The following is a 116,783-nucleotide window of genomic DNA, read 5'->3' on the forward strand; positions in this document are numbered from 1 at the left end:
CGCAGAGCCATATATAGAGACGGCTCTGGTGAGTAACAGTTAACGTTAAATACAAGTACTCCACTGCGACTCTAGGGGTAGCTGTTTGACAAAACCGGAAAACTGCATAGTATGCCTTTAACATAACAACCGTGAACAACCATACACCATGCATAAATGAGCACAATGGCAACACATCAGTCAGGAAAGTTATTCTGATGTGTTTGCTATATTCGTCAGTTGCATAGTTTCACAAATCTTGTTTTCGCCAATAAAAGCCAAGCCCTCGCATTCCTCTGCCTGATGGAGGGTGATGGAGCATACGGGGCAAAAAACAAAAAAAGAAAGAATGAAAAAAGCAGACATCTTTAAACTGTTATTCAGAGCTTCCAGTCAGAGCTGCTGTGGTTTGGGGTGTGTGGGCTGGTGCAGATGTGTGTGTGTGTGTGTGTGTGTGTGTGTGTGTGTGTGTGTGTGTGTGTGTGTGTGTGTGTGTGTATGTGAGTGTGGATGTCTTGAAGAGGATGTGCTGATTCTCATGGAGGAGCTGGGTGTGTCACGCCCAGCCCATATTTGTGTCAGTGTTGAAAGCATGAGTAAGGCTTTATGGTTGGAAGAAGTGGGAACTTCCTGAGAGATGGATCTTATATAATCCTTATTCCTGGATAATCTACACATTATTGTGTATTATATTATTATTATTATATAGTATTATAAATGATAGAATTTTGATATTATAGGATTTTCATTTTACGTTTGTATTCAGTCTGCGCCAAGATGGGAAAGTTTCATGAATCATTTCACCTCTGCTATTAAATGAGACAGGCACTTCAGTGGCCTAAGTGTGCTCCAAATGCTACAGTCACTGTAGTGTGCCCTAAAGTCATGAAGAATATCTCACGTGAAGAAAGTGCAGCCACATTATTAATTTCTGTGAGGCCAACTCATTTCAAATGGATTTTCTAAATTTGACTTTGCCATTTTATCACCCCTTCCACATCCAAAGACTTCCCTCTAGCAACATTTGTGTTTATTTTTTACTCATTAGCAAGCTAATTTCAAGGGAACACAGGAACACAGCCCATTAAGTCGCAGTAGGTAAAACCAAAGTTTCAGTTGATTCAGTTGAAATAGCTTTTCCTAATTATTATCCAGGAAAGTATAATACCTGAACAAACACCAAAATGAGCCAAGTAATTAAAAATATACATAACCAAAGAATGCGTTTAACTTTTATATAAGCTTTATGGGTTAACTCTATAGCTAACTGGGTGTGTATTGGAAGGAGAAAACACAAGTTTTAGTGCTAGTTTTGGTTCAATTTCCAGTTCGGAGCTGTGTGGTGTCTTGAATTTACATGCCCACCAAACTGTTTAGTTATGTTATGATGCAACACCTACTAAGACCTTTTGTGCCACATGAGGCCTGACTGGGGGCAGTAGAGCTCATGTCATGTATCATTTGGCAGCAGTGGAGTAACTAACAAGTGATAAGGCACAAGAGTGAAGAAACTTGGCACCATTTGAGTCCATGGTATTGTGAAAATCTGCAGCTGCGCCATTGAGTGATTTCATAAACTGTTTCACTTCTGACTCAGTTTGTACAAAGGTTAAACTGTGCAGTTGCTGTCTGGAGATGAAGTCTGACATTGAGGCCTGATGGCTTTTCTATTAGAAAGCATAGTAGATCAGAGTTGGAAGTGTGATTAGATTACCTGACTCAATATGATAAATGCACTCTCAGCACAGACAGAGCTGGAAAATACTGAATACTGTAATATAATTTTACTTACTACACACTTGTAATTTAATTGGGTTTTTCTGTTTTATGCAACTTTACACTTCTACTCCACGAAGGGAGACACACAGATTTTAGATACTGAAAATATTCTTAATTCATAATAGGATGAATTGCTAAACACTTAACAACCTGAAATATACTAGTAGTTACCATGTGGACTAGCCAAAACATTCAAATTTTGCTTAAAGTAGAATGCATCAATAACACACTGAAAGGGGTCATTCTGCATTAGAAGTACTTTTACATGTGATACTTAAAGTGAGCCTGTGTAATTGTTGGTGAACAGTGGCCACTGTGACCATAAGTTGTTATTATGGGATAATGGTAGAGTGAATATTAGAATATAGTGTGACAGTAGCACATCTAGAAGAGATTCAAAGTCAGAAAACTTAATCCATTATACAGAAATACATATCTAGACAACATTAACTTATATTAGTCACCACAAGCTACTGGTCATACACACATGACAGTATATAATTAGCAGACAGAGCTACCAGGTCGGTGATGTGAAGCCAGCACGGAAATGTCTTAGTGCCAGTAGGGGGAAACTCCATGGGCTGCGAAAAAGAAGTCAATAGAACTGAGCCTTATGAAGAAATTACATTTCTTCTCACTTGATTTATTAGCCCAGTAAACAGTTTCCTAATGAGTCTATGGTCTCAATCGCTAGTTTCAAGTCTTCTCCCATACAATGTGATGCTCATTTAGTGAATTATGGTCCCATTTAAAGTAAAATAGACAAAGAATTGTATGCTTTAGGGCATGGCTACCTTGTAATTGATAAGTCTGTCCAGCACACTGCACAAACGTGAAATCAAACTGTCAAACTATAGGCAGTGTTGATCAAATATGAATAAACATTCTGTTACTGCGTTGCCTATTTCACGCTTAAAATCTTTTCAGAAACATATTTTAATGTACTGTTTATCTGTAGACCTATAATACAAGAATCTTTGTGACCAAGACACTTTTATTTTGCAGCTCAACTCATAGTTCACGACCACCTCCAAAAAACCAACATGGCAGTACTCCACAAACCAATAGTTGATGTCACAATAGCTTCACACTTTGTAAGGCTGTGTCAGCAAAACCTATGTGTGTGAAGAACTGAGCAAGGGTGAGTTTTATTGCTTCTAATCTCAACTTTTCATTCGTGAAAGGAAAATTGCTTATTAAGTCTTTCAAATTTTTTATAGACATGTTTAAAGTACATTTTGTATAACCACCTGAAAATAATAATCACCGTGTTTCTGTTACTTTGGAACAAAACTTTTTTTCCCACACAGGCTGCAGGTCCTTTTCCATGGAGTCCGCCATTTTGAACCACCATGTTTCTACAGCAGCAAAGAGCAGACAAACCAAATGATGGCTCCAGATAGGGGCCTTTTTGTGTTTTTTGCGTGTTTCACAGCCACCATAGCTTCTCTTACACATTTGTAAGACAAGCGGGATTCAGTTGGTTACAGTCTGCAACTTCACCACTAGATGCCACAAAATCCTACACAATAGTCTTTTTTTTTTCCGATATTGTCCAACTCTCAATTTCTGATACCGATATCACCCGATACCGATATATGCAGGCTTTTTACACCAAAACTGTTAGGTAACAACATAACATATCTCCTATTGTGGAATTAACACATTATGCCTAATTTTATTGTGATGCACCACTGGATGCATACATAAATGGAACATGGCTTTCCAAATGTAAACACTGTATGTGCAAAATAAGACAACAACTTCAACTTCCATTGTATTAATACTGAAAAGAGCGCTAACTCTAATTGCTAGCTACGCGCTCATGGCTAGCTAAGCGTCAAGTGCTAGCTAAGCACTAGCTTTGGTTAATGTGTTTGTGTTAATATTAAAACTATTCAGCTTTAAATTCTTTGCTTGTTAGCCACGGTTAGCAACCAACCAGACTAGCGTGTAGTTATTGTTGTTATACATCATCTGTCATCGCCTACAGAACAAACATCGGTTATAAAAACCCGATACCGATAATTCCCGATATTGCATTTTTTAGTGAATATCAGCCGATAATATCGGAGGGCCGATATTATCGGACATCCCTTGTCTTTTTAGTACTTTTTTTAATTCATTTATTTAACTTTTTGTCTTTCACGTTGTGGTATATCTACTAGTTTATTATAATCTCCCACCATTGCTCTTTCAAGGTCAAAGAGGCTGTTTTCATTTTGGTTTCACCTCTGTTGGTGGTGAAGTTGTTTTGAGGAAGAAAGATCTGATAACACCAATGATCAATATCGCAGGTTTACTGGAATGCAAGTGGACACACTGACCTGAAACTACACTGTTTTTGTTTTCATGCCTAATTGCTTTTCTCCAAAACAGCAAAAAAAAAGATTGCCAATTGTTCAGTGGGTCTGTCAGCTTTGGCTGACTCAACACTAGAAACATTGTACCATTGTGGCATTGTGCATGATCCAACAGCTGCTCTGCATACCTTCCAATGATGTCATCCTTCAAGGTCACGTGATCTGCAGCCACAAAATCACTTTCAAGGAGGGAGAAAAACATCAGTGTCTTCCACCTGGTTGGAGCCAACACTCATCATTTAAGTGAGAGAGTAATTCTTTGTCTGCCATCCGTGTGGGAAAATTACATCCCTTTGGCACAAGGCGTGAAATCTCTATCAGTCCTGGGATGACAGGGTGTTACCAAAAGATTAGAGGGAATGTAGCTCAAATGATGCTGTTGCTGTGTTCTCTTTGAGATACGTGCCGCATTAGTGACTTTGTAGTTTCACTAAATACGAGCATAATAACCCGTGCAACTAAAGACATGAGTGATCACTTTCCCCCTGGGGTCTGCGTACTTCTGACTGTTTATATTTCTGCTAAGGAGTAAAAGCAGTGACAGGTGCACACAGTTCTATCGCTCAGCGTGAGGTAATATTTTCCATTTTTAGATAAGAACTCTTTAGGGCGATGACACGAGAGGCAGTTTTATGGGTAATGCTCCGAGCAAAAGGCTGGCATATTGGAAAGTGATCAAAAAGCTATTCAAATGTTTTCCTCTCAACAGCAGTTTCCAATGTGATCAAAGCTACAATGCTGACTTTTCTATAGTGTTGTTTGGTAGATGGTTTCATTCATGTTGTCAGTATGAATGCCTTCAGAGAGAAGTTAACCCTTAACCATCACCTATCTTGAAATTCAACAATGATTACGATCACCAGCATTTTGCTTTAAATTGATACAATAATTAAAATGATACCGTTTACCCCAGGAAACTGACAAATTAACAATGACAGCTTCTAGAAAGTAAAACAACATTACATGATTTACAATTTGAATTCATTCTACTCTTTGTTTTACTTTCTTCCATTTCTGTCAGTCTCCACAGACAACAGTGAAAGATTGTGTTTGATCAGGCATAAATTAAGTGCTTTTTGAGCCTTCTTTAGTTAGAGTGAACGTTTAATATTCCTAAATTGGTATGTTGCTTTAATCGACCTCCAACAACATTCTTGTTAAAACCTTCCTGTGGCTCAAACTTGCTGAAAAAAAACAGATCAGGTGTGGTAACTGAACCAGCTACTGTGACTACAGTGTTATGACAGACTTTTTTACTTACATATTTTTGACAGAGAAAGAGTCAAACAAGAAAGTTAGGGTTAAACTCAAATTATCCTGTGAGGATTTATAATAAATCAAGCCATGTGTGTTGAAGTGGTGGACACAGCTTTACTCCATGGTCTTCCAGTTTACAGTCCACTATCTACGTATATGGTAACATGAGACTTATGGCATTGTCATACTTGGTCAAAATAGTCTAGATTGGAGCCAGGTTTGTTTCTTCAGTCTTTTGGAACGGGGGAGTCTACAGATTGATGACTACAGATGGGAAAGATTGGATATTATTGCGCTTTCTTATCCGATCTTGATACCACAGAAAATGAGATGAATAAGATGTCACCTGGCTGAATGTCAGTATTTAGAATCTTTAAATTAGGTGCACTTCTTGTTTGACAAAGTTTAATATAGGTTTCACCAGACGTTTTGTCTGTACTCTCAGTACACCATTCACATAGTGAAGGTGAAATGACAATAATTAGTTTCAAAGTATGTTATATGATGTATTTTTATATCAATACATGCTGTATTCATATTGCACACAATGGCAGATGACACTACCACTCTTTCAATCAGTTGACTCCAGGAGAAACTGAATGCTTTAAGTTGGACCGGAGGCTTTTCTGGGCTGCACCTGAGTTCTCCATCAGCTTCAACAAACATACCAAACTCTCAGGGAAAAAGACTTTGGGTCCAGAAAACCTTTCAAATCAGTCCAGGTGTGAAAATGTTAGAGGAGTAAACCTCACAGGCTCGGGAGAGAGTGCCTCCTCTATAAACCACTGCGACAAAATGCATTTCACCACTTTCAGAGACACATCATCAAGGCCTGAGGTTGATGACTTGTCAACATGTGGCACACTGATGGTTATACATGAATTAGCTCTGGTTTGTTTGGGCTACCTTGACTACAACTATTAACAAACCACTCAGTCGAAGGGCAGGAGGATACAGATTTCAGCCTACTCCATGCCCACTTCCTGTGTCACAAGTACACACATGCAGGTTTATCAAACTATAATGCAACAGAAAACTGCTCCCATCAGCTTTTATGATGTTTGTTTTGTACTCGTCATGGCAGCAGATGGTGCCTGCTCCATTCATTCAAAATAACATGATGTCGCCTAGAGAACTGATTAGCACTGAGGGAACCTGTGTGGATGCAGCTGATAGAAGGGTGACTGATACCTGATCTCTTCTGGTATACAAGAAAACTTTGTTTCATGTAATCTAGTGTTGAAAGAACCTTGAGCTTAAAAGTGAACTTCGGACTATCTTTGATTTAAAAAAAATATTATATAGGTCTAATCATTATTTGTGAATATTTTAAACCTACTACATGCAGTATTAACTTGTTATTTCACTGGTTATGAAACAGTCTCAATTCAATACTGATGCCCCTACATAAGCACACAAGAACCTCAGTGAGAAGCCTGGCTATTTCTATACAGTTATTCTTAAGGCCTGCCTTAAGAAGTATAGTTTAATTCCTTTTGAAATCAATGAAATGAGGCAGTGGAAACAGTCCCGCTTTTGTCTACAGGGGCCACCAGATTTAACAAAAAATTAAAGCTCCTTGTTGCTGCTTTAAGTCAGGTTTCCATCCAAATGTAGTGCAAATTTGAGTAAAGATTCCAGAAAATCGTCAAAAGACAATGCAAATGAATTTCGTTTCATTTATCAATTTACGTAGCGTTAGTCTCCTCATCGACCCACACAGATCTGATTTTTCACATCTTCACTGACGTAAGTACTGTAACAATTATCTCAAAGTCAAATCTGGACCCTCCACGACCTGTGATTAAACACGTTACACACGTTCATATTTTTACCTGAGCAATTAGAAGTGTAACATGTAGAAACATTATTCAAATCATAAATAACCATCTATTTTTCTGGATCAATCACCAAATATGTTGCTACTCACTATGGTGTTGCTTGTTATGGTGTTGGGCACCATCGTAATTCAAGACCCATGCCAGTTCTCTGAATCCATCCCCACATACGATCTGACCTCGGCAAACAAACTGAGTTATAACGTCGATGACCTCCTGGGAACACACAGAGTCGTGTTCTTGGAAAAGTATAATGTCAACTGGCATAGCACCTGTGCTCCTGCTGCAGCTGTATGTTTCCTCAGAGAGGATGTGCAAGCTTGAGGCTTTCACAATAAACAATAGGCTGAGTAGGCCTGATAGTATTTCACTGATTTAGATGTGATTTTCATTTCTGAATTTCTCCAGAAAGAACAACACATTTAGTTCTCACTTACTGCCACTGGATTTTTCCACCTCAGCCAAGCCATTAGTGGCCTTCCCACTCAGCTGGATAAAAACACACTTTCAGTCAGACCCTATAGAACTTCCCATGTTGTTTGGTTTTAGGTCAGGAGTTGTTCTGAGAAACTAAAAAAAAGACAGAATTGACTTTAAATCTTTACTAAGAGGGAAGTTAATAGAAACCAATAAAGAGCTCATTTTGGTAAAGGAGTTGAAACTAATATTCTGTGGCTCAATCATGTCCCTGTCCATCCTACTTGTCATTGGTTTGATCTGCACTACTTTTTTCAAGTCTTTTTCCAAGTTGATAAAAGCTATGAATAGTTAAGGCATTTACTTTGGAAAATGTCTTATTTTCTATGTTTTGGACACCGCAGACCCAACATGTTTACTTCATGTTGAAATGTTCTTTCTCTCCCTTTTACCCAAAAGTTTTTGTATCAGAACACAAGGCACTCATACAACATTACATTTGGGGTCAAATGCCAGAAATAGCCTGTCCTATCCTTGACCGTATAAAAATCACAGAGGAATATTACAGCCAACAGATTGAGAGCGGAGGGACAGGTGACACTGAGTTTACAGATGGCGTCCAACATATTGCGAGACAGATCTGGGCTATTTTGGAAAATGGTTTGAGGGGCTTTTAAGCTTGTTGTGAAATTTTTCCACTGCCTAGAACAAATGTGACAGTCAGTGCCTCAGTATGCCGGGGCCTGTCAGGACATTCCTCCCTCCAAAACCGACGGGATGTCTTCTCCCCCTCTCATTTCTCCATCCATCCACCACATCTGAAGGCTGAGCAGGAAGAGAGGTGCAGAGACAATGGTATAAATATGTATTTGTATTTGTATTTTTGACACTGAATCTGGGGACCTCTGTGTACTTATACCAGTTAAGTATGTAAGTATGTAATTAAGTATGTTGACAAAGACAATGTTTGTGTGCTGTGTGAAGGTTAGGAAATGCTGAGTTTTGTTCATATAGAGATCTACAGTATTAATAAGAACCTAAAACCTGTTTTGTATTTACAAGGCTGGTTCAGCAGATTTGTTATCTAGTCTGTATCTGCCTTTTGCTGAATGCCAAAACATTGCTGAGTAGATGTGCAAGCTCAATCACTCGCTCAATATTTTCACAAATTTCAAACCCAATAACCTTCACTGAAGTTTATGAACCTTGGTTGAAATATCCCTGTTCTTGCTATGCTGTATGGAAATGACCAGTGTATGGAAGTGTATGAACCAGTGTATGAACATTGCACATCCGACGGTCTTCATCTCCAGATCAGTGGCAATATGTTCCCCATCATCACGGCTAATATCAACTCCTAAAGGACTAGATGAGCACCAAAGGCTTTGAGCGTTATTCTCCATGGAACACACACATTACATCAGTGGCACCCCTAATGCACATAGCTTATTCTGTTATTTTTCTATTCAGCCTGATCCAGAGAACACCTGCCATGGATGGCACATCTGTAGTACAGGCCCAACCGAAGAACAGCTGGAGAAATCCAAAATCATTGTGATTGAAAGTGTGCAACATGAGCTTTTCTTCAAAGAGCTGAAGTACATAGAAGAAGAGCAAATCTCCTCTCTCAGAGCAGTCTAAGGAAACTACTTCCCATCGCTGATAGCAACAGATTGCTAAATGTTGAAGGCCGTATTAAACACTAGGGATCAATGAAACTAACCCCATCATCACTTCCATCACATGGTAACCTTGCTTTTGCATCAACACCATGAGGCCATGTAGCACAATGGGAGATATTTTACAATCAGCCAAAACGTGCATTGTGCGTTCTTAAAGTACTTGTAGAAAGTCAACAGAACATCAACAGATGGCTGATCTACCGGCCGAAATACTACAAATATCAGCTTCCAAGACATAATTGAAGAATGAGAATGAATGTCCGAACCTGGAGTAGCTATATACTAGCTGATAAATTATCCAATCATCTGCCATTATGATACTTTTGCTTTTGTATATTGAAATATGACACAATAACAGCAATATAAGTATGTTAAAAGGTAAAAGAATCATGAGTCTTTCAACTCCTCTTAAGTTCTTCTCATCCTCTGTGTTGTTTTCTTGCACAGTCAGTATTAATCGGCTTCAAGAACGATGAGCGTCCTCTTTTCTCAGGTTACCTAGCCCAAAGGCTATGAGGGGTGTGGTCCCACTGCATTTCTGACTGTGAACAGTAATGGTGAGGACAATCATCTTGGCCTTAATGAAGACAGTCAACTAGACAGGTTTACGATTTAAGTTATTACTTGTTAACTTGCCAGGAAAAACAGGAGACGCAAGCAGACAGAAGATGATACTTAATGTATCTGTTTCTTCCTGTAACAGTAAGTAACTGGCCTCATATGTGTACATTTTGCATACGTCTGAGCTTTTATTTCCTTTTATTTATCACAGCTGTATTGTTTTTTAGTATATTTCCCAGCTTCTTAAATTAGATTCAAGTTTGCAGTCCTTAATTCTTCAACTTACCTCTCCCTGTGGCAGATTGATGCATACAGGGCCTCAGTTTGATATAGCTAGGCTCATTTTCTTTATTTAACAGACCCAATTCTTTACCAGCTGCTTTGTGCCAAAAAAGCAATATTCATTATTACTGGAAAGAATTTTGAATGAGTCACTCCCAGAGACGGCAGCATCAGAGAGAAAATGGCCGCTGGGTATGCCAGACACCAGGCTGGTTTGCCCAAAACCCAAAAACCTTTTACAGGCTAATCTGATGCATTTAACCAGAGAGAACTACAGATTATCACTTCAGCTGGGATCAACCCTGTTACCCTCAGGGTATAGGACAGTCAGCAACCTGTAGCTCTCCAAAACAGACATGTATCAGAACAGAAGAGCCTGCACTGAACTGACAGAAATAAATACAGAACACATGCATACAGCTCTGCAAACACAATCATGGCAGAATTTACATTAAACAGGAAACCTAAAACAAACACTACATGGATAAAGATAAATATACTACAGAGCACATATACATATATAAGTGTGTGTGCTCCCACACAAATATAGACATGCACAAACTGTATTTACATACAAAGACCATCACACAAGCTCAGCTCTTATATGATTGTATCTGTATTTGAACCTTTGCTGCTCTGTAAGACAAACCTGCATCAAATAAAAGCCTCCTGTATAAAAGTGAGCTGATATATTGTATATTTGGGTTTGTATGTACGGCCGTCTGGGTATCATTTATCACAGGTTTTCACACGCAATGTTTCTGGTTTGGCTCAAATCTGAGCCAAATCCATGATTTATTGCAGATAAAATTATCATGATGTAAATATCTTAGTGATTTAAGTTGAGTTTCTACAATAAATAAAAAGCTAGAAGTGATTGCCTTTGTTATCTGGGGAATAAAGGCTTTTTATTCAGTTCATGTTAAAAATGCACCCTAGGTGAGCAAGTTTAGATGTGATCTGCTGTCTCCTATAAGGGAATTGCTTCTTCTGTTTTGTACTGTCTGTGCTATATTTTCTGTTGTATTTTTTGTTTGTTTTTATTCTTTTGAAACTATTGTATGATGAAGTCTGAGATTAAGTCAATACACGTTTAATGAATGTAAGTGTCAGAATGCAAAAACACGTCCTGCGACAGAGAGTGAAGGAAAGTTTGGGTGTTTCCTTTTAACTCACATAAAGCTCACACAACACATATGCATACACACACATACATACATATACAGTATTCATACATGCTTGAATGGAAACAGATACACAAGCACATGTGTTCACACAAGTAAACACACCCTTCCCTTCACTATCCTTAAGGTGATCTGTGTTTCAGACCACAGAGATGAGGGTCCTTTGGGAGAAACAGGAAATCCCTGTGCGCTGCGGGTGCGCTGATATCATTGTTCCCCCTGGAAACTCCTGGACAAATATGCATTTGTTCCCCATGAAATCAGAGGAAACGTTCCACACCGCTCTGCATCAGGACTCAGATCCTCAAGGGAACGCTGGCCGGGATGTCCTGGAATGTGGATGTTTGGTGAATTCATTAAATATTAACCTGCAGGATTGAAGAAGGCCAGATGAAGGTCAGCCAGTGACCACCGCAGTCTGAGCTTCAGCAGCATTTAATACCTGTACAGGCTATTTATTGTATACGAAAATTTGTTTAGGAATTTTGAAATATGTGAATTCTTGATTTTACCAGCCATTGCTTTGTGAACACTGGTTATAGCTATTAGTATATATATATTATCACATTTACTTAAATTTTACCAATCAATGGCTAACTGACAACTAACTGGCCTGTGTCCTCAGTACAGTACTGCCCAATGTACCTCTGAAATCAAAATAAACTTTCAAGGGAGAAGTCACATGTATGAACCTCTGTAAATGCATCAATGTCCGGTTTAAACGTAATATGTAATCTCTGCCACGAATGGGTCTCTCACATCAAAACAATGATGAAGGAGATGGATGATGTTGTGAAGTAGCATGGGATCATGGGAGCTGCTTTCACGATCATAGCATTATTGCAGTCAGCTTCTCCCGGTTCCTTCAGTGTTCATCGTTCAGGACTTTTTTACAAATGGACCCAGAGACTGAAACCGGTAAAAACGTGTTACCTTCAAAATATGTGTTTTTGACACTGTTTGGCAGACAAAGGACGACCCACACGGCTTGCCAGAGCAACATTAGCTCTACCTTTTCTCTGATAATTTAAGATCCCGGCGTCCGATAACACATTTTTTTCATCCAGTTAAAACATATTGTTAAAAACTACCGATCTAAAAAGTGTATTGTAAAAATGTGGCTTAGAACTTCAAAATGTATGACCAATTTATGACCGCTTCTGGCAGACAACCACAAAGGGCCAAGTGGATATGACGCCATTGACAGACGACTGGTTCTGTGAGTTTTAACATTTAGAAACATTTAAGATAAAGTAAGTACACGACTCAACAAAATATAAAACATAGGTCTAGTGTTTTTACATATTATAGCTTTACACAAACATATTGGGCCTTTGAGGTCCAAGAGGTAGAGGAGGTCATTCTGCATTCTTCATGGTCTTGTGTACTTACAGACACTTTTGACACTTTTGAAACACCCAAAGTACAATTCCAAATGAAAGCAACACTGCAGACAGAAGATAGGCAGAGTTCAGGAGATTTACTTGCAGACTGGATACGTCAGATTGGTGACTGAGTATGAAGAGAAAGCCACAAAAGTAAAAGTAGTTATCCTGCAGAAAAATGTAAATAATTAAATATAGATTGTTTATATTGATGCATCAGTATGTAAATAGCATGTTACTGTTGTGCTGTATCTTATCAGGGTTGAGCTATAGTTTAAATACATCATTTAGTTCCAGTAGTTTAGTCCAGTGGTTTCTAGCCTAGGGGTCAGGCCCTTCCAAAGGGTCATAAGATAAATCTGAGGGTTTGTGAGATGATTAATGGAAGAGGGAAGTGGAAATAATAAAAAATAAAGGCCTTATGCCAAATGGATTGGCGGCCACTGGGTTAACCTTGGTTATAAATTGTACTTAATAAGCATATCATGTGTTTTTAGGGGTAACAGCTGTGGGATAAATGTACAGGTACATCAGAATTATACTTAAAGGTCCTGTGCATAGGATTTCCTGGACCTTTAAAGCTGTTACAAAAAATCCTGAGGCTGTATTTTGTAATGTTACTGTCTTGTATGGCATTATAGTGTAAGTACAGATTCATATTGGATTGTAAAACAAGACTAAACATGTAAAGTCTTGTTATGGACTTTGAAAAAGCTGCAATGTTCAGTACAGCCAATGGGTGTAACAAACAACATACTGATCATTTTGCAGTTCTTAACAACTTACCAGTTGTGATACTAAAATGTAAAGATTGTCCTGAGCAAAGAGGACAAGAGGAAAATAATTCAGGGTTCAAATGATTCCCTTGGTACTCTGTAAAGTTCAGTGCTATCTTCCACTTCAGTTACAATTAATATTTTTTGCAAAGTTGACCTTTTGGTGAGAGGGTGGTGTAAGAGGAAAGTTGACTGAGTGGCCAAATTGGAAATAGTTTATGCTCTTGGGAACGTGAATGTGATCAGTATAATTCATGGCAATCTGCACATTATATTCTAGTATTTCTTGAGTATTAAAATATCTAATTCTAACCTAAACACTTGGACAGACTGACTTACCAACATCTGCATCCTTATTAGGCTCTGCCACTGGCTGAGCAAAACTCCTGTTATAATCTCATCACAGCATTGGTATCCAAACTGTAACACAAACCAAAGGCAATAACTTCCTCTGCTGCTCTCTCTTCCACACACTCACATACTGTCATGTCAACACCGTCCTCTCCCCCCCTCCTCACCCTGAGGCCAGCCAGCTAGGTTTCCTCTCGCTGAATGCTTGTCTGTCAGAATCGTTCTCTGCGTGTTAATCCTGGAGTATTGTGGCGTTGTATTGTCGCCATTCTCGGAGCCAGGGATCAACCTGATCACTCTGAATGCCCAGCATCCATCTGTTCTGCCTGCTGTGTTTCTGCTTTGCTGTCACTCATTGTCGTGGCCTACTTTTTTTTTTTTGTCTCTGTGCGTTACATCTAGGCCCTGGTGTCTAAACAAAAGAGGGTGTTGTTTACAGGTTGCCTATCAAAAGGCAGGACACTGGACCGGCCGCATCAACAAATGAGATGCAAAGTGCAGATGACTGCAGTCAGGTTTGCCTCTCTCTATGCAAAAGGTTTGTTTTGCATAGAGAGAGCTGCTCTGGAGGAAAGAAAATACATATTACTGGTTCAGTTAAACTTAAACCAGAGTACTGCAAAAAGTGTTTCTGACTATATGGTTATGTTATATTAGAGTGTCTAATTTTCAGACACATTACTTATGTACAAGCTCTTCTGCACAACACACACCCACATACACACAGATTTTTAGGAAAACAGGACCCTGATATCACATGTTTAATAAGAGGCACAGCAACCTCTAAGCACACACATGAAAACATATCCTTAGCACCATGACTCTATAACCTCATGCAGTCTTAATTCATATAATTATTATTTCTCATGTTGACAAACATCATAGACATATTTATTGCCGAGAGGTCATGGGGGGTAGATCCGAGCTCTGTCCTCAGAAACTAATTCATCCTCGTGAGAAACAAGGGCTGCCTGAGGAAAAGGCATGCCTGTTGTGTTCCTGTTTAGATATCCGAGGACCTGCAGTTATTCTAACAATGTTGGCTGGTGTGTTCAGAGCATGAAACGATAAATCCACACAGACCAAGACTAAAAGTTGTGGTAAATCAACTCAACAGGTAGAATAGTCTGTTCAGTTACAGCAACAACAATAACCAGACTTTTATAGTTACAAAGTGTATGTGGGTAAACATGTGGGTGTTACTTTCCAAAACACAAGGCCTGGGGGAAATTGTTATGTGATGTTTTCTGCACCATAATTCATAAGTACAGCTGGCTACATTTTCCAAAACATCACCATTTATGTTAGAAAATGTTTCCACTCAACCAACCACGTTTTGAAAAATATTAATCATTTTATTGTATTAAAAAGAAAAAAAAAAGAAAAAATAGCCTGCAGGTTCTGTTGTACTAATCATGCTTAATCACATGAGGGTTGAGGACTCCTGGGTCTCCGTGGCTCATGACTGGAGGCCAGTGCACTGCACAGTAGTGTCAGTCATCACTGAGCTAATGAAATGGTGTGGGGAAGTGACTTTGAGCTTGTTGTGTCTTTTCGGCCCCACATTGCGCTGCTTTCCATACGGGGCGGGGTGCCGCTCAGTCCGGCGCACAGCGCAGAGCGCACCGTCACCAGCTGCTCTCCCTGCACCGTCTGCCCGTCTGACTGTACAACATGGGTCTGGAAAAGGAGAAACTGGACACGAGCATAATTATGGACGAAGACGAGTTCAACAGATCTATAGAACCCATTCTGTCGAAGAAGGGGAAGGTGTATACAGCGGCGCCGGACCGAGATCCAAACGATATCAACGCGCACTTGAAGGTAAAGTCTGTATGTGCGGAATTACTCTTTGAAAGTGAAACTACACAGGGTCGCGGTTGCCAAGTTGAATTATCTACAGTTAACAAGTAATGTGACCTTATTGTTTCCATGTAACAAAACATGAGATATGCAGCGTGAATACCTGGAAGTCGCTGCCAGCGCGTCAATCCATCATCTCCAAAGACCTTCCTGTCAGTGCTGATCACTTTCTAAAGCTCATTGTGTGCCCCTGACTTGTGTTATGCGACAGGTGGGTTTTGAAGATGTCATCGCGGAGCCCATCTCCTCGCACAGCTTCGACAGAGTGTGGATAGGAAGCCATGCCGTGTTTGAGCTGGTCAAATTCATCTTTTACCGCTTGCTGACCACGCTGCTCGCCGTGCCCATGGCTTTCATCCTCGGACTGGTCTTCGGGGTGCTCAGCTGCATCCACATCTGGTAGGGAGAAGTTCCTCTCAACGGGTTTCTCTTTGGTGCTTTTTTTTGAGGGGGTGGGGGGCATGGCTTATCTGGCACAGTGCCAAATGTTGTCCATACAAGAAATAATTTATTTCAGAAAATAGCACAAACATCAAACTAGATTGATGACAGGAGACATAAGGTGTTCCATATTTTGGAAGAGATAACCAGTAAACGTATAAGAAATACTTAAAAGAGAGGGTAAACATATATTGTAGTGGTACAAAACATGTAACATACAGAAAAATATCAAAATGTATACTCAGTGCAAACACATTATAACTTTAACTATGAAGATTATATAAGATTAAAATAAGTAGGCCTATTATAGTCATACCATTAGGCGATATCACTTAAAATCCTGTTTTGAGTACCAAGAAACTAAATTGCTGTGGGAACATTACAGGAACATGATGTGGCTTTTCCTCAGGGGCCACTGCCTCTTGCCAGCATGCTTGTTCTGGTTCTTTAGGCAAACATTGAGTTATTTTTACAGTTAATGTCACAAGAACGATAACACTGGGCCATTTTGTCCGCTTTTAGTTTTCATATTTTTATTTGGATAATTACGTCATGCTTATGTGGGCTATATGCACCTCCATTAAGCCAGGTGGTCCCAGGTTTTCAAGTGAATCATGCAATACATGCATACGTTCCCAACCACAACCCAAAGAGTCCATTTATTTACACTTGATGAAACAACGTTTTATGCCATGAAGTAAGCACTCTATGGAAAGTTGGAAGGACTGCTGAGTTCCGCTTGTAGTGGAAAAAAGAAAAAAACACCCCATGCCTTTTGCCAGATAGCTGGCATTCTAGCAATACAGGCCTATTTGCAGACCAGGGTGGGACATTCTTCAGAAGATGCGGATGGAGAGCTGCAGAGTTACTTTAGCATGACCTTTCACCTAAGTGAGGTCACAAGATCCGGATGATTCCTTCCAGTGTTTGAAATCAGTGCAGGTAGTCATCAACAGAGGACTGGGTGGCGATGCTGCAGAGCTGGTCAATACAAGTGGAATGTCGGGAAGGGAGATCACACAAAGGGGTGCTGCTTCAAAGGAGAACACAGCTTTCACAACACACCTTTCTACTGCACTGGAGTGAAGGTCACAAAGCTACAGGAATGTAACAATGTGATGTAGTGCATTATTGAGCTTTTTGAAACAAAGGTATAAACCACCTTACAGATAGGACAATACTAGTAGCTGATAACATGACACAAATATTTCAATCATTTAAAACATGGTTATAGAAAAATATGCCAAAAGTGTGTCAAAACATCGTATAAAACCCTCTAACTGAAAATAAATGTAGTGTCAATGCACCCAAAACATAAATATTCAAAGCTGGATTATGCCTTTATTAATTAAGTTATTATTATCAATTCCTTGTATTTATGATACTGTGGAGACAAAGTGTTTTAAGACATTTTGCAGAAACATTGGTAGCATCAATAGCATCCTAAAAATAGATCCTTCAGATATTCAATTATATGTCCCTATATGGAGGAAAGAAAATACCTCCTCTAGAGCCATACATCATACACACGTTCATATTGCTTGTTCGGAAAAAGAAGGTAAGCCTGGCTGTTAAATTTAGATTAGATTAGATTAGATTAGATTTAAATGTCACTGATTCAATTTCTGTAGCAACCTGTGTCCATCAACAGCATCCTTGAGCTAAAAACTGAACCTGCTGGGTGACTCTGAGGATTTGAATCAGTAAATCTTTGTGAAAGTTAAGTCACAGAGACAGCTATCTAAGCTAAAGAAGCAAGCTTTATATTGAAAAGTTAAAAAGGTAGACAGCTGTGTGCAGTTGTCTTTACATCCTGCTCAAACTCAGACACATTTCCCTCTGTAAATCAGCTCATTTCATCAGGTGAAAACAATGACCTTTGAACATTGATGGTGCTCAATAAAATCCTGCAAATCTGAGCCTCAGTCCTTCTACAAGAGATGTAAATGGGAGAGGGAATGGCATTTATACCAACTATCACTCATCAAAGACCTCTGACTGTCAGCAGAAGTTCATGCTTAAAGAGATAAGCAGAGCAAAATAAGTCTGCGCTGATGCTATTCAGGTACTTCTCAATATGCTCTACAGTTCTATAAAGCAAGAACTATAGAACATCTTATAATCTATTCAACGTGTATGTTTAGACAAGATCCCAAAAATCTAAATAAAATAATAGCCTAATGTCCATATTATTTATTGCACTTTCTGAAAGCATCATTTCTCAGCATCAGTTTTAAAGTAACTTTTTGACCTCGTCCTTCCAGGTTGGTGATGCCGGTGATCCAGTGCTTCTTGATGCTATTACCGTCAGTCCAGGTGGTGTGGAGGAGTCTGACTGACATGTTCATAACGCCGCTCTTTCACAGTATGGGAAAGATTCTGTCCTCCATTCAAGTGGAGACCACTGAGAACTAATGCAGACACCTCAATGGAGAAAGAAATGTAGGACAGATTGCAGTCAAAGAAAAAAGAGTGAATGATGCCTGTAGTGGAACACATGAGCTCTTTATAAAGTAAAATATGAAATCCTATTACCTATCCTATATAAAAGTATTTATAACTGTTCATACATACAGTTATAAATAGATAAAAATGAGGCTTAGAAATTATAATTTGCAGTGAAGTCATCTTCAAAATTTTCAAAATTTTGTAACATTAAAAAACAATGTATTTCTATTTTTATCTAGGAGCTGATATACGAATAAACAATAGGTAAACATTACCTAGAACTAAAATAAAATCTTTTAAACCAAATTTACCCCAGTTTTAGCCCAGATGCCATGCCATTTAACCTGCAAACCAACAAATGCATGCAAATGGTTTAGTTTATTACTCACACCACCATAGGGAAGTAAATGGTTGTGATACTGTTTGGGACTTTGTGAAAAGCTCATGTGCACCACCAAAAATGGAGTTGTTTTGCTGATTGTGACCAAAGAAAATTCTCGTCATTCCATTTTACTTTGTGGCTGAGAGAATCAGTTGGAGGAGTGTAATGTTGTTGTTAAAGCACACATACTGCTGACTTGCTGAGAGATGTAATATTTCTGCTTTTTTTATATATTGTATATTTTGCAAATAATTCAGCTATAAGTTGAATGAACAGAATCAGAGTAGACAGTCGGAGAGAACTTCAAATGAATATTAAATGCTAAGATGCAGCTTGTTGCACATTTACAGGCTTATTTTACTGTACCTGCTGTGTTAATTTTACAGTGCATTGGCAATAATATTGGGCATTTGCTTTTATATATGGACCTAAGCTATACACAATAGAGTTAAAACAAGATTGCATATCATCGGGGGGCTGGCTTTCTAATTTAATATTTATGCAACAACTAATTTTTGATTGGCAAACATTGATATTTGGCAGTGTCTGACAGAAGAGGACTTATAACTAACTATATTGTGGTGAAGGCCTACCACATTTCGTACTGTGTTTGGTTGAAGCCTCTGTTGAGTTGAGACACTGTTACATGCATATTTAATTGAGAGGTGCTTGTTCTTTGCTACAACCCTGCTGGTTAGTGGGCAGGGTTTGGAATACTTCTACAGGCAGAAGGAGTCAGACAGCAACATGATTTGTACCTTTTTTGCAGTGGCTTTGATAAAGTTGAGTTTTAGGTACAAGCCTGTAGAGTTTGCACTTGTTATGGGCTGTACGATTTCAAATATAAACGGCGATAAACAGAGAGAGATCAGTGGAACAGTTATGTAGCAGAGTGTCAGGTACACACTTATTGTGCATTCTGGTGATATTTCATCTTTTCTACACTTTAATTTTGCTATAACAAGTACAAACCCACATCCATCAGACACAGAGCAACATTAGGAAACTTCTGGTTTAGCTACTAGATGTGACACTTTCATTAGAAGCTAGTTGTCTGTGGGTTGCTGCTGGTCAGGTAGTGCACAGGTGGTTTATCAGAGCTGAAGACGGCTATCTGGTGCTTCTTTAAACAGGGTAAGGTTGCAGAGACCTAATCATCAAATCAAAAACAAAATAATGAACTAAAAGCAGATAGAAATCTCAGTAGAGCAGCAGACTTGGGTGATAATTCTGATTTGAGTTCATCACTGCAAGTGACACCTTTTACATGGCAGTGTAGGTATTCAACTGATCCATTGTTGATATAAAACATACTGATTAATAAAGCATGACAGGTCATGGCTAAATGTACTGTGCCAGGGGCTCTCCCCAGAAAACAGACAAAATAAAATATGATTTCAGGAAGTAAAGATGAATTCATTACTGTACTAAAATAAGGTTGTCACAAAGTGGGCATATGAACCAACCAGCCTGTTGAATACAGTATAGTTTGTGTGGTCGCCCAGGAAAAGAGAGTACATTAAGTTACATTATAGCTGTAAATAACAGCTACATTTGCCTTTTTGACAATTACAACTTGTTACTCACTGCACTGCATACTAGCAAGCAAACCTGCTGAACTTCTTAACCGGAACGCAGATAATCAGACAGAGCATGCCGCAGATTTTCTTTGTGAAAAAGACACTGTCTGATGTGATGTTTTGATTCCAGCTGACAACTGAAGGCCAGCAGTACTGTCAGAGCTTTTTTTTAATCCTTTCACTGATGTGGGACTGCTGACAACCTGCAAGCCAATATGCTTGTGTTTAGTTTTTCAACTCTAAGAGGAAATTCAAGGTTGTGCAATAGTGGAAGACACAGGTGTGTGGCTAAAGCTTTTTATCTCCTCAGCACTAATCAACCTCAGTTCAGTCCAGCTAGTGTTCAAGAGTTATATATATATCCATTTTACACAAATAAATCATAATGTGACATGGATCTGTCTGTAAAAATACTACTTTTATTTGTTTGCATTTTATTTGCTGGATCATTTTTAACTGTTGCTTCGTAATATACTCATTTTGGAACTTTTTATTTAACAAGCCAAATGTGTTCTTTGTGACCAAAATAAATACATTTTTCTTCAAGGTAATTTGTCTTTGGGTGGTTTCTTCTGTCACAGGAGATGAGTGTGGTTTGGATATGCAGCTGAGTGCCAAAAAAGGTCTCGTAAATTACTTTGCTGAGATTGCATAAGACATTTTCCTATACAAAGATGAGCTGTGGGTCGATGGAACACGACCTGGGGCTTTGCTGTTAGACCTGCAGGTCTGCACAGCATTTCTACCTGTTATACTAACTTCTCTGCACAGGAATATTCTTTAAACATTAAGGGTTTGTATATTTCTGTAAGTTTGTGATGTCCTGTACTCCATGTGTGAATACCGCTGGAGTACTACTACCACTTATACTAGTATTTACTGCAAATATTACCCTGTAGCAGTGTCCCTTAGCACTAAATGCCTGTTATTATCTTCAGTGGTGTTCAGTTTTAAAGGTAAGGAAGTTTTTTGTTCTTCTTTGTCTTTTTTAAAGACCACAGTTCTCACCTTAGTTTAACCATCTACAGCCAAGCTGTGAGGACAGGCTGCCTGAGGGGGTCAACTGAGGGCAAAATACCCCCAACATGTCAAAACTGCAAGTTAGTGTTAACCGTCATTGATTTAAAAAATATATTTTTGGTGTGCAGTTTTGCTCTGTGAAGCTCAGTTGCTTTGACTTGACTTTTGACCTGCTGTTGCTGCTGCTGTATATCGTACTACTGTCACAACTATTGTAGCTGAGTGTCCTACTGCCATTACTACCACTACTATTGCTGCTGCTGCTGCTATTTATAGTATAATGTTTCTATCAGTGACTACTTCTTTTACTGCTACTGTTGCCATTGCGCAGTATTGTTCCTTTGTTGTTATTACTGCTGTATGAAAGTCAGTCAGTCCTATCAGTCTCATGTCCACTGAGCTAAACATAGCACCTGTGATAGTTACATCATATCCTGAGTGTTGGCACCAGACAAGAAATCACATGTCTTCTACTGAGTGCAAATTAATTTATATCAGCTCTTCCTTTCTTTCTAATAATGATGTATAGACTTATTGTCATGCCTTTAAAGGTGAATTTATGTCACTCTTGAGCAACCACTTGTGATGTCCTGATCTAGAATTTACTGTGATCACACAGCTTTTCCAGCACCCTCCTCCACCACTGGCACTGGGAGAGAATCAGCTATTAAACAACCTGTTTTCTCACTGCTCTGACTGACACATTTACATGTTTTAGGGAGTCTGGTCATATATCTAAAGTTCCTAAGTGTAAATATTCCCATGATCCTGGAACTGTGATTCACTCTCATAATAAAGTGTTGTTGTGTTGGGGAGGTGGAGGCCTCAGGAGAAGTCACACATTGAGAGCACTTTCTACGTCCTGTAGCCCAAAAGTTCACTTGGTGTCAAATGATACTCTTTACTCTTCCTAGATTTTGAATACTTGGAGCTGTTTGTATAGTGCAAAAACAATATTTCTCATACTGTAAGAGCCAATGATATGCAAGTTTTTAAATCTTAACCATTTGCTTTATCAATGGTCAATAAATAATTTACTAAAGTTTCATAGATTGATTATAAACCATTAATAAGGACAACTTTGGGTTCCCAGGTTATAAAAAATGTGTCTAGTGGATGTTCAGCATGACACGTTTTTTACCTTAATCCTTTTAATACCAATTTATTGACATTAGCAGTTGCAGGCTTGTTGAATCTTTTTTTGTTTTACTTTTAGAACAAACTTCTTACAGAACTAACATCTGCATATCTTGTGGCCATGAATAAATCAAAATGTGAGAACGAATGTAGTAAAATGTGGCTTCAATATATATTTTCTCTCTCTGTGGCCACTCAGGGGCTTCGTAACTACATTTGTTAAATGCCAATGGGCAACAGCGTTTATAATCTGCTCCTCAGAAAAGATGAGCATGTTGTGTTCATGAACATGCATTCATATTCGCGATGACAAAATAAAATTTGCGCTATATGGCACACATAATTTTTAAACAATACAATGATTATCTAGTCTTTCAGTCAAGGTTTAGTTACAACTCTGGACTAATGCAAGATGGAAAGCAAGGGATTGCCATTGACTATTGATTAAATATTGAATTTAAAATGTTGATGGGCATACTGGTAAATATGGATGCACATCTCTCAATAAATAACAACCATCAAGCATTCACCAGACCATAGTATAAATAATATTTTATATTTGAAAATGTAAAAAAATAAATCTTGGGGAGTTTTAATGGACCTGATGCAGCTGTCTTGAGACGTAAAGCCGCAGCCATAGCCGATTTTATTTAGGTTTCTGTTTACATTGGATGGTATAATATTGTGAGGACTGGATTAATTACCAGGCAGCAGAGGCAAAGCTCAATGTTATATTTATTTTCTATATTTTATGTTTTCTACAGTTTCTTACTTATGTTAATGTTAATATTCATTTATCTTAAGATTGTATATAAAATATGCTATTCAGTAAATCCGTTCTGTATAGGTCTACTTATTCTTAGACCAACAGGTGGAGCAAACTGTTTTAAAGGACCAGTGTGTAGGATTTAGTGGCACCTAGTGATGTAGTTGCAGATTGCAACTCCCTCATTTCACCTTCCCATTCCAAGCGCAAAAGAGAAACTATGGTGGCTGAGAAACACTCGAAAAACTCAGATGGCTCTATTTAGAGCCGGTGTTTGGTTTGATACAAATTTTCAGGTGATTAAACACTAATAAAAACATACCTATGAATATCTTATTGCCTTTCTGCTAATAGATCCTCCTAAATGTTACACACTGGATCTTCAAAGGAGAGAGGATTGTAGTGGGAGCACTGGGGTGTCAGGTGTGACTGTGTGGTAATGGCATATGGTTCACAGCTTACAGGTCAGGTAGGAGAGAGCCCTTGTCAGAATTTTGCTTAGGGCCCCAGAGAGGTCAGGACTGGCTCTGCTAACTAGTTTATTTTAGTGCTACTCCCATGAGACACACCTATAAATTGCTCCAATGTACTGGCTGAAAACAGCTGAGTGTGCCAGCTGGTGTCACTCCAAGGTGAGTTGATACAAGAATGTAAACAAACCAGAGTGACCAGCATGGCTGCCTAACTGTATAAAGCTGAGAACAACAGCTGGATTGCCAAGTCACCAAATTTGGGCTCATAAAAGCTGTAAATATTAGAATAAACTTATTTTCTGAGGATGGATGAAACTAGTGGTGGCAGGCAGGGTTCTATATCTGCTGCAATAGTTGATTGAATTCTGAAAAACTCCTCTAATTTTCTTATTCATTCATTGCTTTTTGATTTCTAGTATATTTTTTCTTGCTCTCTTCTAAAACCATTTGAAGTGGTCTCCCTTAGGCTAAGGTATGGCAAATACCCACACCTTGCCAGTACCAATTAACGCCCACATTTCGCTGAACAAAAAGGTTATTTTACTCTGCCTTGGTCCCCAAATAAAGTAATTCCATGCCAGCTACAACACCCCTTTCGTTTGAGATCCCGTCAGTCTCTCCTCCTGCCTGAGCAGGTTATGCGGTGGCTCTCCTGTCTCTGCTCACAGGTGACTCTCGGGCTGCGAAGACGCGCTCTGTGGGATCCGAGGAAACACCGGAGGTTTCCCTCACAGCTCTGGCATTAAATTCTAGTCACGTTCACTACAAGGGCAGGAATTAGAGCTCTCTAAAGGACCCTGAGAAGAGCCCCAGTCCTCTCAGTTTCCCTCCACGCCTCCCACTCGGCTTCCTATATTGTCTTCTTGTCTGTTTCATCGCGCTAATCCGTTCAAACTTTAGGACAGCATGACAGGAGGACTGAAGGACGGCGAAACAGAAGAGGTACAGTATGATTCTCGTGTACAGCTGATTTGTTTTTAGCTGACATGGAGTTTTATTCACCGGGGAGCTGATTATACTGATTATTCTGGCTTGTAATTTGCATTCATGAAGGGAATTTTGGATATCTTTCCAGCGCGCTATGTCTCAATCATTATTCTTTTCTATGACACCTAGGCATGAGCGCTTCTCCCACACACGCTGGGAGAATGTGAAGGACCATTGTGTACACATTAGCATGTGGGTGTGAGATTTTACCTGCTAAAACCTTTATTAACAGAACAACCGATTATTGTTTTTACGCATCACACGTTTACATTTCCGTGCGTAAAAGTAGAGTAAAAGTCAAAGTAAACCCACAATCTTTTTTCTGATCCAAGAAAAGTCAGTCATAAACCATGCACATGCTTCACCACTAACAAATGAAGCCATGCGATTGTGAGTATAAATGAGAATGTGTTTGAAAGAACTACGAAGGACAGAGTAGGACTGTGGTGACCAAAGGGGTCGTTACGCATTCAGTTTTTAACGCGATGGACACGGAAACCCAGAGTTTTTTACCTCCTTGTTCACACATTCACAAACCAGATTACAAATATAGCTAATTAGTGCGGTTTGTTCAAATATATCCAAAATGTATTTAGAAAAAGCTATTCAATGGAGAATTGTTTAACAGTTGGAACGTGCGCTTTTACGCATCTGTTTAAAATGTAAAAATGCTCACAGGTATATATTGAATCAGCTGTGTCAGGTCACGGTGTTAGATTTCAGCCCGGTTGGTGAGGACCCCTTGTGGTTGGATCGAGGGGTGTGGTGCTTCCCTTTCTATTCATTTAAACCCATCCCTGTTTGTGGGGCAGGCTGCTAACTCGTAGCTCCAGTCTCTCTCCCTCTCAGCGCACTACTGCACACTATCCCTCCTCCTCTTCACCCTCTTCTTTCTCTGCCTCCTCCGGATCCTGATAGGAGTTTCTGCATTCGCCGTTCATCCGAAAACAAGGGAACATATACAAACCTAACAACAAAGACATGGACAACGACAGTCTGAACGAGAAGACGATGGAGGATGTCCACACCAAAGAGATCGACCTTGTCAACCGGGACCCAAAGCGCATAAACGACGACGTTGTCAAGGTGAGTGAAGGGAGGGATGTTAACTTTTGAGCTTCTTATTTGGGGTTAAACGGGCTGCTGTTGCGAGCTTTCTCTCGCTTTTCGTGACCACAGACTTCACCAGAATACTTGTTGCAGATTTTGCACTGTACATCTGCTCATGGGTGCTGCCTGACAATCACAGTAAACTGAAATAAACTGTGGGAAACTGTGCCGAAGTGCAGGAGCTGTCAAATTGGTGTGTGCGCGTCAGAGGCGCACGGCAGATCTTTAGCGCACTGTATTGCGCCCTGTGGTTCCTGCCGTGTTCCCCCTCAGTGACTTTCCCCTATTAGGAAGAGGCTTTGCAGAGTCATTAAAGCTCATTGAGGCTACAGAATGGTAAGCTATCCACATGCGTAAATATCAGTGCGTCCGCACTTAAACATCCTCGCTCCAACAGAGGAAACATTACGAATTTCCTGTTGTTGGAAAACCCATTTCCCTCAGTACTTGTTGCACACCCCTTGCTGTTGGGAAAGTAGAATTCTTTCCATAAGAGAGCACCCTGACCGTATAAATAGTTTATTTTGTTTGAAGGAGTTAGCAGAGCGAGAGAGGTTGTAGCCGCAGAGGAACGGCGCGCTGGAAGCCACCTGACGCGTTTGCATGGTAGCAAGGAGCAGCCGCTGTCTGAGCGCGGCCGCCCCTCTCTCTCCAGATGGGGCAGAGTGGAGGTCAAACCGCTCGCTGCATGGGACAGTACGGGTCAGCTCTTTGAAATGCCTGAACTCTGCCTTGTTATAACAGGGAAACACCCAAGTAGCTGGTTAGTTTGAGGGGATATCCCTCACCACTCCCCATCTCTCCTCCTCCGTTCTTTCCTCCCATTCTAGTCCTCTCTTCCCTCCCTCCCTCCCTCCCTGCATGCCTGTAGTTGCGTCAGAGGAGCAAATGTCCATGTGTTGCTTTTTATCGGCTGCTGTCAGGTTCCAAATGATAACTGACACTAAAATTATTGATTTGTGAATTGGAAAGATCCTTAGTTAATAACCTCCTTAGTTGGGCGTTTTGATACAAAATGTTGATGCCAGAGTAAAGACATAAAAACAGTAAATAAAATAACGTTTTTAAAAGGTGATATATTTACATACTGGAAGTACAGCTACTGATTAGTGATGTGAGAAATCTTCATAATTAAAAGAAAAGCACATGCGTGATTCATAGTTTTATGTGAAATGTGACTTTTGTGTGAAATGACTATGACCTTTAGATGCTATTTCACAAATCACAGGTTCTTATAATGTGAATTTATCACTTGCGGATTTTTTTTTGTGACATGTGAAATGTGATAAATATGTGAAATGTCTTTCACATGTGATACATTCACATTTGTCTTGCCCAGGACCAGCAGGTACATTTCTTCCAGTTCTGCCACATAAACAGTTTTCTTTGAACAAAAGCAAATTCATTTGAACTTTTTTACTTAAATCTTTTGGGTGTTTCTATAAGAAAATGAACTTTAATCTCTTCCTGTTTTCTGCGTCTGTCTCCACTCCTTCCAGCTCTCTCTGCTTTCTCTCCCTCCCATTTCTCCTCCACTGTGACAGTGAGTCAGAGTCTCCTTCCAGTCTCAGAATAGAACGCAGCTTTATGATTGTCCCGCCCCTCTCTAATCAACTCAACAGACACTGGTGAAATTATCTGAAATCACATGAGCATACACTGCAAAAATTAAAACTGCTGTAAGGAACTGCTGAGCCTTTGACCAGTGGTGGAAAGTAAATAAGTACATTTACTCAAGTACTGTACTGCAGTACATTACTAAGGAATGTTTATATTGTGCTTTTGCTATTTTTACTTAAGTGAACACTCTGAATACTTCACTCATTGCTCTTAACTGTTTGGAAATACAGACTAAATCCCTTCATACACACTTAAGGCACTCCAACAGTATTTCGAGGAACCTCTGTAGAGAAATGCCTTTGTTTTATTTTCTATTGTGAGGAACCTAAAGGTGCTCACTGCCTCCCTCTGGATTTCAGAATAAGCCTGTAGTTTGTGTGTGTTGTGTACAACGGCTGCGAGGTGTTTTGAGGTCAATGAAACATTTCTGCCAAGTGGAAGCATGTTTGGTGTGCCCCAATGAAAAGCACAAGCAGGGAATCCCTTCCAGCAAGCCTCATTCTGCAATCCACCATGACCACACACACCCACACATACAGTACTCACACGTAAATGTGTGTAGTGTATGCATGCAGTCATATTGTACGGAGCGTACATGCACACACAGAGGCGCACACCCGCTGCATTCTTGTAATCAAAGGAATACAAGCTGTTCTCCTGTAGCTGCTGCAGCTGGCCTCAATCACCTGGCCACATCAAACAAGTTCCATTACTGACATGCATGTGGAGTTTGCCCTGCAAAGGGAGTTTTTGCCTCTGGAGAATTTGTGGGTCTTTATATAGCAGAGAGGAGGGGTCAGGGGAGTGAAAATGCCCCCACTGGAGACAATTTTTGAGAGGGAGTTGTGAGAAGTTTGAACAGATCCAAAGTCCCGGAGGTCAGATCGAAAGGAATGAAAAGCTCCCTCTCTCTACGACTGCACACTTTATGATTGGTTGACTCCTGATCATGCTTGACCACCTTATTCTTTCCAGTTTTCACAATTCCTGCACTTTTATCACAAGTAACCGATTATGGATTGAGACATCTAGTGTTTATGAAACTCTTTCAGACTCAGTGCAGTGGGATTTGTTTCCATTCAAATGTCATGCAAATTTATCAAAACTATGGATATACAGCAAAAATGTATGCAAAAGAGGGGTGGCATCACACAAAAAAGCACCAAAGAAAGACAAATTCACAGATTCATTCAAATTTCCTAGATATTTACGAAGTAACTATTACTAAATGTTAGAGGGGTTGAAGCGGTTTTGTAATATTAGGAATATGATTCTGTAAAAAAGCACCTTAGATGAATAATTCAGCTTATGTGTTTAAATCATTTGTTAATTACTCAGAGCTTTAACATGAGATATGATATACATTATTTTGCAAAGATGAGTTCTGAATCAAAAGTACACTTTAATTAAACCATTTCTGATTCAAAATAAGTCTTTTTTAACTGAGTGAAATGAGCCTGCAGTGTGTGTTGGTCACATACAGAATGTCTCCGCTGCCAATCATCCTAATCTCTCTCCTGAAGCAAACCAAACATTTCCCCTGACTACCAAAGCCCTCAAACCAACAAAAGAGTTCATTAATGTACTACACTCTGACCTTCTCCACCAGAGACCCACTTTGTCTATTCAAGCATAGTTGACAGCCTGAAGATAGAGCTCTGGAAATAGCACATTGCCTTATTTACTCAATAATACAGTTGCCTTGCCGACTGGTCACATGCTGACCCCGAGACTCCATTGTTTCATATCAAACCTCTGACTGGACCTTTTACCCGACACAACTGGGCTGCTGCAGTAAAATTACACCAAGGTTTTATGTTTTAAATTCTTTTTATACTGTAGATGCTTATATTTGGTCATCATTATCGAATTTCTTCATTCAATAACTAAATCTTCCGGATTCAGTCTGAAATTGTGGACTTCTGTGACCTTCCTCACATTGTATCCCTCACACTGTATCTGTTACTGTTTTTCAAATAGTGAATACCTGTTTCCTTTTGACAAAGTATTCATATAGCATTGTAAAGTCAGAGTAAATTTACTTTTCTGGGTCATATTTATTACTTTCTTGCCAAAATCCAAATTAACAATAATAAAACAACAAATGAAGGTGATGTGATTTTTGTTTATGGACTGGATATTAAAGTGCCAAACCTCGGGTAACGATGATGATTTTTCTCATAATGTTGCATACAGAACGGTATTTAGAAAACTAAAACTGTGGAAAGAAAAAATAAAACCAAACAGCTTCACTTCATGAAGTCAGAAGTCTCCACAATCCTGCTGTGGTTGTGTTTGAGCCTCTCTGCAGAAGGCCTTCATTTAGTCTCAATCAGAGTTCTGGAATCTGGAGCAGAGTGTGTCCACTTTAAAATTTGTAGCTGTGGAAAAACTAAATGGACGCTGCGCTGGTTTTGTGGCTTCAGTCAGATTTATATTATACGGCTGTAGAGAGCTTCACCAGTTGGTGCCATGTGGGAGGCTTTATGCTGCATGCTCGCAGTGAAAGAATTGGACTTACAACCTGCTGTTTCATGGCAAAAAAAAATACACTGTACACAGCATATTTAATGTTCCAAAATAACACATCCAGGATTGGAAAAACATGAAAATTCTTTCTTACATAACGACAGCATAAAATAAAGCTCTAAGATGTGTTATATAGTCTGCAATCACTATATTTTAAGGATTTTGAGTGAAATTCAAGGAATGATATGTGTTTATGACAGTATATAACATATTTATGTTAGATTAACATTGTTCATATTGAATTATTAATGCAATTTTCATTTTATATGTGAGTAGAATGTTTTATGTAATTTCTGCACTACAAAATATCCTTCTCAAGTCCTCAAATGTGAGCTTCAATTAAATGTTTCTAAAAGGGTTATTGTAAGCCCATCAATAAGTTAAAATGTCTTTATTTCTAGTGCAGAAACCTGCCATATTCTATCTCGTTTCAACATACAGACACTCATTTCTTGAAATTTCTTAAAACAGTGTGATTTATTTTTAATTTATTTACTTTTTGGGAAATGCACTTTCGCTTTCTTGCCAAGTAAGCTAAGCTAAGCTAAGTGGCTGCTGGATCCTGCTTAATATTTAACAGACTGGTATGAGACTGCTTCAATCTTCTCATTTACAATGGGCAAGAAAGCATATAAGTAACTATTGCATTAATAAAATGGTGAGCATTGCTGTCTTATCCCCTTTAAATGATTATAGATATCTCTATTCAAACATGGATTTATGGCACAACAAAAAATAGGATTTGATTCCATTTTCCTAATCCTATTTTTCAGTCGGTTTGTCTTGCGCCAAATCATAACAGACGATATTTCAGGACACTTTTCACATAGAGCAGGTCTAGACCATTTAAAGACAATGTCATAGAAATAGAGGTAAGTATCATCAATTAACAGAAAGAGTTCTTTTTCAGATATCTAAAATGGTAAAAGTAAACCATGATGTGCTTTTCTTTGATGCCAACAGTCAGCTTGTGTAAGTGAGCATCACGGCTTCCAAACAGTGGATATAATCTCACTTAGGAATGAAACACTTAACTTTTCCATTTCACTGTCAGTGTGACACTGGATAATACCTGTGTGACTTATTGATATTGCAGCCATTAGACCTCAGTAGCCCAACTGTTCTGTTAGACAAGACACAGTCTCCAAGTAACTGTAAAATAAATATTGACTCTGCGCTCAGAAGCCTGTGGAGAGGATGAGAGAGAGGGAGAGTCTACATTGTGTTTACACTGTGAAGGTTGCCACTTTTCCCTCCGTTCCTTAGGTTAGGTCACAGACTCTTGCAGGGGTTGTCCCATTTAGAGGCCTAAGTGACATGTTTACAGTGAAGAGATGCGTTCTTGTTCATCTTAATGGGAGGTGGAGGAGGAGAACCTTGTCAATTAAACACTGTGGGCGGTACTGGATTTTCTATGGATGACCTGTGAGTTTCTGAAGGTATCACTATTTCTGTTTGTATAATGGAGGTGACCACAAGTGGTCGCACTAACTGTGCAGTTTTTCTTCTGTTTATCCCGAAAAACTCCATCACTTCCTGTGCACCAAAGAATTTCTCCTAATAAAGACGTACCACACACAGAGTGTTTACAACTGCAGATGTAAAAGCTTCTAGGAACTACATTTAGGCTGATGACTATTTGGATATCAAACAGGGACATGGTGTCTTTAAACCACCAGGCAGGCGCAGTGCTGACAATTTTTTATTTGCTAGATCTGGCCCATCTGTGGCCATTCTTTAACTTAAGAATAGCTCCGAATTTTACTGTTTAGTCTATCCGTGTCTGTCCAAATTCACCCTCTGAAGGACATCTATTTTATCCATTTAGCTACTGGTCTATCTATCTATCTATCTATCTATCTATCTATCTATCTATCTATCTATCTATCTATCTATCTATCTATCTATCTATCTATCTATCTATCTATCTATCTCTCTGTCTATCTGTCTATCTGTCTACCTGTCTGTCTGCCACCTAAAAAGAGGCTGAGGTTATTATTTTTAAGTTAGTTGGGTAGGGATTTGGTGTAAAGAGCATTATTAATCTTGAAAACTATTTAGGTAAAATATGCTGGAGTAGAGTTCACAGAATGAATGTTTAGCTGACCAGTGTGCTACATGTGAATCCATGCCATATACTGTAATAGATGCCAATTTTTCCCCAGTACACTGAGAGAAAATGGCTCACAGTTATTTTAAAAGCCTTAAAGATTAGGGCTTCTGAGAAAACATTTGAAGCCACTCCCCACAGATCCACTCCTGCTCCGGAGACAAACATTTTCAGATGCAGGAGATAGTGTGTGTGGTGATCAGTATTTTGGGCGGGGCAGTTTTTGGTTAGACTGTGTACCAGTCACTGTGAGCGGAGATGTGAATCATGTCAGGATCCACCCTCCATCTTAGCAAACTGACATATTAGAAGGGGAGGAAGCAGCTGATTTATGTGGAAATAATGAGTTCACATTTGAAGGACTATAATGTTATAAAGTGATGGTTTCATTAGCACCATATCGGGGCTCTTGTGAAATACTGTTGGCAGTAGATAAAGGTATTTGACAAGTCAGAATGAAGAGTCTAATGTGAATGTGGTGGTGCTGAGTGTCTCGGTATACTGGACTCCCTGGGAGTTTCAGTTTAATATGACATGGTTTTAATATATTTAATATATCTATGAGATTCTGTGAGAGCTGTCACTCAAAGATAAAGGGAGTGAATTAAATTTAGTATTTCCTGCTTTAAGCATTAAAAAAATTCAAGCTTAATACTGAAGATGGCATTGCATTAGCTGACTGGCATCAGCTGTTTTATTCGTGCTACACCATCAGTGGCTCATTTATCAGCTGCTTGGGTACCAGCTGATAGAAGCATCCAATCATATTCATGCAGGTGTACAGCAGCCATTACAACCGGACATTTCTCACTATTACTCTGCAGCTCGGTCCTAAAGTTTATGTATGTGTCTGTTTGTTCTCCCATAGAGTCCTTACTGCTGGTCAAACAGCAGAGCCTTTTCTCACATATCTATTTGTATAACCATTTGCTTTAAGTGGTACATTCCTGGATCCAAATAAACAATGAACTATTATACTTTACATCTATAATAAGCCTGGAGAAACTTTCTATAGATCTGCCTGAACTGTTTTTGCCAACATTTTCACACTCTTCCACTTCTTCCCTCTTCAGGTAGACTTTGAGGACGTCATCGCCGAGCCTGCAGGGACCTACAGCTTCGACGGTGTGTGGAAAGCAAGCTTCACCACCTTCACTGTGACCAAGTACTGGTGCTACCGGCTGCTGACGGCGCTGGTCGGCATTCCCCTGGCACTAATCTGGGGAATCTTCTTTGCCATCCTGTCCTTCATACACATCTGGGCCGTGGTGCCGTGCGTCAAGAGTTACCTGATCGAGATCCACTGCGTCAGTCGCGTCTACTCCATCTGTGTGCACACCTTCTGCGACCCGCTGTTCGAGGCCATGGGCAAGTGCTTCAACAGCATCCGAATCCGCACGATCAAGGAGGTGTAGCATCTGCAAAGAGGAGGAGGAGGATTAACGGAAAGAGGGGAGGGAGGATGGGAGGGCTAGAGCCACACAGATGGAGGGAAAAGTCAGAACAGAAAAGAAGAAGAAGAAAAACCTCTGGAAAACGAGAGGTGAGACTTTTCCAGAGCTGGGTGGAGGTTGTTTGGAAGTGAAAGGGCGTGGTCACATGGCACCTGACTCTGCCTTTTTCCACCAGCTGTTTTTTCTCTCCAGTGTTGGTGTAACCAAACGGGTGGGCACAGGAAATCAAAGGGTCATTCTCCGGGGTTTTTGTTGTTTTGTTTGTGTTCTCTAGTTTTTTTTTTTATTCCTCACTGTTAACTTTTTCAAGCAAGCAATCAAGCTCCATATCTGTGTTCTGTTAGTTTTGCCACATGATGTAAATTCCTTCCATTCTTACCATTTCTGTGGAGAGCTTATCACTTTGATTGATTCATGTGAAGAGGGGATGTCAGGGTGTATCACTGTCTTCTCTCGCGCTTACTTGTGTTTGTTTTTTGGAGCCGTTGGGCAGGGCAGGATGGTGGGATGTCGGCGGTTGGGAAGGTCAAAGCAGAGAGAAAGAGTGAGCGCTGCCAAATTCTGTCTGACTCAGCAAAAACAAAACAACCCGACAAGCCAAACAGCACAGAAACCCCCCCTCTCTCTGCCCCCCATGACCTCCAGCCCACCAAAACCCAACCATCCACGCCTCAACCCCACCCTTCGCCCAGCTTTCCAGCAGTCTGACACACTGAACCTGCCCTCGTTCCTGCATGCACCTGCATCGCCTTGCCAGCAACTCGCCGTCCGCCACCGCCACGCTCCAGCCACGCAGCCTTTTGATGCAGAAGTGATCTGCCTCTCAGCTCACTCGCTCTGTGCATCAGCTTATTAATTTACCTTCATCACCATTATCCTCATAGTGACACGAGTGTGTGACAGAGAATGTCACACACTATTGAACTATTGTTTAGTTTTTTACTCCAGTGTGGGTTTTCTGATCAATTCAGGCTTTTCATTTTTTCAGTGAAGCTCACTTCTTTAAAATGCACATCACCATAGCTCCATAGTGAATGCTTTTTTTTCTACACTATGAATATGAAGAACTTTGAGGGGTTAGCTTCAATACTGTTGTTTTAATATCCTGTATGCACTGTATGGGTGTTTATGCAGAAAAGACTTTACAGGCCAAGGCCTCAATCCAGTGCACTAATCTATGGGTAAGTATTGTTAGTGAATAGCACATGAAGATCTCCCTTCTATATTTGCAAAGGTATATACTAGTAGTCACTTTTGCACACTCTGCACTTAGGATGTGCAGTTACAAGCTTGTGTGGAGACTTTTCTTACGCACTGTGGTACTTACACAGGTTAATGCATTGGAATTGGACAATGTGAGGTGGAATGTGTGATTTTAGATTTTTTATTTGTCATCTGGCCATAATTTTGCACCCTCCCCTTTTTTGTCTTTTTTAAATTACCCTCATTAGTTTGTTCTGCTGCCCTGCTTCTTGACTGTGGACTGATGCCTCCCACTCCAGAGATGGGTGAACAGAGAGATGGTTGGGTGGGGTTTCTGGGATGGGGTGGGGGGGTTGTGTTTTACTGAGACATTAAGCTCCCTCTGACTCCGTCATCTTCAGTCTACCTGCTGTCTTCTCACAGGGATGGTAAACTCATAGCACCTGTTCTTTGAATTGAGTGTTTTTAATCTCCAAAGGTGATATTTTTATAAGAAAATATTTTTTTTTCCTTCCTTGCTTTTACTGTACAATATCACGCTGTGCACATTAAAATGTAATATAATCCAGTGTGCATCTGTTTGTTTGTTTCATCTGCAGTTCTACAGTCATCACTGCTTCTCCCTGAAAGTCCGATATTAACAGTAGATTTTTTGTTCCTTTTTACTTGTGATATTGAGTCATAGCTAACCCTAATTGTGCGATGATTCACTGTAGATACTTGGTGACTGGTTTCATTCATCTGTACAGCAGGAACCAGCCAGTTGAAGCTGCTTGTGGAAAATATACATAAGAATAAAGCTGGAGCAGGAGCAGCTGCAAAAGAATTTCCAGCAGCAGAAATGCCCTCCAAACTCTCTATCTGATCCGTGTCAGTGAAGTCTAATGCCTGTAGTGCTGCTCACAGGCTTTTTTTTTCCGGAGCGTGGCACAACATTTCCATGGTAACTCGAAAAACAAACAAAGGTTTTGGGCAATGCTCATGAGACTGGAGTCAAGGCTCCTGACGGTATTCAAGTTAATTTACACCAAAAGCAGGCACATAATTATGCAGCCTGAGGCAAGCCTGGACTCTCATTGTAAACTGTATTGTTCAACAGTAACACGTTGAGAATGAAGTCAAGTCCTCATAACAGTGGTTCATTGTTTTAGTCTTTCGAGGGTGATTTTCAAGGCTACAATGGATACAATAGAGTGCTGCCTCCAGGTTTTTGTTTCAATTTATGGAGCAAAACCTGGTCGCAGCCTAGTCCTTGTTTGTGTCTCTCATGTATTAAAATAACATTAGTCCCAGAGCTACTTTAAATTGGGTTGAGGTCAGGAATCTGACCTGGCCAGTCAAGTCAGAAAAATGGGAAAATCAATTCTTTATGGCTCTGACTTTGTGTTGTTCTTGGAAATTCGTCTAAAATATCTCTGTATATGTAAGCATTATGATTAACTCATTCCTCTTTGTAACTAAAGGCCCCGAACCCTGAAAACACTTTGAGTCCAAAAGACGTCAGTATGTATTTTTAACCAGTTCCCTAAATTGACCAAAAGTGTCCAGTTTGCACCAGCAGTATTAAAAGGTTTTATCGATTACATTTATGTTATGTAATATATAAATATAAGTTTACATTATTTTATATGTTGTTCTCGCTATCATGTTGTAAGGATTAACAACAGAATTGCAATTTAAACCTACAAGGAGTTTTTTTTTACTGGTGAAACATATTTAATTAAAAAAAATTAATACTAAAGCCTCTAAATGACCTACGTAAGCAAACCAGACAATCACCGAGAAGATTGGCTATTGCATAATTATTCTTCATCAGTCAATGAAACAAACAGGGGCCACCAGAATCAATGCAAAATGAGTTCCTTGTTGCTGCTGATGAAATATTTTTTGATCCAGGTGGCCAGAAGTCAGTTTGGGAAATACCTTCAGGCAGACCAAAAAATAGCACCGGAGCGAATTTAAATTACAAATAAGACCCTGAGCGAAAAGGAAGAAATTATATTAACAATTGGATGTGTTAACAGTAACACATCCAAGCTGAGCCACAACAGAAGGGTCCTGGCAGAGTAAAACCTGCTCTCTCCAGAAGAGAAATACAGAGATGGCTCTGTTACCGCCACACAGACGACAGGATTGGAAAGTGGCACTTGGAAGTTAATGGCAGTGACTTGATACAACCAGGGTGAGACATTACCACCAGCTGCTGACTCAATGTTAAGTTTGTCTGTTCTATCAGATATCATTTGGGCTTCTTAATCTTCCCCAGTTTTCCACAAATAATGCATAAGGTACTGTATCACAGGGAATTATTTTGTAAATTTTGCAAATCCGGATATTCCTGGAATGTGAGGGGAAAACATCCAAAACTCAAAATGAAAGGGACATGATGGTTAGGGAGAAAAACATTTGCAGAAACCCTGGTATTGTCCTTTATAGATATTCTGGCTAGTGGTGGATCGGATGTCTGTACTGTAGAAACCATAGGTGTTATTTTGCTGAGCACTTGCAGGGAAAGTCTCCAACATCCCGTGAATAGAAATTATAAGGTAGAAAAATATATGAGTGGTCCTTGTGGATGAGAGTAAATATTATCACAATAAAATCATTTAGAGAGGATTTGTTTTGATCTGTGTTGTGACGATTCAGTTATGACTCAACATACTTAACTCAGCCTTTTTAATGCAACAGCTCCCTCTAGTCTGTCTACCATGTATCACCCAAGCATTACATTGATGTGGGGGTGAATACAATTTCTATCAGCCTCAGCTCCTCCAGTTTTTCCACCACAGTTTGGAACCTGAAGAGATTTGTTCCCATTCAGCAACAAGAGCTTTAGCCAGGTCTGACACTGATGTTGGATGATAATGCCTGGCTCACACTTGGTGCTCCAGTTCATCCCATAGGTCTCTGAATATAGAATTGACAACTCAAATGGTTGAGTACCTTAAGTCACACTGTGAATTAAACTGTACTTGTACAGGTGCAACTGTGGAGAATGATGCCCACAGAGCACAGATTGGCTGTAAGAAAAGAAAAAAAATTGTATCTTCCACAATGATCATTAAAAGTATGGCTACATGGGCCGCCCTGGTAGCTCACCTGGTAGAACTGGTGTCCTTTGTACATGGTACAAGTATACATGTACTCCAGCAGGTTTACATTCAATGTGGAGAGCTTCCTAAAGAGCCACAGTTCATGACTATTCATCCAAGCCTTGTGGGGTCTACCTGAACCCCTCCTCCCTGTAGAATGCCCTGAACACATACCAGGCAGACCATGGTCCACTGGAGATTGAGGAAAGAGCTACAATAAAATCATTACTATTGATTTGAAATGTGTTGAAATTACATTTGTGTTTATCAAATGGCATGTCTCTCTTTCAAAAACGGGTAAGGCTTAGGACTCAAGAATAAAATAAAGGGATCACAGTACATTGAGGATCAATGCTCACCAAGACCAATATAGTTTGCTTTTAATATATGAGCAAACAAAGTATAATGATATTACAGTAATAATAAACATTCACGTGATGGTTTTATATACAAAGAAATGAGGAAGTTGTATATAAGGTGGTGTAAAGATACACATGTAAACTGATGCTGGCTAAATAAGTCAGTTTCTACCGTTCACCCTCTTGCCTTTATTAAAACATCTGCATTATCATCTAGTTTTATAATTGTGGAAATTCATTGGAAATTTAAAAAACTGCTGTCCATGCATACAGCAAAATTACAGTGCGAACCACAATAGATGAAACCTAAATTCCTGTGTTTTCAACTGAACAAGCATGTTGTGGTAAAAGAGGGAGGTAGCAGCTAGGTAACAGATGTAACAAACATAAGATAGAGACAATGATGACTCAGTCGGTGTCAGTGCTGTTCGTCAGTGCAAAGTCAGGTGATATAAACATTGTGGCTTTTAACCACCTGGGAGGCTGCAGGGTCCGCAGCTGTTTCCTCTGGCAGCAGACACATCAGACACAGCAGAAATTACAGAGAGAGTTCAGTGATTCGGTGTGATTTGTTGCTGTCAAAATACGTCAAGTACAGACGATCCCTGATGATGGTGTGAAAGAGATACTTTGAATGTCACGTCAGCTCTGTGAGCTTCGTTTAGCTGTTGCTGCAGGACTGCTGCCTTTTGAGAGTTACGGCTTTGGCTTTGCATCCCCTTTTTAAATTTACTTTGCTAACCTGCATTCCGTAATGTGTGCTGTATTTGCCATTATTCTGCTTTCTTGGGCAGGTAATATATTGTCTTTTCATATTGTAAATATTGTCTCTTTTTATTGTCTTTATAGTATTTTAATGTTATTGTGAATTTATGCTTTTTCACTGCAGTACTTTCATCTTTATTTATTTTTCTCTTTCTATGTTTATTTTTATGCACCAATATTGATGACTATTTCCTAGTGAATATGCTCCTGATGTTCCTGATGAATAATAATGTCTCAAGAATTCTATTATTAGCCTTCATCTTGATTTCTTGAGGTTTCATTTCTTTTTTTACTTTTTGCTCTTTGTGGGTTAGATATGTTTTTAGTGGCCTGACCTTTCCACTGGGTTTTTGAAAAATTATTTTTTAATTTTATTTTGTTCTTTTGTTTTGTCTTACTTTTACTTTATGTCATTCTCTTCATTTGTGATCAGGGAAAATTGAAAATAAAAAATATATTTTTCAAGCTACAAAATCCTGTAGATTACACAATATGTTTTTACTTGCATGTGTTTTTTTTTCTTTGTTTGTTTTTTTGTTATGTGCCGCCTGTTGCAGGTGGCTCACAGCCATCAGTGGGCGCTGTCGGCACATTCATCCGCAGTCATGAGTGAGCTCTGGCATTCCTGAGCTGTTAACAGACATCTGCAGCTGAAACACATTTCTTACTGTTTTTACACAAGCCAGTTTTTCGGGTCAGAACTCACACACTGCCCTCTGTGTTCTCCAGCATGTCCTCTTTATTGGGTTTCAACAAACAAACCATCAGGGAAGCTGCTGCTGTCCTACTTTGCCCCGACCTCACACACAACAAGCTCTGACTGTTTGCCTGCAGAGCATCGTGTCTGAATTCACACAGAGATCAATGGAATTCATAATTTTTGTCTCAACTTACATATTGCAATGAGCTGTCTCTTATCCTTATTTTATTGTGCTTATTGTACCTGAATTTGTAATTAGTTCAGTGTGGATTCTGAGATACTGTATATTAAAGACAGTTCCCCCTGCATGTCTCAGTGACAATAGTTTTCAGATTCATCTCTTTACAACTCCTTGCAGCCAAATATAATACAAATTCACATAAATACACAAGATACAACAAAAGACCAGTCATATACTGAAAAATATTAACCTTAATTAGATTAAATGACACCTCTGAGGATTTTTGAGGCTTCCTGTAGAGCAAAAAGAATTTTTTTTCAGTCACATTAAAATTGTAACGCTTTATGCTGTATTTTACTTTTTCCTCCAGTCTCTTAAACTTACTGTGGTCGTTGATACATTTACAGATGCTGCTTTGTAACCAGACTCGTAATGAAAACTTCACAAACACACACACACACACACACACACACACACATACACACACACAAACAAAGGGAAATCCCACACCAACAATATTAGAGGAACAATCTGATTTTGGCCTCACACTCTGTCAGCTGTTACAGCAGTGAATAGTGAATATGATGAAGCGTGCTATGACATCAAGCAAGAGGAAAGCTGGATCACATCCAACCCCTCAGGCCTCAGTGTCCACCACACCAGCCGTTTACAGATGTTTCTCCCCCTCCGGCACACCTGGTTCTCCATAAGTCAGTCAGTCCACTGTTCGAAAAGATACGTCACTCTAACCACATCTGTTTGAGACAGCTTAATGCAACAAATCTCACAAGGGAATCTGTGACATCTTCCTTTGTTGATTCTGTCTCAAGTTCAGTTTCCCTTTGTTGTGCTGCATTTCCCATTAATCATTGTTTGTGGTGATACTTTTCCTCTGATATTGTCTGATGTTTCTCTGAGTGAGTGGCACTTTCTTCATTACTACTCATGTTATTCCTCTGAATGAAAATGCCACATTGACTGTCACCGTAGTCACAATATATTTAGTCAATGTGTATTATCAACATAAACAGGTCAGGTTTTCATCACCTGTGTCAATTGAACATTGACTGCTGCTGTATTGCTTTATGGAACAAAACCCCTTTGTTCTGTAAACTGGCTGATGTTGTCTTGACAACTGACCAAAGTGTACGACGTCCTCCCCTACAGAGGTGTTCAAATTTGACTAATGTATCTTTTGTTTATTCACAGACTTCAAAACATGCAGGAAGTAAGATGACGTAAGGCTGCACAACATCCTGTATTCTCTCCACATTATGATCATCTACAATCTCTTTCTTCTTCTGCCAGTTATGGCCGTTAACACACAGTGACTGTTGTGGCCTCTTAATTGAAACCCCTGTATTGCAATTCACCACTAAATAATAACTTAGATCTCTCAAACAAGAAGACTATTGGACCACAACAACACTGTCAAATAAATATTAATACATACAGAAGGTTCAGGTTACTTTCTTTGTGCCAGTAAGTACAGTTGGTTTGCAGTAACAAACAACAACAACAAACAGCTCAGATAACAGAATAACATAATACAATATGATAAATGATAAAAGATAAAAGTGGTCAAGGCTCTAAAACTCAATATTTGCATCAAGAAGATAAGAGCGAGGCAAGAATAGGGGAATAAGCACAAATATATACAGTATGGGGGAAAATGCCTACGGTCCAGATGTTGGACTGTGATTTCACTTACACTTGAGTGTGGTTTATTTTAGTCAAAGCTTCCACAGATAAACAACCAAGATGGGAGAGTTTAAGAGCTCTTGAAGGGTTCCCATAAATGGTTTGAGATGAGAAAGACAGATAGCAAGAGAAGTGGAAATGGAGCTATCTTTCATTCTGAACGCAATACTTTTTTTATTTTGCCAGATAAAAAGTATTATATTTAATTTGACAGAAACAGCATGTCAAAAGAAATAAAGAGGAACATTTTTAATGTAACTAGGGTCAAAGAGCAGTTTGTTTACATTTGTAATTTACAAACCTGATGGTGTATTGCATCGAAATGATCTGCTTTGTACAAAATTATAAAGTATGTTGAAGATACAGATTGAAACTACCAAATCTACCAGTTTCTGAAATCCTTGGTGTCATTCTCAATCGCTTTGAGACTGATCTGAGTATTTCTCATCCTTAAGAGCTGTCTAATAAACTGAAACCTACCAACATTCAATCTTCTGAGCTATATCTCTTGTAAAACATCTCATCAAATGGATATATGTGGTCTAAAAGCCATGTGTGTACCTTCCCAAGTTTATACTCCGTCTTCTTTATTATACTTATACCTCTGCTGATGGCTTTGATATGAGCTGTGTTGTTGTTGACTCCATCAGTGACAGATAAGCAGATACAGACACAGCAGCAGATTATTGACTGGCAGTTTTTCTTGCTGTCTGCTGCAGTGACCATTTCCTGTGATGTATGAGATTGTAATCTTTTGATTTCCTTTTTCATTAGAAGTACCATTATCTAATACTGATGCAAGATGGGAGCACTGATCTGTCTCCCCAGACATGAAAATATGGAGTCTAGCCTACGGGCATGGTGGTCTGATGACTGGCAGGAGGCAGGAAGCAATATGAATATTGGTGAGCAAGATTTGCATTTAGAAAAAATAATAACAATGTTAAAAAGTAACATGGCATCTTCTATTTCCAATTAAAATTGATACAAATTCTTGAAAAAGGGTGTTATTTCCATGATACAGGCCTTCTTCTTTATAGTTTCTTGATTCTTTACATCCAGTTCAAGCCTGAATATGTGAATTAATGAATGACCTGTTAAAATTAATGTTTTCTGTAGTGCAGGTTGTCATTTACAGCAGCTCTTTTTTTTCTCAGTTTTTGTGGTATAGCCAAGCAGATTTTTACCTTTTTTTTTTAGGTTTGGAGATCCTATAAATGCCGCTGTGATGAAGGCAACAATTCCAAAAACATTTTGGGAAGACACAGAGTATTGTAGAAGAGTTGCATAACCTTATTCAATTAAAGGTCAGATTTTTCAAGATCAAGATCAAATTTTTTGTGGCATTTCTGGCTGATATTCAACAGTTTTATCAACAAAAACCCAACAAGTGCAATCTAAGTATAGTATTTTAGCAAAATTAGACACTACGGAGCCCAGACATTAACTAAAATAACTATCTATATTAATATTTGTCAGCAGGCCTCTTTAACAGCCTTGACTCCTTGACCTAAACATTGAATTGATCTCTCATTAAGATTTACAACAGTATATACAAGAGCATCAGCTAAAAACCTTGGCCTGCTGTTTTCACATAACTTTTTATGAACCGCTCTGTCATGAACTGTACAGATCCTGCTAAAGAAGCCTGTCTATGCAGATACACAGCTGAGTGATGAAGGCAGCACACACTTAATCATTACTCAATCCGTGAGCTACAGGATCAGCGAGAAGTAAAGAGTCCATCCACAGAATGAAGCAGCTGGGGCCTCAGATGGGTCAAGAGCATCAATCAGAGTTTACTGTCCTGGTCAGCAGTTGACCAGGGTTTGTATTGACCCTGCGGGTGATAAATAACCTCTGCTGGACTAGGTTTAGGTGCACAGGAAGGGTTGACAGAAATAGTAAAATCAAGACTGAATGCAGCCCTGCTCCTCCCTGATAATCACTTGCTTTTGTCTGTGTGATTACTATCTTCATTTTCTATTCACCAGCTTAGAAATTAGCCTGACTTGAAGCTCCCTTCTTGTCTCTGGAGACCAAAAAATTCTCTTCATTTCGAGCACCACCAGATGGCGCCATAATAAGTCAGTTGCCTGCTGTTGTGGTAGGACTTAAAGGGTCAGTCCTCCCAAATGACAAGGGAACAAAAGGATTTTTTTAATCCACCTTAAATGGTATTAAATCATGCCGGTAGTTTAAGGTAATAAGTCATGCAGATAGTTTAAGTTTTACTTGAACAGGTTTGGAGATACACTATATGGCCAGAAGTTTGTGTACAGTGAACACCCATATGTGACTTTTGTGCTTCTCATTCCAAAAGTGTGGGCATCACTGTACTGTTATACCAGCCTTCATGGCCAGTCTTCCAGTTCATCCATTTCAAAATTCAACAGCAAAATTAATTTCCAGTAACAGTGTCCCTGTTTTGCTTTGTTTTGTTGTCATTCACCCTTTAATGGTTCACTTCACACTCTCACAAACTACACAGTCAAATCTTCTGCTTGATATTTTTATCTCAGCTACTGTGTAGCCTTGACCAAAATCTACACAGAAAATAGGAAGTGCATAGTTGTTGTGTTGCAGGTGCCGTGTTTGCAGGATGGAGATCATTCCTGCAGCACGCGTCATACGTTGGGGTTTCCACATTCTGCATGCCAGCAGTGTGAGGTTCACCATCAAACCAACCTTTTTTTCCTTCTTCTTGCTCCTCTGTTCCCCGCCAAGGCAAGGCCCCAGGCCAAAATTGAGTTTACCACCACAGGAGCCACACAGACACACCCCTCGGGTATATAGTCAGCCCGATGTCAGACACACCCCTTGGCAACTGTGTCAGAAATGCCTTGAGGTAAAGCAAAACACAGGTCCTCTAACAAACACAGGCTAAGAGTGAAGTAGTATGTTGTGAAACTTCTGGCTCATCGGTAAGAAGAAAAAGGAGACTGAGCTTCACACAATGTGCTTTTATTAGGGTACTTTTCTATGCAAGAACATACTTGAATTGAATTATTTTGGAGCATTTAGTTGTTGCTCCCAATCAGATTAAATTCAAATAAGTGCTAAGGTAAAAGAGAGATACAGCAGGGGTTTCCTGCCATTCTTGGAAAATGTGGCTGTAAAGATTAAACAAATTAAATTAGTGTCAATTAGAGACCTTTAGAGGTGCTAGTGGGTGGATTTGTTACCTTAGGACAAAGCCTGGTTAGGAACTTTCTGGTTTGTTAACTCAGAGTTTCACTTTTTAAATCAAACTGTATTCTTTATTCATCGTTATGCTGTTTATATTATTGTCTTCTTTCTCACTCAACACAATTGCAACTGTAGATTCCTCTTCAATGATCCTTTGAGATAAAATAAAGGTGGATGATGTACAGTGACAGTTTAAGACCTCTCTGGTGTGATGTCAGAAGTGGCAGTGTCCTCCAGGAGATCAGGGAGTTGAGAGGAGAAAGGAGGGTTTGTCCAGAAGATGTATCAATGTGAAGTCAAAGATGATCAGTTTCTAAGAATGAATGTAGCAGACATCTAAAACCAGCTGAGCCTTTTTTTGTTAAAAACTTGAAAACGAGGAGATGAAACTGTTACTCTGTGACACTTTAGCTCAAAGAAACGCTTATTACATCCCAGTGATGTCACAGATTCCATCACATCACACTCATCTCCCCATTTGAGCACACATTCAAGGACTGTCTGTCTCATTAAATCCTCACATGTCACTGAGTCTGTCAGAAAGTGAGTGCAAACAGCCGCTGTGCAGCTCCTCAGCCGCTCTGTACCTATTCATTCTTCATCCACACTCTGTTATCAGGGTTTCCAGTCTTCATTCCAACTGCCCTCCATTCAGGAAGGGGGACAAAGGATTTTTTTTGTGCTGTCCGCGGTGATTCATGGCTGAGACACACACAGTTGGTTTAGCCTTTATAACTAAGCTCATTATTTATGGCTGAGTGAGCCGTTTTAACATGACAACCAGTAGTCTGACTCACAAGGGTGCTGGAGGAGAGTCAGGTGGAAGTTGGAGAAGAAAGAAAAAACTCACTTCATGTAGCCTATGTGACCTTTTCTGTGGGTTGTGTTTAATTTTTAACATTTGGAGTATTAATAGTCAGCCAAGGGGCACATTAGTAAGCTATGCTGTGCTGGAAAATATGTTTTATTACTGGTTTCTTCTTCAACTTCTTCAGAGCCTGTTTGGAAAATAATTGGATCTGGTGGATAAATCCCTCTAAATCCAGTTGTTTTATGTTAGGTAGTAGGGAATTTACACCAAATATGTACTGCTTTAGTTCATAAAAGATGACATCAAACTAAAAGGAGAGAGAGAGAATAAATCAAGGTCATTATACATAAAGAATGAATTAAATAATACATTCAAAACCCCCACATAAAATAGGGCTTCTTCCAACAGATTTTGTTGTAATTGGTGGTTCGGTGTCACATAACAATCACTAACTAGAGCTCATAATTTACTGTCTGCTCAGTTTTCCATCTCCGCTGTCCTACCTGCGTGCCTGTCTCACCTGAGCTCCACAGACCGACGAGCCGCAGCGGCACCTGAGCGCGTCACGGAGTTTGGAGAGAAAGAGGCGGAGCTTCGCGCGCCACGAGAGGGGCTGATGTGAGAGCAGCTGCAGCAGCGTGCGTCTGCTGGATGCGGTCACACAGTGTTGAGTCTCAAAGGTTTCAGCTGGAGAGCCACGGACTAGAGTTCGACTACCGGGATACCGGCAAAGCCAGACTGAGAAATAACTTTGTTTTTCTGGGAGTTTTTTTTTTTCACGGAGAAGTGAAGAGACAATCCACAGCGATCAGTTTGGAGTTGATGAAAAAGTCAATAAGTCCCGCTCTTGGAGACACCAGTGGAATATGATTTGAATCAAGGGAACATACAGCGCTGTTGCACGCGAACAGGTGAGTTTATTATTATTATTTATTGTAAATATTCTCCCAGTTTCTTGGCTCTGCTCTTTTTCCCCCCTTTTACTCAAACTGGATTTTCATGCGTAAAAACACAGAGACCCTGACCCTGAAACTCCTGACCCTCCTCTCCTCCTTTGGATATCACAGCCTGCGTTTTGAAATGTTTTTTCTGGCTCCTAACACCATTTCACCAACTTCCCATTTGTGTTTTCTGAGACCTTTCGCCATGAGTCACTTTCCTCTCCAAATGAAAACATTTTCACTGTTTCCCACTGCCTTTTGTCCTTTGGAAAAAACAACCGTGCTACGAGGCTGTATATTTATAGTGTTTGTTGCAGGTGCGCAATAATGTGTCCACTATTACTCAGAATTTTAGAGCAAAACAAGACGATACTCATCTCACCACGTCCTTAATAAGAGCAACCTGACTCTTATACTGTGTAATATTCTCTAACAGAATCAGTGTTTTGGGATCTAAATTTATACTCCTTTTTATCTTTATTTGATACTATATTGTTATACTCTTACAGTGTTGCTTTTGACTTACATATTATGTCTTATGATATCATATATTATATTATTTTCGGTCATAACCTTTTCCTAGGTGTTTTTCCTACAAGCACCTGTTTGGTCTATCTGTCTGTAAATCCTCTCCCTGAAACACTGTGACAACATGGAAAACTGAGCTTTCTCTCTCAGACTTGTTCTAAAAACACAAATGAACTGCTAACATTGAGACATCAGTCATAAATTAGTCAAAATATGCACACAGGGAATCTCAGTGAGTTTATGTGTCTTTGTGGGCATGAATGTAAAACCAAACCTACTGTGCTGAATGCCATTGCCATGTTTTGGTTTACATCTGGAGATCATGTTAAAACCACATCCATATACGGAGCATGCAAATGCATATTTTGCAAATTCTCTGGTGTTGCTCTCCCTGCACCCCTCCCTCCCTCCACTAAAAGCATCTCCCAGTGGACTACCATTTAGTTGCTGGGGTTATTTATCATTTTGCAGGATGGTCCCCCTTGCCTTCTTCCTCCAGCCTCTTTTGTTTTAATTGAGTTTATCTCGGCTCCCTTGGGCCCTTGCTGTCTAAACTTAGGCCTGTGGTTGTGTCGCCCTGCAGAGCGGGCTGCTCTATGGGTGATTCACTGCCTTGCCTTTTGCTGGGGTCACTTGGGAACAGAGCTGTGCGCTACAGAAGTGCTCACCCAGGTCTCACTCTTGGCTTGTCTAGGGTCAGAGGAGTCAGAAGTGCAACCATGGATGATTAGGAGGCTGATATTAAAGCTTTGTGTCACCATAAAGACTTTAGTCACATCAGTATGAATGGTTTCACTGCTTGTGGTGAAGTGAGTAAATCCTGGTTTTATACGCTGACACAGTTCTATTTATGAGTATAAAAAGGGATCTTGATGTCCCTCTTGTTTCCCCTCAGTGGTCCCTATTCAGCACAGATTGCACTTTTTTTTCCTACACATTCACACTCCAGATAATTTAGGCCACCTATTCAAAGATATCTATGATGAATGTTTTGAGTTCTTTGTGTTCTAGCTGGGATGTTTCACCAACTAATTTGTCATGTCTCTTATTTCTGGAACAGGATGAATCGCCACTTGCTTCATGCCGTCATGCTGCTGTGGGCCTTGTGCCCCAGTGCGCAGTGCCAGTGTGATAAATCAACCAACAAACTCAACCTCTCAGTCACCTACAATCTCCCAACGTTCACTGCAGACTTCCCCATCCAGAACATGGTCACGCTAGATGGAATTATCTACGTCGGGGCTGTAAACAGAATCTATGCCCTGGCCCCGAACCTCACGAAGCTGTCGGAGTACCACACAGGGCCGCTGTTTTCCAACCAGACTTGTGGCCAGAAACTGACCGGCACGACTGGCGGTGGAAGAGTGGACAACCACAACATTGCCTTGGTGGTGGAGAACATTTACGACAAGGGTTTGTACAGCTGTGGCTCGGCAGACAATGGTGTTTGCCGCCGTCATGTCCTGGATGATGATATTAGCCCAAAAACCGTTGATGAGCAGGTCTACTGCTTCGCCAACAAGGTAATGCAAGGTAAGGGCCAACCCAGCGACTCAGATGTCGTGGTCAGCCCTTCAGGCTCTCAGGTGCTCAATGTGGAGAGCAACGTCATCAAGTTTTTTGTTGGGAACTCTGAGATCCCAGGTACAGGAAACATAACGGGCAATTCAACACACCCCCATACCATTTCTCTGCGGAAGATGAAGACAAGCCAAAACGGCTTCACTTTCTTCTCCAACCACTCATACATGGACCTGATTCCACCTCTACGTGGAAACTACTACCTGCGATACGTTTACTCCTTCCACAGTGGACCCTTCACCTACTTCCTTACAGTGCAGCGGGTGAACAGGGACTCCCAGGCCTACCACACCCGAATAGTCCGTATGTGCTCCTCAGACCTTGTGATCCGCCGTTATGTGGAGATGCCCCTTGAATGCATCAGCACAGATAAAAGGCGACGACGCTCCACGGAAGATTTAAAGGTATTCAACATCATCCAGGCAGCCCACGTCACCAAGGTGGGCAATGACATTGAACTTCAGAAGCATCTGAAGGTAGAAGCGGGTGATGACGTGCTGTTCGCTGCCTTTGCCCGGGGAAAGCCGAACTCTCCGGAGCCGACCCCTAACTCAGCCGTCTGCGTCATGTCCCTGAAACACATCAACAAACTGTTCAAGCTGTACATGCAGATGTGCAACACAGTAGACCCATATCACTTCACTGGATCAAACAAGAAGTCCTGCTACAATGTGGTAAGAGCTGGGAGTGGGCTGGGCTGACTGTGGAGGGGAACTTCAACTGTATTTGTGCTTTTTGTAGGGAAATGCAAATTCTGCCCTTCTCTCAACTGTCAAAAAAGTGCACTGAGTTTTTAACCTTTAGTTTGGAAAGATGGAAAGAAGACATTTGTCCTGCAAGTGTTTTCCTTCCTGCTCCAGTTTTTATAGATTTTCACCAATTCTTTAGCAAAAATAACCAAATTCTTCAAAAAATAACCTAGATTGGTTTCTACACTGTTTACAAGCACATGACTTGTGTCACCACCATGTCACCGACCTAAAGATTTTGAATTGGTTCTTTAACTCTCTCATTGTTTGCCAGTTTTAGCAACAAAAATAGAAGTCATCAGTCTCTATTAACAATGAGAGCTTGTGAGTCTATTCTGGTGGCTACATTTTGATACTTTTTCTTACTCCACAGGGACCTTAATGATTAAGTGTATAGACTGTACAAACTCAGCAGGTTAAATTTTGTATTTATTCACAATGCATTTGACATAGTCTGTCTAGGTTTCCAAGTCATATATGTTTATGATGCTGATGAGTGATGTTGATTGAATACAAAATACAAAATGCTCAAATACAAATGTTTCTGCAGCTTAGCAACCAAGTTTGAGCATCATCATGTTGTTTTACAATGTCTTTTAGACGGATAAAATAAGCCTCTATCAGTCATCTGTTGTACATGCAGGGGTTGGTTTTTATCTATAAGAGTTATAGCCCTTGGCTGTTTATTCATTGCAGGCAGGTTGTCTTATTGGTTGGAGAGACTGTCTCAGTAACTGGGTGGTCTAAGGTTTAGGCAGCCAGTGTGTCTACTGGATCTATGTCCTTGTGTCATGTGTTCAAGTGTCCTTGAGCAAGATGCTGAAGCATGACCTGCTCCTGACCTCTGACCCTTCCAGTTAAGAGCATGCATTCGAGTCTGCACCATAGGTACTGTACATATGAAGAAACAAATACCAAAATTCTTAAATGCCTGTTTTACATTCTCCTTTATGTTTATGGATTGAATACCGGAAAGTGGCACATTTTTCACTGTTTTGGCTCTGTACTGCAGCACATTAGCTTTGAAATAAAACAATGACTACAAGGTTAAAGAGTAGACTCTCAGCTTTAATTTGAGGCTGTTTACATCCATATTTGGTGAAAAGTGTGGGATTCTTAGCCAAGAATCAGGACAATGATCCTAAACATACAGACAGTGGAAACGTCTTAACTGGGTGGGTCAGTCACCTGACCTCAATCCAACTGATCATGATGACAAGTTAGTTAAACATGTAAAAAGTGAAGATGATTTAACTGCAGTCCTGGCAGAGCCTCACCAGGGAAGATGGGTTGGAGACTTCAGACAATTATTTTAGTTTATCCTATACATTCTGGACCCTTAAACATGTTTAAATAGGGCTATAGTTCCTTCAGTGGTCAGCTGGATGAAATCACCCTCAAATCAAAGCTGAAAATCAGCACTGTACCTCATAGTGATTGCTTTAATCCAGAGGAATTGTACTGAAGTAACCCCCCGTTCCACATGCTGCTACAAACCTGTACTTACGCACCTCCAATCCATCAACATTTTCTCAATCAATCGGTTGAATCATCTGATCAATAATGACATGAAGTTAACTGCCGGTCATCCTGCCAAAGGGTCTGTCAATATGTGTACTAGCAGTGCCCCCTTCTTTCATCTTTACTTAACCTTAGCATCAGTCAGCACTGTATATATCCAGTCAGGCAGTAGATTACCTTAGTCTCCTGTATATATTATACACTGAATATGTCTTAAAAAAGGCAAGCACATACAAGAGTAATGCGAGAATCGTGTGCAAACACCCAGCACGCTTAGGAAGAAAACTTCTGTCAAAACATTGGGTGTGTGTAAGTTTCCATTCACGCTATTTTTTGCATTGTGAACTAGTTTGAACATCACTGCATGTGCCTTCATAGTAGGAGCATTTATTGCTGTTGTTGCTTGGCAGCAAAGCACAACCATGTACCTTAACATTGTGGGTAGAAACCACTTTGAGTCGTCACAGCTAATCATTTTGAACACCAGGCTGCTCTTTGTTATACATTTCAGTTCATCTTGTACTGTTCAAGACATCCATTGGTTTCCATTTGTTTTTGAACGGTGTGAAGCATGAAAAACGTGGATGAAAAATAGTTTTTCTTTTTACCTTTTTCACTATTGTGCGTATCCTCAAAGCCCAAGCCACACGTGCTCAATTCATTTCCTTACTCATAAAACATTTGCAAAGCCAAATTTTGGAATATTAATCTCCCTAAATAAACCTGCATTTTTTATACTGTATCCACGTTTGTATGGGCTAGTAGTCTTCCCCATCCTTTTTCTGGTGCATCTTTCTTGGCGAGTTACCTCCACCAAATGTCCTTACGTGGAATAGAATCTGCCGTCTGCTTATGTAGGCACTTGTGAATGTTCCTAGAGAAGCAGATATGAAATAAATAGGGATCTGTGCAAAAAAATATTGCTCAATAGTGCCACTGATGGTCACGATGGTCCCTTTAACTTACATTATTGTTAGGTAGTAGGAGAAAGAGGCGACTCTTTAAATCAATCTGCACTTAAACATAAAGTACCTGTTGACTTGATGTCCACAGTTATGGATTACACAAATCAAAGAGGTTTCAAGAGTCTACTAACTGATTTTCATCCTGTACAAAAAAATTATGGAAACCAGTGGTTGCGTGGAAAGACAAACAAAATCTAGAACTGTATAAAACGCCTTGGCAAAAGTGTAAAGTATACATGATTTGTTGTAAATGAGTTAAGTTCTGCTCTGTGATTTTAAAGACACAAGCTGCAGACAGACAGACATGAAGAGTGACATGTTGTTAAGTACTTAAAACAGATTCACACCAGCTTAACAAATGCATGCAAATTCATGGAGGGTAGGTGTCTGGGTAGATCAGCACAGCCCTGACAGCTATCAGTGGTGGAGATCCACAGGGGAAAGTGAGGAATGCTGGGAGCTGGAGGGTTTGGGGGCAGCGCATATCTGACTCTCAGCGAGCCGTGATGAATGGCTCAGGGATAACAGGGCATCAGCAGCTGGGCGGAAGATGATCCCCTGACCCGCTGTGGCAGCCGGCCACGCTGGCGAGGCCTCTTCCCCACTCGACCCCCACCTGTTACCAGCACCTGTGGGAAAGTGGAAGTCACATCAGTAACACCAAAGAGTCTTTTTAGCTGGAACAGTGTTTTCATGGGTGATCCTTTAGTCTTTATGTTTTACAAAAAATTTGGTGGTACAAGTGAGAGCCTAGCCATACAGCGACACAACTCAGGAGAAACCTTTTTTGAACTCAAAATATTTCAAAGTGATTCTGGTGGGGCAGCTGGAGTGCTGCAATTTTGACGCTTTTTTGTCACGGAGTGCAATGTAGAAAAAAGTTGAAAACAGTTCAACATTTGATGTCTGGTTGACAGATCTTCTGGCTCTTAACATCTTTGGCGAACATATGTGAAAAGTTTACTTAATGCTTAACGGTGAACAAATTCTGTGCAAAACTCAGAAGCAGTCCTCAGCCGTAAACTGATCACTCAAAGATCCTGTTGAGCTACTGTGCACAGGATCAAAGCAGAAATCAAAAATCAAACTGCTCATGCCTCACCTCAAACTCTGCAAACTCTTTTACAAAAGTTGTATTGTATCAAGTGACAACGCTAAGAAAACCTTTCCTTTTTCTGAAACCCCAAACAGTAATTGTCTGTTTCCACCTCTCGACAGTAACTCTAGGTATGAAAACTGTTGTTTTCATCACTCCAAGTGTACTATTGCATTATTAGACATTCTTTCCTCTTGACTCACTTGATTACTGGGTCGACATGAGGCATGACATCAGTTTTGCAAGAGGTACAGGAGCATCTCTGTGCTGTATAATTATCATAGAATCCTTCTGCTTCTAACTCTGCGTAGTACTCTGCATAGTTTTCATATGTCTGCAAACAATATGATTTAAAAGTTGAAATTATTCTTACTTCATTCTATCGCAGCTGTAGTACTGTCCTCACTCAGTGATCCCTTTAAACTGCCCCCAACTCAAACACACATGCACTCAAAACCAGAACAATTACTTTTTTTCTCTGCAGGACTCAGCAAAGTCAAATGGCACAAAAATCTGCTGTTTTAAAATGTGTTTGAGTTTGAACCTCACAAACTCAGCAGGTCAAGTGCTGAACCGCTGCAGCCAAAAGAGCTTTTATCTCAACTGGAAAGCTGTTTTCTAATTTCTCTTTTATTGCTTACTTGAATCCTCATGTCCTCAGCTCCCAGGTTAAGAAACAAGCTGTAACGACAAAAGACCATTGAACAACTGCCAATGTGCTCCAAGCCTGGAGTTGGATGATCTAATCATAGCACTGCTTAATAGATTTATGACTTGTATTCAGTGGCATATGGCAGGTAGACTCTATTATCATGAGGTTTGAGAGAGATAAGCACAGCCATAAATTCATAAAAAGAATAAAACACTCAGAGGAGGCATACATAAGCATGCAGGAGATTATTTTTGTCTTTTTTTGTGTGTTTCTGGCAGAAAACAGAGGTTGAAAGCTCAGTGTAAGACCATGTTTGAAGTTTTTAAGTGGTGGCTGTCAGCTCAGTTGTACCTCTTAACTCCAGTTAAGGAAGCAAGATATGATAAATGTTGTCATGATGAGTGGCTCTCTTTTCGGCTGTCTACGTGATGGAGCAGATCTGCTGTTATTATTGTTTCTCCGGTGCTGTTTCTGTCTTCAGGCTGCTCTCAGTTACATGAAGACATGAAGGAATAATTACCATTCCTCATCATGAAACACTTGTTTCTAAGTCAATTCTTTTTAATTATGCTACTTAGTACCTACTAGGTTTAGAATATTTAATATTATTTTTATTTTTTTATTATTTATTAAAATATATATAATAATAATTTGATCTGTTTTTATAGAAGTAGAGGCGCTTAACAGTAGTTCCTATCGAAAAGATCTTGTTTAAGGAGACACGGAAATGAGTAATCACTAATCTTGGTGCACAATACTGGTACTATTATTTTCCAAGCATGTATGCCAAAACGTCACCCAAGTTGTGTTAAGATTTAATGTGATTAACCAAATCTTTCTTGGACAAAGTATTTCAGTAGCTCCCCACCTCTCATGTCAGAAGCACTCTTTAAGCTTGATCCGACCCCCAGAATGTGCTGTTGCCTGACAGTATCGCTTTAAAAGAAGATATGTAAGGCCATTTTGCTGGGTAATGTAGTGTGCATCATGGAGCAGCCCCAACATGTCTGGCACCCATTCCCATAAGTCTATTGAGGGAGCAGGAACATTTGAGACTAAAAATAACGAACAACCACGGGTCAAAATTATCATCAGATTACTATTGATTCGAGAAAACCCACCAAATGCTGATTGCTTTTAAATTGAATCTTCGGCCTGATTGATTATAGTGTGTGTAATATAATTCCAGCTGGGAGACGCTTTTGACAGACAGTCATTTTAATTAGCCCGTCGGTTTTAATGAACAAGCTTTAAACACTGCCTTGAAAAAACAACAAGCAACCACAGAGGCCCATTGATTTTATGGTATTCTGTTCAGGAATTCCTTATAATTTCTGATTATGAAATGGAATAAATATCCAGTTATATGACTTTGAAGATACTGTAGGGTATATTTGGCTTTGCTTGTCAGTTGTTTGGTCACTTGATAAGATAGGATTTTATTTGCACATAGGACACTAGTTAAGGAATGTAGAGATGAGCATGCAGCAGAGTTTTTGCCTATTGTAGGTCCTTGCCAGGGCAACAAAAACTTTATAAAGCATTAATGACATGATGCACAGAAGGCATATGTAACTCTTTAACAACAAAAAGCTTATGGAGTCTGTAGTTATGTTTTAAATCCATAAAAAGCCACAGCTTGATGGAGGTCCAGTGGAGAATTACATCTACTTTGACTTGTTATTATGTGTGTTCATCATGTAATTCTACTACTGCTACTTCTGTCCGCTCTTTATATATAGTACACATTGCGTGTCTGTCTGTCCTTGTAGCTTTTCCCTCAGATTGCTGCCTTTTTTTTACAATTTAGGTTGGGTTTTTTGTGTAGTTTTACATTATTCAACTTGAATTAAATAGACTACAAATATAAAGTACTCACTTCAAGAAAATATTACATAGGAAATATGTGGGAAAATTTAGCAAACTGTCTGTCTCAACCGATCTGCTTCTAATCTATACTGTATTTACCGATGAGCTTCAACACGAAACTGTCATATGAAATGTGTTATTTACTTTCTCAGACATGTATGAGTTTGCATCAGTTGCCTTACAGCTAAAACATTGCAGACAGCAAGAGCTACATCTCCTGTAAAAGCAGTAATTACTGATCAATCAATCGTCAGTTTCATGCGTTCTTTGTAGTTTTCCAGTGACAGATGATGAGACCCACAGCAGCCTGACAATAGTTGGACTTAATACTGTGAATCTCTCAGTAATGCTGCTGATTCAATGGGTTCTGCTGTGGATATCGTTGTTTTTTTGCCCCACATGCCCGAGCCTGCTCATGCCATCACAAACCTGGTATTTGTTCGCTTGAACTCTCTGCATGAACCAGATGTACAGAACAGTATTCTTTAATGGAGCTGGTAGACATACTGTAACATTAACATTACCATCATATAGACGTGCTATTCTGGAGTAACTTCTTTTTTTAGGAAGCTGCAAAGCATATATCACACCCCAGAAAAGATAAATAAAATGAATAATGAGATGTAAGTTTTATTTATTTTTGGCATTTTGTTGTTTTGTAAATAGTTTTACTTTGCTTATTTTGCACTACTAGACAAGACAGTTGGAACTCACATGATAAAATACAGTATATAAACATTTATGACTATTGGCAGGCAGAAAATTACCAAATCTACAGTTTTTTTCAACTCACTACGGTGGATTAAGTTCTCAAACTATTTTCCATTTCACTTCCAGGACAGACTGTACATCCAATTGGTTCTGCATGTACAGCAGAGACAGAAGTAGATTTACAGTATGGAGAAACATAGTAACAATATTAAGTCAATAAAGTAAACGCTGTGGATCAGAGTGAACAAAACTTTACAACTTCACAATGAACTTTGATGATCCAACAATCTGAGACTCCGAAATATGAATCTTGGTATACAGAAGTCTGTTTTTAAATGGTAGAGTAAGCATCTCTGATTTCCTGTTGGAACCAGCAGGAGTTTATCTTTGTCATACCACACAAGAAGTCAAGGTTTTATTTATGTCAGAATCACAAATTTGCCTCAAGTTGCTACAATCTGTATGACACCCTCTATCCTTAGACCTTGAGCTTATCCTTCCTAAGCTAGGATGAACATGAACATTCATATTATGAAAATTAGCATACTAGAGATATTAGAGACGCCACTGCCCTTTCTGAGGTTTTCTCACCATAGATGTCACAGACCCTGTGTCCAACATGCCCGAGCCTGTCCGTGCTATCACCAATCTGGGTGCAGAACCCAGCGGTGCTCTCCACCGTCGGGCGGGTCTCCAAAAGCGTACAGTAATCAACCAAAGAATGATAATACTACCCTCTTGTTCTGTCCTGTCCTTCTCATTTTACCCCTTTGAAACCTCAGTTTTGATAAAGAAGACTGCCTGTGTTTGTAATGAGATTCGATCTGCTGTGTGTCGGTGGCCTGCATCTATCTCATAACACACACTTTCATACAGACCTTCACATGTACACGTGTGCACACAGGTACATACACAAACTGTTGATGGTTCAGGCAGGTTTTGGACTGTTAGATCAGCTGACTACAGCATCCGTAAAAACAGGAGTCGAAAACAATCTATTCTGATTAATCATTAACCCACTGACTGAAAATTAACTATTTTGATGCTCAATTAATAAAAAAATTAAACTTTTACTATATTTAATATGTCAGCTTGGGCTTTGGGAAATTCTGATCTGATGAATGTAATCAATTTAATAATGAAAATAATTGTTAGTTGCAGCCCTAAAACATTGATTTCAGAAGTTCAGAAAACAAGTTAAAAATAAGAATACAGTAATTGGCAGATTCAGTGCAATAATCAGTTATATCAGTGAGTGCAAAACAGTGTTCAGGATGGTGCAAGCTACTGTTTGTATGTTATACCATCATGGAAAACGGTCTATGTGCCCTGACCCGACGCACTTTGACTGGCCGTTTTAGCAATGTGTTTTCAGTGAGAGCTGGCAGCTGTGTGCCCTCCGCCCCTCTACCCTCAGGTGAGCCATTGCATCACCTGGCAGCCGTGTCCAGGCAGGTCCCTCTACGTGAGGGGAGTCTTGGTCACCATATCCTGTTGCACAGCACATCAGAAAAAAAAACATGTAATGGTATAATACAAAAGCCTACCCTTGAATGGCCTTACCCTAAGCTGTGCCAACTGTGACAAGTTGTTGTGTTACAATGGATTAATAATTTTCTTTAATTAATCACCTTACAGATTGTCAGATTTCATAATACTTCGTAATACTTTGATAGTAGAAGATAAAACAAGTGATTGCACCACCTTCATTTCAACGCTCAAGTCAGTAGTATTAGGTCAATGTGAGCCTGTTCATGTCTGCAGGCATTTCCTGGACGATTTTCTACATGATTTCACATTCACTCAATGTCAGTGTTCAGTCTTGAATCCACAGAGTTAATGATTAGCCCAGGAGTTTGGTTTCTTGTTTTGCTGGAAAGCTGAAAGTGTGTGTAAATCCTTTTGCATAGGCCTTTGTATGCACATCTTATCTTTGTTCCCTAGATAAAAGCTAGAGTAGTAAATATGCAAACCGTCAGTGCCTGCAAGCTGTCTTCCAATAAGCAGGGTGGGAAATTACCACCAGCCACCATCAGCCAAATACTATTAAATTTAGGCCATGGCTGATAAGATTTTTAGTGCTAACTACCACTCAGACTCAGACCCCACGTCAGATAAACAACCATCATTTGTTGGTTTTTTCATGTCGTGTCAATTATCACTTGTTCAGCTTCTCAAGTTTCAAATTCTGCTGTTCTGTTTTATGTCACTGCCATTATATCATTATTCCTACCTATTATATAACTTCTGCATTTTTTTCCATTTATATACTATCTGATTAATATCTTGTCCAAATAAGAATCATCAGTCTCAACTCTATATTAAGCTTTCAAACTAAGCTGGTGAATTTGAAATGTATCCTTTGCTGCGGTTGGCTGATGGATAAAATACTTAGTTTCCAGCCAATTACACAAAGTGCCTTGGTGATCATTGTGGCCGAGTCGTGTCATCTTTTTGTTTTGACACCGTCTTGCAAATTAGATACTTTCCTCAAATACTACCCTGCTGACAGATTCATCTCTGATTGGATTTCTTAAATGCTTTCCTTACCAGCAGGAAGGCATTTGCCAGCAGTGCCAGAAGCAATTTGTGATACACTTGTTTAGTGTCAAATATGGAGGAGCTTTGCTCCGCTGAGCTTATGAGTCAAGGCCCCGAGCTATTTCCTAATCAGTGGCATGCCTCCTACTCTTCTATTTCACCACATGGTGATATCCTGCTCTCTACTGAAATGAGGCGTTTGGATGCTTATCTGTCAGCCCCCGTGCTCTCAGTGAAAGGCCAAAAGCAATCTCCTTTTCTCCTGCTGCTGTCCTGAGCAGCAACCTCACCACGACCCTCGATCATTCTCATTTCCTTGGCTTTGGATCCTTCAGACTTTGTCATAAGATCTGAGTCTTGCCTGAGTCTTTAAAGCACTTGAAATCAAAAAGGTCACTAGAGCAGCAAATGGTCCCAGCAGGCCCGCGGCCACAGACGCTGGAGAGACAGAAATGAAGTCTTACCTCATCTCCATATTTCTCAAGTTTTAGTACTTGTGGAATGCATAAAAGGGTCCATGTGTCTGTTGTTTATGTACACAGTCTGGTTGATGACTTGGTTGATGACAAAAAAAACATGGACAGTTCATCCTGTAATGTATGTTAACTCAGCTGTCATTACATAGGATTTCGAAACAAAGCAGTGCATCCGAAGTGCTTCAAAGAGAAAATAAGAACAGGAGAAAAGGAGGGACTGGCCTGGCAATCGGGAGCGATTTTGGGTTCAGTGTCTTGCTCAAGGACACTGTAACTGGTTCCTGTTGAGAACAGATTCCGAATTGTCCGATCCATCGGAATCGTATTGCCTCCAAGCTTATCAATCCCTTTTTTTCAATGCTGCAATTCACAAAGAAACAGAAACTACTATAACTCAGCTTTGAAAAAAGTTAGGAAGGAAGGATTTGCTTTGAAAAAAAATGTTTGAAAGAAAGTGGTTCCAACATGTTGCTTTTGAGTTTTCTCCAATAAATATAATGCCCTATTCTATGCCCTGAGCACGATGTGAAATTTCATTCACCGCCATTGTGACAGGGTTTAAGATGAAATCAGAGAGACGGATACCTCCTAAACAATCTGCATGGCTAGATGCCACCAGAGCTAAGTGAACTGACCCTTTAAGTCTCTTTTACTGAGGGCTATCTGCTGAATTTTCAGCAACCTGTAGCCCTCTTCTTACCATTAACCTACATCTTTTAACCAAGTGGAAGTAGACAACATGCCATTCCAGAGGAAAGTCTCACCTCAGATGCGTACTATTCCATTCAACCTATAATCCCCACACAATGCAAGCCAGGGATTGTGCCTGAATGTATGCTCAAGTAATGGAGGCAAATAGCGAAGAAACCCTCCTCCCCATCTCTCTGTCCGCACACTTGTATGGCTCTTATCACCCTGCTGCCCTCCCAAACAATGCACCACAAACAGGAAAGCTATCAAGTCAATCCCTGGGACACCACACATATTGTCTCCTGCAGGCTTTGATCTTATCCTCCTCATCTGTGATCCTGGCTTGAATCATACTGCGGGAGAGAGGCAAGCTCACACCTGAGAGTGCTGAGTAGCTTTTCTCGGAACTCAATGATGTGTTTTATGTTGAAAGCCTGATTTTTGTCAGCAGCTGGAGTCGGTTTAAGGAGCCAGAAGAAAGTCTTAAAAATAACTTAAGAAATGCTTTCCAAAAACAGCTATTGACTATTTTAATTTTTTGGGAATATAGGATTAGTTTTAAACTAAATTGTTGTTTTTGATTACCAGTTTGCTTTCAGGTCAAACCATTGTTATTGTTAGGTTGTATCACACACCTTCCAGCCTGCACATTTTTCAAAGTAAAACATGGAGCCGAGCTCTCATAATGAAGTCTGTATACTCAGATCCTCCAGTCTTGAGCATTAAACATTCTGGCCTCAGGCCTCGTGGCTCACTAAGTGAGCACAAGCAGATGCAGCAAAATTATTCAGAGCCCGATCCCTGAAGATCTTCGATGTGTGTGTAGAAGTTTGTGAGAAGGAGGTTGAGCAACACTGCAAAGCCAGATGCCAACTTTTTTATACAAGTGTGAAAAAGTAGCACAATGATGCATTGTTGCAGTCATGGTCAGATCTCTGAGGACAGTGGCAATGCTGATTTGTCTTTTGTGTGCTTTGTCATGCAGTATAGAGACTCTGAAGCACACGAATGGCTGCCACCTGCAAGCTGTCACGACATGCAGTGAAATATTTTATAGCGACTTCATAAAGATCTGCTTCTATAAAGACCACGTCTGTTTTCTGAAGTTTTTTGATGAGGTTTTGGCTGTTTGTGTTTTCATGGGATTCCTGCGATTATATTTAGCTTCGTCGGTTTCCCTGCAAAGCTGCTGGAATATTACATTTGCTTTTCTGTGTCACTTGGTGAAAAGGGACAAGTATGAAAGGCCGTGCAGCCGAGCAATAAAAAGTTCATTCCCTGTGAAGAACAGTTTCTTCCACGCTGCTTCAGATTCCCACTCTCGCACTTCGCCAGCCCCTCTGCAGTCATATTTGTTTATTTTTCTTCATCTGGCTCTGATCTGAGATCTTCTATGAGGACGAACACAGTGTTTCTGCCAGCACAACGCGTGCCAGTGATCTCATCCTGTCCAGGACCATGCTGAAATGTGGAGGCCCGTGTGTTCAGACCTTATGTTGACCTTCGGTTGATAAGCTGCCTTGCTGCTGAGGCGCAGGCCACTGCTGTTTACAACCTGAGGTTATCTGGCTGCTCCTCAATGGCTGCTGTTGGGTGGCAGCTCTCCAGCTGCTGTTTTCTTGCCTTACCTCATGTATGAGCGAGCCCCTGCAGTTCAGTCTGACTCCGAGATAGAAAATTGCCTCTCAGATCGGAAAAAAAAAAGAGAAGCAAAGAGAGCCACTTATAATCATGAAAGCAGTATGCTTTAAATGGTAGTGTGGAGGCCTGAGGAGCTGTTTTTGGACATTTCAGTCAAATCTTCACTGTGAAGGTCCTGCCAAGTATCTGCACCGGTGGATGGATTTGATTATTCCAGACTGCTAGGGAGCAGGAATTCTGCTGAAAAAAGAATTTTGGCTGGACAGCTCTGAATAATGTCACTTTGTATCTTTTTAGAATTTATGTGCATATTCTCGCTTGAAAAAAAGCCATGCCAATCATTTTGACATTTCTAGTGAAACTGTTATTGCTGTGCAGAACAGCTGTACCTTTAAACCCCCCTCTGACTGTACTAATCAAAGGGAGTGGGTAATGCTAATGCTAATAAAGTCATGCGAGTAAATCACTGGTGCTAACTCTCTGAAGCAGCCTCACCATTAAATCACCCCCCCCTTACTTTCGTGTGTTTCTATAATTAAGAGCACATGTAGGAATGGCAGCTGCTTTAGTAAATACGACTGATCGCTGCGCTTAGCTGTCAGATTGGAGATTGATCTGACCTCAGAAAGACATTAATGCTCCAAAATAATGGTCTGAGTGAGTAATATGCAGGCTGAAAAAGCAAAGCATGAAGTAGCGCTCATTTGCACCCTGAAAATTACCCAGTGTCATTACTCATTTAGCTACAGTGCAAGAATCAAGACGGGGTGTTTGGGGGTATTCACATCCATAATCATCCACATTATACTTGCAGCCCTTTTTACCCTTGTGGACTGGAAAAAGCATTGCAAATACCTAAACCATCCATCTAATCTGAATGTAAACTCCCTCAAGTTAAGGGTTTGGGTTCGTTCAAATTATCAAAAACATACTTTCTCATGTACCAGTGGTGGTTTCTAACCAGTCAGATAGTGTTGGTTTTATTTGCCCAGGTTTTGAGATTTCCGCCACCATCCAAAATGTTGGAGGTGAAAGGAGTTTTGTCTACTGAAAAATGTTATTTACTGAAAAAAAATCAAAAGTGGCGTATCTTTGGGACTATTTTCTACCAGGAAATCTTCTCACAGCAAGGGCCCCATACACAACAAACTGCTGCACTGTGTTCTGGCACTGTGTGTTCTGGATCAGACAATACGGACCAGCCTTCACTCTCCATGTGCATCAGTGAGCCTTGGCCCTGCACCAGTTCGCCTCCTTTGGACCACTTTGAATAGATACTGACCACTGCAGACCGGGAACACCCCACAAGAGCTGCAGGTTTGGAGATGCTCTGACCCAGTCATCTAGCCCTTGTCAAAGTCGCTAAAATCCTCATGCTGTCCATTTTTACTGCTAACTAACACGTCAACTTTGAGGTTGAAGCCGATCGGTGTATATCTAAAAACCTGGACAAATCCAACCAAAAATATAGTTGCAAGCGCCCATTGCGGAGGTTCAAGCCAACACAGACTGTTAAATAGTTTTACAGATGTGATTCAGCATTGTTATGAAACATATTCTGCAAGATTTGTGAGGATTGGACAATCAATATTGGATTTATAGTCTGATTAGTGTTATTCATTTTTGCATTTGTATTACCCCCTAGTGGTTGATTTGAATGAAAGGGAGTGTTACATGGACATATCCTTTGAGTTTTGTAATGATTGGCCCAACTATTGTTAACAAATAATAATAATACTAAACCATAAACAAACAATAGGATTTTAGCCCATTCTGGGCATGAACCCTTAACCATCTGCATGGCTAGATAACACTATCATAAGTAAGAAACATAAGCTTTACTGAGTGTACTGATCGTTTAAAGGTGAAAGCCAGCTTTAAACCTCAAAGTCATTGTGTTACTTCAAATTCAATTTGCCAGAGCAGTGGTTCCCAACACCCGGACCATGGATTGCCATTAGGACATGGACCACATTTGCGACTGGGCCACACAGAAATGATATGACTCACCAAAAAGATGACTAACAATTCTGGAGCTTTAAAGGTAATTTGTTCAGTAAGCACATTGAACTATACCATCAGATTGAACTAGCTCTTTCTTTCAGGCTACCATCTTGCTAACAAGTAAAAAAAAAAAAAAAAAGAAAAAACACTTAAAGATACTCACCCACCCAACCCCCTGAAGCACACCCCCACCCAGCATCTGCAACATGGTCGATATAAAAGCAGCCTACAGTGCAGAAAAATAGTTAGGAAGCTGTGTGCAAGAAAATAAAGCCAATATAAATAATAATTTATGATAATACAAATACTAAATAATTAACTTGGGGCTTCTGGGCATCTTGATATAAGTGTGATAGTAGAATAAGCTTACAATCCTGTCTCAGTTACATTATAAGCAGCCAGTAAAAACTATCATGAGGGTCCCTGCCACAGCATCTTCACAACAGATGTCACAAATATAGAGTATTTAAACAAATAAAAGTCAGGGAAAAGGAGTCCAGTGGGAATTTTTTACTGTATGTTTCATGCGGAAAGTGCAAGCCAAGCATGACAAGCCTGGGTTTATATGGTATAATGTATCTCGTATGTCAGGGGCTTTTATGAAACACCTAGGAGAAGAGCTGCATGGATGTAACCTAGTATCAATCATCAACGGAAAAACAACCCATCTGTTATGTAAATGCTCGAGAGATTGGCCTCATTGAATAATTATAGAAACTTTCCCAAGTGAAAAATGTTTTCTTTTAATACCTCATCTCTATCTGTGAATGTAAGAATGTATTAAGGAGCTGACCTTTCTAATTTCCTTTGATCTGTAGACTGTAATTTAAGCTACTGTGTCAGTCTGACCGAAATGTGGATTTGCAGGGCAACTCTGGAAAGCTCATCTGAAGAATGTGCTGTTGCCATTTAGCAGAAGTCGAATCAAAGAGGTTCTCAGACAGAGCAGAAATAGTGTCTTTTGGCCCCTGATCACCAAACTCAGCAGTCCATCATTCTTCACTTTGTTTTGAATTGCATAAATCCCAGATCTCCAGGAAGAAGAGGGGAGGAAAATATGTTGCTGTGTTGAGCACCGATGAAAAATCTTTCCTTACTGTGTTCTCACAGATTATATTTTAGTCTCCTTTTGGAGGCAGAGGAGTCAGAGGATGCAAGATCATTATTCACTCAGCTCACTCAGGTTTCATACAGTTCAGGTGATTTAGTGGCGCTGAGAGGCTGGAAGCTACATTGTTTCTATGTGAGAGCCTGGAGAACACACACAAACATACCCACACACCAACAGGTTATTTAACTTAGAATGGGCTGTGTGTGTGTGTGTGTGTGTGTGTGTGTGTGTGTGTGTGTGTGTGTATGTGTGTGTGTGTGTGTGTGTGTGCAGGGAGTTAAAGGAAATAGAAAAAAAAGAGGAAGGTGCTTGGTCAAGAAGAATTGAAAGGGGTTCAGGAGAGGAGAAGGTGTGCGAAAGGGCACAATGTAATTCAGGACCAGCTAGAGGAAAGGAGGAGAGACAGAGAGGCTTTAAGACACTCTTTAACAGTTATTTATTTTCAGTATCTAGGAAGTGGAAGGAAGTGATTTGTTTTAAGTATTATAAAAATAAAGAATTACAGCATGTTCTGTGAGCTATTTTGGATGGTTGTAACATGTCAGCATTGCATCGTTGTGGGCAACAAATAAAACAAAATTAGGCATTATGGTGTTCTTTCCCACTTCTTGCCTGGGAAACTAAATGTTGTGAGCATGAATAATGTAAAGACTGCATTCCTTCACAGGAAAGAATACAATATCCCATCACGGATGCAATAATTTCCACCTCTGTGGAAAGGGCAGATAATGGTTAAGGATGGGCAACTTGAATATTTTTGCTTAAAAGAGTACTCCAGCAATTTTGTAGTGTACTACCTGGGGGAGTTCCTTGTATGTTTAGTAATCCAAAACCACTGGATCCGGAAAGTCGATAGTGTGCACATCATACCACAGACGCAGGCCAAAATCAGCATACAAAGCATGTGAGGAGAACGGCTGGCACATGGATGTTTGCCTGATGATGACCTTGTAGGTTGAACACATGATTAGATTTTGGGTAGCTTGCAAAATCCTTTCCTTGTACATTACTGTACATGTGTTTATCTCATCGTTCATGCACAGAGCAAAGACCTTTCAGTCGTTTCAATTTGCAGCTTCAGATGCTGGCAAATGACAGTTGTGGAATTATACAGGACACAGGATGTCTTTTGGAAACCAGTGATTTTAGAAACCTCCAGTTTGCTGCATCAAGACAGCCACAGTCAGTGACAGCTTGATGATTGTCATCTTCAGAACAGTCTATTTTGGGAAATATTCATATAAATGAAGATCCCATTTTGTGGCCACACACAGTGTCCATTATCTGTGGATATAACAATGTGAAACATCAGTGGAAAGTTAAATAAATCTTTACAGTTCTTTTAGTAACATTATTTAAATATCTCATTTTATTATTAGCTCCACATATAAGTCACGCTTTCTTCTGTTAGACCTGTTTATGTGTGAAGCAATTTTTCTGCCCACCTCAGGGCCCCATTATAAACAAAGCCGTAGTCCTGCCTGGCGTCTGGAGGGCCACTCAAGGGCAAGGCCAGCTGCACTGCGAGCGCCAGGGTCTGTCCTCGGCTTATTGTCAGCTTCTCTCACTCCCTTAACTGTCCCTAACACCCTGACAGTCCCCTACAGCAACACACACACACACGCAAGCACACATTAACACATGACTACATATGCTTGGTGTGACTAGCCACCTGTGTACTGTGTAGACACACACACACACACGTCACAGTCATTACAGCTACTGAGGATCGGGTTGCAGAGTAACGTGCACCCAAGTCCAGGTGGAGTACTGTAATGTATGTCCCAATATTACCGCAACAATACACACACGCACACACAGAGACCTGTATGTGCACTTCACATTCCTTTGCATTTCACTTTCTCTAAAAATTGCGTTTCCACACACCCCGACGACAACCAAACCTCTCCGCTGTCTGGAGCACACAATTGCACATGCAATCCGGAGGTCAAAGGTCTGTTATTCCAGTGAAAGAGCCAGCTGAGCAGGCAGCAACGAGACAGACTCCATGGGTCTGTGCATGTGTGCAAGTCTGCTCGGGCTAAGCCTCCGCAACACAAAGTGTATTTTTGTACATTAGCAAGAGTGCCTATACCCTATTTTTGCTTCACAGTGACAGTGTTTGTATCCAAACCCTCTCCTGCCAGTAACCCAGTCTATGGTTCATAATTCAGGCATTAGTGTGTCTATGCACACAGGACCCAGGGGCCACAGTGAGAGTATGAAAACGACATTAGACCACACGGATCACCTTTCACCCCCTCTTGACTCTCCTGAGCAGTGCCGCGGGGTTTAGGAGCTCCACAACACCGAAACCCTATCGCCATGCTGTTGTTTTGGGGACAATGGCTGCTGGTTAAGTATGGGGCAAAACGTGTACAATATTTCACACATCTGCCCCACGGTTCCTGTTCTACGGCTGAAAGACATGTTCTCTAAAAGGCCTGAAAGATGTAGAACATCAGGAGCACTTGCCAATGCTGTAAATCTTCTAGAAGATAGATGTAAGAGGAGGGTGAAAAATGATCTTTACATCACTTCACTTGGACACAGTATTGATAGAAATTTATGTGGTTATTTATCAATTACTCAATAATTAATCATCCATTAGGGCTGGGTATCAAACCTTAATACTTGATATGGTAAATGTAATAAAACTACAGCCATTACTGCAGTGGCGGAGTCAAACTGATCACACTTTCACTGATGGTGAAAGCATGAAGACTGTGTGAAGTTATGCAGTCTCAAAACTGGCTTTGAAAACAAAAAAAATGTATGTACCGGTTCAGTACGATCTGGAATCATACAGATTATACTCAGCTAGCGGGCTGGAACTGGCACATTGCAGGTAAACATCATAAACAACTTTTTTTTTCATAAGGTTGAGGTTTTATTGAGGCAGATGATACCAGCAATCCTGAGCATATGTGGATTTGGTGACTTGTAGGTGAAAAGATGTCTTGCCATCTGTCAAAATGAGACTGCATTTCATTAAAGTTGACTCGTTGATAACTTTCTTTAACTAAAAATATACAGTTATTGAACTTTGTGTAAGACTTTCTTGACACTTTCTTGACACTTTCTTGAGTAACCTGTTTGTCTGCATGGCAGTGTCAGTTTGACGTCCTCTAAAATTCTCCGTCTCCGTGCCAAGAAAAAGCCATGGATAACAGCAGCAGAGCTTCAAACGAAGCTTGTCAAAACAGTCTTTCCACTGTCCAATTTCATTGCCTTGATCCTCAGGAATACCTTTGCAAAGGCAGAGGAATGCATCCAAGACCCTTCCAGCCTCCCCTCCCATAGTCCTGCTCCGCTTCAACAAACACCCCAAAGTCCTGTTTGTTTGCTCTGAAAATAAGCAGCCCAGGGCCTGTTTTTTGAGCCGCGTGGCATAATCTCTACAGCGATGACGTCTCTGTCTGATGTAGTTTTGAGAAGTGAGAAGAGTTTTGGCAGGGTCCCGCGTTTTTCACATGTGCTTAGTGCTAGCCGGTCCGTTCTGGAAGTACAAAGAGGAGTTACGATGGATCGTGAACTGAATTTCTGGGTAAAGGTAGACATTGTAAAAGTGTACTAACACACACAGGTTCACACATAAAAGTTAGCCTGTCCATCATGTTTGAAGAAGAGAAGATGTTTCTTCTGCCTCAGCCTACAGACTTTGTCAAACCCTCATCTCTTGCTACGTGTCCATATCTTTATCCAATTTAAAATCAGTTTCAGTCACAAACTGTCATTTCTTATCCGGTTTGCACTACTTCTCTGCTCTTTGCACACTGAGTAATTCAGAGCAGATCAGCTGGCTGCGCCACCTCACAGCTGTGCGTTTGGCATAAAAACATCCAACCTGTCTGCCAGCTTTCATTTTCCTCCTCCTCAGTTTGACTTAACCATTGTCTCTCTAACTGCAGCCACTGGCCTTGAGGACATTTCATTTACCCAATGTTTGTTTCTGCGTGCTTGTCAGTTAGCCGGGTTTCTCTGCTTTTCCTCTGCTTTTCCTCTCCATGCAGTGCCATTCGTCTCGGCTATGTAATGTCACCAAGAAAGAAACTTTCCTGATTTATTACTCCACCATTGTTCTCCTCATCTTCAAAGCTTGAATTTGAGATCTACACTAAACAAATGATGCAGCGTGTTTCTCACGAACCACAAATAATGGTCTTATGACCCCGGCATTGCTTTCGGTTGAGACAGAAAGAGATCATGAGTCTGTAAGTGATTAAAACCAACTTCCTATGATGTAAAAAGATTAGTTTTTACTCTCAAATTCAAGGCACTGTGAGGCACTTTCAATGAAGGCTTCCACAGGTCGTCATAATCATTCTACCTGTGCTCCCTTCTACCTCCTTGTGACTCCAGTGAAGGGGTCATCATCCACTGAAGCTGAGAAAACAACAGAAAGCTCAGGCCTGGTCAGGCGGCCAGGTCAAGGACCTTAAGAGGCCCGCCACTCTCTAGGTCATTAATAATTAATGAAACCCGAGGCTGGGACAGGAGGCCATGACTAAACACAAAAAGAGCCAGAGCAGTAAGAGAGCAAGGCTAGGCAGTAAGGGGAGAGGAGGGAGGGCAGTATTACAAGAGAGAAAGGCCCTCAATCCAATTTTGGACAGTCTGTGCTTTTACTGTATGCTCCAAAGGCTCCAGACACAACAATGTGCACAACCCAGCGACGTTTGAAAACCAAAGAGCGGAGTTGGAGTGACAGATTTTGGTTCTAAACTCAAGTGAGGAGACGGAAGTAGAGAAAGAGGAGGGCGGAGAAAGAAAAGCAGGGTTGCCCAGTTGGATAGAGAAAAAGCAGTTCATGGAATGAAAAACAGCATGAAACTCTCCTTCGCGGTTTCCCATGAAATCCTGCCGTCCTCAAACTTCTATTCAACAAAGCGCGTACTTGCCCTAGAGGTACTATCACGCCGAGACCTCCATTACGAGCACAGCCTGATGAAAGAGTAGCTAAGGGGGGCTTAGAAGGTTTGGCTCTTAACCCTCCCCCATTGGGCCAGATATGAAAGAAGATAGTTCAACTTGATATATTAATGAGCGTTTTTTAGGAGAGCAAACTGTTTGGATAAAGTTATCCAATCTTGCTGACGATTCCCAGAAAGTATGGTTAACAGTACATTATTTAATATGTGTGCCAATCAGTGCTCTTTACTGCTCACTCCAGATTTTTATTCGTACAGTAGTTTACTACTTTGAAGTGGATGTTCTTCAATGTTAAACATGACCACACTGCTGTTGCTGACATATCTTGGCTGCGCTTTATGTCATATTAGTGCCTGTAACCACAAAGGAAGCACTATCTATTATTCTCACTGTATATTTTGTTATTCTTGGAGCACATTTCAGAGAAATATTTCTAACTAAGGTTTTTGGTTTCATTGCAGACTTCATCGGATGAATGCGACCCACATGAAGGAATCCATGAAGGGAAAGAGGGCAAGTACCACCTGCAGGTGACCCAGTTTGTCCAAAGGTTGGAGTACTGGCACAAAGATTTGACAAACACCTTGGTTACCTCTATCACGGTGGTGCCAGTCCGTGGCCGTGCAGTGGCATACCTGGGCACCGCCGATGGACGGCACATACAGGTAAATAAGTCACATTGTTCTGTCCTTTTTTTTTTTAAATGATTGTATTTAAAAGACTGTCAAGAAGCTAATTTACATGGAAAATACCAGCATAAACAGAGACCCTGAGGCTACAGTGGCCAGTGCGGTTTCCCTCTCTCATTGTTCATGTAAATGTGGCAGGATGTTGGTACGTCAGGAGTGAAAGCAACCTGCTGGAGACAAAACACACAGTCAGCTGCAGGTACCTTTGCTAGATGCAGGTTGGGGTAAACTATGAGCAAGCAACAGGACCTTTCTGTTTGCACAATTTGCTTACCTTTGACCCTTGTTCAGTAAACCTCCGAAAAGCCTTCGTTCCGGTCTGCCATCTGAGCAAACACAGTCGGTTTAGTCTATCATTGAACAAATCCAGCAGTTGATTCCACCCACAGGATTGTTTGTTAGCTGCTTTTAGCGTCTCATACATGACCTTTCAATACTGCTTGTAGGGGATTGGGGATAACTTGAAGTGATTATAGGGTATTGGTATTGACATCTTTGCACTTTTTGCAGAGGATATGTATCCTGTTTAAAGGGCCGTTTGAAAGAATACATGGAAATTAAACCAAAAAGCAAATAAATATATAAAGCAAATAAATATATAAATAAGAAATACAATAGCACTTTACACCACACTGGTACACATGATGCAGGGAACAAGACCTCACATACACAATTGACAGCACATGATAAAGACACTGGATTGTATCACGCTACTTTGTAACATAATGAAAACCATTAACAAGGTCTGAAGAAGAGGCCACCCCTGAACCTTCTTGCTTTCTCCATCCATCTTCCATTAAAGTTATGTGCTTTTTACGCCAAAATATGCATTTGAGCCCTGGCATTGATTGCAAGTTGTTTTTGATTTGCAGTGCTGACATTAATACGTGCTTTCTAAAGCTTTAATTAGTAGCTTTTGCCAAGACTGTCAGAGAGGTTTTGTGTCTCTATAGTCTCATCGGAGGCCACAAGTAAGCACTGATTTTGTGACTTGCAGGTAAAAGGATGTGTAAGCATCAATCTGAAAAATTGTTTCTTAGACAATTTGCATTCATCAGTTATAAATGACTATGGTAAATACTTTTGAAACAATGGCTGTATGTAATTAAGACATCTGAAAAAAACTCCATCAAATTTAACCCAGTTTTATGTGTAGACACACTAATCACTCAATCATTGTTAAGTGAGAATATGTTTGCATGACTCTCCAGACTGGCACATGAAATAATTTTGTAGCTTTTAGTGCCAGTGCACCTGCTGTTATATTGTGGATTTGGCCTGTTGGAGGTCAGGTAGTTGCCTTATTTTGTATTTTGTTTTGAAGAATCATCAAGTGCTGATTATAAAGGGTAAAGTATAACATTTTGGCATTCGACTTACAGATGGGAGGCAAATTAAAGGAAAAGTCTGAATGAGTGGAGAAACATGATGAATGCAGATGCTTTCGAATAGGACACGAGGCCTGATTGAATGGTTTGATGATAATGAACATTATGTGAATCAATTAAACACCTATGGGAGAATGTAGAGGGTTCCAGAGAGTTTATTTTTTTGTTTGTTTTTTCCTATGAATTGTCACCAATCTGTAATTATCTCTGTATGACTAGACTGTGACTCACTGTATAGTCCCTTTCTTTTTCCACTTCCTTTTTCATGTGGTGTTTAAGTTATTTTGTCCATCCACTCTAACAGGACAACTATATGCATGGAGTGGGTACAGCTGCAGAGGAAAGCGTAGCGAGTGACGTATCAGTGAATCAGTATGGTGCTGGACCAAAAACAAGGACGAGTGGAATGAAACATATAAAGTAAAAGCTAAATTACCTCACGTGTTTTTGAAACACAAGAATGAAAAGACACACATGGAAAAGAAAAAGGCAAGAGAGACGTGGAAAAAAGCGCCGACAGCTGCACGGAAAGGGAGGAGGGGAGGGTGGAGATGGTGGTAGTGGGGTGTGAGGGGGCTTACAAGCCGAACGGCACGTTAATGGTGAACGGTGGGCTTCGCTGGCACGTTCCCTCGCACGGCATTTTCTACTCACTGAGTGTCCCGTGCAGCTGTTGCTGGGTGTTTTTCTACCATCAGCCCCCCTCCCTCCTCTCCCAGGGCCTCCTTCAGTTTTTGTTTTGTTTTGTTTTTTGTGGTTTGCCGAATTGGCTGAAGTTCTTTGTTTCAGCTGAAGAGTTTTAGAAGGTCTGAAGAGGAGAGCAGCTGTCCTACACTGCAGAAATCTCCATTTAATCAAGTAATTTCTGTCCATCACTGAGACAGAGAGAGAGAGCAGACAGAATGAACTGAACACTGATTTTTCTTAACTTTTATTAGCTAGGAGTCATCCATAAATGTTACATAGAGGAAGAGAGAACCCAAAGAAAGAGGGTGGAGAAAGAGAAGGAGACAAAGCAGGAAAAGTAAAGCCAGAAACCAAAAGAAATTTACTGAGCCAGAGAAAGGAATGAATCACAAGGGATGATGAAAAGGTAGTAGAGAACCTGAAGAGGACAACAGGAAAATAACTGAGGAAGAGACAGAGAACAGTCAGTGATTTAGTTTTTTAATCTTGATTTTCAGTGACATTCTATTCTGGTAATGTGACAAAATCCCAGTTTTTAAACATAATTTGTTCATTTATTTGGGTTCATTGTACAGTTTTGTTTATAATATGGAATATACATGAAATATGTCACTTAAGCAAGAGTTGTCGGTTTAATGAATTATAAAAAAGAGGTCCCTTGAGGAAAAAGCTTGGGAACCTCTGGTTTAGATGATCTGGCTAAACTTGTTTACAAACCCAGTCAGACAACTTATGTTTGGTGCGCTCGACTTCCAGAGTAGTATAGTATTCCCAAACTGCAGCACTGTAAAATGTCATCACAGCTGATGCCATGATAAAAGATACCAAAAGAAAATTAATTGAAGCTGCAGTGGGTCCTGACAGTAAGTACAAGATAGATAACCTGTCTAACACACCTGAATGAAAACAACCAATCAGAGCCGAGAAAGATAGGTGATTGTTGAGTCTCTGCAGGGATCCTAAGTGGTGGTACTTGAATCTTTGCTCAAAGGTATCCGGTTGTGACTGCAGTGTCTCATTCACTTTCCCAGCCCTGATTGTCCAAGGCGTGCATTTGACCTGACGACCCTCCGGCCACCTGCCCTCTCGCAAAGATAAGCTACAGAAAGGATCTGTGAGAGGGATGGTCGCCTTTGCTTTGGCAGCTCATTTCATTGTTAGCACAATAAAAAAAAACTTGTCAACTTTTCATGTATTTCAGCTTCCTGGTCACTCCCAGTGGACTAGACAAGAGGGGACGTGGAGTTGAGGCAGTGAAAAAAAGCGTTGTTCCCCCCAGTGGACTCCATTCTGGCTCAGGAAGTGTTTCCCTCGGCTTCAGTTGGGCCACTGTGGGAATAACACAGTGGCCGTGTTTATAGGCCAAACTTCCCCCCGCCTGCTTAATACAATAAGCTGTAATTTACACCGCTATTACCTCCAGAGAGATGCCTGTTGTATGGCCTCGTCCCCAGCGGAAAGCCACCCATTATACTCGCTGTTACAAAGCTAACGTTGATCATGAGGCTCAAACAGAGGGAGGAATGACGCTGGAAAACAAGGCATTTGTGAGGGTGAGCCGAGGGTGAGCAGTCTGTCAGCCAACCAGCAAAATCACATTTAAAATTTACAATGCAGAGTGTTACAGGTATTTACTGGATACTCTGACGTACGGATACTTTTAATAAGTGGATGAGAACACATTTAAGTGCATTGTACAGTGTTTTGTTTAGTACAATAAATCATACGCACATGCCGTAACTCCCTGTACTGTATCTATTTGTGTGTGTGTGTGTGTGTGTGTGTGTGTGTGTGTGTGTGTGTGTATATATGATAGGGGGAATTGTAAAATTTAGAGGGCTTCATGTAACTGGAGCAACCACACACCCCATTAGAGACCCAGTTCTGTTTGCTCACAGGCCTGTAATTGCAGTGTAACCACAAATGATAGATGCTGTTCCAGGTGTGTTGACTGAATTTGTGTGTGTGTGTGTGTGTGTGTGTGTGTGTGTGGAACTAGTGCAAACTGTGTGTTCGTCGGCCTGTGTGTGTGTGTGTGTGTGTGTGTTTGGGTATCTGCGTTTATGTTTGAGCATGCATGTATATGACTTTTGTGTTTATGACATATGAAGTGTGTGTTGAAAGTGTTTGCGTGTGAGTCCTGCAGGTGTGACATACTCTGCAGAGACAAATAGAGTGTGTGAGAAAGTGTCTGTTTGTGCGATTGAGAGTGTGTGTCGTATAGTGTGTGCAGACTTGTGTGTCTGCGAGTGTCTGAAACACCTCCCAACATGTCAGAGTACACAATGTTTCCACCGTTGGCTGCATCTTCTTGTTCTGTAACCCAAACCGTTCTGTAATTTCTACCTTAACTCAAGTTATCAGCTAGTTTCAAAGTCTCTCCTAAAAAGTTTTAGTGCTTGTTAGGGTTCAGACGGTGCATTTTAAAATGGATGGACAAACCATTTATAGTGTTTGTTAGTGTGACTAAAGAAATACACCTTTTTTAAGGTCCTTATTTGCTGTTTAATAAAGAGTTTGAGGAAAAACCACATCAGATTCATTAGGGATGCACGGTAACTTTTTTTTATACCGATACTGATAACGGATAAGTTTCAGCTCCTAATGGCCGATACCGATTCCGATAACCGATAACACACACACACATACATATATATGATCATTACCTAAGATCATGACATTAATACTATGAACAAACCAAAAAAAACACTTTTGAATTTTTAAATGGAGGTATTGGCAAGCCTCTCAAAAAAAATGTAAGGCCTCTTGAACTGATGCAAATACATGGATTGGGATTACAAACTGAAAAAGTGCATTCCAAAAGTTCAAAAAAATAAATATATATATATATATATGGCGATCGATCGTTACAAATAACAAGCGACCTGTCTTCTTCAGAAACTTTGAAAAAGTCCCACACAATCGACGCCATGTTGTCTGTTGTTGACATGAGGGGGTATTCTTGAATTTTCCCAGTCAGAAAGAGTTTTTCTGATTATGTCAATGTCTCTTGAACGCAGCATTCACTGCAGGCCATTCAGGTCTCATAGTGGGGGCGGGGCACTGCCGTGCTGACAAAATTATATATGTTATCGGGGCTATTCGTCATGACATCGGACTTATCGGAATGACGTAATAATTTCTTGTTATTGGCCCGATAACTATCGTGCACCCCTAAGATTCATGTGTGAGGTAGCTCCACAAAGTATTTTACAGGCTTGCTTAGTCTGGAAGCAGCCACACAATATATGCCTTCCAACAACTCTAAATCTTATTTACATGTTGCATATTGTTAACAAGAGTCACAAATACATCCAACAGTCTGGTGACTTTTTCAGTAGAGTCTAAAAAGTTTTGTGAAACCGCCAACTTCATCATTGTGAGGAATTTAAATGTGCTGTGTGCAGTTTCTGAGGAAAGCTGCTGTTGGTTTCATATTCTATTTTTGCATTTATTATACAGCAACATGTTAAACACGACAGCCCTGGAGTTGTTTCAGGTCACCTTTGATGGCTAGCTAGCTGTTTCTTCTTTCAGATGAAATTGATATTGTTCTTTTCACTTAACTCTCATAACATAAAAAGGAATTTCCAAAATGTCAAGTGTAAAAGTGTTTACTTGACTTGCTTTGTAAGAGACATAAATGATTTTAGATACTATTTTTTAAAAGCACCGACATACACCTCCGAATGATGGAAGATTTGTAAACAAACATACTTCATTAATAACATGTCCAAATGTATTCAAGTTTAGTTTTCCAAACTGTGGTGAAATCTGACCAGGACAAGAGCCCTGTATTGCATATGCGGCTCACTGCACCTAAATGGAACAGACACATCATCAGTGGTATTAGTTACACCTGTGCTTTTCCTGCTCTGACAATCTAAATGTCTACAGTTAGAAAGGTCTTTTAACACTATTTTTCTTCATGACCGAGTCACTAAGAGGAAATACTGTAATGGAATTACTTCAGTGCAACTGGAAAGCATTATGGCCAAAAAAGACAACACAGGGATCATATTCCGCCGCTAACTCCTGGTCAAGGTGTGCTGGCACAGCGCCATAAGACATGTTGATGTCCTCTAGTTTAATATCCTCAAGGCTTGATTTGTTTTCAGGTGATACTGTGGATCTATTGTTGTATATTCCAGAGTCCATATAATGTTTCAGTCTTATTTAATTTATGGGGTGTATCAGTATTCAATGTTAACAAACGCAGCAACAAAGAAAAGCGGCGGTGAACAAAATACCATCTTCTAACCAGGTGTCCTTAGCTGACCTTTGTGCTGCTGTTTGCATGTGTACGTCATGGATAGATACAGTATGTCTCTTTAATTTGATTAAATTATACTGTATCTTTTGTAACAGATGTAGTCATTGTATAAGCCTGGTTTTCATTTTATGCCTGTTTGCAAAGTTTGGCTGCATCCACAAGACATATCAGCTGGTGGAGAGAAAACTATTGATTGTTTGATGAGGAATACAAAATACTGACTGCAGCAGGCACCATCACTGGCATCTATTACTAATTCAGAACAGATCATCAGTCAAACCTGAGGACGCTACAAGCGAAAAGCGTTGCTTGCTCTTAAATAAAATCACAGTGAAGTTATTCCAGTGTGCGGTGGTCAGTTCTGATTTCTCAGAACAGATCATGTTTGAATGCATGTCAAAAATGTCCATAAGAAATCTAGGGTAGTTTATCCGCACCAATAAACGTTGATTTCCAAGTGAAGTGTCTTAAAAAGAAGTATTCTTGTTACTAAAGCATTTTGAATAGTGTCTGGTTGCCTGCTTGCTTGATGTTTTCACTGGATCGCATCTCTTGCCGGCTAGTTTCTTGTTCTAATATGACAAAGTGACTATTACTCTTCTCAGTTCATTCTCAGCTAAAGATATAAGCTATAAGGGTTGACAGTGGTGTTGCTGCTACATTAAAGTCACCCTCCACTCAAACATGTTTTTCTTGTTGTATGTTTGAGCTTCACTGTTCAGAATGATGTATGTTTGACACTAGAAGGCTGTTTTCACATTCATCTGCTAAAAGTGGAAAGTTTGTCTGTGCTCATTGTAAATCTGACATCACCAATAGTTTGGTTGTCAGTCCTGGTCCAGTATGCAACTTATACAAGTGTGATGTAGAAACTTGAAGCCACCAGTGCACATCCACAGAGAATGGACTGTACAGTGAAGTAGGAGAAATCTTGTGTCCACCATCTGGAGTGGATCATTAATAAATGCACCTTTTAAGATGATTGCAATAACCTTTCCTCCATCCTTCAGGTGCTGTGTTCCCGAGTTGCCTCTCCCCATGTAGACATCCGCCTGGACTCGAGACCCGTCTCCGCCAGTGTAACGCTGCTGGATGCTGACCACTCTGAGGGAGCCTTGCTAATGGCCACAGGAAACAAGGTGGGCTTGGAACCTTCTGGTGCTTTTTGGTTATCTCCTTATCTCCTGGGAAGAGGTTTGTTGTTCCATGTAGAAAACATTTTACTATATATTTTACTAACAGTGTCCTGTGTTCATCTTATAACCATAACAAAAACATGATCCTGATGAATTTCTTGCAATAGAGATGATTACAAAATCTTTCTGGAAAGCAAATAAAGAGCAGAGCAAAGCCAATAGATAAAAGAGAATAATGCTAGAGGCTTACCACAAGGGTTCAACCAAACTTTTTGGTTTCTTCTTGTTTCTCTATTTCTGTCTGACACTGTGTTTTTACAGAGGTGAAAAAATGTTACATTATGCTTTCTGTCCTCTTCCTAGATCACTAAGGTCCCTCTGATTGGCCCCGGCTGTGATCAGCTGAGCACCTGTACTTCCTGTTTGCTGTCTTCGCGGGTGACAGAATGTGGCTGGTGTGACGGTCGCTGCACTAAAGCCAACCAATGTCCCTCCACCTCCCTCTGGACCCAGGAGTACTGCACACCTATCATCACCAAGGTAGCCACAGTCACTCATTGGTTTACTTTTTGCTCATTGTTCACTAGCCACTATTTTGGGAATATATTTTTGGAAGTATAAATTCGCCATTGTTTGCACTGTGTTTGCACTGTGCAAATACAGACACAACATGCCAGCTTCAAACTTTGTTCAAACTCTCTGCCGCACTTCCCTCCTTCAAAAAATAGCTCATGTAACCTGTCTGGTGAATCTTGTTATCTTCCTAGAATAGCAGTCCTTTTACAGCACCACCGTCCTATTTAACACTGCTCTGACATTGTGAGACTTTTCTGAGCTCAGTGTTTCATTTCTGCTGGCTTTAATGCTGCACCCCATGCTGTTAGGTTGTCTCCATATAAAAACACAAAAAAAGCTACCTTCAATGCCATAAATGCAACAAAATGGGTTAACAGGACAAGAACCTGTAAAAACTTCCTCTGGGTCTGGTCTAACAGGCAACATTTTGAAAGGAGCTGTAACTTTCTGCAGAGAGGTTGTATGGATGTTTCTTACACAACACTTATTTATTGGATGTTATCAGTGAGTGTCGCAGTTTAGTTGTCTTAAATCTCATGCTAGGATACCTTCATCTGTATCAATGATAACATGACAGGTAAATCAGTTAAATGCCTAAATAAAGGTGAAATAAAACCTAAAAAGTAGACATTAAGAATAAACAAATTGACAATGGGCAATAACAAACTGCTTTTAAGAAGAAATGCATTTTAGAATCTAATCCAACCCCACCCAAAAGCTGAGGAATTAAATATATTGATTATCTAGGGAAAGGATGATTCTTTATAGGAAAAAATTCTACCGACTTTCTGATGACTAATTTACAACTGTCATTAGTTGGATTGAATTCGGTAATTTTGTGATGCTTTACAACACAAAGGCACACTGATATGTAGCACAGAACAGCACTGTAGTTACAAATCAAACAGGTTCAAAAATCCTTGAGCTGGCAGATGGTGCAAGGAGGGAAAGGCTAAGGGTAAGGTCACATCCAGAATTTTAAACCAGCCAGTAAGGACAAGGAGAAAAGAGATACAACACCAGGGAAAGGCAGGTGTGTCAACAACAACATCCTCTTCGAAACAGGAAGCACAGAATTTATGGCAAAGGTTGTGTTGATTGGAAGAAACGTGAGTTGTACTTCGCTGGTCTTCGCTAGAGACCAGTAATGCTAACCATGGACTTAGTTGATGATGTTGAATCATACCATGGTAGTGATACTGTATTTTATAGTCCTAAAAGTTTATTATGATCTCAAAGTATTGAGTCAGTGTTTAAAATGTAAATGTTCCTTGTGCATGCATTAGGTTTTCCCGACCTCTGGACCAATACGAGGCTCTACAGTGGTGACAATGTGCGGGCACAACTTCGGTTTCGACAAGACAGAGAACTTCAATGCCGCTCTGGTAACATTGGAGGTGGCAGGAGCTCTGTGCAAACTGCCCAAACAAGACAGAATCAACAGGTGTGTGTGTGTTTGTTTTGTTCGGTTCAGGGAGCATACAGCTTTCACATCTCGCAAAATACATCACGTGCCTGTGTGTGTTTTGATGAAAGTTGTTGATGTCAGTGTGCATGTTATGGTATGAGCACTGTTCCTGCACAGTATCTGAAAGCCACCTTGGAGAGGCAGAGAGAGACAGAGTGTGTGTTAAGTGGCGGGTGTTTACGAGATAAAGGGACCCATACACTGGCGTCCTATAGGGGCAGAGTAGATTTTATAGGGGTTATTGTGTTGAAGAAAGAATGTTAAGAAGCCCCCCCACCCTCCCCTCTCTCTCCGGCAGCCTGCTGCATTCAACACATGACTCCGCTAACTGAAAAATTGCTGGGAAAAATCACTGCATCCAGACTTTCCACTCTCCCAAATCCACTGGGGCCATGTCCCATTCAAAAGTCCCTTTCGCTACAAACAACCTCATTACAAACTGTGGAGAAAAAAATAAAAACACCACCCACCAAATCCCAGATGAAGATGGCCTCTGTGCAGTACATCATCATTGAATTAGGATAAATGCTTGGTGGCTGTGGCAGGGTATAATGCCTTGTCTGTGTTGTGTTTTTGGGGGGGATGTGTTTAGGTGGACTGAGATTCAGTGTTCCCCAGTGTTCAGTGGGAATTTCACCCCATCAGGACACACAGTGAAGGTCACCAGTGGCCACAAGGTAGCCAAGATGGAGGGCTTCACCTTTGTGGTAAGAATTGTGTTTTTAACTTCCTTTTGATTACACTTTTTTGAAAAATCTGTGTATTTTGTACAAGTGAATTATGATTCTGTTTGTCTCACATCATGTAAAAAAAGAAGCAATCATATAAATGTGAAAGGTGGTACACACTGATACCAACTTCACACTTGAATAAATGTCAAGCTTTGACTGTGGTTCTTCAGTTCTTACTGTATTTGTGGTCAATTTCAACACAGTTTTTAAGCAAAGAACTTATATCTAAACATTAGAGTTATTGAAAGTATCTGGTCTGGTCTCTCCGTCCAGGACCCGGTGATTGATGAAATATTCCCGGCATTTGGGCCCAAGTCGGGAAACACCATGCTGACCATCAGAGGAGCCTTCCTGGACACTGGAAACAAACGAGAGGTGATGATAGGAAAAGCAGCCTGTAAGATCCAGAGGTCAGTTCAGTTATATTCTTATCCTTTCTTTTTTGTTTCTTTTCTTTTTCTCACTTTCTTTTCCTTACCCACTGTATAAAAGAAAAAGCTCTTCAAAATCAAGCTTGGCTGTTTTCTTATTTCCTTATAAAGCAACTAGGAAGGTTGCATTGTACAAACAGTATGTGCTACTAATTGTTTTTGTTAACATACTCAAATGTCCCTTGACATTACTAACTGGAGGTTTGGTTAATTGTTCTTCTTGTCTTATTTTCCCATTCTTTTCCCGCTCAGGCAGGAATCGGGAATTATCTGCAGGACTTATGCAAGAGAAATGCATGAATAGGGGCTTGAACAATACCTACCACTGTACATACTAACCCTACAATATGCCCTGTGTGTTTACTCATTTCCCTTACCCCCACCCCACCCCGATCTCTACCATCAGCTTGTCGTCTAACATGCTGACCTGTAAGACGCCTCCACACGCTTTTCCATCCAAGCAACCCGTGAAGCTGACGGTGGATTCGGTGGAGCGCCTCGCCCCTGTCCTGTTCACCTACAACCAAGATCCCATCATCAGCAGTATCCAGCCCTCGCGCTCCTTCGTCAGGTTAGAGTTCTATTCATTCAGAATGGGGTTAGCAGGCGGGATTTCAGTTCTCATCCACAGCGTGCTATTCTCCACATCTGCGTGGAGCACTGACCTGCTTTTCAGAAATGGTTTGGATATCACTCCCTGTTAACGTCAGCTCAACCAATTTCCTTCAAATTTGAGTTCTTTCATGTTTCTTCACTAAAAGGGGGAGCAAGACAGAGGAAGCGAGGGCGAGTTTGACTTAGCATATTTGTGGATGAGCCGAGACAGATTAATGCTTTAGTTTTACAGCAGGAGGAAATGAGTAGGAGGTGACGAGTGGCTAAACTGCTAACGCTAACAGCAGGTCCGTCCCAGTGGGGATCTCCTGTGTCTCTCTCTGATGCTGATGCTATAACATCCGTTCTCATCCCCCTCACTGTAGCGGAGGCTGTACGGTGGCGGCTCATGGCTTCCACCTCCAGTCCGGCCTCCAGCCCCAGATGGTCCTCACCACCGGTCAGGATGCTGAGGTGTTTCATGTGGTGAGTAAGAGAAGGGATTTGTATCTCAAAATGAGCCATCCATCATTTGGATTGCAAAGTTTGCACAATCTGAGTTAGGTTCAAGCCTTAGTTAAGCAAAAACAAAACCCATCTACAGTCTAGATCCTCTCTGAGAAATATATTCCTTTTTGGTCTTTATTATCATATGTCAGCATTTACATACAACACACAGGTACTGTGCAAGGCAGATAGGTCAACCACACGGCAACAACTAGTATCATATGCATATGTGCACTTGCGATGGGAATTTCTTTTAACGCTTCTAACATTGAAACTACATTTGTGTAGAGAGAGAAATAACAACAACCATCAGAAAGCACACAGAACGGATCAGTGCTACTTTGGAGACAGGCGTGTCAGTCAGTTGAACTCTGTGGGTCTCCTTTCCAACACCTGTTCAAACAAAAAATTGACTTAGATAAATAAAACCATTGTTTAATCTTTGTCGATCTTGAGATGCATAAACATGAGTGAGGCAAAATAACTTTTGGTTCCTGATTTGGGTTCTTAGTTTAGTTCCTGTGGCTCCTTCTATCCTTCGTCTATTTGCTTAAAGGAACACTAGAAATATCACATGATGAACAGCAGGCAACATGGAATAATTCTTTTAAAATTCTTTGCTGTCACATGCATGGTATTGTCATTATACATACTAATGCCCTCTTAAAACCATCTAGAAGAAAAAATAGTTCTTGACAATGGAAAAGAGCTAAAGTATCAGACAAACACAAGAAGAAAGGAAATGGAAAATCCACAGTCTGATCTGTAGGATCCAGCTGTCACCTCTGACTCAGGCACAGTAGCAGAGCGAGGACTTTCGGATGCTCTGGCTCTCCTCACCTCCGTCAGACTTTATTCTACTTATTGCAGGAAAATGATACACACAGACATGCTTGAAGCACGTCATCGCTCCATTAGACCGGCTGGCCTTTACAGCGACGGCCCGGAGGTGTTTTAAATTATCCGACCCTGACACTCACCAGGCTTTCACCACGCTGTCTGCAGGCCCTTAAAATGTCTGCAGTTGATGTAGCTTCATTATAAGGAGCCTTAAAAAGGTGTTAAATGTATATACAATGTCATTTACGAGTCTGTGCAGATTCTCAGTCATCCAGGTCATGAGTCAAAGGCAACAGGACTTGCTTTTTTTAGTCAGGAAGACATTTTGTGATTTCGTCAGTGCTACTGGCGGATCCCAGGCATAAGGACCTGGACAAGTGAAAGCTATAGTTAGCTATAGACTTGTTTTCCCTCCAAAATCTCGCTTGACTTATTTCAAGACATGTTTTTCTTGATTCTAGCACAGAGATCTCCCTTATTCTTACATGTTTCAAGATATTCAAGGCCCTCATTTCTAGAAAATATTTGAAAGTTGATTTCTATTGGAATAGATCTTTTTCACAGCACACAGCAACACTGTTTACCCTACTATTTCATGTCAAAATGGCTGCTGTGAAAACAATCTGAAATATCCTTAAAGCATTGGAAGATTTCGTAACTCGTAAGGAAATATCTGAGATTATCTGATAATATGCAGAGTTTTGCTCTGCTTCTCTCTGTCTCTGTTTTTCGAAAATTCCTTAACAACCGAATATAAAACTCCATAGGAAGATGTAGACCCCCACTTCATAACACTGACACGACATTCAGGAATAAAAACAATATACCTTTGGCCAGGGGTGTGCAGGACTACTGAAGTTTTTATTTTGCAGCCAGCGTTGTCTGAAGTAATAATACTGACCGCAGAAACTACCCACCATGGCTTCCCTCTATGTGAACTTACTGACCCTCTCAGTCTCACAGTTTGGGTTTCATTGCAGTTGTTGCTGAAATGATACCACATCCTTTGAAAGAAAAGAGTGTCCATTTTCATCGATTGAACAGCACAAATTCTCCACGTGAAAAAGTAATTTAACCTCTTATCGAGATCTGCCTTACATTAGCTGGACTGAAAAAATATGTGGCAACAGGCAGAACTGCTCCAACTTTTTTTATTCAAGCAACTTCTCTATAAACGTGGTGATACCTGTTCACCAATTTTGAGACATTGACCATTGTTAGGGACTTTTAACAACTTCCTTGTCTTATTATAAGAAACAAGTAGCTTCAACAGAGAGTGAATAGTATTTCATAGTGAAAGTGATATATTTCTTACTGAGTTGTAAACAAACAGCACTTTTTTCAAAGTGAAGGTGTGTTGTTCGTGTGTGTGATGTTTGCCTTTGGGAGGCGGTTTGAGGACAAGCAGTGCTTTGTAATGATGTTATCTGTCATCCTAAGGCACACGCTGCTGCAGGTTTAGTCAGGAGATCATAATGCGCTCAGTAAATACACACACAGAAATACACCCACAAACTCATACACTCATGGTATAAGACTTCCATCTCAAATGTTATACAATATCCCTTTATCTCGGATCTGTCTTTCCTCCCCTGTTTGTCTCTCTTTCTCTCGCACAGACAAACACACACACACACACACACAGACACGCACGCACACACTCCCTGCAGTGTCTCATCTTTCAGTTTCCCTCTCCATGGTCATTGACCTGTGTTCAGGTCAGTGGTTGATGGGCCTCTGGGGAGCTCAGGCTTCGTTTCACACAAACAGCGTGAACAGATGCAGCTTGAGGACTCTGAAATTAGGATTATGATCCAAAAATTGCTGGTTCGAATCCCTGATCCACCTGGAAAGTATCTGGATTTGCATATGCCACTGCCACCCTCCCTCAGCAGTTGCTATCAAGGCACCTTCGGGCACTTTTAAACTCCCAGGTGACCCCAATAGAAATGCTCTGAGGGTCAACACAAATAGGAGATTGTTGCTGCAGTTTAAAGGTCACAAAGGGCCAGGCAAACTGGACATTTTAAAGGTTGTAAACAGTTGGCCCTTTAAGTGATCATACACAACAAAGTGTTTACCAAAAAATTTTTTTTGTATTTCTTAGACCATAGCTACTGGCAGAAAGTGAAGCTATGATGTGTGTTTGTTTGTTTGTTTTTAGTCAGTTTAACTCATGGTTATGCTATACTCACATGGATTCAGGTAGACGGACAGCACCTTCTGGACAGTATGGGAAAAACAAACAACCCCTCAGACCGAATGGCAGGATGGCAGAACAAAACACCCGTTACAATTTCAGTGGTCATGGTATATATGGAATAAAATATATAGAATAAAATCGTTTGATTACATTTTGTGTAGATTTTTCATGTAATTTATTAACTATTAGCACCAGACTGCACATGTTACCTCTTTGTGTGGGGGAGCTATGTAACAACATGTTAAAATATTTTAACTTTGGACCACAATGCCATCTAACTTACAATAACTAACTAAGTAAATAACCACTGCCGGTATTCTCTGCCAGCCTCACCTAATTTTGCCGTCCTGCTCTCATGACATCTTGTTTGCTGCAATCCATATGAATGCAAGCATGAAGTATGTTTCTATTGTTGCCTGCAGTTTACTGTAACAGCACGATAGTTAACAAACTGGAACTGTGTTTCAGGTGACTCTTGCCTGTCAATCATACAGAGACAATTATTTTCTGTGCCCAAGGTGTAATATAATTAAACAGTTTTTTATCAATTAAATTTTTATAGTTACAAATATGGTATTCAGTTTCAGCTTATTCTGAATTGTGCTTGAAATTTACAGCCAAGTTTACTTGTTGTAACTTCACCTGTAATGTTAGATGAACGGGGTCATTGTTACATGTTCTTTATGTATCCGTTGTTGCTCCAGCATCGGGAGTTCACACCACAGCAGTCAGGGTTCACTTCACTTTCAAGTCAATAACACATGCTGTGACTTAAACCCATGCAAACTGGGAGTTTTTTTTACTTTGAAAACATTTTTAAACCCTCTCTGTTAAGGTGTGGAGAAAGAATAGCTCTAGAATGCCTGGAAGACAGCGTGTTGAAGCCAACCCTTGCCCTAATAGTTTATTGTTCATTTTAAATTGGAATAACAGACCAGAGAGGAATGGCAAAAACAAATTCCCTCCTAGAGAGAGAAAGAGAGCATGAAGTGAGCAGCCTGTATAAAATAAGGCTATCATTGCTAATGATTTAGGATGGGATCATGCCCCGTAGGGCCCCAGCTGTCGCCTGTTAAATTCCTTCCAGTAAACGGGATGAGTTAGGGCTCAGCCTGGGAAGGGACAGTGTAAGTGTCTTATTGTCTTAACCCCTCAAAATAGAGGCAAGGATCTTTCATAAACGGACAGCCCAGAGGTTTCCATCACCAGTGGAACGGCAATCTGGGTAATGTGAGCCAGCCTGTCATGCCTCCAGAGCTGCGTTCAAAAACCTAAATGACGGCCGTGCGATTGGTTTAGTTTCCGACAAGAAGCCACAGCAGCTGAATGACGAGATTCCGTTCAGTTTGCAAAATGTGTTCTCCAGTCGGGCAACCATCTATGAGATCTTCACACCAGAGCAGGTTGGAGAGAGGAAGAAACCAAGACTTGCTAAAAGCCAACAGCAGAGGTTCAGGGGCTTCAGCTGGGGCCAGAGCACGAAAAAGAAAAAAAAAACATCCAGTGTTGACTTGATATCTGCTTCTCAGATCTCCAGTAAAGCCTGGTCTCAGCCAATCTCAGCTTTCCCACAAACATGAAAGAGATTTTTTTTACGATGTGTCGTGAAAAGCTGGCATGGTCACAAAGCCAAAAGGGGGGCTGCACATACACAAAAAAACAGCGAAAAAAAAAAAAAGTGATCTGTGAATTTTCAGAGATCACTCACAAACCTCACAAACCTCACAAACCTCAGGGAGTAGAGTTCTTCACACAGTACCAGTGTTGCTTCGCCAGGCTGCACCATCACAGATAGTCTGGTTTAACTAGAGGCTTTGCCATAACCAGACACCTGTCGCCTGCATTCACAAATTGGCTTGTTTCGTGTCAGACCCTCTTCCTATCTCATCCCAGCGGGCTAAATCACTCCAGCTAACACCTGAATGCCTCATGAAGCCTTTTTCCTTTCCCATACCCCCCAGCTGGGGGGTATCTCAATGAAGGAATTGAATATAAGTGATTGATTAACGTTTGAGTAAAGGTGCTTCAAAGCACCAACATGCTTCCAGTAGAGCTGCTCATTGGCAATCAGAAGACAAGACTGTGTTTGAGCACAACTCTGTGGGTTAAAAATAATTCTACCAGGTTTCAAACCTGTTGAATAAATATTGCATTGCGGTGGGAAATAAAAAAATAAATTGTAAGACATTTTGTTAATTTTGTTTGTACATACTCTGCCTCACCAACATCTGCAATAAAACAAAGGGGATTCCTTTTGTTTTATTGCACTTACTTTACTCGTGTTGGACAGTTGTACATCATTTATTTGTGACATTAATGTCTTCTGCATCACCCGTTTTATGGAGGGACACTCCATAAGAAATACAGCTAAACACACAACTACCTATAAAGAGTTAATTTAATGTGGAAACTGGCACATTGCCTTGGCTTACCTCTTGTAGATTAGCAGTTTATAACTTCATACTCCATACTCACATGTCCATGTGTGTTCAAAAATTTATGTTGTGTGTGCCATAGGTTAATATCACTGCAGTATAGTACCTTTTTTTGGAATGATATGAATTATGTACATTATAATGTGCCTGTTGTAATGTGGCGAATTTAGATAAATGCCAGTACTGGCATAAATCAGTTGTACTAACTGATGTGCAGCATTGCCAACAATGGCAAAAGAGAGAGCCCTCGTGTACCTTGTAGTGTTTTTATTTGCATATCATGAGACATTATTCCAAAAAGTTGGATTCTGCAAACATGAGCACAATGGCTGTATATGGTCAGTCATTTGCACACTTGTGTTGCTCATTTGCACATTGGTAAAACATTGACTTAAACAGAGAGGAAGCATTCAGTTGTAAAAAGGGCTAGATGCAAAACACATGATGTGGAGGTACAGTTGTGATGCACAAGAGGAAGGAGTGAAATTTACACCTAAAAAATCAAGCTAATAAGCAAAGACACAGCTGAACTGGAGACTTAAATCCAAAGCAAATAATAGCACAACTCAGCATGGTAGGAAACAGCAGAAAACTCCACTGGTATAAATCACTCTAGATTTGACAAGCAAATTTGTACGTGGGAGCTCCGTTATGACTTGGCTTTTTCGCAGGCTGTTACACTAATGATCCTTCAGGGACGGCGGAGTTTTCGGGATCGCTGGTTCTCTCATCACCCCACAGTAAACCTCCCGGCCCGCTCGCTACCCAGCTCTCAGAGAGATTGTATTTACAGCTGCTCCCAACCTACAGCCCTTCACCTCCTCTCTCTCAAATAAGAGGAGACATCCACTGAACAATGAAACTGACTGAGGTTTCCACTAATTCACAGGATATTTTTCCTTTCGCCGTACCCCTGGGAGAGGGGTGAAGGGGGAGGTTTACCCTACAGTCCCGGCTCTACTCACTCCTTATTGGTGTGTGGAGGAGGAAGGTTAATTGGATTGCCTTTGTTTGGCAACGCTACCCTCACACTTATGGACACACACGCATTCTGTAGGCAGGTGTATGTTTTAAATGTGTTTTGCTTTATGCTTGTGTTCAATTTGTGGTTGCACGTAATTTGTGGATGCACATAACTTTGAGTGTGTGTTTGTGTGTGTCCATCTGGGCTGCTATAGCTCACTTGGGAGTCATGTTGGAAGTGTATGAGGAAGTTTCAGCAGTACTTTGACAGAGCTGCTGCTACTGTAGTCAGAGTGGCTCTCCAAGGAGTCAGATATCAGTCAATGTGTTGGAAGTCAGATTTGAAGTTGTTGAGCTTTTTTTTGTAGCATAACAAACTTTACAGACCGTAGTCCATCGTGCAGCGGTGACCAATCGGTCTAATTGGTTTAAAGAATTCATGAAGCTGAGACACTCTAAAGCTGTGGCAGCAACCAAGAACAAAGGTCTAATGCAATAACGTGTGCTTGTTGTGGTATTTATTATTATATGTGTTGGGATTTACTATGATGTCTTTTAGCCCACCTGTGAAGCTGAAGGAACATTTCCAAATTTGTTGACATATGTCTAGCCTCAGGGTCTGTATTTCTTCTTTGTCAGGCTGCCACCTAGTCTCTTTTGTTTCACAAAGTGAAAATATGAAACATAGCCAAACCTAAACTTAATGGAATGAAAAGTATTACAGAAAGACAGTGCAACCTGTGACAAGAACATAGACAAAATACAAATAAAAAATGGCTCCAACTTTGTCAGAAAGTAGTGTGTTCATTTTGGACCCTATTGCTCACAGTAACTTATAATAGGAAGCTACAGTAATTCGGTGGAAAGGGTCTTAATGGCCTATTCTGCCTTCTATGACTGCCTTTTAGTAGGCTAAGTGAATTTGCTGAAAAGGGTCGAGAGAATGAAAGTTGTTTTCAAGCCGAGTTTAAAGCCTGCTCAATACTTTGCTGTACATGAACACACTGGGTTGATGTTTGTCTTCAATGTAAGAAAAAACAAAGTTACATATTTGCTATGTAATAGTACTCCAACTCTTGTTCTCTAGAAGGAGAGACCCTTAACGGACATGCAACTTTTAGTTTGCAGCTCAAAAAGCAAAACACAAGTGTGTGTCTTTGTTAATCTGTACTATAGCCAGTACATCCAGTAGGATCCTAAATACCAACCCCCTCCCTCCCTCCTCCCTCAGTATCAGTCATGCTTTGTAAATGAGTCAATTAAATGAAAACAAAAACTACTACTACACTAACGCCCACTCACTAAACAACAGTCTAAAGGTGGCATTTGCACATTGATCCGAACACCTTTTTTTCCACGTCCTGTCCTCGTGGGAGATCGATTCAAGGACACATGTACCTTTGTTGCCCAAAAAATAAACACAGTATGATTGGCCACCACAGCACAAATATCAACATTGATCTCTCAGTGTGCATAAAAACGAGTCTGGTTTGTTCTGGGTGCACCTGTGTAGAGGAATATCACGCCATCTCTCTTTGTAACGGCTTTTGTATCACTTCCATTGATATTTGCTTTAGATAATGAATCCACTACAATCTCTGTGATGATTAAACCTCATCCTCCCTTTTTATTCTCACCTTAGCTTTCCCACAGAAATATGGAACCTACATTTTGGACCCTAAAAATGTGAGGTCTGCTGTGGTCCAAGAATGAAATTGCACTTGATGGGGAGAAAAGAGGATAATAGATGTCTTTACTCTTACTGTTGCTTGTCAAGTAATATCAACAACAGCTTTCAGATTAGTACCCATTTGTTTTCCATATCCCTTTTAGGCTGTCTATTGATTTCTTGTTTCTGGGAACATTGCCCCAGAACCCACTAACACCCCCACTTGGATGCTGATCCCCTTCAAGATGGCTCCCTCCCCAAATTTCCTCCCACTCTCTATTTGTCAAACTCTGGACCGCTCAGTGACTTTACTGTTTACTACGTTGTGTAAGAGTGTAACGTTTACTATATGTTCCTGCTGGTGAATTTCAAGCCTTTATTTGCACTTGTGTAGGAATATTTTTCTTTTGGGTAAGATGTGCCACATTTTACGTTTTGGCAGATTTTAAACAATGATCGCTTTGTACTTGGAGCTCTAATCTTGATTTAGATCTAATGTTTCTGCCCAGCTGTCAATATGTTCCACTCTCCAGCTAGGGCTTACTATATATAGTTCAACTGGGGAAAATACCGTAATGATTAACAATAATTTAAAGATATTTGGCAATCAGCAAGTTGATGAAATTCAACTACATTTGCCATCATAATAAACTTTAAGGAACCTAAACATTTAAATAAAATCACTGAGATATATTTCTTAGTGCTTACGTGACTTCTTCCATTTCCACTTGCTTCTGCACAAATTAATTTCCCTTATGTGAGTCTGTGGCTCGGTGCCACCTAAACAGTGCATGCTGCATTTTCCCGTACATGGCAAAAAATGTTAATACACAAACAAATGAGCAAACACAGACATGAAGTCCAGCTCTCAAAGAGATAGTCCTCTTGAGCAACCAGTACAAGGTCAGTTAAAGCTCCAGTGTGTAACATTCAGGAGGATCTATTGGCAGAAATGGAACATAATATTTAGAGGTATGGTTTTATTTGTGTATAATCAGCTGAATACAGGAATCATTACATCAGAATAAGCCATTGGCTCCATGGAGTCAGCTATGTTTCTACAGACGAAACAAACACTGGCTGTAGATAGGGCCTTTAGCATTTCTCGCTGCCACCATACACTCTCTGTAACTTCACCGCTAAATCCTACACACTGGTCCTTTAAAACCTTAATGCAGTCCCATAAGGTTTAGATCTTTGCAACGTGAACACAGGAGATGTAAACCCCAGCACCTCTATCCCCATTACATTCCTGTTTTCTCTCCAGACAAGATGAAACTCTGCCACACCTCAATCAAAAAGGACTTAGAATGTTTTCTAAGCTTTCTGTCTCTCACTGGGCGGTCTTAATGAGCACAAAAGCTGGGAAGCCTATGTGGGCTGAATCCAACATGGGATGAAACTCTGTTGTGCCCTGAGGCAGTGCATAAACACCTCAGTGGCTAAAAGACAGGCGGTGTCTCGTATAATGTATTGAGCATAAAAGAAGCTGCCAAACTAAGGATTACTGCATGGTTGTTCTAAACTGTGACGGAAGACCTGGAGGAGTAGTAGGAAAGCTGAGAGGCTGAGGTGGATAAACTCTTTGTGCAAACAGTGTGTGTGTGTGTGTGTGTGCGTGTGCGTGTGCGTGTGCGTGTGTGTTTGTGTGTGTGTGCACTTGTATGATCATACTTTAAAGGACCAAAATGTCCCAAGAACAACAATTGGAGTCAGTAGATTGTTTTGCACTGTTACAGCAATGAAACACATTGCTTTAGGGTGCAGAGAGCTTTCACAATGACATGTTTTGTCTGAATCTTATTAGAATCTAAATTTGGTTATGCTTTTTCCCAACCCAGATGAATAATCAATAAATTGTACCCAAATGCACGCTACATATTCCCACAAGAAAGTAATTTGCGTGCACATTTCATATTATATCCCTGTTTTATTAGCATGAAAACAAGATACAATGCCTCACTGTGGTATGAGCAAAAAATGAATTCAGTAGAAGAAGATGGGAGCTCATTCTTTGTATTAGTTGCAGCAGCTACAGAAGGTCGTGTTTCCTTTAGTTGTGCTCATATGGCCGTGACCACCCATACATTGGGTGATAGACACCTGAACTTTAACGAGGAAATCTCCCACAGATCTCTGCAATAACAAACAAGTGTGAAAGTGGACCAGTTGACAAACAAACAACAAATCAATCCAAAGTCAAACTCGCTCTTACAAAGGCACTGGATGCACAGTTGTTCTAACCTATACGTTTTGTCTGTCTGTGTTGCCTCTCTCCTCTAGAGCTGCGTGTATGGTGAGAACCGGACGTCCATTCAGTGCACCACGCCTTCTCTGGCCAAACTGGCTCTGCAGCCGCCCGTCGTCACCAAGGTGGCGTTCGTCCTGGACGGCTACTACACGAATCAGTGGGACCTGATCTATGTGGAGGACCCCCTCTTCCAGGACCCAAAGCTCACCTCCAAGGACAACAAAAGCATTGTGGAGCTCAAGGTAAGACAACAGTAAAAATCCTGCGTCTTCAGCTCCGTCATACTGCTAATAAAAGGCTCAGTTCTCAGTTGCGTCACCACAGTTGGTTGTTAAAAGAGAGGAAACTGTGACTGTTTATTGTTTAAGAGAACTCCAGTTAGTCAGACTCTAATGGTCCAGTTTAAGATTGTTAAGTAAGAAAATGTTTAATTATGTGCTGTTGCAAATTTCTAAATCTTAAGAAGGGCTTCACAGAACAGGAAGAGCGAAAAACAGAAGACAAGAAATACTGACACCCCTGCACCACTCTGCTAACCCTGACAAACATACAAGACTGCTGCAGGTCTGCAGAGTACTACTTGTTAATAAAATCAAGAAAATCCAAATATTTGTTAGATGTTTTAACTCTGCATGACACTTTTAAGAAATTTTGATTTAGAGATGTAGTGTACAGAACTTTTCTGAATGAGATGAACTCACAATTTGGAACCAGGTTGATGTTTATTCTTCTGGTGGCTGCACTTTGCCTCCCAAATCCACACATTTTCACATACTGCCCTCCATGTTCCAGGTCAAGTTGGGAAGGAAACAATACTGAAAGAAAAACAGGAAGTGCAGTCTGTTTCCCATCGTTTCCACCCCCCATCCCGACCTCCCCATCCCCTCTCTACTGCTATACCTCTATGTATTCTCTCTGTTGACTTGCATTGTTCTGGCTGCTGAGGTCAAAGCTCTTGACATATTAATGCTGCTTTTCAAACAAGCCACCACATTCCCAAGATCCTGTTTTAGGAACACAATGAAATACGTATTTCTCCTCTTTTCTTTCTTTCATTTTTTTGTTGACTGCACCTCGATGGTTTGTGGCAGCTGTGCTGAACCTCTCGCAGGGGATCCTGGTTGGGGATTTTTTCTCTTCTTCTTTCTCCCTTTTCCCAGACGTGACCTTGGCCCCGATTCTAAATCCACCACCAACCCAACTTCTATCCCCCCTTCATCCCTCCTTTCAGCCCAGACAAGTTTTTACCCAGGGGGGATGTGACCAGGCATCGCACTGAAACAGGCCACATTTACCACCATCTGATAATAGTGGCCTGCAGGGCAAATGCAGGGCTCATTTAGCGCCATCTGATAACTCTAGCTTCAAAATGGTTGCCAATAACAAATAAATAAAGGAACATTTAGCTCTGACTGACAGCTCCACACCAGCATGGCAGAATACGAAAGAACCAGGCTGTTGATCTTGACATGTGGCCAGGCTCTTATCGCTGCAGATCACATCACGGGAGACTGAGAAGGATCTCACTTCCAATTAGAATTGTAACAGTTTATTTAGAGTGACTGGTATAACTGTGACGGCTTTTTAATAAGTTTAATAACTCTTCTGTGCTGTGCGTACAGTATTGTCACGGCCACAGCTGGGAAACATACTGAATAAGGATTGTATTGGATGATCTTGTTACCAAGTGTTGTCTTTGTGTGTTTTCTAATTGCAAGCAAGTGGGTGAATTAGTGGTTTCTGTTGCTTTGTAGGGCACTGTGTGTGTGTGTGTGTGTGTGTGTGTGTGTGTGTGTGTGTGTGAGAGAGTGAGAGAGAGAGAGAGAGAGAGAGAGAGAGAGAGAGAGAGAGTGCAGGAACAGGTGCAAGCCTCCACTCTGTGTCAAATTGGAAAATCCAAAGCTGTCACGCAAGGAATGTGATCATTCCCTTTATTGCCTTCTGCTGCACTCAAACAAGTGTGTTTATGTGTGTGAGAGGGAGAGAGATGGAATCAGAGAAACAAAAGTGAACGAGAGGAGCAAGCAAGGGAACAAATCTGAGAGCGGAGAAAAAAGAACAAATTACGCTGCGCTTTTCTTTTGTAGCTTCCCGTCAAACGGCACACACTAACAGTTACACACAGTCACATGGACAATCGCTGTGTGTGCTTCCAGTCAGATCTCAGAGGGGGTGTTTGTTGTCATCCCACCGGAGGTCAATAATTGCTCTGTCTCAATCAAAGCAGCAGACTCAGTTCATGCTCAGTGCTTTTGATCAGTATGATTCGTGGGGAGCTCTGCCAAGAAAAGAGACCTGCACCAAATTTTCTTCAGTTACCTCACCACACTGAGGATAGTTTGTACAGTCTTTTCCAGCACATTTGAAGATAAATTCCAGTGTATCCTAAACATGCCATGGCTCTAAACTGTAAAGTTTATATCATGTTGTCAACCATACACCCATGTCACTTACTGGCCTTTTAAAAGTCCCGTAAATAGTTTGAAAGCTGCACAAGGAAACTTCTAAAAGTGTCAAATACAGAGATCTGTAAACTGCAAAGAAACACGCCGGGTGGCCTGTGATTGATTTATACCGAAGTAGAGAGCAAGATCTTTTCACCTAAAAGTCATAAAGGAGCCTTTCAGTTGGCACTTTTGTTTTTTGCCACCTAATTTTGAAAGGAAACATTTAGTGTGTTTAATTTCTTTATCTGGATTCACTGAACATATTAATAATTTCTTGTAATGTTGCTGATCTTGACCTCTGTTTTTCCTTCCTTCCTTCCCTCCTTCCTTTTTGCTGTCTTTCCCCGCGACTTCTGTCCATCTCTTTCCTCCCCTTTTCCCTCCCCTGCAGGGTGACCGGATGGACAGGGAGGCAATGAAGTGTCAGGTTCTGACTGTTTCCAACCACAGCTGTGAGAGCCTGACTCTGGTCGGAAACACTCTGGAGTGCACCGTTCCCACCGAGCTGCATGCCACCCCCGCCAAGGAGCTGCAGGTGGAGGTGAGTCACACCTGCAATTTGCATACACATGCAATTTGCTTTATACAGGGGCGCACATACACAGGTATATGCACCTACACACACACACACACACCTGTACAACAGTTGGTCAACAAACCCACTTTTTTTAATTAAGACACCCTTTTGTTAACAGATACCTAGCTCACCACAAACACACATCCACACCCAGCCACAAGCAAACACACACACACATCGTCTTCACTCCACTCCATAGACATTTTGTTCCAGCTTCCCTGCATGTTCACAGCAAGAGAAAAGCTTCAGTTTGTGTTTCAAGTGGTGTTTGGATGGCAGTGCAGGGTGTGTGTTTGTGTAAGCATGTGTGTGTGTGTGTGTGTGTGTGTGTGTGTGTGTGTGTGTGTGTGTGTGTGTGTGTGTGTGTGTGTATGTGTGTGTTAAACAGTTTGCTGATGCTCAGATTAATTTAATTTGCATGCAAATATTTTTCTCAGATAGTAGAGAAATCTGGAAGACACACCTGTGTGTAAAAAGGCAATTCATTAAGTTTTAAACGTTCCCCTGTAAAACGTTACCTTATTACAACATTGCTTTCTTTTTAAAACCTGAAACAAGTAAACATGGCGTTTCAAATTAGGCTTATTTCAAACACTGAATAGACATTGTTAATTTTCCTCAGACCATTGCACAGATCTGCATTAACCTGCCTCTCAATTACTTCTTGGTAAACCTCTGTAAACAATGGGAAACAGCAAGTGGAATTATCTCACCCGACTTGCAGCAGAATTCTTTCCTGTGTTACAAAAAAAACTCTTAAAGGCTCAACATGAGATCAAATGACTCTTCATGATGGAGGATTTTTGCAGTGATAGTACCAGATCTGCCCTACTTCTGTGAGCACAAATATCCCCGCGAGCCAAGAAGTCTGAAAGAGAGGCTTTTGTAAACAGATATTCTGTATCAAACATCTGCTCCGAGACAAGTGGATACAATAAAGCAGAGATCCATAAAGCCACTTATAATGCTTTATTTGAATAATTCCCCTCTGTTTGTATTATTGGGGCTCACGGAAGGAATCTTAGCAATAAAAGGTATCATATCATATCACAGCACCTGCTTTTTTGGAGGGCAAGGCTGACTCGCCGCATAGCAAGAACATAACACACAGTGATGATAGATGGATAAAGTATGTGAAATAACTAGTCGAATAGTCATGATTATTCTTATATGTCGTTAACTTAGTTACAAATGAATAACATCTTACTACCCTCAGGTTTCTTTCATTTGATTCCAGTTTGTCAATAAGGAAACACAAAGTTAAGACCGACTTCACTGTATGAGTTTTCTGAAGGCAGTAACAGGATCATTCTGCCATCGGCCATACCGAGCTCTTCATTCTGTGCTCTTAGAAATTCATGGAAAACACCACATTCCTTCGGCGTTCCAGATCATTTACAGGAGACTTCAATAACTCTCCTGTCCTAATGCAGTCCCTTATAAAACCAGCTCAGGGAGAATTTATTACACAGTGTGTTGAGTGAAAGGGCTCAGCATCCAGCTGTCTTGTCACTTGAGCATCGTCTGAGTCGTGAGAAGGGGACAGTATGGAAATGTTTTTATTAATGATGAAGCAGTTTAAACAGTGCAGAATCTGTAAGGTCTAACTCCTGTGGCTTGCATTGTGAGAAATAAGATAATAGTAATCATAAAGATTCAAATATTCATTTAAAAAGAAACGTTGTGTGTTTATTTAGGGATTAAATAGTTTATACTGACCTACAGTGGTTTAACTACTCACCTTGCTGCAATGATGTATAGGTGTACTCCAGGACGCTATGACATCACTTTTGGACATAGTGCAACAAAGCACACTTTTGACCACACAGATCAAGATGTGGTCAGATGTGAAGACATAAAACTTTCAGCCAAAGTTTAAAGAGTTTTAAATCTACAGAGCCAGTGAACACATATAAATGATCAAACTCAGTGTGTATGATGACGCTATAGCTTCATTGTGCTCCACAGAAACATTCCAGTTGTGGAAAACGTTTCCAAGTTAATTTCTTTGTTTAGTGTATTTTAATTCTTTTCGTGGATAACTTCCTAAAATGTACATACCACAGCCCCATGTCAACATTTTTCCAGCAGCTAAAGTGGAGTATGACAGCAGGAAATGTTTCAGTGATTTTGAACATCAACAGTGAATATCAGGTTTTGGAGTATCAGGTTTTTAAGAAAAAGAGAGAGCTACAAGGTAAACATGTTCAGCAATCATACAGAGAGAAATCTATCAACAATCCAGACAGTCACTTCACACTGACTTGAAGGTTTCCTGCTTTGCGATGTCTCATCTTTTCCTTGAGCTCTCGCTCAGTTTCGTAGGGACAAAAAGGCACTGAAACTGAAGCAGAGGTAGTTGAGGTGCCTGAAGGGATAGAGAGTTCTATAGACTACATAACTCTGCAAGTGCATTGAGCCTCACACATTGAATATATGCACTGCTAAATCTCATATTTTGTGTTTTAGGAGCTTCTCCAGACATTTTGTATCCTGTTATGCAACAAACCTAGTAGGTTAATAAGAGAAATATCTAACCTTTATAATGCAAACTAATATTAGATGCTGAGCTCCAGATGTCCTCGTGTCATCCTTAAAGTTAATAAATATCCAATGGTCGCCTTCTGGAGAAACAGCGGCGTGCTCCAGACCAGACGTTATCAACCTCATCGCTGTTGACTTGTGAACTGGCCTTCAGAAGAAAGCCTTTATCTCAGGGGATGGTCAGGCAATATCCCTTAGCTCCACAAACATAAACAAACACACACTCATGTATCCCCTACCTGCAGACATACCCAGATACACACTCATACACACACTTACATACAAACACACACACACACTGTCCAATCTGCAGCAGCAGGCAGCAGTAGAAACCTCATTTCCACTAAACCTAATAATGGCAGAAGCAATATAACTGATGTAATCTGCCTCCAGACTGTGGCAACAGACCGTGTATGTGTGTGTGTGTGTGTGTGTGTGTGTGTGTGTGGGTGTGTGTATGTCCATACCATACCCTACCATATGTCTGAATGCCAGTTGCATGCCTTTTAAATGCTTGTGTGTGCACAATATATGCATGCATGCATGCCATAATGCGGAGTGTGATCTATGCAGTGGTAGTCATTGTTTATCAAGCATCTACCTATATATAGTGCAGTTTGTAAGAGTGGCAGAGTACTCCACTATTAGGGAAACAGGCAGTAATTGGACATAAACTTCAATTAAGTCATCATATGAAATGTTGAGTGTCAGATCCTTTACAGTCAGTGACTGCCTGACGTCTCTGATCCACAGACATCAACAGACACTTGGTGAAGCTCTGTCGGGCATGTGCTGAAACTCAAGACAGAATTAAAGAATTTAATAAAATCCATGGGGGACTGTGCATAAGACCTACACTGCTCACCCAGTATGGATTTACACAATGTCAAACACCATTAAAGCTGAAGCTGAACACGTTAGTTTCATAGTCACTGTTGCACAAATTAGTTAATGATAGTTAATGTTGAGCTGAGATTCAGACCTCTACACTGAATCTATACCAGCTCTTAAGTGGCGAAACCTGACCTCTCACCTCCCTGTGGAGGGAGGGTAGTTCAATAGTAATTATTTGTGTTACTAAAATGCACTTCCTTTACTCTATAACACCACAAACTCCTTCACTTCTTTCAGTGGCGCCAGGCGGACTCCATCAGGCATCTGGGCAAGGTGACGCTGGCTCAGGAACAGGACTACACAGGCCTCATCGTGGGCTGTGTGTGTGTTAGCCTACTGCTGCTGCTGCTGGGAACTCTGCTCATGTGGAGGAGGAACAAACACATTGATGGTAAGAGCAGAGATGTCAGGTTCTGGTAGGGTCAAAGGTCAGCGGCTGCCATATATTCAGAGACATCTTAAACTCAGCTTTGATCTTAGACAGTGAAAGTGACACTGATTTATTTCTCAGTCCTTTGTAATCTGCTCTGAAATATTATGTTACGGTAATCAGACTGTCCAGTCAGATCAAGTCTCGTCAGTTTATGAAATGTTTGGCAGTAATTGTTGGAAAATTGAGTGAATTTGAAGTATTTGGCGATAAGAAGGTAGCAGTACAGTCAGAAGCAGGCAAATGTAACCAGAGGGGAAATATGTAAATTGTGATAAATATGTGAGTGATTTGTTACAAAGTCATTGACATTGAAGTTAGAAATATACAGTATATAGGCATTAAACTTATTGAATATGCATTATGCATTTACACTATATGCATGTAGTAAAATGCCCTATATCAGTGACAGGCCAATCATATTTTCGAGTAGTTTATATTTTGAACAAGTTGTAGAAAAGTAAAGTGACCCCAGCCTTGATGTGTGTATTTGCTTGTGTGTGTGTGTGTGTGTGTGTGTGTGTGTGTGTGTGTGTGTGTGTGTGTGTGTGTGTGTGTGTGTGTGTGTGTGTGTGTGTGTGTGTCTATATATTTGCATACTTGCACCTGGAGTTCAGTGTGTTTTTTCTAACCTGTGTGCATGTGTGTTTGCCGGGTTTTGTTTGGTCTGATGGGTTTACAGTAAGATTGTGTGTGGGGCGCAGTGGTGAACCGCTTTGCCTTTCTTAGTAATTCTCTCCTCCCCCCTCTCCCCTTTATCTTTTCTCTCATTCTTCATCTCACCTTTTTGTCTATGCGCTTCTTGTCTTCTTATGTCTCTGTCATTCCCTTTTCACCCGCCTCCCTCCACTTCTAGATCTGTCTGAGGTGTGGTATGATGGCCGGGGTCACATCCAGCATCTGGACAGGCTGGCTAACGCGAGGAGCGTCAGCCCCACTAACGAAATGGTCTCCCACGAGTCAGTCGACTATAGAACAACCCTGCTGGAGGGTATGTCAACCAGATAAGCCCCTCTCCGCTCCCACCTGACATCTTCTTCCCCACATCCCCCTTCTCTCCGTCCCTCCCATCTACCTGCTTAACGCTGTGCTAGCAGTGCATGTCTTACATGTTCTCAACTAACACCAGTAGCCTTGAGGAAAAGTACATTTCTGAAAGATTCAGAATAGTTTTGGGTGTTTTTTCAACTGAACAAGATCATCCATATACCCAGTGTAGATCATCTTAACCCCAGTGTTACCTCTCCCTGCTAACTCTGGGGTTATAACACTGTCATAAGTAAATTAAACTGATTAATGCAGCAGTGTCAAAGCTCACACTCCCTCTCAGAGTAATAATTCAGTCAGACTAAAAAACATGATCTACAAACTGCTGGAATCAGTGAAACCTTTTTCTTTGACAGTGGTATCTCTGGTGTTCAGAATGAAAATTCCTCATAACCTTAGATCTTGCCTAATAATCTTCATTATTTATGTAATTTTGACTAGTTGTAAGTGTCAGCACAGCAAAAAAATATGCCAGTGAGAAATGGATGGTTCCCCCAGATAGCCCACCCCCAACCCCCCACTGTACAAAGGCTGAGTCCTTGCTGTAGCGGCCATGGGTTCAAATCCAACCTGTGGCCCTTTACTGCGTGTCATCCCTTGTCGCTCTACCCTCTTTCTTGTCCTATCTAATAAAAAAGGAAAAAAGTCCCCAAAAAATATTCATAAGCAAGTTGACCAACCAGCTAATGTACCAAAACAGAGTCACCAGTGGTTTTGGGTTCCTAAGCTTGAATCCTGCGGGGGTGAGAGGGGCTCCATGTATTATGATCCTGAGTGTGAGGGGCAAAGCAATTTTCTTGCTGCTAAAAGTGACTTGAAAGGCTAAAAATCTGAGAAGGTAGATTTACTAATGAACTAATGCTTGTCCTCAGGGCAAACTGGGGTGTAGGCTTAGTGACTGACAATGCATAGTCTGTATTTGAGCTCATGTCTGTGAGTCTTCTCTGTCTTCTTTTCTGGATAAAATTTTGATTTTTCTTGCAGTTTCTTTGCATTCATTTTCCTTCCACTAACAGCATCAGAGGAGAAATCAGAAACCTTTGTTTTTCTAGCTCAGCTACCCTCCATCACAGTGTCAAGTTGCTCTCTGCCTTTATAGCCGTCCCTTTCTGATCGTGTAACACACCTTGACCTCTGGAGGCCCCGCTGATATAGTCACTGACCCCTGAACCCTGGCATCTCCTTTGCTTCTCCAGATCAGGGCACTGACAGGCCAGAGACATGCCGGGCGGCTCCTCCCATCTACGGAGGCAACGGGGAGCTGCTGTCTCCCAGACGGGGGGCACTGGGACCTGGGATGGGTCTGGGAATGGGAATGGAGGGGGAACTGGTGTCACCCCTACTGATGGCCCCGGTCCACATCGACCCATCCTGCCTCCACCCAGACCTGCTAACTGAGGTCCAGCACGTGGTGATTGCCAGGGAGCAGCTGCTGCTCCACCTCCACCAGGTCATTGGCAGAGGTCAGTCACAGAAATAGTTTCTCTACTCTTGTAATGAATCATTTTTAAATATCTCTAGGCCTCCCACACTAATCTAGTGGTAATGTTTTCATATTTTGGTAAAATGTTTGAAGCTAATTGGACATTACTGTAGTTTTTCAGCACTGCTTTCATGTGTGAGTTTTGTCTGTTTATCCATGGTACAGCTCTTGCCAGTTCTTCTTTTACTTACTCTAAACAAGATTAAATGTAAAATGTATCATCTCTTGTGCATTTCCCAGAAAAAGGATTTTTGGCTGCAAATGTGCAAAATAAAGTAGCAAAGCAGACTTTTATTTAGTTGAAAATGTTATGTATAAAGATCCATTCAATATAAACAGCTATGTCAATGGCTTTAAAGCATATATGCAGAACTGTGCAATCATTAATCCAAGTACCAGTGTAGCAACAATGCCAGAACCTATTCAGGATTATGGGTTTTTATATCAGCTACAAATGGATGTGCATAATCGCAAATATCAATGAAAAATAAAACAGATTTTAAAAATTCAATAAAGCATTAAGGATTGTCCGACCAATCAGTGTCTGCCTAAGTACAAGCATTGCATTAACACTGATGTACACCACTGTTGTCTTGCTTCTTGGTTGTTCCTGCATCTATTCTGTAATGAGCTGTACCAATATTTTTTCCTAGATTGTGTAAGAAAAATTCTCACTCTGTATCAGCTAGCTATTACTACATATTTCTAAAATTTTATACTGTAATGTGTACATCTGCCCCAACTTACATACACTGTGTCAAAATGCAACAACATGCAAAAAAGAGACATAGAAAATGCTAAATTGCTAATACAAAAAACCCACTTTGAATAGATTGGTTAATCAATCATGTTGTTGTGATCACATCCTTAATTCATCGATGAAACTTTATTTTGTTATATCAACCCCTACTTTCAAGGTTCTATGCAGAATATACATTTCCAGTCTCTCTTATGTCAAAGTCTGTTTATGGACTTTCACGTTTTATTTAATTCAAAGACCTACGTTCAATACATTTAGCATTCAGTGTCTTAAAGGTTAATTTTTATTACTTCTGACTTTAGGTACTAAAAATGTGAAATGATAACAAAAACAATATTTTTTGCAAACAATTCATGATGGAATTGTATCTGATCTGGAGTGATACAATCATCCAATGAGCTTAGATTAAATTCAAGAGCTTAATTGCCTGCTTCATCAAACCGCAAGCTTGACATGCAGACACAAAATCACCCCATATTGTACCCTGTAAGTAGGTGGGTCAGACACACAGATCAAATTTAACATCAAGAGGAGAAAGACCCCAAACCCTGCCCCCTCGGCTGAATTATCCCTGAAGAAAAGAGCCAGGATTTTGAGGCAGGATTTTTTTAAGTAGCGTAGGATGATTTGTTCACAGCTAGTATTCCCAGGGTCCATTGTTGGGAGTCGAAATCCAACACCCTCAGCCATCTGCGAGGACGTGATAGGAGAACGCCGCGCTCATTTTATTCCTGCACCCCTCCCATTCTGGGGCAAGCCCTCATGTCTTAAGAGATATAATTCAATAAAATGCACAATAACTCAAGGGGGGTTGGCAGAGTCTATTAGCTTGTGTGGGGTATTAATGAATAAAAAAAAGCTTCATACTGGGTTACTTGAGGGGGCAGATTTAGTGTTGGTAATTTAAGATAATCAGAATTAGCTGTTAAAGGTGTGAAAACAGGCGAAACACACACAAGAGTCAGACATACTTTCAAAATAAGCCAGTTTCTTCCACCAAATTGCATAAAAAACTGCATGCACTAAATGAAATCACCTCGATCCCTCTGTTCCAAACTTTGATTTTTATGTGTCAGCAGTGGACAGGATTTAATTTATCTGATTTCTAGAACTGCTGTGATCATAGAGCCAACTGGCTGGACGCGTGATCTTAATCATAGTAGCTCTGTCAAGAAGGTTTCAGCAAGCCAAGATAAAAAAAACAAAGGTTGCTGATTGCACAAAATCCCCAAATGGCCTGCAATGTCTTTCTGAAAGTTAATCGGTAATACAGTTACCATTTATGGGCAAGATGTAGAAACTTTGGTTTACTTGCTCATCCATGAGTACATTAAGCAACATTCAAGTTGCTTGGCCAAGTATTTTCACATATACAAGGAACTGGAATCTGGTTGTCAGTAGCTCTCAGTGTTCATCTGTGCTGTGCGAAGATAAATCTATAACCTCTAGCGATGTTTTCTTAGTCATGGTGAAATTCAGATGGTGGTGCTGCCGTGTCACCAGTGAAGCATCAGCATTTTATGTCTGCTGTCTATTCTGCTTGGGCCTTGGGGGTTTTAGTAAGCCATTACAGTATCATCACATATAACAAACCACCCAGCCAGCTTTATGATTAAAGCATTTGTTTGTGGGGTGCACAGGTAGTGCAGTGGCAAAGTTCAAATCTACCAAAGCTGAGAAAAAGATTAATTTCCTAGCAATGGAACCTCTGGCTTGGTCATGCTTTTCAAAGACTGCACTTGGCGATGGGAAGCCGGTGAGGGATCATGCCCTTGACGTTCCAATAGTAACTTATATTGGATTATATATATATTGGGAGGTATGAGCCGGAAACCTCCCTCCCAGGTGAAACTCACTACTGACAGGTAGTCAGCAGACATTCTCCTCAACACATGCAAGCTCAAAAAACAAACAAGACAAAAGAAAGAGAAGAAAGAAAAATAAATCTTTGGTTCACATCCTAAAGTACTACCTGATTCCTGCCAGCTGACATGGGTCTGGATGCCATTGCTCACCCACTTTACAGCGGGCCCTCATAGTCATTGGGCCTGAACGTGGTGCATCTCATGTGTCACTTTCTAAAATGGACATCTTTCAGAGAGGCTTGTTTTGTGTGAGGTGGGCGAAGAAATGTTATTTGGAAGGAGTTACATGTTTGAACATGAGCTTTTCAACTCACTAATACTGATTCATTCTGACAAATACATCATGTTGTAACCTGCAGGTCACTTCGGCTGTGTTTTTCATGGAACTCTGCTTGAGCCAGATGGGCAGAAGCAGCACTGTGCCGTCAAGTCCCTTAACCGTAAGTACAAACCCCTTTACGCGTATAAAGGTCAGCCAAACCCAGTAGAAATAACGAAAGGGGTATTTTGCCATTAACTGATATTAGAACAGTGTCCTTAGTATAAAAGCCAGTTTTCGGCAATATTAATTTCAGCAAAATAATTTTACAGGAGTTTAAAGTTGAAAACGGAAATTCAGTTATTTCTGATGTCATGGATACCTAAAACTCAAGTTTCAAAAGAAGTCTTAAAAGCATGCAGTCTTGTGAAAAATTATATTTGCTGACTGTTGACTGGGAAGCCATGTTTATGAAACACCTTGCCATGAGCTAAACTAACAAAATGCACTCCTTGACCAATTTAAAGTGATAGTTTATGTTTTGTTTTATTTGATAGGGACTTGGGAGTCCCTAGTTGAGACTTAAAATCAAATGCAGCACAACCAACCATAATTCTTCCATCCTATATCTGCTTATTGCATACTTATTGTATGATATCACAATGCTCCAATAGCATTAAGAATCTCATCTCATCAGAGCCCTGAATCCTTTTTGGCTGAGTTGATGGTGATGAATGAGCATCTGACCGTGAGGACGGCATTAGGGTCCCCCCTAATCGTGTAAGCTGTCAGTTGGACCAGGGAGATTGATGCTGGAGTAATATGGAGGAAAGCTCAGTGCAATCACAAGGAGCTACCAACCACAGTGCAGCTTGTCCCCTGGGATTTTGACCTTTTTATTAGGTTTAGTGATTTCTCAGGGCACCCCGTCATTGTTTTTTTTTTTGCATTCCTTTGTTATATTTGAGACCTTGAGTTGAAGCGCTTTTATCCTAATATACTAAGATAAGTTAAGAGTAGAAGAGCTGGAGATGCAAAGGCATATCTATCCTCTACACAACAATGTCATTTTCTTTCTTAACTTCCACATTGAAGCTCTGAAATCAAATGTCATCTCTTTCTATCTTTGGGGCCTAAGGCCAATCAGCTGGTTTCTCCAGACGTAAACAGTTTCCATCTCTAACAAGATTACAGTAGGGTCAGTGGGGCTAAAGTGCGGGACATCAGAGGCAGGGATGCAATTGGCAAATGGGAGTTTGGCATGGGTCAGGTTTGGGGTGAGGGTGAGGATACTCTGGGAGGGTTTTTTTAATTATTTTTCTTGATTACCATCATATAAGGAATGACCCTCCTGCTGATGTCAGTACAGCTGAGTTGCTCCATGTCCTCCACCATAGTCTGAAAGAAATACCTCACATTACCACCTCTGCCTGCCATTTATTTGCTCTAGAATGTAAATGTTTTTTTTTTTTCTTTTTTCTATAAAGGCATCACAGATCTGGAAGAGGTGTCCCAGTTCCTGAAGGAGGGGATCATCATGAAGGACTTCAGCCATCCTAACGTTCTGTCTCTACTGGGAATCTGCCTGCCGCCAGAGGGCTCGCCACTGGTGGTTCTGCCGTATATGAAGCATGGCGACCTGCGCAACTTCATCCGCGATGAGGGACACGTAAGGGCAAACACAGAATACATGCATTTTGGGATTTATTATGCAACACATAGTGAACCATTTTGAGAATCCCTGTTCAGAAGTTGTGTTACTTTAAAATGATGTACAAAACAGTGATTGCAACTGAGATGTATAGTACATCCTGCATGGATCTGTCAACGCAGTTGGAAAAAAGAGATTCCAAACAAAGTCGGCCATTTTGTCTCACAATCCTTTAACGGTGGTGTTTCCTACAGAACCCGACAGTGAAAGACCTGATGGGCTTTGGGCTGCAGGTGGCCAGAGGGATGGAGTATCTGGCCAGCAAGAAGTTTGTCCATCGAGACCTAGCTGCCAGGAACTGCATGTAAGTTCACAGTTATTAATTCAATATCACATGAGTGTGTGTTACACAGAGAGCAAGCTCATAGACCAGACTTAAACAGAACGAAATATGATCGGGAAGGGAAGAAAAGGGAACAGAAGACAAAAAAAGCATAGGACAGCATTGAAATAACACAAGAGAATGTTAAATAATAATACAGTGTCAAGCAGAGAGGAGTTATAGAGCAAGACCAAGGTGAGAAAAGGAGATCATTGCTGAAAGTAAAAGAAAATTAATACGCTTAGAATGAAATAGAGGGAAAATTGGGAAGAGCTGATTTGTAAGAACAAAGCTGCGAGCAAAATAGATAATAATTAATTAAAAAGTAATTTCTTCTTTGCCCTGACAGGCTGGATGAGAGCTACACAGTGAAGGTGGCAGACTTCGGTCTGGCTAGAGACGTTTATGATAAAGAATATTACAGCGTCCACAACAAGAGTGGAGTCAAGCTGCCAGTCAAATGGATGGCTCTGGAGAGTCTGCAGACACACAAGTTCACCTCCAAGTCAGACGTGGTGAGGAGTTGGTCACATTGTAGTCCATTTGCAGTGGAAAATTGTAACATTATAACACCTCTTTCTTTTTACATTTCAACAAAAAAACATCATAGAAGTGTGCTATAAAGAGTTAATTTCTTTGTGCTTCCTATAGTGGTCATTTGGCGTGTTGCTATGGGAACTAATGACCCGTGGAGCCCCACCATATTCTGATGTGAACTCCTTTGACATCACCGTGTTCCTCCTGCAAGGGAGGAGGCTGCTGCAGCCCGAGTTCTGCCCTGACGCCCTGTAAGTGCGAGCACACACACACACACACACACACACATATATATATACATACTTTTCACCTGTCATTCACCTCCTCTAGCAAATTGCCACAGCTCGGTTAGTGTGGGTGATATACTGTAGAGCTGCACTTAAAGACATCGTGAAGAGGGAGGTAGGCTCTGAAATCAGAGAGAGAGCAGCAGGGGAACACAGTGAAGGTGAAAGTGCTGCATAAGCGATGGAAGTCATAAATAAAAAGCACTCAAGTTTAGACCATCCATCGTGTACCTCAGCAAGAGTCTAAAACAAACTCACAGCTCTTCGGTCTTTTCAGTCGAGCGTTACATCTCGTCACAGCTGTGGGTCAAATAAAAGTCACTTTTCTTGCTTAACTCCAAAACACAAAGCGAGCTTTAAATGGAAATCCAATGCCAGTATCGTGTTTCTTTTTATGTTTGTCTCTTTTTGTTGCTAAGCACTTGTTGCTGGTGCTCCCAAAGAGCACCTATCATAGAGATCAGTGTTGGCAGTGCTGAGCTTACCTTTTTTTTCTTCAGTTTTCTGGCTTACACAAGAGCAACCTCTACTAATGAGTGATAAAAAGAAGTAGAATATACAGTTTTGATAAAACTTCATATCAAATCACAGGAAAGTATTTCAGTGTCAGTACAGCACACACATCAACTCAGTTAACACTACAATATCTGAGCTGTCCTTATCAATTAAACTCTGACCCACTGGTACTGTAAGAACAAAGGCCAAGTGTGATGTCATACCTTGCAGATAACATGATGAGGTGCACTGCATGTCTATAGTGTGTGTGTGGAAATTAGAGGGGAGTGGGAGTGTTCAGGTGAGGGAGGCAGAGGCCCAAAGTTCCCAAGCTGTAAATTAAACAGACGTCAGGAGGTGATGCACATCTGCAAACATTCCCGCAATTCTTCATCCCTGATCGTTCACTGAATGTTTCGCTGATAGCAGTTAATGGCAGACAGATACCTTGGACGTGTGGTAATGGGGCCTTAATTTTTAACAATGATAGGGTGGCTCTGCCAAGTGAGGGAAAAAAGGAAAAAATAATAATGGAAATATCAGAGACGCCAACTTCTGACAGAGTGAAGGTTTTGTTGCAAAATGATAAAAATGATGGATTGTTGGTGTGAAAGTCTAACTTATCTTTGGGACAGATTGAAATAATTAGCAGTTGTAAGACCTTATCATTTCATATGCATAACAGAAGTGAGGGAGGAATAATTTACAGTTTGTTTGTGGACTACTGAGTGATGAAATGAGCTATTAATATCTATTGTAGCGTTATATAATGAGGCCTTTCTGATAAAGCTGAAAACTTAAAGTTTTCAGGTTCCCATGGTAGCTAATAAAGGATTTATTGTTACATTAAAAAGCTCTACAAGAGGAAAAGGGAGGCACGACTTTATGCTGCTACAGGCGTCTAAAAAATGAGAACAAGAGAATTTACAGTAGGTAACAATGAAAACAACAAACTAAATGCATTATGCAAAATTAAGATACATTTCCATAAGTATTTATCAATAAGGGATACATTAAATGCAGATTAAATCTGTGGACTTCCTTAATCCCAGCCATTTTTGCTCTGTGCTCCAATAACAGTTGAGCAAGCTAGCTAATCTACATCAATTGTTAGCTAGCTAGTTACATCCGAAACCAAAATGCTTACTAACTATTTAGCTAATTACATCACTCTTTAGTTAGCTAGTCAGCTAGCATTTTGCTAACAATAGCTAACTTGAAAAGTGACTCTATATATGCGTATTTCTCTTTAAACCATCTCCACAATGCGGTGGTGTTTTCAATATTGTCCGAGGCTCTGACCGGGGCAGAGCAAAAAGGGGCGGGGCTTAGGAAGGGTCAGCTGTTTAGTGAAAAGAAACGATTACAATTTCCCAGATTCCAATGTCATTAGGTCTTCAAATGATTCTTGTTCAACCAACAGTCCAAAAAGAAAAGATATTCACTGTGATATAATCAGAGAAAAGTTTAAAATATTCAAACTTTAAAAGTAAATGTTTGTTGATCAATTCATTGATTAACTGTTTCATCATTTTAGTACTATATCGAGACCAATTTAACTTTTGTGCAAGTTGTTATTTCAAAAGCAATATTGCCAAAGAGAGCTTCACACTTAACACACAGTTAACACTTTATCTAGTGTAATTATTGACATATGCTAAAGATAATTGCTTTAGCCAAGCACTGAAACCTGTTTACTCCTCTGGTGGTGAGTTTCCTTCTGACTCCTCTCCCTCACCCTCCAGCTACACGGTGATGATCGAGTGCTGGCACCCAAAGCCGGAGCGGCGTCCCTCCTTCTCCGAGCTGGTGTCACGCATCTCCGCCATCTTCTCAAGCTTCAGCGGGGAGCACTACATCCTGCTCAACACCACCTACGTCAACATCGACAAGATGAGCCCTTACCCTTCCCTCCTCGCCTCCTCCACCACCACTGCTTCCTCCTCTACATCTTCCTCATCCGACTTCACCTCCACGTCCCTGCCAACCCCATCCCCCCTCTTTTGCCACGTGGAGCGAGACTGCTGCACCTGAGGGAGGAAAATGGAGGGAAGATTGGTGGAAAAAGACTCAGAAATTGAGAAAAAAAGAGCAAGGAAGAAAGCAGTGAGATGATGAAGAACTACTGTATATACTTGCCAAACACTGGACACTGTATGCTGAGGGAAAACACGGACAGTTTTAGGAGCTTTGACCCAATGTACATAGATCATCGACCTTCTTGAGCATCCCTGAACGACAGTTCTCCACGAACTACAGGGCTGACCTTATCGACCTCGGCCAACCTTTCCGACCTTTCAGCGACCCCGGGGAGTGTAAGGTCAGCCTTCCTGCGTCCTCGACAAGACAATTACAAGGCCCAGGAACTCCTCCTCGAAGACTCCCAACGGACAAAGCCACTGTCACAGAAGCACAACACTATTCATCAAACACCCAAAAAGTCTCATTGACTGCTGCGCCCACACAGGGAGAGGATAGATTTTATGTTTCCGCTCTCCTCTGGGTGGCTTGAGCTTCGATATGCGGATGTGGCACGGAACCGTTTCACTGCCTGTAATGTGAATGTTTGACTAATGGCCATGTATTGTGTCGTGTAGAATATGTCACACCTCCACACGGCAAGAAAAAGACTATATGCCACCCTTGCATGCCCCGTGCAGGCACTCAGAGAGAATGAAGCATGTTTTTGACAGATTGTGGTGCCTCGGGTAAGTAAACCAAGGCTTTCTGGAAGTGGGTAACAGGGGGAAGGGCAGCGTAGGTGTGGGGTGGGAAAAAAAAAACTGCTGCCTGTGTGCAGTACACTGGATGCTTTATTTGTATAATTATCTTTGGACGTTTAGCTTTTGATTTGCTTGGAAAAAAAACTGGTCTCGCAGCCTCGTCGTGAATCACCTGTGTGAAAGCCCCAGATGTTTCCAAGTAAAAAGGGTTAGAATCGCCTGGTATTTTCCTTTTAGTTTTTTTCTTTTTGTTTTGTTTTTTAAACCTGAAACGTCATGTCAGTACAGTACAACTCTAACAACATCCACACGCTTGAAAGCTTTGAGGTTTTCTTGGAAAGAAGAAGGAGAACAAATGAGAGCCGTGTACTGCGTTTTTTCTGTCAATTGATGAACTGTCCGAGCCGCTTATGTGTGTCAGTTCTTTTGTCTGTTTTGTATGACTTATATTTTATTGACAGAGAACATGCCGTAACTGATAAAATGATACCTTGCAGTTTGCAGCCAGACTCATGTTTGGTTCATTTAATCAGAGACCTAAAAGTAACTCTTCAGCATTTTATTAAATAACCTTTGGTCAACATTTCAACAAAGAGTTTCTTGTTCCTTTCTGGAAGCCTCAAGTAAAACTTTTACCTCAGAAGGGTCCCTGCGTTCCTCTGGCTTCAAACCAGCAGTATGTTATTATGTGACTATCAGTGACAGCTGTGTATCACTGTATCTGCATTAAGCCATTATGAAGACATATTCTGATGTTTAAAGAGAACTCACATCACAACTCAAAATGTACAATTTACATGTTCGTTGACCTTTTTTAAAAGCATGCTTTACAGTTTTAGTTTATGTATCTATTTTTCTAGGCAGACACTGGCTTCCATTAATTTCAGCCCAGGATGAAACTCAGATTATTTAAACCTACTACAAGGAGTTTTAAACTGGTCATGAAACAAGGCAGTGGAAACACTAACGCTTCAGTCCACAGGAGCTGCCAGAATAAACAGAGTGAATTGTAGCTTCTTTAAACTTTCTTGTGTTGTGTAATCCATCATATTCTACATAACGTTCACACATTATTATTATTTATATATTATTGCTGTGAGGTAATGCAGACTACGTTATGTCATAATGTAATGTGCCAATTGATGATCATATCAATAATGGACTATTAGACGAATGCCAATTGCTGAGGATAGCAGATGCATCATGTATTGAATGAAAAAATCAGTTTCCTGTAGTAATCCACTACTAATCCTCAATATGAGTTTTACATTTATGACTGAAATATTATTGAAAATAGCCAAATGTCTGCTTCCTTCAGCACATTTATATGTGATATACTGTGATGGATTACACAACTTAAGTAAGTTGTCTGATATTCATATTGTACAGGAATGAATGGAAACTGAAATATAAGCCTGGTTAGCTGTGATGCAGAGTAAACAGTTTGTTGCTAATGGGCTAAAACTTTCAAACCACTGCTGTGGTCAATGCCCCCTTTTATGTTTGCTTTGTGTAGCAGATTTTGTTTTGTTTTTTGTTTTTTTTAAATCTGAATGGCTGCTGATGTGACTGGGCCATTGACGGACAGGTATGAATGTTTGCTATGACAAGAAAATTGCTGTACTATATTTTTGTATTGATAATTAGCCTCTTCCTTAAACCTGGTCCAGCTGGAAGACCAGTGGTGAATGAACAGTGCCATGAACAATGAACACAGCCACCTAATCAATCCAAGACAAACCACTGCCATGTTGTAAATAAAGAGAAGGGATTGTGAGGAGCTGCGCATCTGTCTGACAAACATGTGATATGCTCCTTTTAGCTTCTGATCATTACAGTGCTAAATCATTGTGAAAACACCTCACACCCCATACGAAACTCAAGAAAAGACTGCTGTCACTTTGATCATGTGATTCTCCACCACTTTGCCTGTGCTTAACACTGTCTGTTCTGTGTGTTGGTGTATGTATGATTTTGTTGTCCATAAAGAAGGTACATGTTGCTATGTAATGTCCAATCAACTTTGTCAGTGTAATAAAGCTATACTATCAGAGTCAGCTCCTATTGTTTCACGTCCTTCGCTTCACAAGACAAACAGCTGTAACAGCCATGTTAATCTTTTTTATTGAACAAACCTGCCTTGAGGCAAACGTAAAGCGCGGCTGTCCCGAGCTGTAATTATAAGTGCATGTTGTCTAAATGACTACCTGCTCACATAGTTTATGCCTGCGTCATATTTTCCATATTTTAAGTATTGAGCAATTGCAGCCGTCACAAAAGCATCAGTATCACAATGAAAAATAAGAGCAGACGCTGTAGATGCAATGGCACGCTGATGTAAGTTTTGGGAGACTTCTAAATGCCTTTAAACCTTCAAACTATAAAAGACCTTTAGAAAAAACGAATCATTTAGACAAAGATAAATGATTATTTGTCCTCACACTGGGTCAACACACAACTTGCACAACATTTGGAGTACACAGTCCTTGGCTTTTGTGTGTGCCATTGTTAACAGAAATTCACCCTTTTTTGTTCCCACTGGTTGGTATTGACCTCTGACCCTTCACCTCTAGATCCCCTTTCTTCTTTTGACCCTTTATACTGTGGTCTAGACTTTCCCCCTCTCTCTGTTGAACTGAGCCGTGACTGTGGCTTTAAGGACAGGTTGTCCTTTTGCAGTTGCTTGCCGTACTGGGAGTTTTAAAGTCACACCATAAGTTAGATGGTCTCACAAGAGCATCGTCTATACAGAAATAAGAGAACTCAGGCTTTTTTAAAATATATTTTAATAAATTCCTGCTCTTTAAAGACTCAACTCTGAGACCTCCTAAAGTGTTATGAAAAAGACAAGTTAAAGATGCCTAAAGAGGAAAAGTTAAAAGATGTAGTACCCTTCACAATCAATTTTTAAATTGTGTCGCACAAATCAGAATTCAGTTGTTCTGGAAAAACGTGAATAAACATTGAAAATGATATCAAGGAAATAAAACAGATTTTAAACATGTTTTTTTTTAGCTTTTAGCTTTTAAACAAAGCCTCTTAAAAAGCAATAATTGTAGAATACAATTAAAATAAAATATCGCCAAACATATCAATCAACCTAAAGTTAAAATTGAAGAGGACAAAGCTCAGGACCTCAGTGCTTTTACAGTATCTTACATGGCTAGAATAATAGGTGCTGTAAGACATTATTATATGTTTAGACTTGTAAGCAGGCAAGGAGAGAAGAATAGGAGAATAACTCATTCCTTCTTCTCAATCTAAGATTCTCTGAATCTAAAGATTGCATCTTTGGAAAAGTAAAAGTTCCACAGCCCCCAGGGACTTTTAAAACTGTACACAATCAACATTATGTGAGTGTGACTTCGAGTGTATTTCAATTATTCTCTTATTTCCAGAGAAACATACTTTTTGAAAGCCTGCAGCGATATATAAAAGGCGGAGCCCACAGTGTCTCTTTTGTTAAGGTGAGTCAAAGAATCTACTGTGGTAATGTCTGTGTTTCCTAAAAACAAAGGCAGTGAAAACAAAGATTTACCCAATGCATAGCTTTTTTTGGGTGAATTTCATCAGCAGTCAGCAGTCAACAGACTGACAACATTTGCTGACATGTTTTGGCATGAAGTCTTCATCAGACCATGAAGACAGCAATCAGCTCTTTTTTTGAACAACACATTATGTTCTGCAGCAGCACCTGTATACCTGAGGGAATCTTCCAATATGCATAATTTTTTTCTCAACATTTCTACCCATTTAGAGTTCTAGAACATTCGTTACTTCAGCCTGAATAAGGATGTTGCAGCTAAGACCGTAGCTCGTCTGAGAGAAGTAGACAGGTAGGAAGGCGGTGGTGGAATTTTCCATGCCATCAGGACAACATGGACTATCAGATGCAGTTATCTTCCACCTCGCCGAAGCCTCTTTGTCCAAAGGCTTAAATTATCCTGCTAAAGTCTATGTTAATCCCCAGCTAACACGAGCCTGAGGCATGTCTGTCTTTGCACTAACTCTTAGCATCTATCTTGGCTACCATGCCAGGTTGTCTTGTCTTTCCTCCCCCTTTACTCTCAGTCCTTCACTCACCTGCCTCCAGTGCTACTGGTCTCCTCTGATCAGGAGTTTAAGATTGTGTTTTGGCATAGTAAAGTGAATGCGTGTGACAGCTCATGTACACAGAAGACATTTGAGATTACTTAAAGATCCCCTCCAGACATAAATTATGACATATACAAATAGTCTGCTTGGAACAATAATGTGTGTCTAATATACTTTTTCTGCAAGAAAACACATAATTTCCACAGTAAAATCCTTAAAAACCCATCTACTCCTTCTAAGTGATTAAAAATCCATGAATATGAAAATTCTAAAGTTTTCCTAATGCATTCAAGATGTCTCCCATTTCACTGTAAAGTCCACTGGTGGCTTCAAGTTTCTACATCACACTTACAAGTTGCACCCTGGACCAGGACTGACTTGTAAACTATTTGTGATGTCACAAATCATGCCCTTAAAATTCTGATTTCCAATGAGCACAGGGAAACTTACCACTTTCAAAGAAAACATCCTTTTAGTGTCAAATTCTGCACAGTGAAGCTCAAACATCTAACAAGAACAAGGGAGATTTTTGAGACACAACATTGTAATTTCAAAAGTGACTATTACTGGTAGCTCACCTGATAGAGCTGGCACCCCATGCCCCAGTCCTTGCTGCAGTGGCCATGGGTTTGAGTCTGACCTGTGGCTCTTTGCTGTGTGTCATCCCCTCTTCTCACCTACTTCCTGTCAATCTTCAGCTATCCTATCCAATAAAAGCAAAAAGCCCCAAATTGAAAATACATTTTTAAAAAATGACTAATACTAACGGATTATAAACATTTAAAAATTAATGTAGCAAGCTAATGTAATCTGTGTATTTATTACATAGTAACACTTTCAAGTCAGCCTCTCCACTCCCTGTTCCTAAACCCCTCTAAAGTCAGACCCAGGAGTCTTTAAAACTTCCCCCTGTTCTCTACCTGTGTCAGTTACTGTGTTTTTGTGTCTGTGTGTTTGTAAGTGATACATCCTAGAAACATGGCCACACACTAGTTCAAAGAGATGGCAGGTGCGACTGTTGATAGGATCACAGTAAATAGTTAAACGGGATGCAGGTTTTTGAGTCATCAGGTGATTCAGCAGCATTGGTATGCATGTCAGAAGGACTGCTGAACCCTGACACATCTCTCGTAGTCTCACTAAGCACACAGGGCCTACACACATAACATGTGTATACATGTTAAAGTGATAGTATAGTTTGTGATTGTGAGGTTTTCTAGTTTCCTCATTGATGGAGAACAGCGACTGTGATCACTTCTAACTGACAGCTGTAGCAACTAGTTACTTTGGAGATTCCTATTTGTCAAATACTGTCGAAATAAATGCAGTAAAATACTAAATACCCTCACTCATTGTCTCCAGTATGGATCAAGCTCCAAAAATACGTGTGTACACTGAAAAACAATCTGGTGGCAGGCTCTGTAAATGGGAAACAAACAAAGCGGATCAGACCGATGTTATCCCAGCCAGGATATGTGTGTCAGGTAACACACCCTGACATTAAATTACAGTAAATGACTTGCCCACGGACATTCAGCTTACTTCCTAGAGCTGCCCGGCAACAAATGCACATCAGCGGCGGTAGAAAGGGGGAGGAGGGTGCCGCAAGTGAGTTTTTTTACGACAGAGTTTTGAAATATACAGTGGGTACGGAAAGTATTCAGACCCCTTTAAATTTTTCAC

General features: G+C 40.5%; 3 protein-coding genes across 4 annotated transcripts; all 3 read left to right on the forward strand.

Annotated features, from left to right (window-relative positions):
• Positions 1-15,432: 15,432 nt before the first annotated feature.
• On the forward strand, positions 15,433-21,119 carry cav2 (caveolin 2). The gene is made up of 3 exons (XM_051382210.1): positions 15,433-15,678; positions 15,929-16,116; positions 18,423-21,119. The coding sequence occupies exons 1-3, from the start codon at positions 15,529-15,531 to the stop codon at positions 18,571-18,573; spliced, it is 489 nt and encodes a 162-aa protein (XP_051238170.1). The 5' UTR covers positions 15,433-15,528; the 3' UTR covers positions 18,574-21,119.
• A 3,415-nt stretch (positions 21,120-24,534) lies between these two features.
• Positions 24,535-35,545, forward strand: cav1 (caveolin 1). Its single transcript, XM_051382209.1, has 3 exons — positions 24,535-24,906; positions 25,870-26,037; positions 33,394-35,545. Exons 1-3 carry the CDS (start codon positions 24,871-24,873, stop codon positions 33,733-33,735), a joined length of 546 nt encoding a protein of 181 aa, XP_051238169.1. The 5' UTR covers positions 24,535-24,870; the 3' UTR covers positions 33,736-35,545.
• Positions 35,546-46,394: 10,849 nt separating this feature from the next.
• Positions 46,395-113,062, forward strand: met (MET proto-oncogene, receptor tyrosine kinase). 2 transcript variants are annotated; one of them, XM_051382186.1, is made up of 21 exons: positions 46,395-46,686; positions 48,305-49,499; positions 70,245-70,448; positions 77,831-77,959; positions 78,320-78,496; positions 79,819-79,976; positions 80,593-80,707; positions 81,005-81,141; positions 81,569-81,733; positions 82,143-82,242; positions 92,657-92,866; positions 95,463-95,612; positions 99,324-99,477; positions 100,373-100,507; positions 101,760-102,026; positions 105,031-105,111; positions 106,418-106,599; positions 106,836-106,945; positions 107,313-107,478; positions 107,615-107,751; positions 110,028-113,062. In XM_051382186.1, exons 2-21 carry the CDS (start codon positions 48,306-48,308, stop codon positions 110,314-110,316), a joined length of 4,260 nt encoding a protein of 1,419 aa, XP_051238146.1. In that variant the 5' UTR covers positions 46,395-46,686; position 48,305; the 3' UTR covers positions 110,317-113,062. The 2 variants fall into 2 exon arrangements, with proteins under 2 accessions (XP_051238146.1, XP_051238147.1); XM_051382187.1 differs by lacking the exon at positions 100,373-100,507.
• The last annotated feature ends 3,721 nt before the right edge of the window (positions 113,063-116,783 follow it).

Source organism: Dicentrarchus labrax, unplaced genomic scaffold, assembly GCF_905237075.1.
Source record: "Dicentrarchus labrax unplaced genomic scaffold, dlabrax2021, whole genome shotgun sequence".
NCBI lineage: Eukaryota > Metazoa > Chordata > Actinopteri > Moronidae > Dicentrarchus > Dicentrarchus labrax.

Excerpts from the sequence above, each read along its gene's own strand:
- cav1 (XM_051382209.1), top strand. The coding sequence starts at position 24,871 with ATGACAGGAGGACTGAAGGACGGCGAAACAGAAGAG. Across the intron at positions 24,907-25,869 it reads AGGACGGCGAAACAGAAGAG|GAGTTTCTGCATTCGCCGTT; the intron begins GTACAGTATGAT and ends GGATCCTGATAG. Across the intron at positions 26,038-33,393 it reads TAAACGACGACGTTGTCAAG|GTAGACTTTGAGGACGTCAT; the intron begins GTGAGTGAAGGG and ends TTCCCTCTTCAG.
- met (XM_051382186.1), top strand. The coding sequence starts at position 48,306 with ATGAATCGCCACTTGCTTCATGCCGTCATGCTGCTGTGGGCCTTGTGC. Across the intron at positions 92,867-95,462 it reads AAAGCATTGTGGAGCTCAAG|GGTGACCGGATGGACAGGGA; the intron begins GTAAGACAACAG and ends CCTCCCCTGCAG. Across the intron at positions 107,479-107,614 it reads TCACCTCCAAGTCAGACGTG|TGGTCATTTGGCGTGTTGCT; the intron begins GTGAGGAGTTGG and ends TGCTTCCTATAG.
- cav2 (XM_051382210.1), top strand. The coding sequence starts at position 15,529 with ATGGGTCTGGAAAAGGAGAAACTGGACACGAGCATAATTATGGACGAA. Across the intron at positions 15,679-15,928 it reads ATATCAACGCGCACTTGAAG|GTGGGTTTTGAAGATGTCAT; the intron begins GTAAAGTCTGTA and ends GTTATGCGACAG. Across the intron at positions 16,117-18,422 it reads CTCAGCTGCATCCACATCTG|GTTGGTGATGCCGGTGATCC; the intron begins GTAGGGAGAAGT and ends TCGTCCTTCCAG.